This window comes from Musca vetustissima, unplaced genomic scaffold, assembly GCF_032173495.1.
Source record: "Musca vetustissima isolate MV318-11 ecotype Yass unplaced genomic scaffold, APGP_CSIRO_Mvet_v1 utg26262, whole genome shotgun sequence".
Classification (NCBI taxonomy): Eukaryota; Metazoa; Arthropoda; class Insecta; order Diptera; family Muscidae; genus Musca; species Musca vetustissima.
Window position 1 is genome coordinate 12,136 of NW_026878616.1, and position 144,179 is coordinate 156,314.

General features: G+C 36.3%; 6 protein-coding genes across 6 annotated transcripts; 3 read left to right on the forward strand and 3 right to left on the reverse strand.

Moving 5' to 3' along the window:
• Positions 1-11,840: 11,840 nt before the first annotated feature.
• On the reverse strand, positions 11,841-17,015 carry LOC133323406 (augmin complex subunit dgt3). The gene is made up of 7 exons (XM_061532335.1): positions 16,982-17,015; positions 16,583-16,911; positions 16,348-16,525; positions 16,094-16,278; positions 12,418-13,071; positions 12,125-12,302; positions 11,841-11,999 (listed from the first exon to the last, which is right to left on the reverse strand). Exons 1-7 carry the CDS (start codon positions 16,997-16,999, stop codon positions 11,841-11,843), a joined length of 1,701 nt encoding a protein of 566 aa, XP_061388319.1. The 5' UTR covers positions 17,000-17,015.
• Positions 17,016-19,811: 2,796 nt separating this feature from the next.
• On the forward strand, positions 19,812-21,703 carry LOC133323402 (proteasome subunit alpha type-4). Its single transcript, XM_061532330.1, has 2 exons — positions 19,812-19,853; positions 20,917-21,703. The coding sequence occupies exons 1-2, from the start codon at positions 19,812-19,814 to the stop codon at positions 21,697-21,699; spliced, it is 825 nt and encodes a 274-aa protein (XP_061388314.1). The 3' UTR covers positions 21,700-21,703.
• An 8,919-nt stretch (positions 21,704-30,622) lies between these two features.
• On the forward strand, positions 30,623-76,831 carry LOC133323403 (uncharacterized). Its single transcript, XM_061532331.1, has 10 exons — positions 30,623-30,644; positions 31,178-31,266; positions 67,102-68,727; positions 68,947-69,864; positions 69,932-70,064; positions 70,289-70,554; positions 70,626-70,817; positions 73,063-73,162; positions 73,328-74,808; positions 75,679-76,831. The coding sequence occupies exons 1-10, from the start codon at positions 30,623-30,625 to the stop codon at positions 76,579-76,581; spliced, it is 5,730 nt and encodes a 1,909-aa protein (XP_061388315.1). The 3' UTR covers positions 76,582-76,831.
• A 7,738-nt stretch (positions 76,832-84,569) lies between these two features.
• Positions 84,570-86,182, reverse strand: LOC133323405 (CDK5RAP3-like protein). The gene is made up of 2 exons (XM_061532334.1): positions 86,002-86,182; positions 84,570-85,941 (listed from the first exon to the last, which is right to left on the reverse strand). Exons 1-2 carry the CDS (start codon positions 86,180-86,182, stop codon positions 84,575-84,577), a joined length of 1,548 nt encoding a protein of 515 aa, XP_061388318.1. The 3' UTR covers positions 84,570-84,574.
• A 3,391-nt stretch (positions 86,183-89,573) lies between these two features.
• LOC133323404 (putative transmembrane protein 183BP) lies at positions 89,574-94,182 on the forward strand. Its single transcript, XM_061532332.1, has 2 exons — positions 89,574-89,598; positions 93,236-94,182. Exons 1-2 carry the CDS (start codon positions 89,574-89,576, stop codon positions 94,177-94,179), a joined length of 969 nt encoding a protein of 322 aa, XP_061388316.1. The 3' UTR covers positions 94,180-94,182.
• Positions 94,183-97,095: 2,913 nt separating this feature from the next.
• On the reverse strand, positions 97,096-105,609 carry LOC133323400 (protein N-terminal asparagine amidohydrolase). The gene is made up of 6 exons (XM_061532329.1): positions 105,351-105,609; positions 104,851-105,033; positions 101,097-101,305; positions 100,865-101,026; positions 100,672-100,785; positions 97,096-97,137 (listed from the first exon to the last, which is right to left on the reverse strand). The coding sequence occupies exons 1-6, from the start codon at positions 105,601-105,603 to the stop codon at positions 97,126-97,128; spliced, it is 933 nt and encodes a 310-aa protein (XP_061388313.1). The 5' UTR covers positions 105,604-105,609; the 3' UTR covers positions 97,096-97,125.
• Between the last annotated feature and the right edge of the window lie 38,570 nt (positions 105,610-144,179).

Consider the following 144,179-nt stretch of genomic DNA (forward strand, 5'->3'; position numbering starts at 1 on the left):
AGATTCAGACGAAGAAGAAGAAGAAGAATGAAACATTTCCTTTCAATTATAAATTCCAATGTTTGACCATTTCAAACATTTCACCATATTTGATATGGCTTTTATCTTAAGATTCAAATAACTCTGCACGAATGAATAAAATAAAAACGCATTTCGTTACACTTGATAGCCGTTCACTTAATTCTCAAACGAGGTCTCACCAACTCTCTTGCAAGTTGTTTCTTTTTTCTTTATTAATTTTTAAATTTCAACACTTTAACTGTTTAATTTTTCTTTAAATTCACTAATTTTTTATTCTTTAAGTTTCACAATTTCAAATTATTAATCCTTGTCACAATAGTCCTTTAAGTGTTTAACTTTTGAGCGCCTTAATAAGATAATCCTTTTTCTAACAAAATCCCAGAGTATTCCAAAGGAGCCGCGCGTTCCAACCGATTCGAGTGATGATAAACGAATGAAACTGTTGCATATCCTGATGCGGCTTTTATAGCAAAAAATTGTTCAACAGGATCAAAGGAAAGACCATACGTACAACAGCTTCGGCATAAAACGACAGTAAAAGTCGTAAGTGTGTCTAAGGATGTCTTTTGCCCAGAGTGTGTGTGTCTCTGTTGGTGTGTGTGTGTGTGTGTGTGTGTTAGGCAAGCATGTTGTCTTGGCCATAACAGTTATGCAAAATAGCTAAAGAAGTCAACACAACAGAGACAACGTAGCATTTGTTTGCCAAACACACTCTCTCACGGCCAAGCACATGCACACGCATACACACAAACACTCTCTCTCATGCACAACAGCCCGCGTTTACATATGCCAAAACAAACATCAACTTGTTGTTGTCGTCGTCGTCGTCGTCGTTTAACATTAAAGTCATTCGGCATCTTCGGTTTGTTTTGTACACGAACTTTGATACTTTCCCAAGCACAGTAACAGATACGCACACACACACACATACATACCCAAGCATTGTTACACATTCGGATCCATCATTGCTAGATTATAGCGAAGTATTAACGAAGACATCACAGCATACTTACAGTCGGTCGTCTTGGATGATTTACCAGTTGTTGTTTTGTTTACAACTGCTGGCTTGATAGTGTTGTTGTTTTTTTGTTTTCTTTCACAGCCTGTTGCTTAGTTTCGGATATAATTTGAATGTGAGGTGGGAAATTACAGTTTTGGGAAATTAATCAAATAAGGAAATTAGGAGATAGAAAAGGAGACGTCTGTATAAAAAAGGCTTTATGTATATAGATGAGATATTTAATATAGAAGGGATCTTTAATGTATGGAAAAGGTATTCTATGATAGAAGACGTCTTCTGTGTATAGAAGACGTCTTCTGTGTATAGAAGAGGTCTTCCATAAATAGAAGAGGTCTTCTATAAATAGAAGAGATATTCTATGTATAAAAGAGGTCTTCTATGTATAGAAGAGGTCTTCTATAAATAGAAGAGGTCTTCTATAAATAGAAGAGGTATTCTATAAATAGAAGAGGTATTCTATGTATGGCTGATGTCTTCTATGTATAAAAGAGATCTTATATGTATAGAAGAGGTCTTCTATGTATAGAAGAGGTCTTCTATGTATAGAAGAGGTCTTCCATGTATAGAAGATGTCTTCTATGTATAGAAGATGTCTTCTATGTATAGAAGAGGTCTTCTATATATAGCAGAGGTCTTCTATGTCTAGAAGAGGTCTACTATATATAGAAGAGGTCTTCTATATATAGAAGAGGTCTTCTATATATAGAAGAGGTCTTCTATATATAGAAGAGGTCTTCTATATATAGAAGAGGTCTTCTATATATAGAAGAGGTCTTCCATGTATAGAAGAGGTCTTCTATGTATAGAAGAGGTCTTCTATGTATAGAAGAGGTCTTCCATGTATAGAAGAGGTCTTCTGTATATATAGAAGAGGTCTTCTATATATATAGAAGAGGTCTTCTGTATATATAGAAGAGGTCTTCTATATATATAGAAGAGGTCTTCTATATATATAGAAGAGGTCTTCTATATATATAGAAGAGGTCTTCTATATATAGAAGAGGTCTTCTATGTATAAAAGAGGTCCTTTAAGTATAGCAGAGGTCTTCTATGTATAGAAGGGGTCTTCTATTTATAGAAGAGGTCGTCTATGTATAAAAGGAATCTTCTATGTAACTGAGCAATGAAGATGATGAAAATAATAAAAATGAGAGCACAATATATTTGAACGACGAGCTTACTCCACATAATAGACGTCTTCTCTGGATGAGCAAAACTAAAGCCAGAGAATGTGGATGGAAGTATGTGTGGGTCCGTAATGGATGTATCTATGCACGTAGGGTAGAAAATGCACCTTTCCTTTTAATAAATAATTCCGCAGATATTGAATGCATCGCTGCTACTATGTAGATCTTCTAATGAAGTTTGGAAAAATAAAATATATATAAAAAACCATAAAACAAACAATTTTTGCGAAATATTTAAATGTGAACCTAGCCTAAAAGGCAAACAACCAAATCTGAATCTAATTTATAATAAATAATAATAAACTGAAAAATCAATGAAATATAGAATAAAATCCATGTATACTAAAAAATCCATACTTACTTAGCTGGCTTGAGAAAGAAGATGTTTTCCATAAGCCGAGCTTAAAAAAGATTTACAGGCGCGTCGGTCTTGTGCGCAGCTCTTCCAACTTGAAGGACCATGTTTCGAAATGTTGTCTTCCATTTGATCTTTCCATCGAATTCGTGGCCTTCCCGTTTTGCGTGAACCATAACTTGGTAGTCGCGGAGGTCTGACAATGCCAAAGTCCGACAATAGATGGTACATCTCATGGTTAATTCGACGACGATATTCACCATCGACGCAGATCGGTCCATAGATATTTCGTGGAATTTTTCTCTCAAACACTGCAAGAGCTGCCTCAACTGCTGGCGCACCAGTATCAGCGTCTTGTAGAGGGCGAGTTTGGCCTTGTTTTTGCTTAATCAGACCATAGTAGCATATTTTAGCCAACAGATTTCAAAACTGATGTTATTAGTTTTGTTTATGGCGGTACAGAGGTATATAAAGTCATTCACTACCTCGAAGTTGTAGTTCTCAAGTTCCATAGTTGGTCCGTGTCTACTGGTCGTCTTGTGCGTTGATATCAATGGCTTAGTCTTCTCGCCATTTACTGTCTGTTCCACTTTGTCAGACTCGTTCTCAATTTGTTCAAGGGTGGTTGTTACCGCTCGCAATGTTCGACCCATTGTGTCGATGTCGTCGGCGTAGGCGACTACCAGATTGCCATTTCTGTTCACCTTTGCCACTCGTTTGACCTTTTTCCGCAGGATATTAAAAAAGGTTACACGACAAACTGTCTCCTTATCTGAATCCACGTTCGGTATTTAAGTACTCCCAGAGGTCCTTTCGACATTAACTACTGACCTTGTGCCAGTTAAAGTTATCCTGCATAGCCGCAATAATTTTGCAGGAATGCCGAACGCAGACATGGCTTTTAACGCCTCTGAGCAAATTGGGCTGTCGAATGCGGCATTATAGCCGACGAATAGGTGAAATGAGTCGATGTGTTTTTCGTGGGTCTTTTCCAGGAATTAGCGCAGAGTGAAAATCTGGTGGATTTACCAGATCTGAAGCTGCATTAGTATGGTCCAATAATATCATAGAGCATTGACTTCTGTCGTTCACACAGCAGAAGAAGAAAAGCAAAAGAAGACAAATTCCTCTATAGTTTGCACATGTCGTCTTGTCCATTAGACAATCTATTTATTCTTCAATTATTCCCACCCACCCTCGTATCGTTAGTCATTTGCGCGGTCTCATTCATTTATGTTTTCCAAAATTTGTCATAATATATTTACCAGCAGCAACAACAACAATAATAATGTTCATCAATGTCATAGTCTCGTGGCAAAGACATTTTGTTTGTGTAGGTGTGTCACTGTCATTCAGACAATATACAAAAGTGTGTGAATCTATGTGTGAGTGTGTGTGTGTGTGCTGTCACACACATTTGCGTATCCTTTCGATTTTCATGAATGATTTTCATCACTTCATTTGTTTACAAGCGTAACAATTGCTGAAGTGGTGGATGGGGGTGAGATGGGGAGTAATGGGTAAATCTTTGAATACAACAACAACAACAGCACTGTCAGTGTGGTTAGTTGAGCCAGGCATCAGTGTCGAAGTCATAGGTCGAAGATCTTGTATTAATGATGCTGCTGCTGTTGTTGCCGCTTTGATTGTTACTGTTGCTGCATAATTAAAATCTCACTCTCTCTCTCTTGTCCCGGTTTCCTTTTGAGATTTGTTTCCATTGGTGTTTAATGTGTCGCTGTGTGTGCGTGTGTTTGCTATTTTGATTTTTGTTATTTAATGTCCTTTTGTCAGGCATTCCTACTTTTTTTTGTTTAGTGTGATTGTCGTCTGGCTTCTTATTGATATATTTGTGTGTGTGTGTGTGTGTGTGTGTGTCAAAACACATTCTGTTCTTTTTTATGAAAAATTGTATTTTCTTCAATTTCTTTATTGAGGGAATGATGGTAACCGTTACAATTCAATAGAAAACAAATCTCTTCTCCCGAAAAAAGGCCAAAATATTTTTGTTTTCTTATTGGCAAGAAATTACTTTTGTTGATGTAAATGGCAACAAAAGGACTGAGGTTTGAGGATATTTTCATACACCAGGGAATTATTTGGGATTTTTGATGATTACTATTTTTTTTCTTTTTTTGTAATAATAATAAAATTCATCAATCTCTAGATTATTGAGTCAATTCCGATTGATGATATTCAGCAAATATGACAAGTGGCTTAATCGTTACAGTTAATAATTCTTAATTTGTTGATAATTATTTTTTATACCCTAGACAACTATGTTGTCAGGGTATTGTGGCTTTGTGCAGCCCCAAGAGTTTGTAACGCAGCGAAATATTGGTCCTAGCCCCACCATTAAATATGCCGATCGTCTTATCTCGACTAGCTGAGTCGACCTAGACATGTGTGTCCGTCCCACCGTCCGTCCGTCTGTCCATTATAATTTGTAAACACGATACAGACCACAGTTATGGACCAATCTTCACGAAATTTGCATGTGGGAAGGGTTTTGGCCACTGAAGACCCCTATTTAATTTTTAGTCGTATTTTTGGTCGCTCGAGAGGCCGCAAATATAACCCCGAGAGGCCGAAGAGGATTGGGCCAGAGAATATGCATCCTGCTTTGATAATGATCGTTCATTATTTAGCGGGTCAAATGGACCCTGACTATTGTGTGAAAAATAACAAAATGTGTATTCTATGGCGTACATATTTACTCGTGAAGCATATAGACCCGCGAAATTGATAGTGTATCCAAGAGGAATGGTTGACCTTCAAAATGACTCCAATTACACTGTCGTATGTACTATTACACTGTCGTAGTTACACTTAAATATTTACAGGTGCTTACGTATTCAGATATTATTTAGTAACCCATTACCACATTAGAGGGCGGAAATATAGCGCTGATCCCATTAAAATTTTCCAAGAAATTCCAATTATGGCCAAAAACAACGCCTATAATTTTCGATGATGATCAGATTAAAATTTTGGGATAAAGTGGACCGAAAACTTAATTTTTTGTGTGTTTTCTAGTCGAATATAGGCGAACATCACTACACAACCCAGTGTGAAGAGAATCGGAATAAACATCCGAGTTCCGTGGTAGTTGTGTGGGGTATCGCTCACTGGTTTAGACATTTTTATGAGGTCTAGACGATTACTTTATTAAATAAAACTCTAAATTATAGATGACCAGCTTAACATTGTGAGTCACCAAAATTCAATTTGATTCATAATATAATCTCGTGGGCTGTTATCTATATTTCTAGCCTAGTAACAAGCCATAGAGGTTTTAAATTCGAGGCTGTCAACTTTTTAATACACCACTTTTTATTATTAAACCAGTAAGGAACGCAGTAAAGTCGGACGGGGCCGACTATATGATACCCTTCACCACTTTGGGTATATTCAACAGATGAATCATAACAGACGTCGAATTTTTGAAGGACCATTAACATGAAAATGGATCCATAAACATGTCATTCTGTAACCTACACTAAAGTTTTCATTTGGTCAGATATAGGGTTGCTTCTTACAATGGGACAAAATTATATAAAGCAATGTAAAGGAAATGTATTATAGTAACTACAGTTCATTGTACCAATTGTGTGGAAATCAGACAAACTTTGGGTCTTTAGTGCACAATTTACACACACTCGGAAGAAAAAATATATAGGAGCTATATCTAAATCTGAACCGATTTTCACGAAACTTAACACACATAATTCTAGACCTTATTCATTACGCAATACCAAATTTCGTGCAAATCGAAATATATATAGGGACTTTGGTGCAACATTTACATTAAATCGGACAAAATTATATATGGGAGCTATATCTACATCTGGGCCGATTTTCAGTAAACTTAACACACATCATTCTAGACGTAATTCATTACGATATGCCAAATTTCGTGCAAATCGAAGGATATATAGGGACTTTGGCGCACCATTTACATAAAATCGGACGAAACTATATATGGGAGCTATATCTAAATCTGGACCGATTTTCTCAAAACTTGGCAGACATCACTCTAGGCTCAACTCAGTTATGCCGTTATGCCGAATTTCGTGCAAATCGAAATATATATAGGGATTTTGGTGCACCATTTACATGAAATCGGACGAAACTATATATGGGAGCTATATCTAAATCTGGACCGATTTTCTCGAAACTTCGTAGACATCATTCTAGACTCAATTCAGTACGTTATGCCCAATTTCGTGCAAATCGAAAGATATATAGCGAATTTGGTGCACCATTTACATGAAATCGGACGAAACTATATATGGGAGCTATATCTAAATCTGGACCGATTTTCACGAAACTTGGCAGACATCATTCTAGACCTAAATGATTAGGCTGTACCAAATTTCGTGCAAATCGAAAGATATATAGCGACTTTGGTGCACCATTTACATGAAATCGGACGAAACTATATATGGGAGCTATATCTAAATCTGGACCGATATTCTCGAAACTTGGCAGACACCACTCGAGGCTTAATTCAGTACGTCATGCAAAATTTCGTGCAAATCGAAAGATATATAGGGACTTTGGGGCACTATTTACATGAAATCGGACGAAACTATATATGGGAGCTATATCTAAATCTTGACCGATTTTCACGAAACTTGGCAGACATCATTCTAGACCTAATTCATTATGCTGTACCAAATTTCGTGCAAATCGAAAGATATATAGGGACCGTTTACATTAAATCGGTTAAATATATATATGGGAGCTATATCTAAATCTGAACCGATTTTTCCCAATTTCAATAGGGTTCGTCCTTGGGCTAAACAAATGAGCTGTGCCAAATTTCATCCAATTCGGATCATAAATGCGACCTGTACTTTGCTCACAAAAATACATGGACAGACAGACGGACGGACGGACATGCATTAATCGACTTAGAAAGTGATTCTATGCATATTCTCAAAAGGAACCATGTGTCTATCTCGTTTCCTTTTGCCTGTTACAAACATATGTACAAAGACATAATACCCTGTACCACAGTGTGGTGAAGGGTATAAAAAGCAGTTAGGAGAGTTCAAAAGTCGGACGGCGCCGACTATATGATACACTTCACCACTTTGTGCACATATCCTGTTGATAGAAGCCACATAGCATCCTTGGATGACCAAATGTGATCTACATACATAGATATATGAACCAATAAAAAACTATACATATACCACACTGAATTCTATAAAAAAAATTGCATGTCAATCGGGCAGACTTGAATTTTTAGTGTAACATTTGTATGAAATCCGGAAAATTTTATATGGGGGGGATATATGTAAATCTGAACCGATTTCAACAAACCTTCACACACACACACACACATCAAACTGGGCTTAATTCTCTATGTTGTGCAAAATTCTTTCTACCAATATTGGGTGTTTGGTGCACCATTTACATAAAATCGGACGAGACTATATATGGGAGCTATATCTAAATTTGAACCGATTCCAACAAAACTTCACAGAAGTCAAACTGGAGTAAATTTCGTACGCTGTGGAACATGTTGTCCCAATCGGTCAAATATTTTCAGTTTGGTGCACCATTTACCTAAAATCGGACGAAACTATATATGGGGGCTATATCTAAATCTGCACCGATTCAAACAAGACTTCGCATACATCAATCTGGGTATGATTCAGTACTCGGTGCAAAATTTTGTCCAATCGGACCAATATTGGCAGTATGGTGCTCCATTTACGTAAAATCGGACGAAACTATATATGGGGGTTATATCTAAATCTGAATCGATTTCAACAAATCTTGGCATATGTCAATCTAGACCTAATTCAGTACTCAGTGCAAAATTTTGTGCGAATCGGTCTAAATTTGACTCTTTGGTGTTCCATTTAAATAAAATCGGACGAAACTATATATGGGAGATATATCTAAATCTGAACCAATTCAAACAAAACTTCGCATACATGAATCTGGGCATAATTCAGTAATCTGGGCAAATGTTTGTCCAATCGGGCAAATATTTTCAGTTTGGTGCACCATTTACCTAAAATCGGGCACTATATCTATATGGGAGCTATATCTAAATCTTAATCAATCTAGACCTAATTCAGTACTCAGTGCAAAATTTTGTGCGAATCGGCCAAAATTTGACTCTTTGGTGCTACATTTAGATAAAATCGGACGAAACTATATATAGGAGCTATATCTAAATCTGAACCGATTCCAACAAAACATCGTATACATCAATCTGGGTATAATTCAGTACTCTGTGCAAAATTTTGTCTAAATCAAACCAATATTGGCAGTATGGTGCTCCATTTACATAAAATCGGACGAAACTATATATGGCGGCTATATCTAAATCTGAATCGATTCCAACAAAACTTGGCATATATCAATCAAGAATCTGTGCAAAATTTTGTGCGAATCGGCTAAAATTTGACTATTTGGTGATCCATTTGCATAAAATCGGACGAAACTATATATGGGAGCTGTATCTAAATCAGAAGCGATTTCAACAAAACTTCGCATACATCAATCTGGTCTCAAGTCAGTACTCTAAGCAAAATTTTGTCTCAATCGGACCAATATTGACAGTATGGTGTTCCATTTATATACATCAATCTGGACTCAAGTTAGTACTCTGTGCTAAATTTTGTCTCAATCGGACCAATATTGGGAGTTTGGTGCACCATTTAAAACTATATATGGGAGCTATATCAAAATCTGGACCGATTTTCTCCAATTTCAATAGGGTTCGTCCCTGGGCCAATTAAGTGGCATGTGTCAAATTTCATCCAAATGGGATCATAAATGCGACCTGTACTTTGTTCATAAAAATACATGGACGGACGGACGTGCATAAATCGACTTAGAAATTGATTCTATGCATATTCTCAAAAGGAACCATGTGCCCATCTCGTTTCCTTTTGTCTGTTACAAACATATACACAAAGACATAATACCCTGTACCACAGTGTATACCCTTCACCACACTGTGGTACAGGGTATTATGTCTTTGTGTATATGTTTGTAACAGACAAATCGGGTTCTTGATGTGGAAACATTGTAAATTATCTGCTAGTATATTTATATTTTTAAAAATTAAATACTAAATTACAGATACTAAAGTTGGAAGAATATGCTAGGTACTTGTATTTGCAAAAATTGACCTATATCGGGCATTTTCAGGGGCTGGAAAATGAGACTAAAACCCTTGAAGCACCAGAATTTAGAGCGGACCCTTATATGGGGCTATGTTTAAACATGGTCGTATAATAATTAATATACAACATTTGAGCTTTTTGGATTGGAAAATGCGGCTAGCATTTTCCCCCCTTTGCCTGGGGCTATGACAAAACATAGACCTATATTGATCACTTTCTGTACATATGCATGTCAGCATTCAGAAGAATTATCGGGAGAAAAAGGAGAGAGGAGAAACGTATTTTCAGAAAAAACAAGAAAAACGTGAGCGTGAGCAAATCGAGATGTGCAGGGATCAGGATGAAGTCCGACAATTCTACCAACGGGTAAAACACCAAACCGAAGGCTATGGTGCGAAAACATCCTTCTTTAGAAATCAAGATGGAAACCTGGTGACAGATACATACAGCGTGTTGAGGATCTGGAAGGAGCATTTTGCAAAGCTTCTAGTATGTACAAGTAACGATGAAGAAGATACCCAGAACTAATTAGAAATGACGGTATAGAGTATATACCACCTAACCGAAATGAGGTGAGAATATCAATTAGTCGGCTGAAGAATAATAAAGCAGATGGTGCCGATGGGCTATCAGCCGAACTATTCAAACCCTGTGGTAGATGCCGGTCAGGAGCATGCACCAACTCATAAGTACAATTTGGCTAGAAGAATGCATGCCCAATGACTGGAACCTCAGCATCCTGTGTCCCGCGCATAAAAAAGGAGACAAGACGATATGTGCCAACTATAGAGGAATAAGCCTGCTTCCCATCGCATATAATGTGTTATCCAGCGTGCTGTGTGAACGACTGAAGCCAGTGGTCAATGACATTATTGGACCATACCAATGCGGCTTCAAACCTGGCAAATCCACCATTGACCCGATTGGCAAAGACCCACGAAAACACATCGAAACATTCCACCTATTCGTCGACTATAAAGCCGCATTCGACAGCCCTACCCGTTCAGAAGTGTCTGCATTCGGCATTCCTGCAAAATTAATACATATATGCAGGATAACAAATAACTGGCATTAGGTCAGTAGTTAAAGTATGAAAGGACCTATCTGATCCCTTTAATATGAGTATTCAGACAAGATGACAGTTTGTCGTGTGATCTTGCTGGAAAATGTCATACGAGAGGCAAATGTGAACAGAAATGGTACTCTGAATACCAAAGAACACATGTTACTCGCCGACGCCGACGACATCGATATATTGGATCGAACATTGCGAGCGGTTACAGCCACCTTTGAACAAATTGAGAAGGAATCTGCCAAAGAGGGTCTGGTCCCGTTCTGTTATATGAATCTGGAGCATGAATATCTGCTCAAGCAGATGAGGCAACTCTTGGAGTGTTTGAGAGAAAAAATCTCCGACGATCTGCGTTGACGGTGAATATCGCCGTCGAGTGAACCGTGAGTTGTACCATCTATTCTCGGACATCGACATTGTCAGACTTATCGATCTGGATCGACTACGTTGCCTAGGCCATGTTGTGAGAAAGGATGAAGATGCCCCAGCTCAAATGGCATATAAAAGCGAACCAGCTGATGGTTCACGCAAAAGGGAAGGCCACGAATTAGGCCACAACACGCCTGGAAATCTTTTTTAAGCTCTTCTCTTGGAACGAGAGTTCTGTCACAAGACAGCTAAACTTGTAGACGCTTCCGAACGTAGCATTCAGCTATGCTTCCCGCAGGAAAATATAATAATAATAGCACTCCACTGGAAGTTATTCTTATGGAAACCCATTAGGTATTCTTATATTAGAGAATTACAGAAAGTCTTTTTAATGTCTTCTTTTAGAAGACCACAATGCCTTCTTTTATAGAACGAGAGAGTCTTATAGACAACTATATATTTAAACATCCCCTTCTGAAATATTGTCTTTTGATTACTTGCTGAAACAAATTTATTAAATATTCTCAATTTTTTTTAGACTTAAAACAATTAAACACTAGTCTTAACAAATAAATATATAAGGGAAGATTTAAATAATATAATTATCATAAAAAATTAAATAATTTAATGTTAAAATTGCAATTCTTTTCAAAAACTAAACTCATTTACGTTTAATACCACCCAAGGTTTTGATGCCAGTCATTTGGGGAACTTTTGCAGCGGCCTTTTTTGCCTCTTCAATGGCATGTAAGACACGGCGTGGTTCTGTTAAGAACCATATCCACAACAATTGGCTATAACGCCATAATTTGTCCTTTTCCTGAAATTAAAATTGGAAGACAAGATAGATTAGGAGAAATATACCATTGAGGTGGAAATAAGTATGTGGAGATGTTTTGTAGTTATCGTTATTTTTTTTATTATTTAATATTCTCTCCAACTTACCAAACGTTCCGTGACATTCTCATGAAATTCTGTACGCAATTGCCTTAACTGTTTATCAATGCGATACTGTTGAGTTTTAACATTAAAAATTGGTCTTAAATAGTGGACATTTTCAAACATTGGAGCATTGACTGGACTGTCGTAAACGAAAGGACGTAAAATGCTTTCAATGCGATTACTAGAAAAATAAATAAACATGAAATACATTAACATAATTAAATATTGAACACAATAAAAAAAACTAGTTGCTGTTTAAAGAACAACAACAAAAATAACGTCCACATTATACATACATTTCTTTCAATTTTTCTATGGCCGATGAATATGGTTTACGATTTAATAATCCTTGCAGTGAATAGGCCATTAAACGTTTAAATTTTTCATATTCATAGAGGCACGCCTTGACCTCACAGCGTAGCTGCTGTTGTAAATGTTGACCCAACATTTGGGCCAGCTGTTGAATAAATTCTCCTGTTAAACCACGGGATTGTGAATTCTTCATATGCTGAATACGCATAGCACAACGCTGTGCGTCACTGGTTAATTGTTCGGTGTTATCAAAACGATTTCGTTTCTTTTCCATATCCATTTGTATGGTCATCCAAATTAATTCTGCATTTGATAGGGCCTCGGATATAATCTTCCTTAGATTACGATCATTTTCATGCCGTTTATGGGCTCTTTCCAATTTCTGCTTTGTATTTTCGTAGAGTATCAATTCGACTGTTTGTTGGGCCTTCTGCTGTATCTGATGTTGCATATCAACCATCAACGTTTGATGGGCAATTTCTAGACGTGATTTTGCCTGAGCCAACTCGTGAGTTTCCCTTTCCATATCGGTTAGACTGATGACATGAATCTGAGTGAGATTTAAGGCATCAATGGCACATCTGAGAGCATGACTTTTGGCCTTTTCCATAATATAAGCTAGGGTGTATTTTTCAATGCTAGACGAGAGAGATAAATATAAAAGAAAAGATAGGGGATTAATGCAATTTCTTAACAAATATCAGAAAAACTTTTTTTGGTGAAAATAAACTGTGGTGGTCAACACACCTCTACCCATGTTTTCAGATCATTGCCATCATATTATTGACATATTGACACTACAGACTGAGCTTGACACAAAATTTACGACTGGAACAACAATCTCCTCCGATGTCGTATAAGACATTTTCTGACCGACAAGGTTCCAAAACAATGTACAATGTGTTGCATTTCCATTCGAAGCGTTGGGTCTGAACAAAAAGCTAATCGTTAGCCACACACCTTGTTTCTGAAGCGTGTTAATGAAGATCCCAGGTCACCACAAAGTTTTTTGGACATTTGTACTAGAACGGTACGAAAAATACTAATGGTGGTACCATTTATATTTGGTGAACCTGCAGAGCTAGAACTCTTAAATTTTAAATGAGGGTCACTGATGGAGTGTAGAACTATAAGTATCCGAAAAGTACTAATATGTACTAAATTTGGTACAATTTCGTAGCAAGTGAATGAATAGAACTATAAATTTGAAATTTGGAATGTGAATTGAAAAGTTGGTACAATTTTTAATTAAAGGTAAAAATTGAACTGGAATTCTGAAATTTGAAACTGAAATTACCGCCGGAATGTAGGATTGGAATATGTGCGTATTTTTGGAATTTTTTTTTTTTGTTATGTGTCGAAAAGTACTAAATCGTACTATAATTGGAACAATTTGAATAGGGCTGGGATCCTGAAATTTGAAGTAAGGATCATTGTTGGGGTGTAGGATTGGGGTATGTAGGACTTTTTGGAAATTCATACTAATGTGTACTAAATGGTACCAAATTTGGATTTGAGTGAACCGATAGAGCTGAAATCTTGAAATTTGATGTTAGGATGGGTGTATGATTGGGCATTATATAATTTTTTGGAAATTCGTACAAATGTGTACTAAATTTTGTACCATTTAAATTTTGGGTGAAAAAACACAGCTGGAATCCTAAAATTTGGAGTTAGGATCACTGTTGGGATGTTGCATTGGGATATGTAGAATGTTTTTGAAATTTGTACTAATGTGTACCAAGTGGTACCAAATGTGGATTTGGGTGAACCGATACAGCTGGAACACAGAAATTTGGAAATAACGTTACTGTTGGAGTGTAAGATTGGGGTACTAAATTTGTTACAATTTAAATTTTGGGTAAACTGATAGATCTGGTATCCTGAAAATTGACATTCGGATCACTGTTAGGGTATAGGATTGGATTTTGTAGAAAGTTTGGAAAATTCGTATTAATATGTACTAAATGGTACAAAATTTGAATTTAAGTAAAACGATAAAGCTGGAATCCTGACATGTGGCGTTAGGATTACTGTTGGGGTGTTGGATTGGGATATGCAGAACGTTTTGAAAATGTCTAGGAATAAATTTTGAGCAATGGTTAAATCGATCTCGAACACTGAAAAAAAGAGTGACAGAATCTCCATCACGTTTAACGGTGACTTAACCGAAGGGGTGCGCAAGTTAATTTATCGAAATACATTACTAATTCAACTACATGACTCGGTAGCCTAGTAACTGCCACAAGTCTCAATTTGTCATAACATAATAATAGCAATTATAAATCGCCAGTAGAGAAACACTTCACACAGTGGAGTTGGATATAGCTGTCGCTGACACGCTGACAATACCTGACCGAGTTGAATTCGGGTGATCCACATCCTCAACTTTTCTCTACATTTCGTGGAAACCTTGGGGATCTTCGGCTCCTCCGTGGACCAAAATTGATCGGGATAGTGCCCTTAAATTAATAAACTTCGATGGGTAAAAAGAGTGAAAGAAAAAAGTTACGGTGCAGGGAGTTAATAACCCAGTACCGGCTGTACAAGCGATTGTGATCCGGCTGTTCTAGGTGTCTTGGCACATGCAGCTGTATCTGCTACAAGCGCATCAATTTCAAACACGAATAACGTTGACGAACCGGCAATTCAATTGGCTAACGAGCAAGTCAAGACTGATGGACATTAGTCTTTGACTGACAGGACTGTAGTTCTGGGAGGGGACGTCCTACACGGGGTGAGAAGCGAATTTCTTTTCGGAGAGGGAAGTTCACCTCATCAGGGGCAAGATGAGATTCGTAATGAAGTTCGAAAGAATTTATCCGCACACTCTCGATCGTGAGCTCCAGATGGAGAGGATCTGCCTCCCGAATCTAACTACTCGATCAAAAATCTCCAAAGAGACATCTGAATCGAGCCCACTGTCTATGACAAGGGTGCGAAGCCGACTTCTGATCCGAAGCCGAGCTTTAGGACTAACCCGAGTCAAAAGGAAAAGGCTATTCCACACAAACTGTCATCCATAAGGGTGATCAAAGTGTGGAGGGCTCTGTCTCAAAGCCAGTGGTCTACCAATATTTTCAGTAAAGAACTTTCACCAACAGCCAACATTTCACAACAAAAACAGAGTGGGGTTTGTCTTCTTCCTTCCTAGTGTTCCACGTCTTTTAGATGACACGAACCGTTTGATCAAAAATCTCCAAAGAGACATCTGAATTGAGTGAAGTAGTGAAATCGGTGAAGCCCACTGTCTATGACAAGGGTGCGAAGCCGACTTCTGATCCGAAGCCGAGCTTGAGGACTAACCCGAGTCAAAAGGAAAAGGCTATTGAGAACATCCCGACACAAACTGTCATCCATAAGGGCGATCAAAGTGTGGAGGGCTCTGTCTCAAAGCCCACCAGTGGTCTACCAATATTTTCAGTAAAGAACTTTCACCAACAGCCTACATTTCACAACAAAAACAGAGTGGGGTTTGTCTTCTTCCTTCCTAGTGTTCCACGTCTTTTAGATGACACGATTATACTGTTTATTAAATGGACTGTGTATATGAGACTGTATATGGTCTATTCGATCATGTTCACTCCAAAAAATCTGAGGTAACCACCATTAGAAGTATTGGAATATTTCAAGTACTTAATGCATCTCATTTGTACTCACCCCTTCTTCAATTTGCCCAACTTTTCAATGGTTTCTTGGTTTTCAGTCAAACTTGTTTCCAATTCAATAAATTCTTGGATTTTGAAATTCTCCTTGATATACAAGGAAAAATATTGGGTAAATGATTCACATTTCAAGAAATATTGATCCAAAGGTAATTGATGCATGAACAAAGGGGGAGATTGCTAAAAATTGATAAAAAAAAACACTCAAATTAATAAAAAAAAATAATTTTTACAAATGAACCTACTTACCATTTTGGAAAATGTCTTCAGCACTTCTTCACATTTCTTGTGATTTTCCATTTCCATATCCTCCAGTTGCTTCACCTTTGTTTGACACTGTGACAATAATTCCTTTTCTTTATTTTTCAAGACATTATAACGCTCTTCCAGGCGACTAAATTCACAATTCAAATTGTTTTTTGTTTCTCTAAAAAAAATGTCTTCAATAGTATTAATCTATTTGAATTTGTTCAATGCTTCTTACCTCATATCTTCCACCATAACATTGTAGTTATTATATGCCATTTCCATTATATCATATTCCTGTTGTAAATTATCCACTTCATCTTTGGTGTGCGAAAACAATCCCATATATTCCTTTTCCAAATCGTCCAGACGTGGTTTCCTATCTGCCGCACTCAAATATTCATTACGTTTAACATACTCCTCATGATCCAAAATTTCATTTTCCAATAGAATATTTGAATCCGTAATATTGTTGGCAAAGAAATCAAAAAATTTATGGAAGCGTTCATCGTAGAATATCCACTGATTGGAAGAGTCAAAGTCCAGCTTTTTGAAAACTTCCATATTCTATAATGGGGATTAATAACGATTTGTTGGATTATAATACAGAATTATGGTTTCATGTTTGTTCCCTTACATTTATAATATCACCCATTTCGAAAGAAATACAATAATTTATGCTTTAAAATAAATCAACAATTTCTAAAATTGGGAGGTGGCGCGTTGCAAATTTAAAAACAGAACATAAATTGTCAGATGTCATATTTTGTTTACTCTCTTCTTCGTCGCCTGTGTGTTGGGTGTAAATACGCCCTTTTTACATTGTTTATATGTATCAAATATGTTATTGTGTGCAGAAAGATGTATGCTCTGTTCCAGTATTAAAAAAAGTGATAAAAAGTTTTAAATTTTTAAAGAGAAAATTGGAAAACATTTCGATTAATAAACTTTTTAGGTTCTGTAATACAGAGAATAAACAACAACTGACATTTGACAATTTATGCTTTGTTTTCTATAATTTATTTTAAAGCATTAATTGTTTTATTTATTTCGAAGCTGGTATTTCAGAGCTGCCCTTCCTTGTATTATTGTACCATGTTACAGAATATATGTTATCAAAAAATATATCAGTCATAACAAAATGAACAGAGATAAACGCCTATGTTAACCAGTAAAAGTTTTTAAAACACAGCTAAAATTTTGTTGTTCAAATCCGGACCCTTAAAATCTGTTGAACATAACAATATTTTTTAAATAGAATAAAACGGCATATACATTAGAACTTTTTACCGGGTTAACCTACTTTATGAGGATTTATTTGACATATGTGCAAAGGAATTGACAATTGAAACCCACTGGATTAACGAAATCCGGTTAAATGTAAACGTACTATAATACACATTTAATCTATTTTAGCCTCAAAGAAATAAAAAAATTACAGTTTGTCCAACATTCAAGATCTAAAAATTGTACCAAATTTAGTACACATAAGAACAAATTCACAAAACTAGCTACATACCTCAATACTACACTCTAACTACTATTTTTTTATTATTCCAGCTCTAAATTCAAATTGTATAAAATTTAGTACCATATCCATAAGAAAAAATTTCCAAAACTACATCCATACCCCCAATCCTATACTCCAACAATAATCTTATTTCCAAATTTCAGTGTTCCAACTCTATCAGTTCATCTGAATTCAAATTGTACCAAATTAAGTACCATTTAGTACACATTAGTAGAAATTTCTAAAATTTCCTACGTACCCCAATCCTTCACCTCAACAGTGAACTTAACTCCATATTATAGGATTCTAGCTCTATTACTTACTTACTTAACTGGCGTGTTACAGAACGGTTCTTCCATAAGCCAAGCTTAAAAACGATTTCCAAGCGCGTCGGTCTTGTGCGCAAATCCACCAATTTGGAAGACCACTTTCCAAGACGTTGTTTTCTACTTGGTCTTTCCATCCAATTCGTGGCCTTCCCCTTCTACGGCAACCATCAGTAGGTTCGTTTTTATATGCCTTTTGAGCTGGGGCATTCTCATTCATCCGCACAACATGGCCTAGCCACCGTAGTCGCTGCAGCTCAATGCGACTGACAATGTCGATGTCCGCGTATAAATTGTAGAGCTCGTGGTTCATTCGACGCCGATATTCACCGTCGACGCAGATCGACCCGTAGATCTTTCGGAGATTTTTTCTTTCAAACACCCCAAGAGCTGCCTCATCTGCTTGTGCAAGTACCCATGCTTCTGATCCATATAATAGCACGGGTAGTATCAGCGTCTTGTAAAGTGTGAGATTGGTCTGGCGGGAGGTGACCTTGCTTTTGAGTTGTTTGCTCAGACCATAGTAGCATCGGTTAACTACTTTGAAGCTGTAGTTCTCAAATTGCACAGTTGGTCTTCTAGCCGTTTACTGCCAGACCCAGTTTGGCAGACTCCTTTTCAATTAGTTCAAAGGTGGCTGTTACCGCTCACAATGTTCGACCCATTATATCGATGTCATCGGCGTAGGCGAGTAACATGTGTGCCATTTCCTTTTCCAGTAGGATGTTAAAAAGATCACACGACAAACTGTCACCTTGTCTGAATCCTCGTTCGGTATTGGTTCATCCAAAACCAAACGAAAAAAGTTTAATTACACCAAATTTAGTACACATAAGTAACAATTTCTCAAACTACTAACACACCTCAATTGTGCAATGCAGTAGTAATCTTATTTCCAATTTTTTTAGTGTTCTAGTTCTATCGCTTCAACCAAATTCAAATTGTGTCAAATATAGTATCATTTAGTACTTTTCGTGCACATAAGTACAAATGTCCAAAACTATCTACCCAATTCTACACTCCGACAGTAATGTGTATTTGAAAATTCCGGAGTCCAGCTCCATTCGTTCCTCCAAATGCAAATTGTACACAATTTAGTACCGTTTAGTACTTTTTGTTTACATTAGTATACACCTCCGAAAACCAACTCTTTTTATCAACCCTACTTCTCAACCTTGATTCGCATTTCAAATTTTAAGTTTAGCTCTATGTAGCAAATTTAGTACATTTTAGTACTTTTCGGATAGTTATAGTTCTAATTCCTAAAAACCCTTTGGCACATCTATCCTTCACTCCATTAGTGAACCTCATTCCAAAATTTAAAAGTTTTAGCTCTACCGGTTTGCCAAATACAAATGGGACATTATTTAGTTCTTTTTGTGCCGTTCCAAAGGCGCAGTCTTATCTGACACCTTCGGACTAATAGTACTTTTACATTTAACCAGATTTCGTTAACCCTGTGGGTTTAAATTGTCAATTCCTTTGCATATATGTCAAATAAATCCTCATAAAGTAGGTTAACCCGGTAAAACGGCATATACATTAGAACTCCGGTTAAATGTAAACGTACTATTAAAAGTTCTAATGTACATGCCGTTTAAGAGTGACCCTCACCACAAATTTCAAGATTCATGCTTCAGTCGTTTCGTCAGGGCATTGATAAGTCATTAATTGTAGGTGTACATTGTACCGGATTTCGTTAACCCTGTGGATTTAAATTATCAATTCCTTTAAATATATTAGTACGTTTACATTGTGCCGGATTTCGTTAAACCAGTGGGTTTAAATTGTCTATTCCATTGTGTATATTTCAAACAAATCCGCATGAAGTAGGTTAACCCGATAAAAACTTCCAATGTAAATTCCGTTTATGTCAAATAAATAATCAAAAATTTAGTTAATACGGTAAAAAGTTCTAATGTAAATGCCGTTTATGTCAGTCAAATACTTTACTGTTTTTTTTAATATAAGTTTGATAAAAGAATCCACTACCTACAATGTTGCTATTTTGTTATTGACCTCAAGTTGTCCTATCAGAGCCATGTTGGAAAGGCTAGTACACACTATCAGTTTGGAATGACAGCTTTTTTTTATCGATTACTGACTTTCCAACAAATATATTTTCGTTGATGCCTGATGAATAAGAAACATGAGCTGTCATACTATTAAACAAACAAAATTTGGACCAAATTGTCATTCAAAAGTGATAGTGTGTACACCGCTTAAGTACTGAAATAATTTGAAACAAAAACAAAACACACGTACACAAACCTAGAGCTTTTACCACGAGAAACTTTAATCAACCATCAATTTTATCCAGTACAAACGTGCTGTAACATCACAATGCTAGCGAGGCCGATATTACACACAACATATGGTTATCAGAGCTGCTATGAAAAGTAGTGCATCAAGTACCCATTTTTACAACTATGCACAAACAATCCATGCAATGACAAGTAATTTTCTGCAAAGGTCCAAACAGTTTTTGCCGATTTTTCCCAAATAAATTCCAATAATTTATTGAAATAGCCTTTGAAATATATAAATAAATCAATATGGTGAGTATTTAAGCATTACATAGCTTTATTTTCTCTTTATGTATAAATAACATAAATGCTAGGAGACATTTGCAATGTTTTTGTTTCAATTTTTGCAAATCAAGAGGAGTAAATGATGATTTGCTAAAAACAACAATTTAGTTTTTGCATTAATGTTTTTTTTTTCTCTTTAATATAGGCCCGTCGTTATGATTCTCGTACCACAATTTTCTCGCCTGAAGGCCGCCTTTACCAGGTCGAATATGCCATGGAGGCTATTTCACATGCCGGCACCTGTTTGGGTATTTTAGCTGAGGATGGTATTCTTCTGGCTGCCGAATGCCGCAACACCAACAAATTGTTGGACCCTAGCATTTTCGCTGAAAAAATCTATAAGCTGAACGATAACATGGTGTGTTCGGTGGCTGGCATCACATCCGACGCCAATGTGCTGACCAATGAATTGCGTATCATTGCTCAACGTTATCAATTCAGTTATGGTGAATCCATGCCCTGTGAACAGTTGGTATCCTATTTGTGCGACATCAAACAGGCCTACACCCAATACGGTGGCAAACGACCATTCGGTGTTTCCATTCTCTATATGGGCTGGGATAAACATTATGGCTATCAATTGTATCAATCCGATCCCAGTGGTAATTATGGTGGCTGGAAGGCAACCTGCATTGGTAATAATTTCGGTGCAGCCATATCACAGCTGAAACAAGAATTAAGTGAAAATGAAAAAATCACCTTGGAACAGGCAAAAGATTTGGCTGTTAAGGTGTTGAGTAAAACTTTGGATACAACCAAATTGACTTCGGAGAAAATCGAAATGGCCACACTGCAGAGAATCAATGACAAGACAGAAATTAAGATCCTAACCAAACCCGATGTTGAGAAGTTAATTGAAAAATACAATAAAATGGAAGCTGAAGCAGAGGCTGCAAAGAAGGAAAAACAAGCTGCCCAAAAACCTTAAATTGTGGATACATTTTATTAAAGTAAATTATGGTTTTTTTAATGGAAAAATTTTTAATTTTAAGAGATTTTTCTTTGATGGAAATAAAATTTCTGTAAAAAGTTATGAAATGTTGATAAAATAAAATCTTTGTTGATGAGTCGAATGGAGTATTTTAGGCGAAATGAAGAAATTACTTATAGACGGGTTGAAGGTAGTCTTCATAAAGGAGCTGAAATATTTTTTAATCACGAGTTGAGAGATGTCTCTATAAACGAGATGTAGGAACAACTGATAATTATCAGAAAGTAGTACTTATAAAGCACAGTGGCAGAGAGTCTTAGTATGGGCATTTCCGAAAAAAGGAAGAAGTCATTTTATACGAGCTAAGACGCAGATAGTGTTTTGTAGGCAGCTCAAACAGCATGCAGACTTTATGGACGAGCTGAATATAATTGAGTCTATGTCGAGCTGAAATATTTCAACGTTATCCAATTTTTCTATATGTCACGCATTTTCGTCTCCCTTAATTATAAAATGGAATTTAATATGTTTTACATTTTTACGAGGGAATCCGATCTTTCTCAGGGTGAATAAAAACTAGGCCACTCAATTAAATTCTTGTTCACAATGATACCTAGATTACCTTAATCGGTGTTAAAGCCAATAACTGGCTTAAGTCAAGTTTAAGCCCCGGTTTGATATTGTGGGCGTAACAACGGTAAAAAATAAAAACAAATTGTTTTCACAACATAGTAGATTTGTTGGCTAAATATATCCCAGGTCAAACATTATTTATATTTGTCTATATTTGTCTATTGCATTATATTTCAAAAAACTCTAAACTGCGAATAAAAATAACATGGCGGGTAATGTGGACCAGTATGTGTGGGTAATGAGAATCAGTAAGTTAAAGGTAGGTTGTGGATTGGTTGTGATAAATTTCAATTTAATGCACTCTTGGGTAACAATGAATGCAAAAATATATGGGTTCATGTTTTAGAATAGCCCCCATTTAAGGGTAGCGCCCCATTTGCGGTATTTTGAAGGTCCTTGCTTCATTATCCATCCGAAGTACCTGAAATTTCGCATATAGAGTTTTCAGAGGATAGAATATCACCTCGCATATTAAATGCGCCCATGTTTCGAACTCGTCCTCATGTAAAGTTTCCAATTTTTATAGTGGCTTCAAAAATGAATAAAAATTAAACATCACCGATTGTAATTACAGAGTAAACGTATATTTTTGTTAAAGAAAACAAGAAAACCACATAACTTCTTTATATTCGAGAAAAACAAAGTGTTCGACTATTTTGCAAAAACGTTCGAGTATTGTGCTTAAAAATGCTCAAATCACACTTTTACAATCAGAGCTACATTTTTTACTACTAAATTTTCAACATTGCTATTATTTATTAAAAACCAAGTTTGATGATTGTTTTCACTAATTAGGAAAACATTTATCAAGGCGGCATTGACATATTTCAAGCATTTGCTTAGATATGTGGGGTGGTCCACATTAGACGCCTGGTCCACATTACCCGAAGTTACTCTACTGATTTTTTTCTCATGATTTTTTAAATTCACTAAGCAAGTGATTATTTCAAAGTAATTGAATTGCTGATTACAAAAATGTAATCTTCTTATCGAATATGTTCAAGTATATACATCCTCTAGATAAAATTTAGGTATTTTTATGGCCCCAAGTCAATAAATACTTCGAATTCGCCTCCCTGTTAACCTTATGAATAAACCTTGGTTTGAAGAATAAAGAACGTTTTTTGAAAGACATTTTGAATTTTTATCCTGTTATGGTTTGTATCAAAATGTTGACCGCAAGAGAAGACTAAGGCATGAATTCGACTCCCTGTTATCTTTATGAATAAATCTTGGCCCCAATCAGCCCTATTGTGTAAAAGCAATAGGGCTGCTACAACAACAACATGAATTCGACTCCCTGATAACTTTATGAATAAATCTTGGTCCCAATCAAACGATTTTCTACCGGGCCTTATATTTGACTTGTTCCCAAATTATGTTGTGTGATCATCCCTTATATTCTGTGATCATCTATCGGCGTCGTCTATACAAATTGTGAACGCCGTTACACATTTATCAATTAGCCGCTTTATTCTTTCCACAACGAATAGGGATTTATAGTTGATGTTAATAATCGATTTGCTTTCCTTGTCAATTTAAAACGATATCGGCTTTGATCGATAGATAATTCCCAACAAACCAAAACGCTATAAAACAAGTTTGTAACAAACTTACTATCATAATAGTACGTTTACATTTAACCGGATTTCGTTAACCCAGTGGGTTTCAATTGTCAATTCCTTTGAATATGTGTCAAATAAATCCTCATAAAGTAGGTTAACCCGGTAAAAAGTTCTAATGTATATGCCGCTTAAGTCTTAATCTTAGAAAACTGTTATGATTACTCTTGCGAAAGACAATTTAATAATTTTAGAATAAAGAAAATTGAACCCTTGTGATAATATTTCTAGTCGGTAGCCTGAAACAAGCGAGGTCGTGTTCATGTTTCAAATAAACTTATCTTCTAAGATTATTATAAGTTCTTTGTTTTTTTTGTTTACATGTTTATTAATATTTAAGAAAAATATTTTCGCCCTTGGATTGTTATCCTCACACAATCCGATAGAAATTGCAGCATCTATAAAATTAGAAAGTAAGTTAAATAAAAGCTTATTTTTCTATTCACTTAGGATGGGCTAATGAAATGGTTTATTGGGTTGGTCTTAAATTTTAAAATCTTGTATGGGTTCATATCGAACTGCTCCCACACACAAAAAGTGCTAAAATCTTTTGAATTTAGAAAATGGCAAACCTGTTTATGGGAAGTGTTTTAAAATACCTATCAAAGAAGTGGTGCGATTCTGAAATTTTGAATGTTGAAAGAAATTTTAAATAAACACAAACAATTGTTGTGTCTGTTACTTTTATTTCACGGAAGATGCAGCTAAATACAGAGTTGCTTGTTTGTTATGAATCTACAAATTTTTCCAATTTAATAATGGTAACCCTTTTTAATTTGTAACTCATGAAAAATGAAAAATGTAACTCATGAAAATTGCTCTTAAGATTTAACCATGGTTGTTACATATTTTATTTATAAGTTTTAGAGGCAGGGAACTTCAAAATATTTATAAATATAAATTATTTAGCAACTGTTGCCACTGAACACATAATTGAAGGAATATAGTTTCATTTAAATTTTGAAATCTGAATACTGTCAAAGGCAAATTTATGAAAAAATTGAAAACATATGACTGTATGAGAATACCTTGTATAATTATGCCATGAGTATTTTAGTATATTAAGTGGAGTATTATAAGTGGAGAAAACATGTCCATCATATAAACATGCTAGTTAATTTACATGGTATATTGAGCTATTAGAATCATGCATAAATTTAACCAATCACTACAGAAAACTATAGGTTTCACCCGGAACATTGAATATTTTATAACGTTTGGCGTGATATTATGGCAAAAAGTTGGACAATAATTCCCACATCCGAGTCTATATATCAATATTCTTCGTATGAATTTAAATCAATTTAATCAATCACTACTGTTATTTGAATTTTGCCTTGTAAGGACAGTGACATTTTAATTTTTAAGTGATTATTTATACTCTTTTAAGTCGAGCTTAATGATTAATTCAGCTGATCACGGCTAGGGCTCGAGCTTCGGTCCTCGAAGCAACACAAATTTTGCCAGAACACTTAATGTACTGAGCCATTAACACACTTCCAAAACGATTGCGCAAAAACATGGGTATACCATTGAAGCAATTGTAGGTGTGTGGATTAATTATCCATCGCTACAACAAAAATCTGCTTTGAAAAGGACTGTTCCTAGAGTGAAGACAAATGTCGAACTTTGACAAATTTGAATTTAATTCGCATATGCAAGTTTCGCATTAGGGCGGAATACAATACAAGTTATCAACATACGACCTTTTTAAAGCCACATAGCCCGATATGCCTGATGAGCCGCTTAACCAACGGCGAAACGCGTTGCATAATGTTTGGTACTTAGATCATTAAGCTCAACTCGAAAGAGTATAAATAATCACTTTAAAAAATTTAGTCCATTAGACCCACCAAATATTAATTTATATTCAACAGAACATCCATACTTTTTCCTGAGTAGATCCCCTTTCCCGTGTATAAATGTTATATCTAGAGGGACCAGAATAACAAACAAAAATAATGCCATGTTCTGACGAGCACTCGAATAACATTGTTCGCTCTCACAATTACGTTCATACAACACTATTCTTAATTCATGTCATCAGAGCTTATTTTTCCAAACTTTTTATTATACCCTTCACCACACTGTGGTACAGGGTATTATGTCTTTGTGCATATGTTTGTAACAGGCAAAAATAATCGAGATAGACACATGGTTCCTTTTGAGAATATGCATAGAATCACTTTCTAAGTCGATTTATGCATGTCCGTCCGTCCGTCCGTCCGTCTGTCCGTCTGTCTGTCCATGTTAAATTGTAAACAAAGTACAGGCCGCATTTATTATCCGAATTGGATGAAAATTGGCACAGGTCACATATTCGGCCCAAGGACGAACCCTATTGAAATTGGGAAAAATCGGTTCAGATTTAGATATAGCTCCCATATATATATTTAACCGATTTAATGTAAACGGTCCCTATATATCTTTCGATTTGCACGAAATTTGGTACAGCCTAATCATTTAGGTCTAGAATGATGTCTGCCAATTTTCGTGAAAATCGGTTCAGATTTAGATATAGCTCCCATATATAGTTTCCTCCGATTTCATGTAAATGGTGCACCAAAGTCCCTATATATCCTTCGATTTGCAAGAGATTTGGCATAACGTACTGAAATGAGCCTAGAGTGATATCTGCCAAGTTTCGAGAAAATCGGTAGATTTCTATATAGCTCCCATATATAGTTTCGTCCGATTTAATGTAAATGGTGCCCCAAAGTCCCTATATATCTTTCGATTTGCACGAAATTTGGCATAACCTACTGAATTAAGCCTAGAGTGATGTTTGCCAAGTTTCGAGAAAATCGGCCCAGATTTAGATATAGCTCCCATATACAGTTTCGTCCGATTTCATGTAAATGGTGCACCAAAGTCCCTATATATCCTTCGATTTGCAAGAGATTTGGCATAACGTACTGAATTAAGCCTAGAGTGATGTCTGCCAAGTTTCGAGAAAATCGGTCCAGATTTCTATATAGCTCCCATATATAGTTTCCTCCGATTTCATGTAAATGGTGCACCAAAGTCCCTATATATCCTTCGATTTGCAAGAGATTTGGCGTAACGTACTGAAATGAGCCTAGAGTGATGTCTGCCAAGTTTCGAGAAAATCGGTCCAGATTTCTATATAGCTCCCATATATAGTTTTGTCCGATTTCATGTAAATGGTGCTCCAAAGACGCTATATGCCTTTCGATTTGCACGAAATTTGGCATAACGTACTGAATTGAGCCTAAAGTGATGTCTGCTTTTTTCGTGAAAATCGGTCCAGATTTAGATATAGCTCCCTTTTATTATAGATTGATTTTAAGTAATTGACGCACCAAGGAACCAATAGGCTGATAGGAACAAAACTTTCTGAAATTAGAACAACCTAACCTTTGACAAGTTTGTTTCAAATCGCTTAATATTTGGATAGAGCTTCCATATATATTTTCCCCCGGTTTCAAGTAAATTGGGCATCAAACTCCTCATGTTAGTCAGATTGACATCAAATTTTGCACAACTTACAAAATTTAGCATAGAATTACGTAGTTGCGTTTTCTAGAAGTACAGACATAGCCCAACGGATGACCTATGTATATTTGTTTGAAGTCGATTTACATACTTTATGGATATATCTAGGTAGATTCACATTTAAATAAATATCAACTATTTTAGTTCATCCAATTTCATTTTAATGGTCCTGTTGAATACACCCAAAGTGGTGAAGGGTATCATAAAGTCGGCCCCGTCCGACTTTACTACTTTCCTTACTGGTTTTTTGTTGTACACCAATATTTTAACATATTTGCGTGAATCACATATATATTAAAATAGAAAACAAAATTCTCTTTCTCCTGACTATAGTATGAACCCATATTTATTTACTTTTAATTTGTGTTTTACATTTTTTCTGAAAACATTGTTGTTTTTAAAATATTTTTATATTTTTTCAATACAAATGTCACATATAAAAAAAATTGTAGAATTTTTGTTTGGGGTTTCCCACATTTGTTTTTCGTTTTGTACGCTAATTAGAACCAAAAGGAAAGAAATGCATATTGCATTATGTAGATAACAAAATTTACATCCTACTGCATATATAAAAACTAGACATTTTGTTATTTTTCATTCATCATTTTCAATTTTAAGGAAAAAGTTTGAAAATTTTATAAATATTTTCAAGCTGTCAAAAATTATTTATTTTCGATAAATACTCTCAATTTTTAGGGATGGGACAAATTTCTTGGTTATTTAGAGAGTGATTCGATTTGAACAATGTACAATAGTCGTTGTTCGCTCAGAAAATTTTGTATGGGGAAATAAGTAATTACTTCATAATTAAGGGTCGAACAACGAATGAGAGAGCGAACAACGCTCGTCTGTACATGGCATAAATTTGCAGGTCATTTGATCCCACAAATATTTAGTCTGTTCCAGTACTTTTTAATAGTAAATCTAGGAAAAGGGAAACATTTCAAAATTGCTCTCAGAGTACAAAATAATTTGAAAAGTTCGGGAACGCTAATCCTGTAAATATTCCAAAATTTGATGGCAATACTTCAAAATCAACATAACAGCCAATCAGAAGTAGGCATTCCTGTTTACCATTTTTACTCGACCAAATTTCTCGAGTAAAAAGTTTACAAAGAGAACGTCATTTTGTTTTGTGCTCTCTTACATTGGAGTCAACATTTTACCAGTTTTGTGGGTTGAAGAACGGTTTTCGTGTAAAAAGTTGCAAAACATGTAAAATGAGTAGAATCTTTTAGGTTCTGGAACGGAACTATTATTACCCAAATGTTTCCAAATTTTTAATTTGTTATGCCCGGCAACACTGCAGAAGAAGCCACAAACTACATAGTTGATTTTTTGTTATTCAACTCAAGCTGTCTTACCTCGTATTGTATTGTACCATGCTATGGGCTACGTTGAATAATTGTACAATGAGTGTATAAAATTATATTAAATATATTCTAATTTAATTGTTTTAAAGAATTATTCAATCCTATTGGAGAAATAAACAATTGTCACATTATTTCAATTAAAAAGTCTACAAAAAAAAAAAAAAAATAATCGACGCAGTAATACAATTTCGATATTCGTTTCGCTTCTTTGTCCCATCCATGTCGATTAATCGATAAACCGAAAGTCGATCTAGGCATCCCTGCAAAAAGACGAACAACGAAAAAGAATAGTAAAGGAGAATTGAATTCGTGTGTGCAGTCATTAAAAGCGCGTAAATTTCTCGATAAATCATAGTTATTTTAATAAATACAATTCAAATAAATATATTTCAATGAAATATGTAACCGTTACTGTGTAAAACACAACAAATTGCTAGTGTACAGTAAGAAAATCGCCACGAAATAGCCAAATCATTGCTACAACGCGACGGTTCTGCAAAAAACACGAAGAAATCCCCCCAATCGAACGAATGGCGTTTTCGCTCTGGTCTTTTTTTTTCTTCTTTTTTTTAAATAGTGCCACAGCGCACAACGGAGATGCAAGCAAAGGTGGCAAGAAGATTTAAAAAGAAAATCGCGAGCAGAAATTTATATATTTTATGTGAAAAAATAGAATAAAATAGCAACAAAAAGCTCGTCGGGGCCCCCAAAACACAATTTATGCAACTCGAGGCATACATCCAACCGCACATATACAAATCATGTGTGTGGCAGTAGTGCAGCAGCAGTCAGTCAGTAGTGAGTGAGTGTGGTGTGGTGGTAGTATAGATGTTGATGATGATGTAGAAGGAAAAATGTTAATAGTTTGAGAAGCCCCCAGAAATACGAAAAAATAATTCACAAAATACCAAAGAGATAGTCGTGGTAGTAGTAGTGTTGGTGGAAGTGTGGTATATTTGTAACCAAAAAAAAAAAGAATAAAAGAAAAAATAAAACAACAAAAAAGAAACGTGAAAATATAGCTGCTGCTTGTTACTATTGTGTAAATGTGAGATTGTTCTATTCAACTAAAGTGGAAGAAGTACAACAGCAGCAATAAAAAGTGAAAAATTCGTTGCATGTTGCCCAAAAAAAATTGTGTGTACATCTAAAAACGACGACTGGAATTTAATTGGAAATATATATTTTTTTTAATTTAGAAATGTGAAAATTCCGAAAGGAAGCAAGCAAGAGAAGCTACTACTCTAGGAGAGAAGAGGAGAATATTGTGTGCAAAAGGAAATCCAAGATAAAAGTATAAGAAAAACACATAATTCACAAGAAAAGTCAATAATAAGAAAAATAGTATATTGAAACGACGACGACGACGAAGAACTACTAATAAGAGAAAGAAGAAGAAGAAGAGGAGGTATTCACTCATACACACATACGTATATACATATATTCACTTGCACAAAACGTAAAAGAGAAAGAATAGCGCGCAATCGGCGGTTAACGTACCCCATCCGACGACATCACACACACACACGCATAGCACAATACAAAAGAAAAAATAGTTGAAAGCAAGAAAATAAAAAAAAAAAACAAAAAACAAAATAAAAAATATAATAAGAATACAACAAAAAAGTAGCAGAGCGAGCTCCCTCCTCGGTACAATGACGACGTCGACGACTACCACGACAACAATATTGGGATACATTCGTTCAAAACGTTGAAATGAGTATGTGTGAGAGAAAGAGAGAGAGAGTGAGATACAGAGTGATAGAATGCGAAGTGATGGTACGCTATAAACGCGAGTGTGAGTGCATGTGCGCTGGTGTGTGCCCATAGCAAACAACACCAAAAGAAAAATAAGAATAAATAAAAAAACGAAAATGAAAAGATGCAAGTTTATTTGTGTGTTCTGCTCTCCATAAAACGAACAAGTAAAAAAAAGAGAAACGACAAACGAAATGTGTGGTGTTTATTAAAAACCAACAAGAAATAAACATAAAGAATATCACGAGTAACATAAAGAGAGAGAGAGAGAGAGAAATGATAAATTACAATAACTAACAACTAAATGAAAAAATAAAACAAAATATAAAGAAAAGAAAATATAAATATATTCATTGCAACACCAGAAAACCATGCAATAATAGTGCAAACGCCACAACAACAACTAAATATTACAAAAGAATAGAAACAAACAACAAAACAAAAAACAAGAATGTGAGAAATAAAATAAAACAAACGCAAGAAATTCAAATTCATAAAAGAAATCAAACAAATCAACTAAACACAACCAAACACACACACGCAAAATGGATACAACAAATACAACGGCTTCAGCAGCAGCAGCGGTGGTAACGGCAGCGGCGGCGTCTGCTGCCGATGTTGCAGCAACAACAAAAGCAAAACAATTGGATTTTGAAATACTGGTAATTAAAACTTATACGAATGGCATAATGAAATGAAAAAAAAACGAAAAATAACAACAACAGCAACAACAAACAACCAACCATTCATTTTCATTAAGTTTTTTGTTGTTGTATGTTTGTTTTCTGTTTTATCTGTTTTTTACCATCTTCGTTCAAAAACCTTAACACAACAGACAACAAAGTCAAATGGATATTTTTAAGGTCGGCGTCATTAATGATCCGGCTTTTTTTTTGTTCTTTGTGTGACAGTTCTGTCAATGCATGCTGGCTTTTCCATTAGAAAACTTTTATAAGAAAAGAACTGAATGGGAAATGGTTTAAAATATGCGAATATTTTGAAAATATTAACAAAAAAATATAGTAAATTGATATTTTATTAACAGAAATATAGAGAAAAAAGAGAGAGGTAAATGTATATTCCGTTACCGGTATTAAACATTTGTATTGATTTTGTAACTATTTATGGAATCATATGGTCTGTTCCCGAACTGCAAGAATCTACTAATTTTTACTATTTTCTTCGATATCATAATATGTTATCGTAGTAAAAAATGGTACATGCAGGTTCTGGAACAGACCAATTTTGTGTTTTCGGAAACAATTTGATAGCCAAATAATAAAAGTATAAGGTGAAATATTTTTTATGCCCTACACAACAATATTGTTAGGTTATTATAGCTGGTGTGTCCCAAGAGTTTGTAACGCCGCAAAATATTACTCCTAGACTCACCTTTTAGTATGTCGATCTTCAAATATCGACCAACTGAGTCGATCTAGACATCTGTAATGTAGTAGAAACGATCAGATTTTCAATAAAAAAAGTTCCAGAGATAGGAATTTTTACTCTAATTATGGGTATATAATATTAAAATGGTTATGGAATAGAGACAGGAGCTGGTTATCTTAAACCGTTTGGAAGACACAGTCAAAAATTATGGGTATATAACATTAAAATGGTTATGGAATAGAGACAGGAGCTGGTTACCTTAAACCGTTTGGAAGACACAGTCAAAAAACATTTTTTTGACCTTTTTTCCTATAGGTTATACTACACTTTGAGCTTGTTATTTGTAACTGTGTCTCTTTTGGATTATAAGATATACAAATACATGGGATTCGATTAGATTTCAGTAAAATTTGATCGAAAGCCCATGAGTGTCCGTCTGTATATAATTATTTGTAAAATAACCCCACAGTTATGGACCAATCGTCAGGAAATTTGGCCCCCACGGCCAAACCGAACCGACTCCTATTGTTTTTTTTTTTTTTTTGTAATTATGGACTAATATTTAGGGGATCGAATGGACCAAAAATGTTTTTTTTTTTTTTGTTTTTCTGGTCGCTATAGAGCCCAAAATTATGGTCCGAACATCAGGAAAGTTTACACGAAAATGGGGATCTGATCAAATAAGCATAACTTTTTTAATAATAATCGGTCAATATAAAGCGGTTTAAATGGATCCAGACTTTTGTTTGAAAAACGAAAAAATGGCCTTTATTGATGTATGAACTCGGATATGGGAATTATATTTTACAGGAGTCGTATCTATTCTTACATTGTTCAGTAATACCATTATTAAAACCATTATCACACCGAATGGCATCATTTACGCCTTCCTCAATAGATTTTACATGAAGTACCGGTTATGGTCAAAGATGACGTCTATAGTTTTCGATAGAGATCAGATTATATTTAGGTGATGAAATAGACCGATAATTTTTATGTCCGTTTTTCTAACCTCAACAAATCGTATCAATCACATAGAAGGGGACCTTGGCAACGAACAAATAAACTCTTTTGACGATAATCAATCAATATTAGGTTGACCTAGGGAAAAACAAATCCATTATTTTTATATGAACTATAGGTATTTATTTAACATGCTTCGGAATGTCTGATTTTGTTGTATGATATTTGCCACTTTAAAGGTAAGTTCATAATACCCCTCTAATAGAAGTTCTTCTCTCTATTTGCAAAAAACTCTAGTTGTCGATTTTAACAATCCTTCCTGGATACCAATTTTTTGTCATTAAAGAAATTTAGCAATGCAAGAAAAAAATGGTAATCGCTTGGTGTCAAGTCCGGACTGTTTGGCGGATGCATTATAACTTCCCAATCAAGCTCCAGAAGTTTCTGGCGTGTTACTGTAGATGTGTGTGGCGTAGCGTTGCCCAGGTGGAACACGACACCTCTCCTGTTGGCCATTTCTGAGCGTTTCTGAACAATTGTAAATGGTTTAAAAGTGTTTTACGATCGATTTTTAGCTCCTGCGCGATGTTACGATTGCTAACATGTCGAATTCCAGTCCCATACATTTGAAACCATAAAATGGCTAACACTGTTTTTTTTTTTTTTTGAGATACCAAATTTCAATGAAACCGTATGTTTTTGGGAGTAGTATTATATGCCTCTACTCAGAACGGCAAATTATTGTCTCTTTTTTAAGTAAATACAAATACAAAGGTTATTTTCAACAGACCGGTCCAACGTTCAAAATTATCACCCGATAATTTTTCGAATTTCGGATCAAATGCTGAATATTTTTAGAACTTCTGAAAAAGTATCCGAAAATCTTTCTATTTTCTCTGCTTATTTTCGAATGTTCCTTTAGAGTTTTGTCTGAAATTTTGCAGAAAATCGAAAATTCTCATAAAATTTCCCTTTATTTCTCCCGAGTTCTTTTTTACGAATTCGTTTTAGAACTTCTTAAAAAATATCCGAAAATCTTTCCATTTTCTGCCCATTTTCGAATGTTCCTTTAGAGTTTTGTTCGAAATTGTGCAGAAAATCGAAAATTCTCATAAAATGTCCCTTTATTTCTCCCGAAACTCGAATGTTCCTTCCGATTTTTTTGTTTTTTGGGCGACAAAACTTTTCAAATTCATGGGCACCTTCAAACAATTTTGTTCCAATATCAGTACAAATTCGGCATCCGAATCGGAGTATCGTTCCGAGTTCGGAAAAAAATCAAAACAAATTGTTAGCTGGGTAAGCATAGAATTTTACATTGATCAGGAATATAAATATATAGGGTTTCAGAAAATATTTATGGTATTGTAATAGAAGTGGCACCACACTACACAAAGATTCTAGTATATTGTCGGACAATCCGCATCAGAAGTCGTGAAAAATTATTGCAAGTAAATTTTGTCGAAATTGATTTTTAAGACACTCTAAATCCCCATCAAGCAAAACCTTGGCAAGCGTTCTCTCTTTGAGCGTAATTTGTGTGAAAAAGAGCGTAAAAACGAGCCTCTGCCTAGGCGTGATCTAGACAACACAACACATTGTCGTACATCAGAATGTATTGAATACGTTTTTGCTTTAAAATTTTTAACTTTCCAATTTAAATGTTAAATGACGCCAAGAAACACATCTTTTGAGCGAGCGCTGAGCAGCTAGATTTTTTGATCAAATATTACCGATCCTCAAAACTTTTTTTCGGCGAACTCTTCATGCAAATTTTTGATTTCTTTACAAATTATGATGGTCGATTCAGATTGTGGTGGTGGTAAAATCAAGAATTTCTTCAACAAATCCGATCGAGGATATTTGTTTTCTTATGTGTTTGAGATTATAAAATACCGTTTTTGTAATATTATTTTAAGTTGTAAACTTATTTTTCTCTAAAAATAAGAAAAAAAATATAAAAATGTTTTTTTTTTTCATATTTCCCATACTTATCGATTGTTGCAAAATACATCACACATCCCCTAATAACGGCGGCTCAGCATTTAACTCTCTTTGCAACGGCTTTGGGATCATTGCTTCTTCTTCTTTCTCCTGTTTCTTTTATTTTACCGTTGGCTTGTTGTTTTATATAATTGAGTTGTATTTAATTAAACATAATTAAGGAAGTAATCGCTATAATACATTGTAAATTATTCAACATCATGGTATGGTGTGGAATGGTGCGATGATGATGATGGCGATATGTTTGTTTGTCAGTCAGTCAGGCAGTCAGCCATACCCACCAACCCACCGTTTGTATGTTTGTTTATTGGTTTGTCTATCTGACGGCGGCAGCGTTGTGTTGATACCTTAATTCCAATTTTGCTGCTCTTCTTCTTCTTCGCGTTTGCCTCGTTCAGTTGATGGGGGGGTTTTTTGTGAGGCGCGCTCTACTTGCACTGTGTTTTTTTATTTAGTTTGTTTTCTTTTTTCTATTCGTTTTGTGTTTTATTTTTTGTTTTCTTATTGTGTATTGCTATGTGAACGAACAGCAGAGCAGCGTGCTGTTTGTGTGTGTGTATGATGTGTAAGTGAGTGTGTGCATGTGAATGTGTGTTTTATTCGAACAGCGTGTATGGGAGTGAGTGTGTGTGTGTGTGTGCGTTGTGTGGAAAGAGGAGGAGTACAGTTAAGATAAATGTTGTTGAAAGAATAAAAAAAGCAGACAAAAACAACAAGAACAAAAGACGAAACAACAAATCTTAATTAAATGGATCGCATTCGTTCCTTCACCCGCCCGACCGCCAGCAGCCAGTACCTCCGTCGCCGTTGTTTTTTTAATTTCTTTTTTCTGTTGTTGTTGTTTACAACGACGTTTATCTAATTTACTCTTTATTTTACGATAGCTGGTATTTGGGACATCGTCGTTTAGAACCAGTATTTTTTTTATTATTCGTTGCGTTTTTTTCTTCTTCTTCTGTTTTGTATTGGATATGGACGGCGGATGGTTGCTTGGATGAATATGAGAAAATACTAGTTTTTATTTTATATTGTTGTTGTTTATGTTGTATAAAGAAAATATTGGTGTATTGTTGTTGTTGATTTTCTTGTTTATTAATGTGTTATATGGCCATGACAAAAACAAAAAAAATGTAAACAAATAAAACTATGACATTTTATTAAATGTTTTATGTATGCATTTTAGCAAATAAACCTGGTTTAGAAACAAAAATATGTTTTTTTTTTTTTTGTTGAGGTGGGAATATTTTACACCTCCAAATATTCACCTGAGACCCCATAAATTGTAGCGTAAGTGCACCAATAGTCGGCACTTTAAGGATTTTCACAATTTAAGCGTTTCGTCTCCCCGAGAACTTTTTTTCACTATATTGTATTTAGGTCCATATGTTTCCAAATTTTGTTTACTCCCCGATGCAATGAAAGTTTTTTAATTAATTTTTTATTAAAGTAGATTAAATTGATAATTAGGTAAAATAGTGCCTTTGTGCCAATAGTCGGTACTATTTTCCAATTGTCGGCATATCATGGTCCAATAGTCGGCATGTCGTAATGTAGTTAAAAATTTGAAACAACTCTAGGTTAGTAAAACAATCAGACTTTTCTGAATTTTTTTTCCAGTGGTAGGTATTTTTACAGTAATTATGGGGATATCTTTTTTCTTGGGGGACGTACCCGGTTATTTGACCCGGAAGTTCGGGTACGGGTACCCGGTTATATCCGGTTCTACGGATCCGGTTAATATAAAATGGGTATCATTTTTAATGTTATAAAAATACCTTTCCATTGAGTGGGGTTTATCTCAAACTATTTTGGAGATATAGTAAAAAAAACTGTTTTCGTCCCCGATTTTTTTGAAAAACTCCCTAAAAGTCGAACTTGGGTCCATTATAGTCCCTCTCCATCCCAGACTCAAATGATAGACCACGATTTGCCCTTTCTACATGACAGAATCTCCTTTTAAATAACATGGTGTTTTTTGGGTGACCGGACTTCGGCCGGGTATTTAAGACTTTTTCCTATGGACAGATACCAACACCGGCTACGCGACAGAAATTCCTTCAAAATAGAATATTTTTTGTATAGCCGGCCTTCGGATGGGGATTTAAGACTTTCTCCTATGGACAGATGCCAACACCGGCTACGCGACAGAAACTCCTTTTAAATAGAATATTTTTTTGTATAGCCGGCCTTCGGCCGGGGATTTAGGACTTTCTCCTATGGATACCAACACCGGCTACGCGACAAAATCTCTTGTTAAATAGAATATCTTTTTAGGGTGACAGGCCTTCGGCCGGGCATTTAACACGTTACCCATGGACAGTAGCCAACACCGGCTCCGCGACAGAAACTCTTTCTAAATAGAAATTTTTTTTTGTATAGCCGGCCTTCGGCCGGGAATTTAAGACTTTCTCCTATGGACATATACCAACACCAGCTACGCGACAGAATCTCTTGTTAAATAGAATGTCCTTTTATGGTAAAATACAATACATATTTAGGGTAAAAATACATACCTCTGGAAAAATTTCAGAAAAATCTAATCGTTTTTACTAAACTAGAGTTAAGTCAAAAATATTATTAATTTAATTAATTTTTCTGCTATTTGCATTCATACACTATTATTATCGGCCGTTTCCATCAGTGTTGTATTAAAAACGTTATATAAAATAATTTTATTTATTATAATATAACAATTGTAATATATGGTGCAACCTGTTATCCAATTCTCGGCATTTCTAAATTACGCATTTCAGAGGTTAAAAGAATTTAAGATTAAAACCATGTCTTCTATTATGGAAAATCACTTTAAACAGATTTTTTTATAAATTAATCTGAAATTTTGAGCAAAATGGTCCCATATGCCGACTACAGGATAACCTCAAAAATTGTTGTTCCTAAGGTCGACATGCCCACTAATTTTTTCGTTAAATAACATAAATTATCGCCAATGTTGAAACCCCTTATTGACAACATGCAAAATTTTGGCTGAATATATGTACTTAGCTCGATGAAATTTTACATGGAGATAGCTTTTATATTTGGTTATAGAATTTTTTAGTTATTTGAAGTTATATACAACAGATGCCGAATATTGGTACATGCCGGAATTAGGTGCGTTTACCCTACATTGCTACAACTCCTAGGATGTTTGCTGGGATATATCGACCCATTTTTAGGGCAACCTCCAAATAAAGTTATAACCATTAGGTTAGGGATGTACGGTTGTTAATTACAACCATTCACTCAGAGACATTTGTGATCATCCTTGATACCTGAAAAGAAAAGAGAAAATAATGAAATGGAAGAGAGAGAGAAAGAGAGTTAGAGTGGATCTGATTGGGGTCTATTTTGGAGAAGAAAGCTAGATTATCAATTTCATATCTTTCAAGGTAGATATATATACAAGGTAGCCGCATCGGCGAATTTCTACAACAAACATAGGTTGTTGTATTTTGATATGTCAAAAATGTTTTGCCAAAACAAACAGTTTGACAAGATTTTTTTACACAAATTCTTGTAGAAAATGTTAAGAAAGGTATTGCCAAAAAAGCTCTTCGAAATTCGGAGATTTTCATTTATAATTTTGATTTTTAATTTTTTGGTTCAATGTTACAACAACATTTTTGACATTTATTTGCACCAACAGCTGGACCGATGCGGCTACCTTATTAAACATGCCTTGATATCTTTCTGCCATTCAGCGATAGAACTCTACAGAGAGAGAGAGAGAGAGAGAGACTGACTTGTTATATTCCCCACAATGATTATAATCTCTCTATTATTATGTGACAACAGCGTATAAGTTTTTCGGCGAGAGAATTCAGGCCAGATAGCTTTCGATATTCTGCAAACCATCTGTTGCCGACTACCTCGCCGTATATCAAACGGAAACTGCCAATGAAATATTGGTGGTTGCACCGATCTCTCAATCGGAAGTTTGGACGACTGTGAACCCCCTTGAGCAAGCTCGTCGGCTATCTCATTCTATGTTCTATGTTGCTATGCCTAGCAGAGCAGTCTTGCAAATCAATAACTGCTTTTGAGTTTATAGTGCACGACTTTTAAGCCTTGAGAGCCGCCTGACTATCGACATATATAGTCAGCGGTAACGTACTATCGGCAGTAAGTGTTTTGACTATCACGGCGCTTTCGTGTTTGCTAGGATTTCTGCTTCAAAAACGCTACAAAAATTGTTAAATTTACATGAGTTGTATATTTATAAATTCCTTACAGTAAACGCCTGCCTACACCAGTGCCTTCCTCCCTACTCTATGACAGACCTGGCATAGGTAAGGAGCCACTAGTGTAGGATTCCCTACTATGAATCTACTCTGATATCGTTTCTCGGAGACTCAGAGCACATTTAGCAGCCTGGAATTTAATTAGAGTTACCAGTGCCTGGAGATTCAAGATCACATTCAAGGCTGCCTGTGTGGTGTGCTTCTTAGCGCTCCGGTAGTCGGGGTCGAATCCGATCGCTGTACTGAGTTCATTTTAGTCAGCAGTATATTTTTGTTGACCCCCTGCCACCATACAAGGCATTCATATGTCAGAATGGGAATAGCTCTTGCAGGAGTCGAGTGCTATTAGTCCTTTCTAAGCGCCTTCCTCAACATTCCTATTCCACGTTAATTTGTGCTCAAGGATTGTACCAAGGTATTTTGCCTTTTCCGAAAAGGATAAGTTCACTCCACCCAAAGATGGCAAGCGGAAATTTGAAATCTTACTTTTCCTAGTGAAGAGCACCAATTCTGTATAAGTAGTGTTTACACTAAGACCCTTGGTGCGTTTCCAGTTGGTTGAAAGGTGGTCATCCATAATATCTAAAATGGTCGTTAGAAATTTCCCACCGACTAGCAAATTATACCCATTAATCCGTATTTTGAATCTTTTGTACATGTTTTCCAAAAAAAAAAATTGATTTTAATTTAATATTAATTATTAAACTATACCTTTATTAGTACCCAAAATTCTTTGGGCAAAGTTTTAAAGAACCCTGGTCTACGATCTGAATGTTCTCTAAATATGAATTTGGGAAGAATATTTTTTAAGGCCGCAATGTTTTCCAGGTGTGGATATTTATACCCTCAGTCTTATGGCTAATGAGGGTATTTATATACACTTTGATTTGGCAAAAATGTGACTTATCAAAATATTGGCTTAGACGCCATGTTTCTTTGGACCAAATCCGTTTCAGACAATTTGGAGTCGATTTACAAATGTCCGTCGGTCTTTTTGGCCGGCTGGAGCGCACGATAACCTTCGAAGGGAGCAACCGATTTTATCCAAACTTTGCACATCGTAACATTTCTTCCTAACTTAGTTCAAGTTCGTAGATAGAGAATATCGGTTCGCTTCTTTTGGTACCTCTCCCACAAAATGGCAAAAATTACAGATTTAATCACCATTAAACTGGTAGTTAAAACAAAAGCAACAGAAATAGAAAAAGCAGTGGGCGGAGCAGTATAGTCGGGCGGGGCCGACCATACGAAACCCTACACAACTAACACGGAACTCAAATTTTCTGCGGATGTTTATTCCGAGCCTGGGCGATATTTCGTGATATTTCCACCCTCTTGCCCGATTAGAGATAAACAGCACCTCTTCCTCACACTGACATATTTTCCGAATATTACGAGTATTCAGTACAGCTATTGTCCAGATTCCCTTCACCGTGGGTTATGTTGTGATGTTCGGATTTCATTTGTGGTTTATAGATCGACTCGAAAAAAACACAAAAAATTAAGTTTTCGGTCCACTTCATTCCAAAATTATAATCTGATCAACACCGAAAATTATAGGCGTTGTCCTTGACCATAACTGGAACCTCATGGAACATTTCAAAGCGATCAGCGCTATAGTTCCCTCTCTAGAGTGATAATGGGTAACTAAATAATATACGAATACGGATATACCTGTAAATATTTAGGTGTAACTCCCACATCCGAGCACATACAACAATATAATTGGTCTTAATATAAAAGTCAACCACTCCTCTTGGATATAATATCAACTTCTCGGGTATATGTCCTTCAGTGGTAAATATACATGCTGTAGAATACAAATTTTGTAATTTTTCACACAAAAGTCAGGGTCCATTTGACCCGCTAAATACTGGCCCGATCCTCTTCTCCATGCAAAATTTCACTATGTTCGGGCCATTATTGCGACCTCTGGAGCGACCAGAAAAACCGACAAAAATTTAGTATTTGGTCCATTTCATACCCTAAATATTAACCGATAGGGGCCTTCATTGGCCAGAACCCATCCTACATGCAAAATTTCGTGAAGATTGGTCTGTATCGTGTTTACAAATTATAATGGACAGACGGACGGACACACATGTCTAGATCGACTCAGATAGTCGAGATATGACGATAGGTATACATAAAGGTGGGTCTACGACCAATATTTCGCGGCGTTACAAACTTTTGGGGCTGCACAAAGCTGTCAACATAGTTGTGTAGGGTATAATGAATAAATTGCCTGTAACTTTTTTTGTAAATAAAGTTATAGTGAATTTTTCTTTTTCCCGAAATAAATCGGCGTTTTAATTATTTCTTAAAAAAAAAACCAAAAATATATCTACGAAATTTTTGTTTGGTCGAAACTAAATCAAGTTTTTGATTTTTTCTTATAAATAGGTACATTTTGCAAGCAATCGACATCATAATCATTATTTTTATTTACGGCAGCACATGTACTTGGATATACTATTCCTTGCATCCTGAACCTGTGGGAAGAGGCTACATCTATTCTGTTTGTTTGTGAAACTCTTTTAATTTGGCCATACTCCAACGATTTTTCTATAGGATAAAGATCTGATGATTGTGTTGGCCATTATAAAACCCTGATTTTTTGACTCCCGCAACCAATCGTTGATATGTTTTGGTGTATGTTTGGAGGATATTGCCAAGCTGAAACACCCAAACAGCAAAGGGGGGAACCATTAAGTTTTCCAACACATTTGTACACATATGTCGAACTCCATAAAAAGAAACTCTCCTCCATTTTTTTTCATGTCTGAGTTTTTAATATTTAACTTCAATTCCACCGAGAGCATAATATTTCTCCACTGACCCGGATTTATTTTTTTTTAGACTGAATAAAGTACCCAATTTAAAACTAAAAAAAAAACCCAGACCAATCTTCACGAAATTTTGCATGTAGGACCGGTTCTGGCCAATGAAGACCCCTATTGTTCTTGGTAAAGATCGATTAATATTTAGGGGATGAAATGGACCAAATACTTAATTTTTGTCTGTTTTTCTGGTCGCTCCACAGGCCGTAATTATGGCCCAAACATCGCAAATTTTTACATGGAGAAGGGGATCGGGTCAAAGAATAAACATGCCTGTTTTGATAAAGATCGGTCAATATGTAGCGGGTCAAATAGACTCTGCCTTTTGTGTGAAAAATGACAAAATTTGAATTCTATAGCGAGAAGAAGTTGATAGCATATCCAAGAGGAGTCGATGGCCAAGAGGAGTCGATGGCCTTTAAATACCAATTATATTGCCGTATGTACTCGGATGTGGGAGTTACACGTAAATATTTACAGGTGCGCTTACGTATTCATATATTATTTAGTGACCCATTACCACATTAGAGGGCGAAAATATAGCGCGGATCGCTTTGAAATTTTCTATGAGGATCCAGGTATGGCCAAGGACAACGCCTATAATTTTCTGTGATGATCTGATAATAATATTGGGATGAAGTGGACCGAAAACTTATTTTTTGTGTTTTTTCGAGTCGATCTATAGGCCACAACTGAAAGCCTAACATTACAGCACAACCCACGGTGAAGGAAATCTGGACAAGTAATTAGAAGGGCTGCACTAAATATTAGTAATAATATTATTTGTTGACCTCTAGTCGGTCAAGAGGATGCAAATATCGCGAAGTATTGCCCAAGCTCAGAATGTAGTACCACAGAAAGTTAGATTTTCGTGAGAGTTGTGTAGGGTATCATATGGTCGGCCACGTCCGACTATACTGCTCCGCTCACTGGTTTAAAACAGAATTTATGATCCATTCACTATAGCAACGTTCTACTGTAATACGAAAATAATAATAATACAAGGAGTAGAGAACTAAAATTACAAAAGACAACGTTAACACGACAAAGGAATATAAAACAAAAAAAAAAAAAACCCAACAACAACAAACACATGAAAATTACATAAAAAAGCAACAATTTTGTGATAATGGGGAAGGAAATTATGGTGGTGAGTTTGGGGGGCTACCAAAGACCGTTTGTTTGTTGGGCTAGCAACAACAAACTTCGGCGAAATTGAATGTCGTACCGACTAATTTTTAACTGTCTTTTGCCGGCAAGCATGTTTGCCAGACTAACTGACAACTATTCATATCCGACACAACTAATGGGACGAGGAGGTTCGTCCTATCCAACAACAGCATGACTCTATGTCTGGTTATTAGAATTTTGTTGCTCTGTTTTCTTTTTTTTCAATTTTGAAAATGAAAAATAGCAAAAAAAGAGTCATCAGAGTTGGGAGTTGCGAAGTGATAACCCAGCAAACAATTATCACAACAATCAAATGAAATTTACAAAACATTTTTTTTTTTTTTGGGGATAGACAACAACAACGAGTTGAGAATGTTTGGGGAGAAATTGTTTTGCTTTGCAAAAACAAAAAAAAAAAAAAAACAAAAAAACGATATCTACTATGCAAAATTGAATGAGAAAGAAAGGAAGTGAGGACGAGGGAGGAGGGCCTAAAACAAACCGTGGCAGTGTTGTTGTTATTGTAGTATAGTCACCAGCCATTTATAACGGAAGTAAAGTAACGGCTATGTGTTGTGTGTGCGTTCGTTTTTGTATTTGGCTGTGCCAAAGCACTGAATGATACACCAGTGTTCGCAAAAAAACGGTACACTATCGTAGTGTACCGTACCAGGAACACAAACACTAAAAAAATTTTAGCGTTAGTGTTCCGGTACACAAACATTAAAAAATATTTTAGTGTTACTGTTCCGGAGCACAACGAAATTCGTAGTGTACCGCTGTCGGAGCACTAAAAATCGTAGTGTACCGCGGTCGGAGCACTAAAAATCGTAGTGTACCGCGGTCGGAACACTAAAAAATCGTAGTGTACCGCGGTCGGAACACTAAAAAATTGTAGCGTACCGCGGTCGGAACACTAAAAATCGTAGTGTTCCATTTGGCGGAACACTAAAAATCGTAGTGATTCACTTGGCGGAACACTTAAAATTATAGTGTTCCATTTGTCGGAAAACAAAATGATGTATTTATCTTTTATTTTTGTATGAATAAAATTTATATTTTTATTGCTTTTCAATATATTTAATAAATACAATATCTTTTTATATTTGTATTTGTTTATATTTTATTAAAAAATAGTAATATTATATTAACATCAACAGTTTAACGTAATAAATATTTTGTAACTAAAAAGGGCGTCTAGTGACGGCCAACTCATAACTGAAAATTCCATTGAATTGCATTTTGGGTTATAATCGATTGCGCTGATCGGAAATATGAAATTCGGTTTTTATATGGTACCTGTATGTGGTCTTGTAATATTTATCCCAAAATCATAAAACTACTTTTTTCATATCCGCGTAACTTGTACACTTCTTTTCATGAATAAGCAGGTAATAATTATGTTGATTGTGTGCCAATCACCAAATTTTGAATATTTTTGCTAAAATTTCCTAAAAGTATGAATCATAGATGCAGGTATAATTTTTTTAAGAAAAAATTTTCATACTAACATTTTACAAGGAGATCTTCTAATTTTATGCGAAAAATCGCGTTCGTTCTGTAAATTAATGAAAATTTTATCCAAAGCTGTATAATTTTGTCACAAAAACTGGCCAAAATACCTACATTTTGTAATTGCAAATAAAGTTATATTCATTTTTATTTTTTTTTATTTTATCTCATTTTACCTCAAAAAAACAAAACTGACGTTTATGGTACACTACAGTACAGTTCAAGTAAGTGGAACGCTACGATTTGTATTGTTCCGACCAGTGGAACGCTACGATTTTTAGTGTTCCGAACAGTGGAACACTAACATTTTTAGTGTTCCGACCAGTGGTACACTAAAAATTTTAGTGTTCCGACCAGTGGAACACAACGATTTTTAATGTACCGCAGTCGGTACACTACGATTTTTTAGTGTACCACTGCCGGTACACTACGATTTTTAGTGTACCGCTGTCGGTACACTACAATTTTTTAGTGTACCGCAGTTGGTACGCTAAGATTTTCGTTGTGCTCCGGAACAGTAACGCTAAAAATATTTTTAGTGTTTGTGTACCGGTACAGTACATTATTTTAGTGTACCTATCCACCTTGGTACGGTACAGAACACTATGGAACGGTACCATAATGTTTATTTTCGAACGCTGAAATACACACAACATAGGCAACATAGCTATGTTGTAAATATGTATATAATACACATGGTATGGGTGTATGTAACTTGTACTAGGAAGGTTGTGTTAAGCCCCCCCTTAACACACCAGCGCGAACGTGTTGAGGAGAATAAGGCAGGTTGCCGGGTGGGGTAAACAACGAAAAAAACCCCCCCAACAACAACAAATACAAATGCGAGCACACAAAACATAGAAAAATTGGATTTTAAAAGGCTTTAATTTTGAGTCAAGCAAAAGCTCTATATATAAATTTCTATAAAAAAGAAAACAAGCCAGGCAAATAGAAAAAAATCATATTAAAAAATACAAACACACACACACTACCAACGCCCAACCACCACCCCCATCCAACAAAGAAGGAAGTTAATTTATATTGAAAAGGGAAGTTGTTGGTCTAAATCTCTTTTTAAAGCTTTAAAGAAATTGTGTGTGTGTGTGTTTTCTTTTTTTTGTATTATATCATTGAGTATATTTGGGTATTTATATTTTTAAAAAGATTATTTCCAAATAAATATATTTTTTTAATTCAGTATCAATATAATTAAAATATTTCCACAAATATTTTAGAGGAAGTATTAAGGACGGAGAAACATAATTCTATAATTAGTATCCAAAGTTGCTAAATTAAAAAAAAAATGGTAAGGAAAGTACCCTTCACCACTTTGGGTATATTCAACAGATGTTTCCTAAAAGACTTCGCATTTTGTCAGTGAATTCTAACATTTCCACAAAACTAGATACACCTTAGGCTACATTAACTTCAGTACACGGTGCTAAAATAGTGTGCCAATCGGACATATTTTGGGCCTTCAGAGCACCGTTTACTTATACCCAGATCATTTCATTTCGGAAATTTTGAAAAAAATAATTTTTAATTTTTTCAAGAAGTTATCATCGAATGCCACTGTGCAAAATCTGGGAGGGATAGGTCCATATGGAAGGTGCCATTGGAAAGCCCACGAAGAGTACTTTAAGAAAAAATTATAACCAGATAATTTAATTTCGGAAATTTTGAAAAAAAATTTAATTTTTTTCAAGAAGTTATCATCAAAATTTCCGAAATGAAATGATCTTCGTGGGCTTTCCAATGGTACCTTTCATATGGACCTATCCCTCCCAGATTTTGCACAGTGGAATTCGATGATAACTTCTTGAAAAAAATAAAAATTATTTTTTTTTCAAAATTTTCGAAATGAAATGATCTGGGTATATTTTAATGTACTCTTCGTAGGCTTTCCAATGGTAACTTCCATATGGACCTATCCCTCCCAGATTTTGCATGATAGGATTCATAAAATAAATTTACTAAATTTCATTGATATAATTAGTTTTTAACTTCACATTATTGTGTTATACTGATCAATATAACTGTTATACTGATCAATATAACTGTTATACAGCATGGTGGTGCATAATTCAGCTTGTTCAAATCGTTTTTATTTTCACGTCCATTAAAATCGGACGAAACTCTATTGGAGCCTATATCTGAATCAGAATCGATGAATGTGAAGCTTTCCATAATGTAGGTTATACTAGATTAGGTTAGGGATGTACGGTTGTTAGTAGCAACCGTTCACTCGGAGACAATTGCCCATTGTGATCAACCTTGATACCTGAAAAGAAGAGAGAATGGAAGAGAGGGAGAAATAGTTGTAGAGCCGTGAAAATGGTTTTTTTTATTTTTTGACAAAGCCTAGGATCTGATTGGGATCTATTTTGGAGAAGGAAGCTAGATTATCAATTTCATATCTTTCAAATTGTTTGTGTCTTCTGCCACTCAGCGATAGAAATCTACAGAGAATATGTTCAATTGTTTCTAGCTCCTCTTCGTCCTCATATAGACGACAGTAATCCTCTCCGTTGGAGTCCCATTTCGATCCGAGAAATCTAATCCTGCAGTGACCTGTTATGATCCCCAAAATGATTTTGATCTCTCTCTCTCTTATGATGTGACAAAAGCGAAGAAATTCTTTGGCAAGAGAATTCAGGCCAGATAGCTTTTGAGATTCTGCAAACCCAGGTTCTCTCGACTCTCTGCTGCCGATTACCTCACCGTAGATCTCTCAATCGAAAGATAGTCGTCCAATCTTTCGAACCCCCTCGAGCAAGCTCGTCGGCTATCTTGTTCCCTTCTATGATGCTATGTCCTGGAACCCAACGTAAATTAACTATTCATCGTATATCATGCAGAGCAGACTTGCAATCAAGATCTGCTTTTGAGTTTATAGTGCTCGACTTTAAAGCCTTGAGGGCGACCTGACTATAGACATATGTAGTCGGACTATCTCGGCCGCGTTCGTTAAGCTATAAGTTTATATGAGTTGTAGATTTCTAATTCCCTACAGTAAACCAATCTTTCTCCATCTTTGACCTTTGTCTGTGAAAAATGGCAGACCTGGCAGAGGTAAGGAGCCACTAGACCAGGATTCCCTACTAGAAAACTACTTTGATGACATTAAAGTCTCTATGAGAGGCAACATAGTCACTAATGTGAGTATTTCTCCTCAAGAAATCACAATCTGGCGTTAAGTTGAGGATACTAGCGTGACTATAGTTCAGCGATTTCCAGGCTTCCGTTTCTCGGAGTCTCAGGGCACATCTGGCCGCCTGGAATTTAATCACAATGTCCAGTGGTTGGACATTGTGGTGCACTTCTTAGCGTTCCGGCAGTCAGGATCGAAGCTGATTGCTGTACTGAATTTATTTTTGTCAGCAGTATCTCTTTGTTGGCCCTCTGCCACCATACAAGGCAGCCATATGTAAGAATGGGGAGAATTACCGTCACATACAGCCAGTGTATGATTTCTGGTCTTAGTCCCCAGCTCTCCATAGGAAAGAGACTAAGACCAGAGATCATACACTATATTTTAATCTGAACCAATTTCTACAAAACTTTCACACAGTAGCTTATACTAACTTTAGTACGTTGTGCGAAATTGTGTGTCAATCGGTCATATCTTGGGGCCTTGATGCATCATATTTTGAAAATCGGACTAAACTATATACAGGAGCTCTATCTAAATGTGAATCGATTTTACCCAATTTCAATAGGGTTCGTCCTTGGGCCAAATAAATGGGCTGTGACAAATTGCATCCCATTCGGATCTCGTTTCCTTTTGACTGTTACAAACATATGCACAAAGACATAATGTCCTGTACAACCACACTGTTGTACAGGATATAATTATACAATCGAGTACGCATATACTTACTTTACTTAGCTGGCTTGTGATAGAACTTTCGTTCCATAAGCCGAGCTTAGAAAAGATTTCCAGGCGCGTCGGTCTTTTGCGCAGTTTTTCCAATTTGAAAGACAATTTTTCCATCGTATTCGTGGCCTTCCCCTTCTGCGTGAACCATCAGCTGGTTCGCTATTATATGCCTTCTGGGCTGGGGCATTATCATCCATTCTCACAACATGACCTAGCCAACGTAGTCGCTGCAGCTCAATACGTCTAACAATATCGATGTCCGAGAATAGCTGGTACAACTCATGGTTGGTTCATTCGACGGCGATATTCACCGTCAACGCAGATCGGCCCATAGATCTTTCGGAGAATTTTTCTATCAAACACTCCAAGAGCTGCCTCATCTGCTTGCGTAAATACCCATGCTTCATGTCCATATAACAGCACGGGTAGTATCAGCGTCTAGTAGAGTGTGAGATTGGTCTGGCGGGAGGTGACCTTGCTTTTGAGTTGTTTGCTCAGACCGTAGTAGAATCGGTTGGCCATCTCTATCCTTTTCCGAATTTCAAAACTGATATCATTCGTTTTATTTATGGCAGTTCCAAGGTATATAAAATCTTTCACTACCTCGAAGCTGTAGTTTTCAAGTTCCACAGTTGGTCGGAGTCTACTAGACGTCTTGCGCGTTGATATCAGCTTGGTCTTCTCGCCGTTTACTGCCAGACCCACTTTGGCAGACTCCTTCTCTATTGGTTCAAAGGTGGCTGTTACCGCTCTCAATGTTCGACCCATTATGTCGATGTCATCGGCGTAGGCGAGTAACATGTGTTGTTTTACGTGTACAGAGTACCATTTCTGTTCACTTTTGCCTTTCGTATGACCTTTTCCAGCAGAATGTTAAAAAGGTCACACGACAAACTGTCACCTTGTCTGAATCCTCGTTCGGTATTAAAGGGCTCCGAGAGTTCCTTTCCGACTTTAACTGCTGATCTTGTGCCAGTTAAAGTTATCCTGCATAGCCTAATTAATTTTGCAGTAATGCCAAACGCAGACATGACTTTATTCACCTCTGAACGGATAGGTCTGTCGAATGCAACTTTATAGTCGACGAATAGGTAGAATGTGTCGATGTCTTTTTCGTGTGTTTTTTTTTTGCAGTATTAAGCGCAGAGTAAAAATCTGGTCAATGGTGGATTTGCCAAGTCTGAAGCCACATTGGTATGGTCCAATAATGTCATTGACCATTGTTCACACAGTACGCTGGATAACACTTTATATGCAATGGGAAGGAGACTTATTCCTCTATAGTTGGCACATATCTTATCTTGTCTCCTTTTTTGTGCACGAGACGCAGGATGCTGAGGTTCCAATCATTGGGCATGCATTCTTCTAGCCAATTTGTTCTAATCTGCTGTTGCATGCTCCTTACCAGCATCTGACCACCAGTCTTGAATAGTTGGGCTTCTAACCCATCGGCACCTGTTGCTTTATTATTCTTCAGCCAATTGATTGCTATTCTGACTTCATCTTGGCTAGGTGGTATACACTTTATACCGTCATCTATTATTGGTTTTGGGGTATCCACTTCACTGCTAATATTTGATACTAGACGTTTATCAAAATGCACCTTCCAGATTCTCAGCACGCTGCCTGTATCTCTCATGGCCAGGGCAACGGTCATATTCTGTTTCTAGGCGCTCGTAAAATATGTCTTTGGTCTGTTCATCTTTACCTTCGGTCGGAGCATGGGCGCAAATAAGACTGATGTAGAACTTCGCTTTTATAGGGCGTAATCATCCAATTTACTTTCTATCGCATTTCCTGTAAGGCAATAATATCGGCTTTGTGCTTATTGAGTACATCCGCCAAAGCGAACACTGCGCCACTTCTGTACAACGTGCGCACATTCCAAGTGCACATTCGCAGTCCTTTATAGGTTTGCGGGGGTCGTCAATATTAGGGGGTTTAGTTTTCTTTTTCGTTGCCTTTTCATAGTAGGTGAGTGTGGGTAACTAAAATCCGACGCTTCTACCCATTTTTTATAGTTCTTATGGGCGAACTCGCGGCACATATAAGTTCACTATGAAAATAGCCAACCCAGGTGACACCACGGGGAGGTCAGAGTCCACAATTCAGATGAAAGAGGGACTATGATAAGCCTGGGTTTTGCCATGTTAAAGTCAATCAGAGCCGTTGCTTGGTATCTATCACCCATCCCCTACGTCACCCATGAAATATATCAGTTTGATTTTTTTTCAGGCAAAAAGAAAGCGTAATATGATGTATACTCTTGTCGGCATCAAATCGAGAAGTAATTCTATTTTATTTTATGGCAAAGTGATTGTTTAAAATGACTATAAACAACACAACACATGGTCGTACACCAAGCCGTAGTCTTCCATAGGTATTCTTTTTGTTCCTGTTGGTCTTCTTGAAGATCGTTGCTCTTCTATTAGAATACTTTTGGTCTTCTATATGAAGACATTTGAGTTTTCTACTTTTCTTTCTTCTATGAGAAGACCTGTTGAAGATTTATAAGAATAATATCCAATTATAATAATTAACCTCACTGCAGCAAATGTAGGGTATAGAGGTATTAACAATTACCTTCTATATGATTTATGATGATTCACTAGAATGGAGGAGGAGGTGGACATTTCCCAAGTAAAATAAACAAATAATATAATAATTCAACACATTTTAAGATTTTATGATCGATGTATATTACACACACCCACCCCACACTCTCACCCACATATATAACGCGATTCTGCATGCATGTGTGATGTTGTGCAAAGAATGCTGCTGCTAGCGATATTATTGTCAAACGACATTGCACAGCTGGGATGAATTTCCCTTTTTTCCCATAAAAAAACACCTTTATTCCCTTCGCCTCCTCCCTTTCCTAACCTAACCGACCAATTCTCCTACATCACTGCCAAAAGCTGTTGTAAATATTTTGAGAAAGGAGGGAGCTCTCGCTCTCTATTTTATCACAACAGAGTGCTGCTCGCGGATGAGTGTACCTCCGTCTGTGTGTGTGTGTGTTTTATATTGTATATATCATAGTTTTGTTTTACCTTCCATTTTTTTATTGCCTCAATATAAAACAATAAAAATACAATAACAGCAACAATAACAACAACAACAGCACTAACTAAATCTAACTAAAACAATATAAACCAATTCTCTGTATGCATTTTATTTCTTCTCGTCGTACACACGTTCTCTTTTTTTCTCGCACTCTCTCTCGCTCACTCACTCGCCAACGAGCTATTTTATATTTTTGTTGTTGTTTTGTTTTTCTTTTTTTTCAAAACTCAATTAAAAGTGATAAAAAATGGAAAACTTAAATTGCCGAACATTAAAAAAAAACAACAAACTTCAGGGGAATTAATTAAGATGAAATAACAATAAAAAAATAGCAAGAACTACAACAACAGCAACAACAACAAAGAAAATAATAATAATAAAACCGGTGTTTCAAAAGAGTACAGGGCAGGCACACATACACACATACTTTTGAAAAGCAGTGCAGTTATCATCTGCCTTGTTGTAAAACATTTTAACTTCCACGAAAGGGAAAGTCGGAACTTCTTTTGAGGATGGCTTTTACGAAGGGCCTGTTCTCTATGAGACAGGACAATTTTAGATTTTTTTTTTTTTTTTTGATGGGAAGACTTTTGAAAATGTGAATTTTATGATTTGGATCCGACACTTTATTGGTTTTCTATAGAAAGAAGGGCTTTTAGAAGTTTTGGTAGCATTAAGGTCTTCCTGTAGAAGGCTTATGGCCTAGATCTTCTGTAAGATGACATTTTTATACCCTACACTACTATGTTGTCAGGGTATTATAGCTTTGTGCAGCCCCAAGAGTTAATGCCGCTAAATATTGGTCCTAGACCCACCTTTATGTATACCGATCGTCATGTCTAGACTACTGAATCGATCTAGACATGTGTGTCCGTCTATCCATTATAAATTGCAAACACGATACAGGCCACAGTTATGAACCAATCTTCACGAAATTTTGCATGTAGAATGGGTTCTAGCCAATGAAGACCCCTATTATTTTGGTAAAGATCGTTTAATATTTAGGGGATGAAATGGACCAAATATTTAATTTTTGTCTGATTTTCTGGTCGTCCCAGAGGCCGCAATTATGACCCAAACATGGGGAAGGGGATCGGGCCAAAGAATAAACATGCCTGTTTTGATAAAGATCGGTCAATATTTAGCGGGTCAAATAGACCCTGCCTTTTGTGTGAAAAATGACAAAAATTGTATTCTATGGCGAATATATTTTCTCCTGAAGGACATAGTCCCGAGAAGTTGATAGTATATCCAAGAGGAGTGGTGAACCTTTAAATTGATACCAATAATATTGTCGTATATTCTCGGATATGGGAGTTTTTTCGCCACAATTGAAAGCCGAACATCATAACACAATCCACGGTGAAGGAAATCTGGACAAGTAACTAGAAGGGCTGTACTGAATGTTCGGTTTTGATCTAGGTTTGGTAAAGATAATAATTTGTGCAAAGTTTGGTTCAAATCGGATTGTCATTTCGCCTAATATCGAATTTATTAATATTGAAAATTTTGCTCTTTTTCGGGGGAGGTACCAGAAGGAGCGGACAAGTGGTTTCCATCTTTTGACCTAGTCTAGGCTGGGTAAAGATAATAGGTTGTGGAAAGTTTTATTTAAATCTGACATTCTGCCCATGGCTCCCATCTTCGGACCTTATCTAGGCTTGTTAAAGATAATAGGTTGTGGAAAGTTTTATTCAAATCGGACATTCCATTTGTCTGATATTGTATAAATAAATGCTGAAATATTTTGACCCTTTGTGGGAGAGGTACCACAAGCAGTAGACCAATGGACCCATCTTCGGATCTAGTCTAGGCTTGGTAATGATAATAGGTTGTGGAAATTTCGATTCAAATCCGACACTCCATTGGCCTGATATTGAATTTAAAAATATTAAAAATTCTGACACTTTGTGGGGAGGTACCAGAAGGAATGGGCGAATGGGATCATGGGTCCAAGGTAATGATAATAGGTTTTGGAAAGTTTTATTCAAATCCGACAATATTTATAAATTCAATATTTGGCCAATTATTGAATTTATAAATATTGGAAAATTTCAATATTTGTGGGGCAGGTATTAGAAGGAATGCACGAATGAGTCCCATCTTCAGACCTGATCTAGACTTAGTAAAGATAATAGGTTGTACAAAGTTTGGTTCAAATTGGATAGCCTTTTCGCGTAATATTGAAAATGTTGCCCTTTTTTGTGGGAGACACAGAAGGAGCGGACCATCTCTTTGGAAAAGATCTAGATTTTACAAAGTTTGGTTCCAAATGGACACTTCATTCGTCTGATATTGACTTTATAAATATTGTAAATAGAACCATACAGCGTTCATCATTCTGCACGGAATCTCATTCACGACCACCCTACTATTCACGGTTACAGCCTATAGCTTACAACCCTCCTGAAGGGGTTCAAGAGCATTACCTTGAAAAGGTAGTCAGCAGACTCCATATTTCCATTAAGGTCCCTGACCACTTTATGCATTTAGTATGCCATCAAGTTACAGACGTTCATGATCAACCATGTGTCTTCAGATGACGGTCGAGGAGCAACCGATGACTCACAATTACAGACGTCGCAGCTTGACTTTCGTCTTTTCGTGGTAGCCTTTCCAACTGTCCTTCTTCTTGATCACTACAGAACAGTCTCCTATAAGGTCTAAAGTCCTCCTTATTTTATTGAACTGCAAAAGCTTAAACATTTTGAGAATAGCTATAGTCCTGCAGTTCTTCTTGCATAACCAAAATTATTTTAGAAAATCCAAAGTTTCCCTTAAGAAAGTCCCCAAGGAAAGAATCTCATTTATAAAAATCCAAACTTCTTAAGTTTTGACTATAGAATGCCCCAATTATTTCCTTAAAAAGACCATCATGTCTTATATAGAAGAGCAAAATGTCTCCTTACGGAAGACGCAAAGCTTTTGTTACAAAATACCCAAAATACTTCTTAAAGAAGACACCCAAATTTACTTATTGAATATCTAACGGTATTCTATGTAAGACTTATATTTTTTTCTTGTAGATGCCACAATGGGTCATCTTTTCAGAGCAAATGTCTTCAAATAGGAGACTAATTGAAATTTCTACCCATTTTTCCTTTAATAATTACAATATAAAACGTCCTCTAAGAGCTCCCCACTCTTCTTCTATTATCAAAATTTGTCTCCATTCTGATTACATTCGGCACACAAAAAAAGAGAGAGTTGCATTATTTTCTTTTCTTTTTTTATAGATAATTATTATTTGGTAATTTGTTATTTCTAATTTATGGGCATTTGGTTTTTTTTTCTTTTCAAGTTATTCATTAATGTTTTTGTGTTAACATGTCAGTAGTAAATTCATTTCATTTCATCTCAACTGTAGAAAAGAGAGAACATAAAAAAACACACACGAATAAACATGAATTTATTTCAACTTAATTGTTAAATTATGTATTTGCACTAGTTTTTTGTTTTGTTATTTATGGCAATTTGTGAATGTGTGAGAGAATTAGTTTTTTTTCAAACACTATTTTTCTTGTTCTTAATATTCCTCCACCCCATCCTCATGTACCTCTTCCTTTTTGGTCGTCTTTATTTTGTGTGTGTGTGTGCATTTTTATTTTTGTTACTCTGGTTGTGTTGTCTTGTGGCAGCAGCCGCAGCACTAGCTTTTTACCAAATAGTCGTATGACAGCTTCTAAAAATGCATTTGTCCCACTTCCCACTCAGAGTCATTACAATAATAACAAACAACAACAATATCGAGAAGAATTGCAATAACAACAACATCAACCTCAACCGAAGACACAACCATACATCACTAAAAAAAATACCCCCCAACATATTCTAATACATACCACAAACCCACATGCACACACACACCCAGAGATATACTTGTCGTCGTCGTCGTTTCTCGTAAAGACAATACTAATAATAATAGTGACAGTAGCAGCAACAACAATAACCAACAAAATAATAAGGAAAAAATAATAATAAATAACAAGAAATAATACATTTTCTATTTGAGTGCTTTCTCTTCTTGATAAGCAAGTTTTCTTCTTCCTATCCTCCTAGTTTTTTTTTTTTAATTTTCTTTGCAGCTGCCACCAATTGGCATTACACTGCTGCAGCGCTGTTGTTGATTATGTTACTCTGCTTTGGTGTCTGTCAACGCCGTTAGTCAGTCAGCCAGTTGACTCTGTTAGATTACTCTCTATATCTCTCCTGTGTGTGTTATTTACTCTCTGTTGTCGCCGCTCAACACACAACACATCTCGTATATTTACTTTTTTGTTGTTTTCTCGTTGTTTCTTCTTACAAAGCTGGTCTGCTGATGTTGGGGGGACGACGACAACGAAATTCCCCCTCTTTCCCCAACAATAGCAACCAAACCAGCCAGCCATCCAACCAACCATCCATTCAATTCATACCCATCCATTGTATACAAACCAAAACATGCATACACTCACACACCTACCCATCCACATACATAAATATCCTCCACTCTTAGGCATACTCTAACCAAATCGTACAGCTGCTGAATTTCGTTGTTATTTTTTGCTTTTTTATTCTTAAGCTTCTTTTATCTTTTGCCCCACTAGTTTCCCGCACAACACCGATTACTTGTGCTGGCTGTTTGGCCGGTATGCCATCTCTCACCTCCTCCCTCCCCCTCTCAGACAAGCAATATTTTTACATAGTATTCTCATATATACAAGAGCATTATCGTTGTCGTCGTTGTAGTTCTTCTTCTTCCTCGCTTGCTCTCCTACTTCCTTTGCCTCCCCCACACCCCATCCATTTTAACATTACAACTCTGAACATATATATTCACAAGCACAAACACACACACTCCTCACATAGCACAACATAGCCCGCAGCAATAAATTTAATTTGCTTTAATATAAATATATGTATATGTATATACATTAAAAAAAAGAAATATCTAAAAAAAGTGGAAATAAAATATTATCATCGTATTTTTAGCATGCTTTATGGCAATAAACAACGACTGTTGTTTACGCTACTTGAATGCATCTCCCCCCACTGTATATTGCATATCATATGAGTGCCGTGTGTGTGTGTGGGAGAGCGAGAGAATGTGTGTTCTCTGTCAGCTGTTTTGAATGATAACTATCATTTGTAATTAGTGCAACGTGTAACGTACGTATCGTAAGGTATAATACCATTGTTTACAATAATTAGATTAGATATTATTTAATTGTGAAATTCAAATGCAAATAATACAGTTCTAAATTATTTAATTTAAAAACGAAAATGGAAGATGAGGGTGCTTTTTGATGAGTGGAAAAATTAGATGGCCTTTTGTACACGAAATACATTTAATGTAGTAATTATTCTGAAAATATTTTTGAATAAAATAATAAAATAAAAAAAAAAAATGAAACATGAAATATGGTAAAAATGAAATTAGTTTTTAATCGACAAATTGCAGTTAAATACAATGATAGCTAACATTGTATTTAACTACATATTTTTATAAATTTCACTATTATGTCTTTTTCATAAAATTCACAATTTTTTGGAACCAACGTTTTTTTTTTTTTTTTAATTTACGATTAGTGGACAAGTTACATACTTTAATGGTCCAATATGTATTTGTTTTATAATATCAACGTTGTCACGACATTTTGTATTAAATTTTTGCAGGAAAAGAAGGAAACAGAATATTCCCAATCCGGTAGAAACAGGAAAATTCTTCTTAAAGAATTCACTCCAGGAAAACATTCTCGCAAAAATTGAATTGATTTGATAGACACGATCCCGTAAAAATATTAACAAAAAAACCGATCGTCATATCTCGACTAGCTGAGTCGATCTAGACATGTGTGTCCGTCCGTATGTCCATTATATTTTGTAAACACGATACAGGCCACAGTTATGGACCAATCTTCACGAAATTTTGCATGTATGATGGGTTCTGGCCAATGAAGACCCCTATTGTTTTTGGTAAACATCGGATAATATTTAGGGGATGAAATGGACCAAATACTTAATTTTTATCGGGTTTTCTGGTCGCTATAGAGGCCGCAATCATGACCCAAACATCGCGAATTTTTACATAGAGAAGGGCATCGGGCCAAAGAATAAGCATGCCTGTTTTGATAAGGATCGGTCAATATTTAGCGGGTCAAATGGAACGTTAATTTTTGTGTGAAAATTTGCAAAATTTGTATTCTATGGCGTATAGATTTACCCCTGAAGAGCATATACCCGAAAAGTTGTTGGTATATCCAAGGGCAGTGGTTGACCTTTAAATTGATACCAATTATATGGTCGTATGTACTCAGATGTGGGAGTTACACTTAAATATTTACAGGTGCTTATGTATTCAAATATTATTTAGTAACACTTTACCACACTACAGGGCGGAATTATAGCGCTGATCGCATTAAAATGTTGCATGAAGTTCCAGTTATGGTCAAGGATAACGCCTACAATTTTCGGTGACGATCAGATAATTATATTGTGATGAGATGGACCGAAAACTTAAATTTTTGTGTTTTTCGAGTCGATCTATAGGCCACAATTATAAGCCGAACATAACAACACAACTCAGCGTGAAGGGAAGAAGATCACGACACAAGGGAAAGGAATCTGGACAAGTAATTAGAAGGGCTGTACTGAACATTAGTTATTATTGTCGGCCTCTTGTTGGCCCACATGGCTCAAATATCGCGAAATATTGCCCAAGCTCAGAACATAGATCCACAGAAAGTTAGATTTTCGTGGAAGTTGTGTAGGGTATCATATGGTCGGCCCCGTCTTCGCTCATTAGGTTTAGTTATATCCGCGTTTAAAGTGACGAGGAAATTATTTAAAAGTCAATCGTTGAACAATATCGAAAAAATCGTTGAACAATATCGATCTCTTGAAATCACGATACAAACGCAATAAACCTTTGGAATAGCATAACTACTCCTAGGATATTTAATATTAAAAATGGAATATATTAATATCCTTTTTGGGATAGCTCCATATATTTCCAGGATTTTAAAGATTTAGGCCGCTTTTTCAAATCGAAGTGGCTGTAAATTGTTATTCCGGGATCTAGAAGGGGAAATTGTTATTCCGGGATCTAGAAGGGGATATAGAAGGGGAAAGGTCGGAAATGGTACATATAATTTAAATTTAAACTTAAAATTTATTAAGTTCGTATTTTTAATAAATATTTTTTATTAACACATAAATCTATTCAAAATTTCGATAAAACTAATAAAAATTTATGCCAATTTTATAAACTTGATAATCCGTAAAATTTAGGTCTGCTTTATTAATTTTCTCACAGAATATTTGTCTATATTACCCCGCCAAACCTAACGACGTTTTTCTTTTTTACACATTATTCTTGATAATTTATCTGTTTTCATCAACAATTAAAAAAATAGCAATTTTTACTCATTATCTCTCTTTAAAACAGCCTCTTTTGTTTTTTTTTTCGAGAGAAAAATCAACTTTTCTCTCTCAAATGAAGTCACTGATTTTCATGTATTTTCTATGATAAAAGCAGTTTCACTAACTGTGTTTCACTGTATTATTTATTTTCCATTACAAAAAGGCCATAATCATCATCAACAAAACCTCAATAAATATTAAATGCAAACATTAAAATAACAACAACATAAATTGAATTTATATATTTATATATTTTTATTATTAGAGTATTTCTATAATAAATTATATAGTATGTGAAATTACATCTTAATGATGAATGAAAAACCACAACAGCAACAACTAACCAACCAACAACACGCACGCACAGCCAAACAAACACAGGCATGCATGCAATCAATAAATAAATAAACAAATTAAAACCGGCAGCCTGAGGCGGCGCGTTCGTTGGCTCCTACTACATGTGGTTGTCAGTTTGTTTTATGTTTTGTTTTGTTGTTGTCGTTTTATGAATCAATAATAACAATATTCTTCTCATTAAATGAGTTTCTTTTTTTCGAATGGAATATCCCACAATACCCCAGTAACAATAATAACAGTAACTCCTCAATATTGGTCTCTATTCTCTTTATATTGGGGCTCTTTTTCAATCACTCACTTCTCACTTACTCCACTTATTGAAAAAAATAAACAAAATTGTGTTGCTTCTTCTTCGTCGTCTTCATTCTCTGATGACACCCAACGACAAACAACTATGCGTGCGTATTATATGTTTGTTTGTGTGTATTTTAATAGAAAGTACAATAAAGAGCTTACAAGTTGTAATAAAAATAGATCAAAACATTGCATTCAATTAAATTAAATTTGAAAGAATAAAAAACTATAAGAACAACAAAATGAACGAACAAAAAAAAGTAGAATTACAAATTTCTGGCTACAATGTTAGTTTGTGTGTATGAGTGTTGTAGCGGTGCAACACACCAACAGTGAGTGCAAGTGTCTCTTTATGAGAGAGGGAGGTAATGATTTTTTGTTTGTTTTGTAAATACAACATTATATACATATATAACACAACATCAGACAAACCGCCGCACGCCTGCTCTCCATGAGATTCAGTTGTGTGTAAAATGGCACTACAGAGCGGTTCTCTGTTCGAGCCTGATATATAGCAAGCAGTAAATGATGACGGTGACGATGATGATGATATTTAAATTAAACACACACTCTCTCTTTTCTATATTTTTCAGTTGCAAATCAATTGCTCTCTCTCCCATCTAGGCAAATTATTTTATTAGGCAGAGAGAGAGAGAGAGAACTGTGTATTTTTATTTACATTTAGCGGGTTTTGGTTTTATGCAATGTGTTGGACGATTTTTGTGTCCACTGTCCATTTGTCGGTATGTGTGCCCACTGTGTGTTTTTTGATACTTATCTCCCTCCGTGCAATGTGCTATGCCGTTGTGCTGCTACGTATGTCGGCGTCAACTGCAGCATCTGCATGTTCATATTCTTGTGTTTTTATTTCTCTGTTGTATGTTTTTTAGAGAGTGTGTGTGTTTATGTAGGTCTATAATTTTACAATAAGCCAGATACACAGGCAAGAATGAAGAACAACTGTAGAAAGCAACAACAACAAAAAAGAACGATACACGACGACAATGATGATGATGACGTTAATGTGTGTAGTAACAAAGCAAATGAAGAGAGGAAGGTAGACAACAGACGTAAGAAAGAAAACAACACAGAAAAAAAACGAAAACAAGTACAACAACTTGCTATAATAATATAAAAAACAAGTACATACACACAATTTTCTGTTTTTACATGTGCACTTGTATGTGTATTTATTCTCATAGTAAAAACAACAACAACGTCACATCGGCAATGCCAACAGAAACAACCCATGCACTGAGAGAGAGAGAGAGAGATGTATGGTCATGATGTAGTTTGTTCAACGAAAGGTGTTGTTTTGTTTTGGGGGGTCGGTTGGTTGGTCATAACGACGTTGCACAGAACTAGATGTGTAAAGGTATGTGTGTGTACATTGCAAGTACATACTACAACAATATGTATGTAATAACTACATATGTATATATATATATATATTATTTACTATATTGTTCTTTATGTCTCGACCAGACCAATTGTGTAGAGGAGAAGAGATTAGAGCACAACGAAGTGAAGTGAGAAAATTTACAAGAAACTACAAATAATTTCAATGTTATTCTTTACACTGAGAGAAAATGGCATGGAATAGAAGGTGGAAACAAATGCAATTGGAGATTTTCCCATTTCGTGAAAAACTGATAGGGAATTTATCCATAGATACCGTCATGTAGAGCGCGTTAACCAAAGAAGTCCCATATTAAGGTCTCATGGAAAATCGATATGAGGTCCTCTATCTACGGAACCACATCGTCTATCTATAGAAGTCCCGAATGACGTCTCCTATCCATACAAGTTTATTATGTGATATTTCAGGGAAGCCTTTTATCGGTTAGATGCATCTCTTTAGGTCACTTTTTGAAGTCTTCTAGGTGAAGACGAGACCCGACCCTCATTAAGATGTATTCTTTCTATAGAAGACTTCTTTACAAGGTATTTTATCTATAGGAGACCTCGTTGTGAGGACGCCTTCCATCCATAAAATACCAATATCAAATTATCTTTTCATAGAATTCCAATATGAGGCCTATTATCCAGTCCAAGACCTTCGTAGGAGGAATTTTATTTATTGGAGATCTCTAGAGAAGATAACTTTAGGAAGTCTTCTGTCTGTAGAATACTTCGTTAAGAAGTCTTCTACCTATAGAAACCTCATTGGAAGGTCGATTTCGTTAAGAAGTCCTCTATCTATAGAAGATCTCATTACGAGGTCTGTAAGGTATTCTATTTGAAGGAGACCTCATTAGGAGGTATTTTTAACTATAGTAGTAGACCCTCAGGAGGCAATCCGTCTAAAAAAGATCCTTAGCGGAAACCTTGTCTATAGAAGATCCATGCAATCTATAGGATTTGAAATTTTCTGTCCCCATTTTAGTATTGTACAGCTCCATAATAGGTATATTCATGATCCTTGGTGCATTTTCCAACTAAAATGAATGTAAATCAATATTCCGGACTCTCGATATGAAAAACAATTCTCCGCAGCATGATCACTGGTGCCCTTGTTTACATTTATCAATTTGCTCGTTCTCTACGTTCTCTTTTAGTATGTCATTTCATATGACGGTTTCTCATTTACTCTCCGCCCATTTTCTCTCGGCACACCTCTGGTTTGGACATAGGGTCCATAGATTTTTCAATATTTTGATGGTCTTTGACCCATTTTCTAACAGAAGTTGGGGGATGAAATTTGTTACTCCTTGGTCTTGGGGGTTAAAAGCAATTCACAAAAATTTCTCAATAAGATTCTAGGTATGTTATATCTACCCTGTGAAGAAAGATCTTCAAACTATAATACCTTATATTTTATTCACGTTTTTATATTTATTCCCAAATTGAACCGAACTTATTACACCATCCGCCGCCGACTAACACAAGTTTACTGATGCATGCATTGCCTGCCTGGAGCTGCTGCTGCATGCAAATATATACTGGGTGGGTGGTGTTTACGGTTGAATTGAAATATTTTTTGAGCAACATAACCAACATTTTTACACTGTTTTGTGAGAGAGAAGAGCAGAAGTGTGAGAAAGAGTGAACCACCACATATCTATAGTTAATAACACAATGAATAATGGCAATAATATTAAAACGACAAAAAAAAATAATTTATTACTTAGTGTTAGTGATTGTGGCAAGCGGAACTAGATAAAGCCCAGCTGCTGTATTGTGTTGTTCACTCGTCTTCTCTCCTGTATTAAAAAAAACGAACGAATGACAAACACACAAGTAATAGCAACAGTACCATGTACTATGTGTAGTACAAAAACAACAAACACTGCTGCTGCTGAAACATCTGTGTGTGTTTATGTCTGTATGCATGCATTCTTCTTCTTCTTTTCCAACCAACAAACCTAAACAGAACTACAAAACAACGGCGTCAATACAATGACAGCGGCAGCAGCATTCGTAGTAAGAACAACACGATCACACACATACGACGCGCCAACTACAAAACAACGAACTACAGTTTCGGCTAACAGCGCAGTTGATAATTCGCAGCCGACGTCGTTGTCCGCCGTCGTCACCATTTCATTTCCATTGGTATTGGTTGGGTTGTTGCGCGTTCGCTCTTCTAAGCTTGACTTTAACAACAGCAGCAGCAACAACAACAAGAAAATTGTTTTAATAGATTGATATATGGGGGAAAAGTGGCACACATTAAATTTTAGTTTTACTTCGTCGTGTTGTTGCTTGCTTGCTATAGCTAGCTGTGTTTATTCTGTGTTCTCTTCAGTTGTTGTTTTTGTGTTTTGCGTTTTTGTTGTTGTTTCGTTCATTTTTTGTATTTGAAAATAGTTTTTAAATCTGCGGCGCGCTTGATTATTTTTTTGTCGTTTCTTCTTTTGTTATTTTACGAAAATAGTAAACTACATTTCTGACGTACCACGTTCGGTTCGCTCGTTCGTTCATAGCAGAAAATAAAATAATATCAATTTCGTCGGTGCCTGGCTGATATTTTGTTTCGTTTCTTTTATTTTTTAAATTTGGAAGTTTTCATTGCCGCCGTTATCATTGAGTGATTACTTACATCCGTATTTGGTCGGTGGTTGTTTGTTTAACAAAACGACAAAAAAAACTGTGGATATAATAAAGTGAGTGAGTGTGTGTGTGAACTGAGGGTAGGGTATTTTGTGCGCGCATTTTTTTTCGAAACGAAACCTTAATGATCGGCCATCTTATTGGAAATTAAAAAATTGTTTAAAATTGTTTTAAATTAAATAGAAATTTCTAAAATATAAAATATTTTATTTTTAAGCAACTAACTGTTTTACTTGACATGAAAACTCACGCTCTCTCTCTGCTTCCTTCTCTCCCCTCCGAATTTTTCCATTGAGAGTTTATCTTTTTTCTTTCTTGATGAAGAGTAAGCATCATTATTTAGTTTGTAACTAATTATTAATGGTGTGGTGTTGTTGTTGTTAACATACATATATTATCATGATCATTATTGTGTTTGTGTTATTCATATTGTTGTTGTTGGTATTTATATTTGTGTCATTGGGAGTAATTAAAAGAAAAAGAAGAAACAAAACTTCGCATTGGTATTTGCTTGCTTGCGCTCTTCTTCTTTAAGTAGGGCTCTGAGATAATTAAAACTGACGTGTTGTGTTTAAGTGTTGTCAATGTTGGTGTTTATGGAAAAACGTTAATAAATGATGTTTGTTTCTAAATGCAACTATATATGGAATGCAACTCTAAAAAAATTGAATGAATGATAATAAAAATAAAATAAATAATAATAAAAATAAAATAAATAATAATAAAAATAAAATAAATAATAATAAAAATAAAATAAATAATAATAAAAATAAAATAAATTATAATAAAAAAAAAATAATAATAATAATAAAAAAATAATAATAAATAATAATAAAAATAAAAAAAGAAATAATAAAAATAAATGATAATAAAAAATATGTTAATAAAAAATATTTAAAATTAAATAGCATAAATAAATAATACAAATTGAAGCAAAATGAATTATTAAACTAAAAAAATATAAAAGATATATAAAAAATATAAAAAATAAATAATCGTAAAAAATAATAGCAATACAAAATTAGAAAAATAAACTCTATAAAATTAAATAAATAATAAAATATTAAAAAATAAATACTAATATAAATATAAATGAAATTGCTAGTTGTGCTAATTTCAATTGAAGCAAAATGTAATACCAAATTAAATACACGTAGTATTGTATTTACGTGTATTTATTTTCCGGTCGAGGAATATGAAAATATCCGCCACTAAGTCAACGGCCACACTGTTTACCACATGGACAGCGGAGATGAGGTTATCTTTGAATGTGCACGTCGAGGGGTCCACAATTCCGACCACTAATTACCCCAAGGTTCTAGGGGTCACATTCGATAGCCTATATGCATGCCACAGCTATTTGCGATAAAGTCAGGAGCAGAAACAAGGTTCTCAAGTCGCTAGCCGGCAGCACTTGGGGAGCTGACAAGGAAACCTTGTTAACGACTTATAAAGCAATAGGCCGGTCTGTGGTAAACTATGCGGCGCCAGTGTGGTCCGCTAACGTCAGTGCAACGCAGTGGAAAAATCTTCAATCCTGCCAAAATGCCGCCCTGAGGACTGCAACAGGGTGTCTCCTCATGACCCCAATAGACCACTTGCATGAGGAGACGAAGATCCTTCCTGTGCGTCAACACAACAACCTAATGGATAGGCACCCACCACCCAGGCATGTCAGGAAGGATCTCCATGATCTGGAGAGAGAGGTCCAGAGGTACAAAAGGGAGCCTCTAAATCATCAGGCCTATCAAGCAGGATTGAACAGTATTCACACGGACGCAGTTAAGGAAGCAGTTCAAGAATATCGTGTAAATACCCTCCTCGGAGACCATCCGCCTGTGATAGCCGCAGAAGAGCAGCAGCTACCTCGACAAACTAGAGTGGTCTTGGCACAACTGAGATCTGGATGGTGTAGCCGCCTCAATTCGTATTGGGCACGGATTGATGGAGAGGTCGACAATGTCTGCCCGGCATGTGGTAATGGACCACATGACACGCTACACCTGTTCAACTGCCCAGCCAAGCCCACTCTCCTAACCCCATCTTCTCTATGGACTCAACCTGTACAGGTCGCAGCCTTTCTGAATTTGGAGTTAGAGGCAGAACCAGATTAAGAAAATTGGAAATACACAGCAGTATTAGCTGCTACAACAACAACTAAATTAAATAAATATTAAAAATAAATAATAATAATTATAATATACATAATAATAAAATATTAAAAAATAGTAAATAATAATAGCAATATAAAATTAATAAAATAAACTCTAAAAAAATAATATGTTTAAAAATAAAATATTTAAAAAATAAAATATAAATAGTACGTTTACATTGTATGAGATTTCGTTTACCCGGTGGGTTTCAATTGTCAAATTCATTGTATATCTGTCAAATAAATCCGCATAGAGGTTAACCCGGTAAAAAGTTCTAATGTAAATGCCGTTATAGGTTCGAAAACTAGGTTATAAACTTGATCATACCGAAAATATAACGAAAGCGAACATTTTCTTATAAGAAGTAAAATTTTTCACCATAAATCTGGAAAGCAAAATTACATGAATTTTTCTGAATAAATATTTGTCCCGACCAAGAACTTAGGTTGGTCTAAAACCATGAATATGCGTGTCTAGTCAAAACTTTAACCTACATTGGAAATGTTCTGCATAGAGGTTTTTCAACCTCCAAGAACCCAATATGTTAAATTACAGTATCTTTGGTTGGAGAATGCGCGTCTGCGTTCAAAATTCTAACGAACGGATGGGCTGACACACGGACATGTCTAAATCTGCTTAGAATTTTATACCCCGTTCAACAAAATGGGGTCAGCATTTTCACTTTTACAATAATAAAACTAGTGAAACTGAAAACATTTAACAGATGCTATTTTTAAACCATTTTCCTGAATTAATTCAGATCTTTCATAAATATCTTTTTTTAATATATTCTCATAATTATGGCATTAATTAGTTTTTGTACATACATATATCGTCAATAAAAGTTAAAATTGATCATTTCAAATTTATGCCACTCTTAAAATTAAAATACAATACTTAAACAAGATCAATTTAGCAAGTATAAACCTAACATAAAGATCTCTAGCATTTTGACGTTTTTCCTGTCATCATTTCTCAATAAATCGCGTTTTTCTTTCTATTCATATACATTGGCAACACTGCTACTGTGTGTGTTGTTTTTTCTATTACAACTTTCTCTATTTACTTGTTTGTTTGTTGTTGAATATTTAACTATGGAAAAAAATATTTCCTTATCTTACTCTCTTTCCCTCTTCTAATTATTCTTCTTCTTCTTGATCTCTTTTTTTAGGTGGATAAAACACTTAATTCATTAAATGGTTTCGATCCTGTATCCCGCTGTGATGCTCTACACTATCTGCTGCAAAATCTAAAATTTAAATATTCCGAAACCTGTGAAAAAGTTGTGCCCAGCGTGTTTGCCTATCTATTGGATCGGGATTACGCCAGCACCACAAAAGGAGTGTCCAAAAAACAATTACAATTGCTGCTAGCCACCAAAAAGGAGGATATCAAAAATGAAGACGAAAATGCTTCATCGACAGATTTAAATCAGAATTTCGAAAAGATCCTATGTAAGGAGGAATTTATGTGCCTGGATGAAGACGATGGTGATTATGCCGATGATGCGGATAATGAAAATTCAAATTTCCACAATAAAAGAATACGACGTTATCCAGCAACAGCAGTAGCAGCAGCAGGCTTGGGTTCTTCATCGACGGGCGGCCTAGTTAACTCAAAAGCAAATAGCCGGGATCCATTGGATTTAATACCCTCATCCGTAATACACGCCCGACGTCTTGGCCGTATAGCCGCCACCAACACAACAACTGCGGATGGTGATGAAAGCAATAGTTTAGATGCCCTTGCCACCACAGATAGCCTAAAGAGAGCTCGACGACGTGCAGGATTTGCCTATGGTAAAAATAATTTGGGCAAACTCAGTCACCAGTCACGTTTGCTGTTCGAAAAGGTACACCAACGCGTTTCGCATTTGGGCGAAGGTTATGTCTTCCATCCGGATAATGAGTTTACAATTCATTTCCACTGGAAATCCGAGGAATTGAGTATACGTGTGTTCCAAGAACAGTTTCGTGTACATCTAAAGATCGCCTTGAAAGAACGTAACAAAGAATTCCTGCGAAAATTTCAACAAGAGTTTGTATTTACGGGCCGCTTACTGGGTACTACACCACCAAAACATGTACTCGAGTCGTTGCGTCTAGAGCACGAGGAAGAGTGGCGTCAACAGAAAATACGAAAACAGCAACAACAACAACAGCAGCAGCTGCTGCAGCAGCAACAACAACAGCAACAAATGTTGCTTATGCAACAGAGGAGACGTGTTCTAGCGGCGGCGTCCAGCAGTGCCGGTAACGCTTACGATTCCGAAATGGATTTCGAGCTAGAATCTGAATCTCAATTGTCATCAGCATCGCAGGAGATTATGAAATTTGAAGAGATCATTGATGAGGGCATGGGCCCTGGCCGATTAATAGATGGTCTGGTCATGGAACCGGAAATTGAGGATGTCATTGAACGTAGTGGCAGTGGAGCAAGTGTCAGTGTAAGTGGTGGTAGTAGCAACAGTGGTAATGGCATGGATACCTTGCCGAATGATATGGTAACAACGGACAGTGCTTCCACCTTAACTTCACCGTTTATAGGTGGTGGTGGAGGAGGGGGAGTTGGTAGTGGCGGTGGTATGGGCATGGGTGGTGTTGTCAATGATATTGGTGCAACAAATTTCAAAAATCATTTATCACAGCAGCAGCAGCAAAACAACTCCAACAATAGTAATCTTATTATGAATGGCCTCACAACCCCATCGCCGAGTTCGGGTCACCCTAATAACCTTATGCCCAATAATTTAAATCAACAACAGCAGCAGCAACAGACACCACATGGTGGTGGAATGGTCATGGGACCAGGCAATCATAATATGATGCCTAAGGATCAACAACAGCAGCAGCAACAACAACAGATGTATCATCAACAACAACAATCGCAACAGCACATGATGCATAATCAACAAATGTCGGAAGATGGCATGAAAGTGGGTGCTCCAAATATGGCACAAATGCCTGGGGGAAAAGCACAACAACAACAACAACAGCCGCCACATCAACAACAACAGCAGCAGCAACAACACAATATTGCCAATCTTATGAATAATACTTTGGGTCAACAACAACAACAGCCACATTTCCAAGGAGGCCATCCACAACAAACGCCACAACAGCGTTATCTCATGCAGCAGCAGCAACAACAACAAATGCAGCAGCAACAGGGTGGTGTCGGCGGTCCACCTTATAATTCCCAGCATATGCCACCCCAAAATCATCCATTGGCCATGATGGGTGGTATGATGGAATCGGCCAATCAACAGCATCAACAAATGCAACAACAGCGGATGCAAATCAATGCAACCAATAATGCCATCAATAGCATTGACAATATATTGGGTGTAGGTGGTGGTGGTGGGGGACAAGGAGCTGGTGTTTCCAAGCCACCCACAACACCAGACAATTTGCAATACATGCAGCAGCAGCAACCACAACAGATGCCACCTCACATGCAAAATATGCCACCACATATGATGATGCAACAGCAGCAACAACAAGATCACACCTCCTTTTTGTCGGGTTCCGGTGCCGGTGGCTCTATGGCATCCAACAATTCACAAAGTAGTGGTGGTGGCCTACTACAAAATCCCCACACACCCACGGGCAATAATTCATCGGCCAACGCCTCCTTTGATCATGATGATCCCGATATGTCACACGACGAAGATGATGAGGATCATGAAAACGATACCAATGATGGTATGGAACCAAAACAACAGCTAATTGATGGTGGCAGCAGTAGTAGTACCTCATTGCAGGCACCGCCCGGTGGGGCAAATGCTTCCGGTGGCTCAAAGAAAGAGAAACCCATATACAATTGTTTACTGTGTCCCAAGTCATATCGTAAACGTAAATCCCTATTGGATCACTATAAAATACATCCAGGATATTGTCATGATTGTGGCAAGGCCAATGGTACATCGTTGGAGGTAAGAGAAGATATTCAGACATTCTGATAACATTCAAATTTTAATATTTCTATCGATCTCTTTACAGGAAATCATACATCACAATCGCACGGTACATGCCAAGGACTTCCCATTTGTCTGTGAGACTTGTGGCGAATCTTATTCAAGGCGTCAACAATTCCATGCCCATGTTGAATCTCACAATAAGAAGGAATTCAAAAGTGAGTTTGTGTCAAGAATCATAACAATCGATGACTAACATAGTATTGAGAGTAAATTTCATTGCATTTAACTAAAAAAGCTTGCTTGTTGTTGTTGTCTGTCTCCTTTTTTAGTTTTGTCCATAAAACAATCAATGCCTAAGTAGCAAAATTATTTTTAAAACCAATTTCAAAGTATATCCCTAAGTTATTGTTATTTAATTTAATCATTAATTTCTATTTAGCTTACTCATGTATTGAATGCGGTCAAAAGTTCTCTCACAAAAAACTACATCAACAACATTTAGATGATACCGGCCACAAGGCTGACGGTGCTATATGCGAGGTATGCGGCGATGAATTCCCCTCAAAGAATGCTTTGTATCAACATATCGTTAGAGTACATAAAAAGGATAATTTATTCGAGTGTCACATATGTCAGAATCGTTTTACGCTAAAAGCCAATTTAGAACGTCATGTCCAGTTACATACGGAGATTAAAAGGACATATGTAAGTACAATTGGGAAAGATGTGTGTTTTGTTTTTATTATATATTTAATGTTGTTTTTTCTCTCTTCTAGGTCTGTGATATTTGCAACTCTTCATATTTTACATATCCAGCTTTAAAAGATCATTACAGCAATGCCCATACCGATTCCTCCGAATGCAAATGTCCATTGTGTGGCAAACGTTTTGGTTCAGTTAAATCATTACAACGTCATTTACCATCACATTCGGAAGAGAGGCCACACAGTTGCTGTTATTGTGAACAGGTATGTATTACAAAGTAGCAAATCGTTCAAATATGAGCTCTAGTGCAAAAGAATGTTTGTAGATCAATGTATTGTTGTAATTGAAAGGAGAATATGTTTAGAAATTAAGCTATCGGTACTAACCCTAAATTTCTGATGTAGTTCGAAAGATTAGTTAGTTATAAGGGCACTGCTGAAACCCTAACTTATTAGATAGATAAAACGATAAACGACAGAATTGTAAATTTAAATGTGGGGGATACAAAAATCAGGTAACTAGAGGCACCTCTCAGGGGTGCTCTCAACGTTGCTATGGCAATTGGTAATTAGCAACCGACTGATGGAACTGGACGGAAAAGGTATCAAAGTCGTAGCTTATGCGGACAACGTGGTGATGTTGAATTACGGAAAATTTCCCTCAACAATCTCGGTGCTTATTTAAAGAGCCTTACTGATGCCGACACGCTGGGCCAAGGCGAACGGCGTTGGTGTAAACCCAACAAAGACGGAACTGGTAATGTTCACTAAGAAGCGTAAGCTCGGCGATTTTGCTCCACCAATCCTTGACTGTCAATTACGATGGAACAAAAACGCTGAGGAACGGGCGAAGAGAGGGCTGATTGCACTCTATGCATGCAAGAATTCCATTGGGAAAAGTTGGGGGCTGAAACCATCGACTATACACTAGTTCTATTGTTTGGTGGAACTGCCTGAGCCACAAATCGATATCCAGCAAACTAGATAAGGTACAAAGAGTCGCCTCGATTGTAATAATAGGAGCCGCGAGGAGCACCCATGGTTGTACCTTGAACGCTCTAGATATGACATTGGACCAACGCGTAAAACTAAGCGACTGTATATCACCAGTCCTGAGATTTGGTGATGTAAATGTCGTTATTCCTAGTACAGATGACTGGAATCGGAGTAACCCTCCTCTGGACGGACTGGCTTTCAGGGGCTGGTGTCTGCTGTAAAAGGCTAGGTCTTGATCTTACTTACAAGCTGGATAGCAACTGTAGTGTTTTGATAAAAATTCTGTATGCAGAGACCGTAGACCCGGTGGCTATCTTTATGGATAGTCAAGCGGCTCTTAAAGCCATCAAATCCTGTTACATCAAATCTGAGGCAGTCCTCAAGTGTAGAACAACTTTGGAAGAACTTACTTACAGCTATCGGCTGTGTTGGGTACCAGGACACCGTGACATCATGGGTAATGAAAGAGCAGACGAAATAGCAAGACGAAGATCTCAATCTACAGATCTAGCAATCTAGATGGCTCAATCTTTATCGGAACTGAACTTTGGCACAACCTGAACCTAGGTACAATGTGTCAAGATCTATTTGGCCGACTCTATCTACCAAAAGGACATACTCAGTGTTGAAGCTGAAATAAGAGTAATGACAGGAATCATTACTGGTCATTGCAGTATCAGGGCCTTTACCCGTAAATAGGACTATGATGCTACTGATTACTGTAGACTCTGCGTTGTGTCGCTGTCCGGTCTTGGCCTACAGACGGCACAGACTAGTGGGTGCTCACTTTCCATCGAGTCTTAGTTTCTTTTCAACAACGGAACATACCTTCTCTCACTTGCTTGTAAGCTTCTCATCTCTTTCTATGCCCCCTTCTTTTTTTCCTCTCATAGATCTCTCCTTACATCTTTTCTTTTCGTGGATGATCACAATGGACCTGACGGTTCAGGTCAGAGTGCTGCAGCCACATTAGTGACTGCTCATCCTTGTATCTAACCTAACCTAGTTATAAGGGTATTTGTATTTCTATCTCAAGGGTTAGAACCTATTCATCAGGGATTTGAATCTATGCCCCAGTACAGCGGGGAAATACGTCCTAAATTAACTATGCAGTCCTCGAACATGTCTGTGAAAGTACTGAGACTTTTAGTTCCAATATGTCATATCAATCTTCTATCAGTCACCTTGACAGCTATATTATTTCCCAGATCGCCGTCATTTCCTGAATTCCAACATTGATTAACAGATACGCTTTTGAATTCACCTGCTTCCTGGTTCCATTTGGCATATACATCTAAATGGCATTTGAGAATAATATTTGATTGAATGAATTAATGATCGAAAACGGGGTCTAGGGATTGGTCAGGTGTTATAACGATTTTACTAATAATTAAGAAAAATTCTCTTCGCATTTTACCATTTATTTTATAAAAAGTAGTAAATGGGGGTCCATTGACCATTGTTTTATTTCTCTTGTCATAAATATGTTTATGTTTCTTTCTTCTTCTTCTAGACATTTAAATGGAAAACGCATCTTGTACGCCACAAACAAACCGTACATGGAAACCAGCCGTCCCCCAAGAAGGTTAAACGGTTCGCAAAGGAAGGTGATGGTAAGTAGGATTTTGTTTAATAGATTAGTTTATTTAGTAGTACAAATATATAAAATAAAAATGTACAATTAAGCTCCAAACAGCTTGTTCTCAATCTAACCTCAAATAAATTATCATAAATAGCTTCAATTCTCTTCTAACATTTTTCTTATTATCATCCTTTAGAATTAGTTCCAATGTCTGATGTTCCCGGTCCGCCACCGGCTAAAGTTGCCAAGAAATCGAATGCTAGTAAACCAAAACAACAGCAGCAACAACAACAAACGGTTCAACAGCAGCAGCAACAACAACAGAAAATGGGTGCTGTTGCAACACCACCACCACTATCAACCACACCCGGTACATCATCGTCCTCACAACAAGATCCCTTCAATGCTGCCATTATAAGTAACAATAGTTCACAATCGTCAACTGCATCGACATCACAGCATTCATTGCAGTCTAGCGAATCTCAACCGAATTCCATGTACAGTCAAAACTTTAGTGCTGAAAAATTGCTGGGCCACCAGCAGCAGCAGCAACCCCATCCAACATCACAGGGACCACAAACGGCACTAGCGCCACAACAGCCCATGTTAACACCACACAGTCAGCAGCATCCACATCCGCAACAACAACAAAGACCAACACCACCTCCGCATCAACAGCAACAGCAGCAACACCATCGTCACACACCCAATAATAGTCACACGCCGGACAATAACTTGCCCCGTATAAATAGTTTCGGTGGCGGTGGGCCAACACAACCGGAGACACAATTTCATTTCGATCAAAGTGCCGCTGGCGGCCCAACATCAACCATTACCACAAATCCAGGTGCTTATCCCCAACATCAAATCATTAATCAATACCAGCAGCAACATCACCAACAACAACAAATGCAAACAACTCAACAGCCCCCAACGCCACAGCAACAGCAGCAGCAAGCGCATATGCGCAGTCATACGCCACAGAGTCCTCATCCACATAGTCATGTACCACAACAACATCCGCACTTTTCGTCGCCACATCAGCAACATTTGCAGAGTGCTGCCCAGCAGCAGCACCAACAACAAATGCATCACCATCAACACATGATGCAACAACAATTGCAGCAACAGCATCAACAAGCCACCGCTCACCAGCAGAGACACAATCAACAAAGATCACCTCACCCCCACCAGACACCGACACAACAGCTGCAGCAACAACATCAACAACCAATGCATTCGCCACAACATGCACGACTGCAATCACCTCAGGCACATACGCCACAACCACAAGCCACACCACAGCAGCAGCCAGGTGTAGCTGTCAATCATCAACAGCAGCAGCAGCAGTACACCACAGATGCCTGGGGTAATATTAATTTTGTGGCACATGGAGCAGGTGCGGCCAACACTCATCCTCAACAACAGCAGCAGCAACAAAATAATGCTAGCAATTTATCGGCATCCGATAAAGATAATCCTAATAAATACTATATCGTTGATTCTTCCGAATTCATGGGTCTTCCAATTAACGTTTCTGGCAGCAGTACACCGGGTACAGAAACAAATCAATTAAGCAGTACTCAACAGCAGCAGCAACAACAGCCACAATCACCAATGGTGGCCAATAAAACGCCTCAACAGCAGCAACAGGAACAGGATTTGATGAGTTTTCAGGTAAGTTTCTATTAGGATTTGATTTAATGGAACTCTAGGAATTTGTAGATAACCCTGCCAGAAAAAAATATATATACAGAGAACTCTCGATAGTGTGATCATCCAATACAGTGAACTCTCGATAATGTGAACTGATTAATGTCGGGGTAGTTAAAATTTATTCATATTTATATTTACCGCTAATTCCCTGATTATAGCCTTCACCACACTGCGGTACAGGGTATTATGTCTTTGTGAATATGTTTGTGACAGGCAAAAGGAAACGAGATGGACACATGATTCCTTTTGATAATATGCATAGAATCACTTTCTTAGTCGATTTATGCATGTCCGTCAGTCCGTCCGTGTGTAGATGTTAAATTGTAAACAAAGTACAGGTCGCATTTATGATCCGATTTGGATGAAATTTGGCACAAGTCACTTATTTGGCCCAAGGGCGAACCCTATTGAAATTCAAGAAAATCGGTTCAGGTTAAGATATCGCTCCCATATATATTTTCGTCCGATTTGCACGAATTTTGGCATAGGGTACAGAATTAGGTCCAGAATGATGTTTGCAAAGTTTCATGAAAATCGGTTCAGATCGGTTCGAACACTCAAGAGGTCAGAGAAATATAACAAATGTGTTTCAAGGGACCTGGAAATAAATATCAAATATTCTGGGCTTACACATGCAACTTTTTTAAAGCAACAATGCTGCTGCTCTCTTCGATTCTCTTTTGAATTTCTTCCCCCTTATCTCTTTTTTTGGATGTGTAAACCTCGAGTAATTGAGTTTATTTTTATTATCCAGAGTTGACTCTAAATTTTAATAATAATTTTCTTTGTATTCGTATTGATTTCATTTCAATTGTTTTTTTTTTTTTCTAGAATATGTGGCCCCAGGCTAATCAAACACCCAATCAAATGGCCTACAGTGCCAATGGTGGTGGCCAACAACAGCAAACAACCGCCCAGCAACAGCAAGTTCAACAGCAACAAACCCAGCCTCAGGTCCAACAGGCACAACAGCAAAGTGCCACTAATCAACAAGCTGGCGCAGCCGGTGGTGTTGCCAATGTTGGGGGTGGTGCCGGGGCAACCGATCCCCATAGCTACAATAATATTGGCAGTATTTTAACGAATCTCATTGACAACAATCCCAATCCCATGGAATATAATTTCGAACTGATGCAGCAAGGATCGGTGCCAGTTGCAGGCAGTGGTGCAACAGCAACATCGGCAGCAGCGGCGGCCGCTGCCCAAAGTCAACAACAGCAACAGAGTGCTTTAGCTGTACACCATCAACAACAACAGCAGCAGCAACATCAAACGGCCAGTGCTGCATCGACCTACGGCCTGCAACCTACCGCCGGTGCCAGTGGCTTGATACGTCATGCTGGTGTATATGGAGCGCCCGGCTCACTGTATGATCCCCATCATCATGCGGCGGCTGCCCATCACGCCTCCAGTTTAGCGGAAATGGGCGAACAGCAAAAGAATAGCTTTCAACCATATCATCCGCATGCGTTGCAAACGCACGCCCATGCCTTGGGTGGCCATCCATTGGCACCGACCGCCCATCATCCTCTAGCTGCGGCATCTCACCTGTTGCCACCACCACCGCCACATGCCGGTCATCCTCATGTCTATGATCGTGGTGGCTATTCAATGTTGGGCGGTGGTGATGATGGCAAGGCAGTGTTGCCACCCATTAGCGATTACATGCACCACATGCAGCAGCAACATGTACAGCAGCCCGATTTATTGTACTATTCAGTGAAAAATGACTGACATTTAAAATAGGTCATGCCTAGCGGTGGGGCTGGCGGCGGCGGATGCGTCAATACAAACAGTACTAGCAGTAGTAGTAACACGAGCACGTCAAGAACAGCAGCTCAAGTCTATCACCAGGGACTTGCAGCGGCAGCAGCAGCACACCACCACCACCACCATCATTATCAGCATGCACAAACACCGCCCCAGTATCCATATCACCACCATCCACATCACCATCACATGCAGCAACAGTACCATCAACATCATCAGCGTGCGGCTAAAACGGCAGTAGCAGCAACACATCATCATCCCGGTCATGCAGCAGCTGCTGCGGCACATTCACAAAGTGATTTGCTGCATTGGTGGCCGCCACCTCCACCCGCAATGACAACATCACAGCCATCCGCCACGTCATCTGTAACAAGCGCGAATTCATCAAATACAGGAGCAGCATCTGCAGCAGCATCATCATCAAATCCCAGCAAATACAAAAACTAAGAGAGGCGATGTTTAACATTTAATTTGTAAGTTAATTCTATTTCTAAGTTGTTTTGTTTATATTTTTATGATTATTATTTAACAAAAGAAAATTAGGTTAGTATTAACAACACAACAAACATTAATCTCAAACCAAGAAGAGAAACCATATTTGATTGTTTTTCTTCTATGCTTGTTTAGAACCAAAAGAAACGGAAGCTTTAAATGGAAGTTACCATTTTTAGTTTTTTTTTTATTCAACCCAAAACGACTGCATCTTGCCTTATTGAAAAAAGGTTTTTTGAAGCCAAGGCCCCCGCCGCCGCCCCCAAGGAAAAAGCTTCCGTATTTTTTTACATTTTGTTTGGTTGTTGTTATATATAAAATTGGTGAATAAGGTTTGCAATCTTTAGGTGTAGATATTCCAAGGAATACAACAAGTTTAGATATAAAGAAAAAAACTAAAAAACATAACTGAAAAAAATACAATTCAAAATAAAATACATTTTGTATGTAGTAAAAAAATCATGTGAAAGGAAAAACAAATGAAACAATAAGAAACAGAGAACCGAAAAAAAAAAACAATTCGCTATAAATTACATTTCTGCTAACTATAGATTTCTAAATAAAAAGAAAAAAAACAAACACTATGGTGGCCACTATTTAAAGTGAAATGTCTCTTTAATAGAGAATTCAATACTCTTCTTGTTTTCAATGTGGAGAAGAAGGGGACTATAATAAATACATGCAACATTGCATATGTTCGTTCTATTAAAGACATATTTCTAATTATCGTAATCTGCTCATAGTGTACCAAATAAGGTTTTAGATATCTAAGAAAAAAAAAAAAAACAAAACAGTTTTAGAAATTAAGACAGGTTTTTTTACGTTGTGCTACCTACTACTACACACAAACAGCAGCAAGTGGTAATACTTTCAAAGTGATCCGGTCGAAAATATAGCTCCACAGTATTGAATACATTTCAAAATGCAGTTTTCAAATGTTTAAAAATATAAATTTGTCATAAAGTAAGGTTATTGGTAAAATTATAAAAATAAAATTATCCAATTGAAATAATGTTGAATGAAATCGTGGTAAGTAGGTTGCTACTATTTTTACCCTTCACGAGATAGAACCATGGTTCCTTTTAAGAATATAGAATCACTTTCTGAGTCGATGTATGTGTGTCCCTCCGTATGTTGATGTTAAATTGTAAGAAAGTACACGTCCTATTTATGATCCGATTTGGATGAAATTTGGTAAAAGTCACTTATTTGGCCCAAGTATGAAGCCTATTGAAATTGGAGAAAATCGGTTCAGATTTACATATAGTTTCGCCCGATCTTATTTAAATGGTGCACCAAAGACTCAAGATTCTCCCGATTGATACAAAATTTTGTACAGCGTCCTGAATGAAGTTTAGTTGAAATCGGTTCAGATTTACAATAGCTCCCATATACATTTTCGTCCGATTTTAGGTAAATGATACACCAAACTCTCAATATTTGTCCGATTGAGACAAAATTTGCAAAGCATACTGAATTAAGTCCAGTTTGATTAAATCGTTTTAGATTTACGTGTAGCTCCCATATACATTTTAGTCCGATAGTTAACCAAACGCTCACGGTTTGCTTCGATTGGACAAAATTTTGCACAGCGTACTGAATTAACAAAAAACAAAAAGGTCTACAGTTTGCAAAAATGTCGAGAAGTTTTAATTGTGAAATAACTAAATTTGTTAAAAAAATTATAGTCTATTATTCGTCATATGCAATATATCATACTTTTTTCATTTCACATGACATGTTTATAGTTTTATCAAAACAGTTTTTTGCTTCTCTACACCATATATAATATTGTTTATTTTTAGATTTTAGGTGAATAGTGTACTAAAGAACCCCCACGGCTTGCCCGATTGAGACAAAATTTTGCACAGCATACTGAATTAAGACCAGTTTTCTCCCATACATATATTTCTGGATTTCATACAAATCTATTAAAAATTTGAAGAAATATCACAGTTATTCGACTCGAATATATATTCTATTTTCGCTTCAATTCTATAAAAATTTGTTGCAGGATGAATATGAGACCTTTTTTGTACACAGAATTTCGTTAACTGCGAATCACCCCGAAAAACCTCCTATTCGACTACGAGCTTGGTCGAGGTGACTCACATTTCCCTTATACTTCATACTGTTATTGAATAGAAGACCCTTTAAATATCTTTGATAGAACGAAGACCTTTAAATAGTCTTCTATTGAAAATCTGTCACAGGATATATATATATATATACATATATACAAAACGTTCTCCATTATGGATCAAATATTTTTATCTTCATGGAGAATATTTTGATATATCTAAAAATGCCAAATGGTACTCATTTTAATTGTTTTTTAATAGAAAAACAACCTTTCAGAAAACATCAAATTTTACCCTAACCTCACTTTATAATGGGTATTTATTAAACTTTGTACAAATTGCACATTGACTTAAAATTCAATAAAACCCATAAGCGGCTAGATCACATTAAAAGTATAAATATATATTTTAAAATGTTTGTAACACATTTTGTTTTAATTTTTTTTTAATTTGTTAAATGATTTATATTTAACTGTGTAGTATACAAAACATAATGCAAATAATTATTATCATCATGACTCGATCACAAGAATTTATGTTTAATTTATTTTATATTGTTTTCATTTTATAACTATCTCAAGAAAAAAGAAAACGTTTATATAAAAAAAAACAACAAACAAAATGAACAAATTTTTTTACTAGAATTTTTCGAAGGCTTTATTATTTTTTCATAAAAATGGGAGAAAAAAACAATAATCTAAACCTATTATATATAAAATTAATCATTATTGAAAGAAGCCAGTTAGTTTTGTTTTAATATATTTATATAAATATTTTATTATTATTTTTAAATACACAGTGTAAACCATATACTTCAAGTAAAACAAAACATATATATATATATATATATAACATAATTTTATATTATAAAAAATATACATAAAAACAAACATAATAATAAGCAATAATTATTAGTTATTAGATATTGTTGTAATATAATATACAAAAGAATAAAACAAAATAAACAAAAAAATATTGTATATTTATATATTTAGATTATTGATTTGAATTGAAATTTTTCATTTCTTTCAAAAATAAAAAATCTCCTTATTTGTAATGCGACTCCTAAACAATCTACCTTTGAAAATCTAACAATTGCTATACTCTATTTTATTTTTTCTAACATACTCTTCCCCACTTTTTTCTCCTCTCTCTTTTAAAAAGAACAATTATTTTTTCTTTAAATTAAATAAAATTAATAATTATAATAACATTTAAATATAAGCAGAGTAATTTGAAACTCAAACATATTTTTTTTTTAATTAGTACAAGTCTTTATTATTTTTATATAAAAGAATATATATCTAATTTGTCTAAAATAGAAAATAAATAAATAGACAACTAAACAGTAAATCTCCCAAATAAATAAAAAAATAAAAACCCACCCACCTCTTCCATATTGCATGCGCATTATTAAATAATTTTCCCTCTCTCACTTTCTAACTCTCTCTGTCTCATATACCAATACTAATGTATACTCGTAAATCAGTACCAATTAAATTAATTAATTACACATTTTTTTTATAATTAGAAATTTTGTTTTATTTTTACAACAAATATTTTGTTTACATATTTTTTTGTGTATTTTATATATATATAACTATATATATTTTTTTGCTATAGATTGTTTTTATTGTTTAAGCATTTTTTTTTATTTATAATAAAAAACAAAAGTGAAAGTTTTACATATTAAAACAAAGTTATAAATATATCAAATAACAATAATAATATTAAACTAAAAAATAAAACAAAAAAATTTAGCATTAAAAAATTCAACAAACAAAACAAAAAAATACATCTTAAAAAGTATGCTAGAATTATAAAAAACAAATACACCATACAACCAGATTTTAATAAATAATTTAATAATAATATTACCTAAAAACGGAAAAAATATACCTAAAAATTGTAATTAAAGAAAACAACAAAAAAAAGAACGTTTGTATATTAAATAAAAAAGAAAAATAATTAAAAAACTCGGCATTTTTATTTATACTATATATATTTAGCTGCTTCATAAACCACAAAATTTAGGGTGATTCGTCATTTATAATTTGAAAAAAATTCCTTAATCATAAAGACAATTGAGTTGAAAAAATTGCGACAGTGGTAAATGGTAGTCTTGGATATGCTTTAGCATGCCAATTTAAGGCTTTAATGAAGCGGTAAATTTCGAGGTTAGGTTAAACGACGTTGTGCTCATCATGAGTACTTGAAAAGAAGAAGAGAGGAAATGGAAATGTTTGATGTTTTAGCTTAACCAATCCAGATATATGGCAAAGCTACGTATTTTTGTTGGTTATATTCCGTAGAAGAAGGTTATAGTACCAATCTCATATCTACCAAACATTCAATGTCTTTTGCGATGCCTAGCGCTGGACATTTCCTCCTCGTCCTCACATAAATTGCAATAATCCACGAAATTGCTGTCCCATTTGGTGTAAGTGATCTAATCAAGATTTTCATAAATAGAAATTAAAAAATGATCCAATATCCCTAACCATTATATTATTTAGTTCAGTTCAGAGGACCAAAACTGCAATTGATACATATATGCTCCCGGAAGATAACCTGAATGCTAAAGGGTGCGTGCAAGGGTTGCGGGTTGTGGAAACTCCAATAGAATTCATTTGGTAGCTGAGATTTAAATAAGCAGTCGCAGTTTTTCATACTTAGAAAAAAATATTTAATATTTAAACTATATAGCAATACAAATGTGAAATATCAAGAATCCGCTGTATAAATGCTTTGTAATTAAAAGAAAATAAATTAAAGTTTGAAAATATGGCAACCTACAATATGGCATGTCAAACAGCTGTTCATTGTTTTGATGCAATTTGGTGCAACAACTACAATAGATTACAAATAAAAGACCATTTTTTATGATGGCAAAAACAACGATTTAATTAATTAATTCACAGTTTATTATTTCACTACATAATTGTGTGCCTTTTTATTTAATTCCGATATTTTATCTCCCCAAATTCTTAAAGTGGTCTGTTATGTTATGATTTGTTTTTGAAAATTTTTTTTGTTCTTTCATAATTTTTATTTAAGTTTTTCACTGTTAAGCGGCTCATCAGGCAAATTTGGGTTTTCCATAATTTTTAAAATTTTTTTCTTGAGAGACAGATCCTCACCCAAAATGTCTGTATTTCGCCTCCAAAAATCAAACTCTAAATATTCCTTATTACCTTCATACATTTCTTGGCAATTCTTGGTTCAGCATGCATCGTTATCAATAGGATTTCCTCCAATGGCATTTTATTGGTTGTTTTCCAGTTAAAAATTTGCTTACTATCATTTATAATATTCTAAATCGTCATAGAATAAGTATTGTGTAAATATTTTTCATAAAAATAGTTATTACTTATGTTTTTGTAGTCAACTCCCTTTAAATTTATTAGCGAAAAATTTCGCACAAAATTTCCTACTCCCTGTAATTCAGAATACCTAATTTTTCCCCAAAGCGGATTTTTTCGCTTTCGAACTTCATTCAGAATAAGGCGAAAGCGAGAATGCGAAAAAAATCACAGGAAAATGTTGTTCAGAATAAGGCGAAGGGAAAGAGCGAGTAAATTCACATGGAATTGACATCCAGAATAAGGCTGAATATCTGGGTTCCTTATCGAAGTCCATATTTCCTAATATGAGGGCCTTCATTATCATTTTAAAAGTTAACCACATTGATTAGAGACTAAATATATTGGGACACAATGCGTATACCGAGGAGATTCTGCTACGTAGCCGGACTTGACATCCATAGGAGGAGGTCCTAAAAGCCCGACCAAAGGCCTACCACCCTTTGTAATTCTGTCGCGTTTCAAAGATCTTTAGATTCTACTTTCTGGGACCATAACTCACCTCAAATATGTCACATTAAAGAGTTGGACGAATTTCATAAAAGTACAGAATTTTCAAAATCTACATGTATGCTACTTCGTATGCAGAAGGGAATACATAACAAATAATATTTTATATGGAAATCGTGAATAATGTATAATATAATGATGTACTATAATTCCGATATTCACCCCCTATATCGAACATAGATTTCGGAAATCTTTTAAACTCCAACAGTCATTTTAATTCCCAATTTCAAGATTCCAGCTCTATCTGTTCACCTGGAACCTAAATTGTACCTAATTTAGTACTTTTCGTACCCATAAGTACAAATTAACAAAACTTCCTAAATCCTACGCTTTAACAGTAATTTTTATTCCAAAATTCAGGAGTCCAGCTCTATCCGTTCACACATAATCAAGTTGTACCACATATCACCATTTCCGTTCACTCAAATTCAAATTGCACCAAATTTAGTACCGTATAGTACAATTCGTACACATATATAAATATCAAAGCTGTATTTTCACAGTAATTTTAATTCATATTTCACCCGTTCAAAATGTACTAAATTTTCCATACTACCATAAGTACGAATTTTCCATACTACCTCAATCCTACACTCCAACAGTCATTTTAATTCTCAATTTCAAGATTCCAGCTTTATATGTTCACCTATATTCAATTTTGTACCATTTAGAACTTTTCGTACACATAAGTACGAATTTTTAAAGCTTCATCAATCCTGTACTCCAATAGTTATCCTAACTTTTATTTTAAGGAATCCATCTCTAAATCAGCTCAGTTAAATGGAAACAGCACCAAATTTAGTACTTTTCATACACACAAGTACGAATTTAAAAAAACCATCTCCATACATCAACACTACATCCCAACATGTATTTCATATAAAATTTCAAGATTCTAGCTATACATGTTCAATGTATTTACAATTAGAACAAAATTTAGTAAATTTTAGTACTTTTCGTAAACTTATTGGACGAGTTTCCAAAAATCCTTTTGTACATCTTTCTAACATTCCATCAGTGACCCACATTCTAAATTTCAGAATTCTAGCTCATTCCGTTTGCCTAATACAAATGGTAACACATTTAGTACATTCCAAAAACCGAGCCTTATCTCTTCTAGCTTCAGCTATTTCGTCTGCGCGATGATTTGTCAGGCACAAACTAACTACCTTATCAATAAGCTCTTTTATATATTAAGAAGTTGTATGTTTCCATACTTCTCTTAAGGAGCGATTGGATTCGTGGCGATTACATAGCCCCATATTACAATCTTACCTAAACGAAAACAGGTCCTATAGAAAGTGTTCTATTATAGAATAAATTTTATTTATTTTATTGTTCTTAACAAAAATATTTATTATTTAAAAATCAAATCTAAATGCATACAATACATTTCACTTCCAGCCAATTGAATTTACCATAACAAAAAGAAAACCATGCGATATACCTATATTGCAAATGATATACATTACAAATGTAACAATAAAATACACATTATTTGCTTTAATTTTTCTAAACACCACCCAGCAAATTAACAATACGATTCTTATAACGTTTCGATATATCCTGTTCGATTTTGCCTTGTAGATCTTTCGTTTGATCGATCAATTTTTCCAGCACCGGTGTCAACGACACGCGTTGTTCTTTAAGTTCAACCGAACGATCTTTCAACACCTGTTTGGTTGTACGTATTTTCTCAACAGCTTTAAGCATTTGTTTCAATTTTGATGCTAAGAGATCGGCATATTTGGGTGAATGTTTCAATTGGAAAAGATGACGAGTTTGTTCACTACTCATCTCGTTGAGTAAAACATCAAGATTGGCTAACATTTTGCGTAACGATTCTTCATCATGAGTAGAAATTGATTCCATGAGAGAAAACATAATATTACTGCTTGCATTAACTTGACGCAATTCATAGCAACGCATACGCAGGAATGCTTCAAGTTCGTATAACTCATCAATGAAACGTTCACGGTATGAGGGAGAGTCGAGCAGTGTATAGGCTTGATCACCTTTGGCCACACCACCATCCATGCCAGCTCCTTCTACAACAATGCCATACTCCTCGATGGGTATATCGAAATTGATTTCTACATTTTCGGTGGGTGCACTTTCAATGCCCCAATCAATGTCACCAGTTTCTCCGGCATCACCAAAATCGATGCCACCATCACCGCCACTTTCTAAATTCAATTCACCAAAATCAATCATTTCGCCAGAAATCGTGGACGAAGCACCACCATTGTCATCACCAAAATCGATTTCATTGTCATTGTTTTTCATTTCATTCTCTTCGCTCAAATTCAGCTTAATTGGTGGTTCTTCAACCGACAGCGGAGCCTCCTTGTGAATATATTGGTAGACTGTTGTATTACCGAAATCAATTAAATGTCGGGTTATGGGTAAACATTGTTGTTTGGTTTGGCCCGTTGTCGTGGCATACAAATTCAATGCCTCATCCAAAGTGCCGATTTTGGCAATACTTTTGGCATACATTTCAGGCAAACCCGACAGCACCTGGGTGAATTCTTCACGTAGATTATCCCCCTTTACACCAATTTGTTGCAACAAAGCAGCATGTTCGGCCAACAGCTGTGCTTCTGGTTTATTCAAATCATTGCTACGTTTCAAACATTCGTCGCTTTGTTGTTCCAATTTGGTCATTTGCTTTTTCACATTGGGTATTTCATAATTGATATTACGCACATAGAGCTGGGCACTTTCGGCCAAGTAAACATTGTCCTTTTCATATAGTCGTACAATTTCCTGCCAATCCTTCATACGCTGACTGCCATAGCTGCCAAAGAGACCCTTGGTGTCTTTTTCGGTTTGCTTTAAAATCTCAATGATTTCTTTGCAATGGAAGTAGTTGATATCTGAAAAGGAGGATATGACATGATTTTATCGAGCTCACAACATCCCAACTGATTACTTACTTGTACCCTTCAGCAGCTCGATAAGCTTTTCGTGGGATGGCATATCTTGTAGGGCAGCAGTTATCTTGGAGCGAATATCTTTCAAGCTGGCCTGTATGTTTTTGGGCACAATACGCCGACTTACAAGCCAATCTTGTAACTTGAGCGTATGAATATCAATGGGAATATCAGCTTCCTGCATGATGGTGGTATGAAATGGTGAATTATTTAAAATTTATAGGAATTTTTCCAAAAATACTTACATTCATTTTTTCCAGGTGTCGATGTCCACGCAAACAAAAATATTGTAGGTCTTCTTCTTACTAACATGTAGTGTATGTACAAATGAATGATAACACGAAGGTTAAATATGCATTAAGGAATGATAACAGTAAATACAGTGGGTTAATATTAAATATCTGATTTTAATAAGAATTGAAAAATATTTAAATAAATTGATATATATTTAAAATTGCTTGGGTGCACCGGGGTGCACTAGTTTAAGGCATTGTCGTAGATCGTTTTGAAATTGTTACCATATGCAGTCTTTTTCTTGCGGAAATCCGTATTTTCGGAGATATGGTCCTCCAAAGATCCACTCGGGCCGTTTCTCGTGGTTCTTTGAAATTCACAGAATCAATATGGGTGTAACTCTCCTCTGAATGGTCTGGCTTTCTATACAGACGGATCATTCTAGTGTGAAAGGGTAGGCCTTGCGTTAACCTACAAGCTGGATATCAAGTGTATTGTTTTCCAAGCTGAAATCTTCGCGATTTGGAAGGCAGCGGAATAGATAAAAAGATTGGATGCATAGATCGTTGTACCCGCTCTTAAAGCCATAAAATCCTGTTACATCAAATGTGAGGCCATCCTCAAGTGTAGAACAGCTTTGGAAGAACTTACATACAGCTATCGGCTGTGTTGGGTACCAGGACACCGTGACATCATGGGTAATGAAAGAGCAGACGAATTAGCTAGACGAGGATCTCAACCTACAGATCTAGCAATTGATGGCTCAATCAAGCCAACCATATGTCACTTTATCGGAACTTTGAGACGTTCGTTCGACGAAAGAACCTATGAACTGTGGCACAAAGAACCTAGGTGCAATGTGTCGAGATCTATTTGGCCGATTCTGTTTACCAAAAGGACACACTCACTTTTGAACCTGAGCAAAGCTGAAATAAGCGTATTGACAGGAATCATTACTGGCCTTTACCAGTAAATAGGCCTTTACCAGTAAATGGGAGTTCCTTTGCATATATGTCAAATAAATCCTCATAAAGTAGGTTAACCCGGTGAAAAAGTTCTAGTGTACATGCCGTTTTACCAGTAAATGGGACCATGATGCTACTTATTACTGTATACTCTGCGTTGAAGAGGAGGAGACGGAGACAATTGAGTATCTCCTGTGTCGCTGCCCAGGCCTGGCTTACAGACGACACAGACTAGTGGTTCAACAACGGAACCTGTTCTAATCTACAGCAAAATTAGAAACCTAAAATGGTTGGGAATGTGCAACCTTGGCACGTAATATATCTTCTGTCCGATCTCTATAGCCATCGATACTATCTCATACTTACCTTCTCACAATTCCTTGTAAGCTTCTTATATATATCTCTCTCTACCCCCTTCTCTCCCATAGATTTCTCCATTTCTTTTTCTTTTTGTGGATGATCACAATGGACCTGACGGTCTCAGAGTGCTGCAGCCACATAAGTGACTGCACATCCCCAAAACTAACCTAATCAGAAATTCAAAAGTATTAATATGATACCCATATTTCTGTAGTGAATTTTAAAATCCCAAAAAATGATTTATATCGTTGTAATCATGTCCCAATCTGTCAATTTTTTGTTTACGTTTTCAAACGATTAAGTCAAATTCGAAAGCATTTTGACAGCTCGAGCGAAATCATATGGCCTTATCGGACGACCTTTTTACTGAGCCATGTTCGTTGTCTGGAAATAGCTATCAGCTCTCAGTGTTTGCCAAATTTAAGTCAAAATATTTTGGCTATTTTGTTTTGATTCCCAACTTTTATCCTTCTTATTGTCTTCACTTGAAAAAGGCGGCAACTCTGAAACTGGTTAGACGTATATTTCTGAGAAGCAAAGAATTTTTTAAAAAAACAAATCCTTATTTTTTGGAAATTAAACTTTTTCAGGCGTCATATTTGCATTTGTGTGCATAATGATGCCTGATAACTTACCGGACATGGATTTTGATGTGGCATCAACTTCCAATAGTCAACCACTTGTTGCTTCAATATCAAAAGCAACAGAAAAAAACGAATGAACGTAAAAGAATGCGAATTGAGAAATCAAATTCATCCCTGAACATTGATATATCAGAGCTTCGAGAAAAGCTGGTGAATCATGATCCAAATGATCAAAACAAATTTGGAATACTAAGTGTATTGTCAGATGTTGATATTCAATGTTCTCCAATGATGAAAGAAACTGAAGGTGCTAACAATAAAAACAAGAATACCACATCGAACAATAAAACAAAATGGTGTCCACCCATTTTTGTTTTTAATGTAAACATCAAAGCCCTAGTAGAATCTTTGAGAACCACTATCAAGGATTCAGAGTTCAAAATCAAAAATATAAATAAAAATAAGAGCAAAATTTAAAAATGATGGCGATCTTGAGAGCTAAGGAGATCCACTCTTACTCTTTCACTCCAAAGGAAATGAAGCAAGTCGGTTTAGTCTTAAGAGGACTTTATTCATATAACGATCCCAAGGAGGTCAAGGCCGAATTAGACATTGTGGTTCCCAATATAGTGGCTTCGGTAACCAAATTTTCAACGCCTAAGTCAATTAAAATGGCATAGACACAGGCTTATTTTTAGTGTCATTAATGCCAGGCAAAAATATTGGTGATATCGCACATGTAAAATCATTGTTTCTCCAGGATATCTACTGGGAAAAACCAAAGAATAAATCAGGTGATATCCACTGTCATAGATGTCAGAGGTGTGGTCACGTTGCACGCAATTGTAATGCAAAATATAATTGTATGAAGTGTGATAAAGTTCACGGGCCAGGAGAGTGTCAAAGATCGCGCACGGATACTTCATAGCCATATTGTGTAAACTGCAAAGCATTTGGTCATCCAGCAAACTGGAAAGGATGTCCTTCATTTAAAAAATATCATGCAGGTAAACAAAAAAACATAGAAATAAATCGTGAGGATAAAAATATTGCCATGAAAAACGTTAGCAACGCCATTAACTATCCTACCGTAACCCCAACCAAATTATTTTCCAGCTTTTTTAAGAAAAACACTCAACAAAAGCCATCCATTGTTGATGACTTTCTAAAACTTGCAAATTATTTTTTGGAACCAGAAGAAATGTCACTTGAAGAAGAAATCTCTATGTTTCTAAATAACTTTAAAGACATGGAAAAACCTAAAGCCAAAGCAGAATTCCTAAGAATTCTGAATAAAGTACGTCAACAATATGGTCCATAGAGTTATAAACTTATTAACATTCAATGTCAGATCACTTAACGATAAAAGCAGGCAAGTTGATCTACAAAGAACACTGGCTTATAATAACATTGATGTTGGTTTCATCCAAGAATGTCACCTGAGGAGAAACAGAAGGGTAAGAATAGACGGGTACAATGCTATTCATGATCAATCATCTATTGGAGTTGCTATATTCATAAAAAAGAATATTCATTACACCAGAATCCAGGTTGATGTGGATATTAATACATGCCTGATCACTTTAGACGCAACACATAACGGAACGCAGAAAAAGTATGTACTGGGTTCTGAATACATCCCATGTAATTATCCACCATTACAATTGGAGTCAGATCTGGAAAAAATTTTGCAACTTTGCTCTAGCTTCAATGGCTTTATCCTTGGTGGAGATCTAAATTCAAGGAGTCCTTCCTGGGGAGATCCTGTGGAGAATACAAATGGAAAAGCTTTAAAGGCTTGGCTGCAATCGAATGTATTAGATGTTAAACGCATTTGTGATACATCTCCATCTTACCCAAATGGTCCATCATACTTAGATCATTTCCTAATCAGTACAGGCTTAGTTGACAGTAATTCCACAAACTTCAGCATTTCATCATTGCCAACATTTTCGGATCATTTTCCTCTGAAGTTAAACCTGAAACTAGACTGTTTGGAAATTATATTAAATACACCGAAAACGTTCATTACATATAAAAATACAAACTGGGATCATTTTCGGTCAGATTTGGAAGCTGCGTTACTGGATTGTATGCCCCCAACAGATAAAAATTTGGAAAATCATGAAATTGATACTTCGATTCAGGATTTTAACCGATGTTATAATGCCGTTCATGAAGCTCACTCACAGAGGATAGCGGTCAGTGATGGAAAGTTTCCTCTTTCTGAAAGATCAAACTTAACTTAAAAAAATCTTTCATCGAACTGGAAATCAAAACAAATAAGTCTTTTAAAGATTATTATAAAAGAGTCTATACAAATCGAGCAAGCAAAACTGTTCAACTCCCGCCTGCAAAACATCAAACCTGGTCCGTCCGCTTTTAAGGAAATTCGTCGTTTCAGCGGCAGTAAAAAATCTCCATTCTGCCAACATATTGTCGTTAATGATAACAGTGTAACTAATCCGTCAGAGATAGCCAACCACTTTCACCAGTATTATTCGTCCGTTTTTCAAGAATCTGTTCCCAATTTTCCAGTTGATGATATTCATACACGAATTGCGTCATTTTCCTTATCAATACCTTCACACATTTACTCTTTTAACAATCAACACAATTCTACTATCAATCCTGATGACTATCATTTCACTACGTCACAAAACATCAAATCTATTATTTTGAAAATAAACGCCAAAAAATCTTGCGGCATCGATGGGATCTCAAATTTCATATTACGCAGGTTTCCAGATGCAGCCTTAAACTTTTTAAGCAACCTCTTTAATAACTCCATCAACAACGGTTATTTTCCTCAGGCATGGAAAGTAGCAAAAATAATTCCAATTAAGAAGAAATTGAATAGTGACGCAGTCACCGATTTTCGTCCAATCTGTCATATGTGTGCAAAATTTTCGAGCATATTATAAAAGAGAAAATAGAAAACGAATTTATTATCAACCCTATATCGGATTTTCAATTTGGATTTCAAAAGCAACATTCAACACAACATGCGCTTCTCAAGTTTCATAGTGACATCACGGCAAACTTGAGAAATCAATTTTGTACAGTAGCCATATCATTAGATATTGAGAAGGCGTTTGATTCTGTCTGGCACAAAGGAATTATTTATAAGCTGATTGATTTGGGTATTGTCCCATTCCTGGTCAGGATTATAGATAATTACCTTACTGAGCGGAAATTTTTTGTCCAAATCTACGATGAAAAGTCAAGGTACGGATTGATTAACAGTGGTGTTCCACAAGGAAGCGTATTGGCACCATTCCTGTTCAACATTTTTCTCAACGATTTCCCCCATTTAAGAAATCAGTCAAAAGCTATCCTCTATGCCGATGATTGTTTAATTTATGCACATGATGTCTCTCCAGAACAAGCTCTAAAATATGCGTTTGATCATTTAAATCATATAAACCAATATTACTCAAAATGGGGAATAAAGATTAATGCTGCCAAATCTGAAGCCATTTGCATAAGAAACGCATCAGGGAAATGTCCAAGAATGGTGGTACCACAGAGTAAAAACCTTCGAATTATGTTGGGCGGAATTGAAATCCCTTTCAAAACCAGCATAAAATACCTTGGGATCACCTTTGACAAGCTTCACAAATTCAATTTGCACGGGCGAAATACATTGCGGAAGGCAAAACAGTATGCTGGTTTATTCTCATACTTGTTCAACAGCAAATATTTGGCACAAAAAACCAAACTCCTTCTCTACAAAGTGGCAATTGGATCTGTCCTCGTATACGGGTTCCCAATATGGTTTTCCATTTCTCCAACGATTTTGAAAGAAATAGAAATCTTTGAGAGGACAATATTGAGGAGGTGTGTTGGTAAAAAGTACGAGAACCCAACAAAAATGCACCCTAACAACTACATCTACGACTTATCCGAAGTGCAACCGTTCGGCCTTTATGCACTTGAGCTTCAAAGACATTTTGTTGACAAACTTCCCACGCATGTAAATGGCTTAATGCAAGATATTCATGAATCAGAAAAACATTTCTCATGGAATAATACGTCTTACCTCTCGCCTATTGATATCCTCAACGAACGTCTTGACACTGACCCTGATAGATTGTCACATCAGTTTTACATAAAATCAACTCCTGGAACACATCGGGGTTGAGCAATTAATTGACTTGTATTTTCCTGCAAATAATACTTCGACTTTAATTTTAATAAGTGATACATAATTCCAATGAACTTACCTGTGATATTTACTATTAGCTTAATATAAGCATTCGATTAATTTGTGTAATTCTTACTGTGATATTTATATATTTAATTTATTTTTAATAATTCTTTAACTTTATTTTAAAGTATTCTTTTGTTTACATTTGTAAGCGCTCTGTTTGTCATTGCCTAAACAGACATCTATTTTGTTTTTGTTATTTTGTTTTTAAGTCTGTTTATATTTGGCAGACGTCAATTGCGCTGTCCGCTAATGTATAGGCCGGGAGCAAGCCTTTTCTCTTTCTTACAGCATGTTTTCACACTTATCATACGTAATTATCGTTTGCAATGTTGCATATCTCCTTCAATGGGTTAGAATAAGACGTATATAGTTCTAACTAGTCTAATCCAAGGTATATTTAATAAGGTAGCCGCATCGGCCCAGCTGTTGGACAAATAAATGTCAAAAATGTTGTTGTAATGTTGAACCAAAAACTTAAAAAAACTCCGAATTTCGAAGAGCTTGTATGGCAATACTTTTATTAACATTTTCTACAAGAATTTGTGTAAAAAATCTTGTCAATCTGTTTGTTTTGGCAAAATATTTTTGACATATCAAAATACAACAACCGATGTTTGTTGTTGCGGCTACCTTGTATATCTACCTTGGTCTAATCATTATCTGTACATGAAACTATGTTATCGAAAAGAAGAAGAGTCTCAATAAATTTACTTACTTACTTGTCTTCACTTCCTTGACATGGATTCAGATGAGGAGCAACTTCAACATTATTTAAGGACCAACAAAGGCAAATGTCGTAAGTGTTCTAATCATCATAGTTTCTGGAAGGTGTAATTATCTTATTTGCGTCATATATCCTTCATTACTATATTGCCTTTCAGAAACCATATTACGATCCGATTTCTTGGAACTCAAGCCGAAGAAAAGGCGAGGCAAATGTTTAGGAGCAGCTGAAGAAGTTTTGACTGAGATGATGAATGACACCGTGATAACAACACCAACATACTCCTATATCAGTAATGATATATGGTTTCATCTGGCCAATCATATTCCACCGGAAGATGTACAAAGATTCGCACTGATTTGCAAACCGAGTGCCGATTGCCTGAAAACTCGAAACTTTTGGATGCAGTTGTATCAGAAATATTGTCAAAAATCCAAAGATAAAAGTAAATGGATATTAGACTTACCATCCGATTTGCAAATGCATCAGCTGGCTGAATGTGACACTGAAATATTAAGGCAACAAGTTATTAAAGCACTCTTCTACTGCCATCAACCATTTGTTGATCGCCTCAAAGAGAATTATAAATTAGACTCATTGGTGGGTAAAATCTATCAATCTTCGTGGCATCTTACGGTACAATGTGTCTGGATCATGGTGTATAAGTTTTGTGATAATAACACCATACAAAAGAATTCAAAACATTTCAAAGAAGAATCGACCAACAATGATCGACAAAATGTTCATGAAATTGTCAATGATTGGGAATCATTGGCCGATGATGAAAGCAATAATAATAATACTACAACTAGTCACTCTCCTGCAGCTAGTTGTAATGGTTTAAGTCTCTTGATTATATGCTGTAATCATTATGTACCCTTCCCCTCCGATTTCCTTTGTACAAATTCTTCATCCACAATCCGTCTACAGAATACAAGAGAATTTTTATCGACCGACATGAGATCAACAAATTTAGAATTGGAGTTTGTCTCGTTGACAAAAGATCAAAAACTTAGCTGGAAATATCCGCAAATACAAAAGTATAAAGTACTGCCATGGTGGCATCCAGATTTTAATCGTTTTAATAAATGTGAATTATAGCTGGAGGCTATTAATTAGTTATATTCTTTGTAAAGGATATTTTTGTTTAACAATTATTATTAGAAAATTAAAAAATATTATGTTTAGAAATTTAAAAAATATGTGTATGTAAAATCTAATGCTCATATACCGTGTGTCAAGAGGTACGATCTTTAAGGCTGTCAGCAACTCAGAGGAATTTAAAACCTATAAAAGTAGCCCACACAACACAGGAAATATGCGATACCAATTACAATCCCATTACCAAAACCAGAAAAATCAACTAGCCGAGGAGAGGTTCTTAGAACCAATGTCAAACTGGACTGAATTTAGTTCGCTATGCAAAATTTTCGGACAAATATTGCGAGTTTGGTGAACCATTTACCTAAAATCGGACGAAACTATATATGGAGCTATATGTAAATCTGAACCGATTTCAACAAAACTTCACAGACGTCAAACTGGACTGTATTTAGTTCGCTTTGCGAAATTTTGTCTCAATCGAGAAAGCCTTGGGAGATTTGTGCACCATTTACATAAAATCGGACGAAACTGCATATGGGAGCTATATCTAAATCTGAACCGATTTCAACAAAACATCGCAGAAATCTCACTGGACTTACGAACGAAACTGCATATGGGAGCAGTAACCGATTTTCTCCAATTTCAATACGGTTCGTACTTGGGCAAAATAATTGAGTTGTGCCAAATTTCATAATACTCTGTACCACAGTGTTGTGAATGGTATAAAAAAATCAGTGAGCGAAGCAGTATCGTCGTACGGGGTACCCTACACACGACCCTATGATACCCTACACAACTACCACGGAACTTTCTGCGGATTTTTATTTTTAGTCTGGGCCATATTTCGTGATAGTTGCACCCTCTTGCCCGATTAGAGGTTCTTACACTGACATATTTTCCGAATATTACTAATATTCTGTATAGTCCTTCTAATTAATTACTTATTCATATTCCCTTCACCTTGAATTGTGTTGTGATGTTCGGCTTATAATTGTGGCCTATAGACCGACTCGAAAAAAAAACACAACAAATTAAGTTTTCGATTCATTTCATCCCAAAATTATTGTCTGATCATGACCGAAAATTATAGACGTTGTCCTTGACAATAACTGAAACTTTAGGGACAATTTCAAAGCGATCAGCGCTATATTTCCGCCCTCCAGTGTGGTAATCGGTTACCAAATAATATCTGAATATTATATATATTATAATTGGTATCAATTTAAAGGTCAACCACTACCCTTGGATATACTATCAAGTTCTCGGGTTTGTGTCCTTCAGGACACAAAAGTCAGGGTCCATTTGACCCGCTAATTATTGACCGATCTTTATCAAAATATGCATGCCGATCCCCTTCTCCATGTAAAAATTCGCGATGTTTGGGACATAATTGCGGCCTCTGGAGTGGCCAGAAAAACCGATAAAAATTAAGTATTTGATCCATTTCGCCCCCTAAATATTAACCGATATTTACCAAACCAAAAGGGGTCTTCATTGGCCAGAACCCGTTCTACATACAAAATTTCGTGAAGATTGGTCAATAACTGTGGCCTGTATCGTGTTTACAAATTATAATGGACACGTCATATATATAACACACACGTCTAGATTGACTCAGCTAGTCGAGATATGACGATCGTTATACCTAAAGGTGGGTCTAGGACCAATATTTCGCCGCATTACAAACTTTTGGGGCTGCACAAAGCTATAATACCCTGACAACATAGTTGTGTAGGGTGTAAACATACATTTTCGAACCTTTTTTTGTGGGGCTAGAACTTGGTTTCAATACGACCAACAATGTATAACAGGAAGATAGTCAAAGGAAAAACAATCAACACTTCTTAAACCCCGATTTGGATTGGATGACTTTTTCACATGGTTATAGTCTCACAAAATCAAAGAACATCCTTTAACCGAAACTAACCCATCAAAATGTTTTTTTTAGATATAATATCCACTCCATGTTTTCTATAAATTTTTGGGTACAATCAGAACACCCTCAGAAAGTCTTCTAAAAAATAAATGATCGGTAAATTTAATACCTTTGTGGGAGAGCTCAATGATCCAAAACCGAGAATTTTCTATTTATAGAAGACCTCTTGATAGTATTGAATCTATAGAAGACCTTTTGTTTATAAAAGATCGATCGAAGCACATCGAGAGATATTTTACAAACTGAAGAATTGTAGTTATTGAATACATATGTTCCCAATGCAAGCAGGGTCCATATTATACTGTTCATATACTTGCTTGTCCAGCTCAATCTACATCCATAATCATCCAACCGATATTCAACATCATTGGAGTACTTACGAAACTGGCAAACTGTTCCAACATGTCAGCACCAAAAAATCATTCAGCAAAATGTTGGATCTAAACAAATCGTGGATTTATTTAAAATTATCTTTTTTCAATTCTAGAAAATTAACACAACGTGGTTTTTAATAAAAATTCTGTTTTAGAATCCAAACAAAGCTAGTATTTATTAAAATTAACTTTTTGTATCCTAAAAGTTTGGAAGAACGCGTATTATTAATATTAATTATTTTAATTGATTACTACAACACTTTGAATGCAACAAGGATTGTTTGTTGAGAGAAAATCTCACAAGAAAATAAAACACCAAATTAAATTTTCGTTATTGTTTTGATATTTTTATTTAATAGTAAATCATTTTTATTGTGGTATATAAATGTTTTGCCATCATTTGTTTTTTTTTAATTTATATTTAGAGTACAATGTTATTAAATTCTTATACATTTTACTAAATAATTTCAATTAAATTAAACAATTGTAATAATAAAGAGAGTTTGTGTGTGTTTTTTTTTTTCACTTAAATCCATTTTTAGTTTTACTTTCTTTTTTATAAGGCGCATACCAAAAAAACATAGAGTTTTTATATTCTAAAAAACATTTTATAAATTTCTTTATAAGAAATTTTCAATCTAAAATCTTAAAATAGACAAAGAAAAAAGAAGAAGAAGAATAAAATATATATGTTATTCCGATTTCTTTTTATTTTAATATAATAATATAAAGAGAGAGGGACTACATTTCAAAACCAAAATAATATTTTATTTACAAATTAAAGGGGAGTAAAAGCAAAAGTATTTACGAGATTACAAGACAACATTAACATTGAATATTAATTTTAAATAGAAAATTGTATGGAACAGAAAATAAAACAATAAAAACAACACATAAAATAACATTTAAGAAACAAAGTGGTTATGAAGATAGTATTCAAAATTCTGTTTAACGATAACATAGCCAAACATCAACTGATATTGTGACCGTGCTACATTTGTATTTAAAATTTAACTAGTTATATAATGTAAATGATTAACATCAATATTAGGCTTGAAAAAACAAATTAATATTACGGTGTAACAGCATAAGAATATGGACTGGGAATTCCAAATGCAGACAACTAGTAGGTTAGGAACTGCTATAGAACGTGGTGTGTAAATGATGTCATTGCGATTTTTATTTTGCGACTATAAGATTGACAATTTTTCAAGAATTGATGACAGGCCTTGGTGGATCATACTCTAATTATTATGGTTTTTCAAAAGTCTTATCAACGGCGAATAATGTATGAATTTGAATACAATATGCCAAAGCATTTTTTATAGAAAACCAAATGTTTTTTTTTATAGGAGTCACAAAGGGTTTTCTTATAGAACACCAAAAGACCGTTTCAATGAATATCAAACAGTGGAGAAAACTTGCAGAAGACCAGATTATTTTCATATAGAAGGCTTAATGGCCTGCTTATAGGCCTTTAAATTTTCTTTTGCGTCGGATCACATCTCTATCATTGCCACAGTGGAGAAAATGGATTGAGCCTGGCGACGATCAGATACGATCAGAAAAGGTGTACATTCCCTCCAAGAAAATACCAAATTGCTAAATTGCCCGGCTAACAAATACCTGCAGACCGTCTAATGCTCATATACCGGATGCCAAGAGGTGCGCTCTTTAAGGCTGTCGGCAACTCAGGGGAATTAAAAACCTATAAAAGTAGCCCACATAATACAGGACATAAGCGATACCAATAATAATACCCTTGCCGAAACTAGAAAAGTGAACTAGCCGAGTAGAGGTTACTTAAAACCAATTTCACAATAGTTTGCTGCACCAATTAAATAAAATCGGACGGTGAATAATGTGTGAATTTGAATGAAATATGAAAAGGATTTTTTTTTGGAAAACCAAATGTATTTTTTTATAGCAATCACAAAGGGTTTTCTTATAGATCACCAAAAGATCTTTTCAAAGAATATCAAATGGTTTCCTCATAGTAGATCAAATAGTCTTCTCATAGCAGACCAAATTGTCCTCCTATGGAAGACCAAATGATCTACTTATAGAACATCTACGTTTGTAGAAGACCAAATTATTTTCATATAGGCTAAATGGCCTAATACAGAAATTAAAATTTTCTTACAAAAAATCAAAACGCCTTCTCATAGAAGACATAACGGTGCTCTAAAAAAACCCGAACGGTTATTATATAAAATGCTAAATGGTCTGCTTTCAGAAGACCTAAAGACCTTTCATAGATGACCGAATGATCCGCTCGTAGAAGCCAAATGGTCTAGAAGACCAACATTTTACATATAATTAAGAGAAAGGTCTCAGAAAAGAGCATCAAAGTCATCTTGTAGATCAGATAGACGGGTCTGGCCGATGCTTTCTAAAAGTCGAGGGTCGCTCAAAAACACAGCCACTGTGGCGAACGCTAATGACGTGCTTCAACTGTTACTGTCGTTCTGTGACATACCGTCAGGTAAAGGCGTACGTGGTCAACGATTTTCGTCGCCAGAAAATTCTGTTTTGTTTTGAAGCTGTCTCTTTCGAAGGGGACAATTGATTTGAACGAAGGAAAACGAAACGAACAATGAAACCACATTTGATAATAAATATTGTCTAGGCCGATCTTTATATACCATCCACTTATAGGTGTATCCTCAAATTATGGTTTATGTGAAAACATGGACCTAAATTGACAATTTTTGGCAGGAGGTAGGAAAAACCGGCAAGGACATTCGAAATACTTTAAATGGGATCTATGTCAAATTCTAGTCGGTATTGTTATAAAAACTTTCAATACCAAACACCCTATCTTAAATATTGTGATTTCAACAGACAGATTCACAAATTTAAATTTAAAATTTTACCAAGAATATTTTTTACAGAGTTTTGGATAAATATTTTGAGGTTTTACAAACGAAAAGACAAATTTAATATATACTCCCTCTTATATGGATGTTGTAGTCCTAACCGTTTCCTACAGTGGGTCCTAACCTATTTTCCCTTAATATGAAATTAAAGTCAGGCCACTGCGATAATTAGAAATAGGTTACAGTTTCTCGAAAATTTTGGTTTAGTTGCATTTTCAATATATTTTCTGAAAATGCATACTAAAGAGTTGTAGTCCTCGCCGTTGTCCTACAGTGTGGTCTTAGCAATTTTTCCAGCAGAACGTTTTTTATTATTTAACTCTTCCTCCAACTAGTTTACTTTCTATTTAAAATATAAGGTATAGGACCATGCACCCGTATGTAGACACTGTCTTAAAATATATGTAAATCCTTTTTTTTGGCTGGCTGACGAAATTTTCTTAAAAACAATTTTCGCTCAAATATGTATTCGGTGGTAAACTATAATTTCGCCCAGTTCGGTAGATAAAGCAGGTGGCATGTTAAGTGAAAACTTAACACAGGGACATTTTATAGTTTTTTTTTTAACCCGTATGTAGACACTGTCTTAAAATATATGTAAATCCTTTTTTTGGCTGGCTGACGAAATTTTCTTAAAAACAATTTTCGCTCAAATATGTATTCGGTGGTAAACTATAATTTCGCCCAGTTCGGTAGATAAAGCAGGTGGCATGTTAAGCGAAAACTTAACACAGGGACATTTTATAGTTTTTTAAGCCCGTAGGCGTATTAACTCCTTAAAATACGTTCATATTGCGAGCCGTCCGAAGGCGAATTGCCAAAAATACAGTTTTGGAAAACTTAAAAAATAAATTTAAATTTATTTTCACAGACATTACCGGTTAAAGTTTTCATTACCAAGTTGTAGAACATATGGGGTTTCTCAATGACAGATGGTATGATTGGGTCATTCCGTCATTTAAAATTAATAGATAAGTTACATGTTTTGAATTAGTCCATTCTATGAGATTCCAAATTTCCTCTGTAACACCGTGCATTTTGTTAATAAAAATATGAATTCTCTTTTAATTACTTCTCTCTACTTAATAAAAATAAAATAAAACACAAAATTCTTTGTAAAAAACACAATTGATAAGCAGATAATATAGGACGACTATGTATACATACAAAACATACATACATATATATTTGTTTTTAGGAAAAAAACTATATAATTCAAGTAATAAAAGGAAAGCACATCAACGAAAAAGTAGAAAACATGTAATAGATAAAAAAGGAAACATTTTTATTAATATCTAACCAGTGTCCAGCAACCCGTGGTCTCATCGCGTCTATAATAGCGAGGTCGATTGTCTCGGAAAACAGTGATAGCAGGAAATTGATTTTCTTGTATGAATTTTATGGTGGCCCTCATCTGAAATACGAAACAAAAAAAAAATATTAATAACAAAATTAGAAATCTGTAAAAACAAATAAATTATAATCCAACTTACATGATGTGTAAAATGTGGTGGCTCCACATCGGGACTTGTGGATAAATGTTGTAAAAGAAATTCATCAGTTTGTGCCAGCCACAAATCGGCACCCCTTAAGGGATCATAATTGAAGGGGCCAATACGCAATAGACCCAATGAGGCATCGTATATATCAAGAACCTGCGAGCAGAAAATAAAAACTCATTTCAAAACTTAAGGGGTAAAAATGGAAAAACTGTCATTCGCATACCGTTTGTGCTCCCATAAAATTACGAGCATCACGCAACTCCCTATCTGGTCCCCGTTCAGGAAATGTGGCTGGGAATATTTCACCAGTTTTGATGTTAACGCCAACACCATAAATAATCGGACAATTGATATCGCCACGCAAAATTGTATTCAATTCACCAACGCAGGCTTGTGTTAAATCGATTTCTAGATGATGTTTGTGGAATGATTCTGGAATAGGAAAACAAAAACAAATATTAAGAAAAGGTTATTATTGAGATCAAATGATTATTTCCGCATAGTATATCAAATGGTCCTCCCATAGAAGACCAAATTGTCTTTCCATAGAAGACCCAATGATCCTCTTACAAGGGCAGTTCGGAAAGTTCTAGCCTAGCACAAAATGCGCGGTATAAGCAGAAAATAGTTAACTATTTTGGAAACTTCCATATCTGTTTTGAACACATCTTAAATTTTGTTTCGATCGGGCAACTCCTTCATATAGAAACAGATGTTCAAAAATTTAACATGTGTTTAAAGCAGAAAACACTTAACTTTTTTCTGTTTATACGGCGCTTTTTGTGCTAGGCTAAGAACTTTCCGAACTGCCCTCGTATAGAACATCAAATGGTTTTCATATAGAAGGATAATAGAATGCCTTAAAATTTAGTTACAGATAATTAAAAGACCTTCTCATAGAAGACCGAATGGTCCTCTCATAGAAACCTGAATGGTCAACTATAAAATGCTAAATGATATCCTTACAGGAGACCAAAAGATCCTCTCATAGAAAATGGTCTAGAATACCAAAATTGTACTTATAGTTGATAGAAAGGTCCATTAAAGGGCACCGATAGATGAGATAGAAGTTGTGGTCGATGCCCTCTAAAAGTCGAGGGTCGCTCAAGAACGGCCACGCTGATGACGTGCGTGAGCTGTTAATGTCGTCCTGTGACATAAAATATATAAGTTATTTATGTTTCATGAAAGTTACTGAGAATTGATTTGGATTAGGTCGATGTAGATGTTTCAAACAATATTCTTTAGAAACCAATTCCTGTGAGGCAGCCGATGTTTCAGAAAAAATTCCATGAATGTTGATTTCGGAAAATGTGTTTAAATGGTTTCAATTTGTTGTTTTCGGAAAATGTGTTTAAATGGTTTCAATAAAATCCCCGCATGCCAGGCTGTTGGAGATTTAAAAAAACATTCTTTAAATAGGAACTGAATGCGCAGACGACATAAATAAGCTGTCGAACGATATACCCAAACTGTTTAGTTTGTTTGTGGTCGGAATTTGCGCAACAACGACCGGGGTGTTTAACGGGATCTTTGTTTCCGCTGTCCATGTGGAGATGATATGTGGCGGATATTCTCATATTCCTCAGGTTGAAGAACTGTACAAAATCAGCTATATAATGGGTTCCGACACCGTGATGGTACAGTCATCACCATACATTTCGATCTCTAAGATGGAGGAGCAGCCTGTGCTACAGGTGTGAGAAGTGATATCGGCAGAGAAACAACCGGGGTTAAATTCTCTCATTCAGTTGCATTAATTGCGATTCTTTGCAGGTTGGACGTCTGCTCGGCTCGGATGGCCCTTCTCGCTCTTGAGCCTTCATGTGTTGCATGACGAAGCTCATGATGTCCATTCGCTAGTATCCATGTTGGATAGTTTCGTCTTACTTCGGATACAAAGAGGCGAGTCAATTCTAATAACAATTCTAATAGGAGCCACGATTAGCATCTCACGCAATGCTGAACTTAAGTGCCCTAAGGCTGCATGAACAAAATCTTTCGCGGAGTTGTATCTTTGGGCTTGGTTGTATCTTGAACGAATCAGGTATGACATTGGACCAAAGCGTAAAACTATGCGACTGTATATAACCAGTCCTGAGATTTGACGATGTAGATGTCGTTATTCCTAGTAGCGACGACTGGAACCGGAGTAACCCTCCTCTGGACGGTCTGGCTTTCTATACAGACGGATTCAAGAAGGCCTTGAGCTTACCTACAAGCTGGATAGCAACTGTAGTGTTTTCCAAGCTGAAATCTTCGCGATTTGGAAGGCAGCGGAATTGAAAAAGTCTGGATGCATAAAAAGTTCGTGGATGATCACTATGGACCTGACGGTCTCAGAGAGCTGCAGCCACATTTCTGACTGCACATCCCCAAGCCTAACCTAACCTACTTCGGACATATTTATGTATAAATTTTGAAAATTTCTCACATCTACCCGAGGATATGAAGGATAAGGCAGTACATTATTCAGTGGTTATGAAATCAGGTGGTCTATTAACGGGTACGATTATGGAGGAAAATGACTGGTTGCAGTATTACGTTATTTATCAGTCCAGGTGCCACGATGGTGACATGCTCATTCACCGTGGAGCTATCAATTTCCTCGGCCAGTGAAGTACCCTTCAGGTTATTATCTAATACTCCAAAGCTTATTGTGGACATAAGCTCGCCCTATACATTCCATCTATGGCAGAATGAGGCAATTAGAACGCAAGTCCCACACCACCACTTCCAGTGCGATTCTTCCGTAACGCGTTGTATCCATCGTAACGGTGTAATCTATAAATGCCAATCAGTTTCATCTCTTGGATGGCGGTGACCATAATATTTCTTCGAGTCATAAAGTTTAAAATTCTATTGCTGTTGTAGCAGTTCTACTGATTTTCATAATGGCGAGGTATGGGTCGTGTTGGATCGTAGACCACACTGTCCTGGAAATGTATCATGCTGCTTGTACTGCTGTGTATTTCCTCTCCAATCTGGTTCTCGTTCCAGGTTCATAAAGGCTGCGACCTGTACATTACCACATGCCTGGCAGATATTGTCCATCGTGCTATCAATTGGTGTCCAATATGAATTTGTGTTAGCAGATTTTCTCCAGTGCAGTACAGTAGCGTATGTTCTCCGATGATCTAGAGGCTCTCATTTGTACTTCTACACCTCTCTCTCCAGATCCTTTAAGATCCTTCCTGACATGCCTAGGTGGTGGGTGCCTATACATAAGGTGATATTTTGGATGGCTACTTCTGTAACCCTCAATCAGATATTGCATAGACAAAATCTTATTGAGTTGAAGCACAAGAAGGATCTTCGTCTCCTCATTTTTTTGCAATAACGTTGGCGGACCGCATCTCCGCTGTTCATGTGATAAACAGTGTGATCGTTGATTTAGGGGTGGGTATCCAATATATTTTGTCCAGAAAAATGTTGCATATTTGCTGTAGAAGAGACTGCTGAGGTGTCTCATATTTCGCAGTGGTCCTGTATTCGGCTGTGTCCTTAACAGCAACGGAACTGCAACAATATATACATCCATTGCATCCCACCGAAGTTAATTTGTGGGGTTGTGAAAAACGGCAGAGAAGCATTCTATATAGCCGCGGACGAGGGTTCTGGACAGACACACCGGGGTATTAAATGTAATATTTGAGATGGTGTAGTATTTGTCGGAACCGGTCGTCGTGTGACGTACCCACGCCGTTTTCATATTTCAAAAAAATAAATTTTTTTAAATGAATGAATGTAAGGCCGTTTTGGTGTTTAAAAAATATTTACATAAAAATTCATGACTGTTTAACATAACTTTATTTAAAAATCCACACCTGTGTGTGGTCATTGGTGTTTCAAAAAATTGACTTTAAAAATCATTACATACTTTTAGGCATCTCTTATAGTTAAGCTTCACCCACAATTTTGCTTAACTTCATTACTAAAGAAATAGTCTCCCTTTTTCGACTGAAACTTAAACTTACGCATTATATTGTAGAAAACCTCTTCCCCGTAACTCTGTGGATCACGATAGCCACCAATTAATTGCAATTCAATGCGACCCTCTGGATAACCTAAGGCTAGCTCTTGGACACGAGCTACCATAGTGCAGACAGCTTCATCGACACCGGTGCCATCAAAGTGGGCCAATGCTACAGCACCTGAACCTAAAAGAGAAATAAACAGAAAACGGCATGTAAAATAACAGTAATTATGATATCAAATGTAACAACCACTAACCACACACACACATTGAAGTAGAATTTCTTAAAAAATTCAATTAAAACAAGGATATTTTTAGCCTTTCTCAAAGGTACGGATCCTTTTCATAGTATTATTATCAACAACATAAACAAAGTAAAATGAAGCCAATTTAGGACATAAAAAGAAAAACTGGATTGGAAATAATAGAAAGTTTCCTTAAGAAACTGTAATCCTTGTGCTTTATTGAGTGTGCCTGTGCGTGTATATGTGTTCAACTCACCTGAATGCCTTACCACCACAATAATACAGGTGGTAGCATCATCTGTACCAATTATATTGATATTTTTATCATGCGGTGCAGCAGCAGCCATTTCACGTTGACCTACGTACAGCAGACCCACTGGACCAACCGACTTTGTTGGTATCGATAACAATTGCTGTGCATAATCTCTATAGACTGGATGTTGCATAAATAGACTGGTTGTGTCCATCGGACAATCGTCCTGCAGCACACCGTTCAATACCAAAACCATTTTGTTAACCAAAGACGATGACGACAACGATGCCAAAAGGATAATGTCTTGTTGGTATTTTGTTCTTGCTGCTGCTCTTGTTGTTGTAGTTGTTTTTGTTTGTTATGTTATAAAGCAAGGCGATAATGTTGTAAGTTTATCTGCAAGAAGAATAAAATAAAAAATTTCTTTAATAATTTCTTTAAATAAAATTATAAAAGATCTGCTTAAAAATTGTAGTGAGAAAAAAATTTGTAGCAACGCCCAGTTCGGCTTACATTAAATTTGAAAAAAAAAATAGAAAGCAATCCTGAGGGTTGATACAAAAATCGTAAAAACTCGAGAGCTGTACACTCGAATGCTTACTTAATGATTTTATCTGAATAGGTCATGTATTAAAAATATCAAAGATATAGACCAAATTACTTTAAAACAAGTAAAAACGTCGGACCGAACTTTTCATAATTTTATTATGAAGTTGGCTTTCAAAATACCTAAAATCGGTCTGCACCTTTATATGGAAGCTATATTAAAATGTAGACCTACATTGTAAATTCGGCTATGATCTTCAACATATATGAGAGCCCTTTAGATATATGAGGGCCACGCTAAAATATTATGATTTGTATCTTCTAAAACCCAAAAATGCCTAAATAAAATACTTGAAATTGGTCGGGACCCTTTTGTAGGCCCCATTTCAAACATGGATCTACATATTGACATCCCTGCCACGAAATAAAAATTTACAGGCACTTTGCTGGAAAATTCATAGAACACTTTCATACCGAAAATGAGACAGGACCCTTGATTTTCTGCTAAGAAATTAGTTATCCCAGTAATGGGTGTAAAAAATTAGGCTAGAACAATTAAAAAAGTAATGTGGGATGGTATCTTTATATGGGGAAATGTTAAAAAAGGGAATAATAAGAATATATAGGGTGCCAAAACAGGTTTGTACGGCAGATGACCCATTAATTGAACGATTTTACCGGTCTAACAGGTGCTGGTTTGGGGAAAGGTATAAGACGAATTTTGGTGTACCACTCAGAATTGGTACGTTGCTCAAGCGGAACTGAAGCCTCATTTTTTCGAAGACCCAACCGGATAATTACTGTTTTCTTTCGTGCTCATAGGCGTAGTTGCAGTATTGGTAACCTGTGACGGATAATTATTGTTTTCCTTCGTGCGCATAGGCGTAGATGCAGTATTGGTAACCTGTGACTACTTCATAAACGTCATACGAAGCCTTTTCAGTGATTTTAAATTATGTGCGATTTAAAGAAAGCAAGCAGCTCCACCATAAATTTTTATTTCCAAAAATAAATTCGGTCAGGTCGAAATTTTTATATCCTCCACCAAGTGGTGAACATTCAAAGTACGTAAAATCGATCGACATACTCATATCGGGACTAAGTTAATGTGTTTTTTAAATGCTCAATTACAGTCACTTCGTTTGAAAATTTCTAATACGAAAAAACATGTTTATATCTTCTATAATCAGGTGGAGTGTATATTTATACCCTTCATTAAACTTGTAATTACGTTTGGAACACCTCGAAGTATTCCTCCTACTGAATACTACATAAATTATATATACTCTTGATCGGAATAAAATTCTATGTCGATTTATGCATGTCCGTCTGTTGAAATCACGATAGGCTCGCAATATTTATGATAGAAAATTTTCACATACAGCATGTCAAGAATAAGTTTACACATTGATTAAATCATTTTTTTTTTTTAATTTTTTAGTAAAAGTAAACATAAATGTTTCTTTATATTTTTGATTTTTTTTTTATAATTGTATACTATTGAATTTGAGTTTTAAATCATGAAAAATATAACAACAACAAAAACCAGTGAGCGGAGCAGTATAGTCGGACGGGGCCGATACCCTACACAACAACCATATTCTGAACTTGGGTAATATTTTGCGATATTTGAACTCCCTTTACTGATCAGAGGTCAAAAGCCTCTCTACGTCATAATTTCCGAAAATGTACACAAAAAAGTTTCAAGACCGTCATACGAATTGATTGGGCAGGGCATTCGCCATAGAAAATTTTTGATGTTCGGCTAATAATTGTGGCGCCTAAAGCGAATAGAAATTCTACCAAAAATATAGCTTTGGTCCATTTCATCCCCAAAATATTAACCGACCATTACCAAAAATAGTGTGGCCAGAACCCGTCCTACATGCAACATTTCATGAAGATTGGTCCATAAATGTTGCCTGTATCGACTCAGCTAGACGAGATTTCGCGGAGTAACAAACGTTTGGGGCAACATAAAGCTATAATACCCTTACAATATAGTTGTGCAGGGTATTAATATTCAATTTTAAAATTGTCAATTAACCCTTTTCACATGATGTAAATGTTAATTTTATAGCATTTTAATATTTTTAATATTTTGTATGGCCGCCCTTGGCATCTACCACACTTTAAGTATACCGATCGTCATATCTCGACTAGGTGAGTTGATCTAGACATGTGTGTCCGTCCGTCCATTATAATTTGTAAACACGATACAGGCCACAGTTATGGACCAATCTTCACGAATTTTTGCATGTAGGATGGGTTCTGGCCAATGAAGACCCCTATTGTTGTTGGGAAAGATCGGTTAATATTTAGGGGATGAAATGGACCAAATACTAAATTTTTGTCGGTTTTTCTGGTCGCTCCAGATGCCGCAATAATGGCCCGAACATCGTGAAATTTTGCATGCAGAAGGGGATCGGCCCAAAGATAAAGATCGGTCAATATTTAGCTGGTCAAATAGACCCTGGCTTTTGTGTGAAAAATTACAAAATGTGTATTCTATAGCGTATATATTTACCCCTGAAGGACATAGACCCGAGAAGTTGATATTATATCCAAGAGGAGTGGTTGACCTTTAAACTAATACCAATTATATTGTTGTATGTGTTCGGATGTGGGAGCTACACCTAAATATTTAAAGTTATCTCCGTATTCGTATATTATTTAGTAACCCATTATCACTCTAGAGAGCGGAACTATAGCGCTGATCACTTTGAAATGTTCCATGAGGTTCCAGTTATGGTCAAGGACAACGCCTATAATTTTCAGTGATGATCAGATAATAATTTTGGAATGAAGTGGACCGAAAACTTAATTTTTTGTGTTATTTTCGAGTCGATCTATAGACCACAAATGAAAGCCGAACATCACAACACAACCCACGGTGAAAGGATTCTGGACAATAGCTGTACTGAATACTCGTAATATTCGGAAAATATGTCAGTGTAAGGAAGAGGTGCTGTTTACCTCTAATCGGGCAAGAGGGTGCAAAGATCACGAAATATTGCCCAGGCTTGGAATAAACATCCGCAGAAAGTTCGATTTCCGTGGTAGTTGTGTAGGGTATCGTATGGTCGGCCCCGTCCGACTATACTGCTCCGCTCACTGGTTCTTTTTTACGTTTAGCCATTTTTTTAAAAAAATAGAAAATAGAAATGTTCTTTAGTTCGGGACTTTGGGCTGACATGTTTGCCACAGTTATAAAGAAGCCACATTCGCACTATATATGATTTAAGCTTGGGATCATTATGACCCTGATAAAATGTGGCTGATTGTCCCTGATGAACCCAATTTTCATAGCATTGGTTAACAAATCTGTGTTTAATGTCTAAATATTATTGTACGTTCATCGTTGTATCTATAATAGGGATAGGTAAATCGATTTTTTATTGAAAAGTCTAAAAGCCGAAGTCGACTTTTGATCTTTGAGGAAATTGCAAAGTCGACTTTTGATTTTCTTCATAAATATTAGCACAAAATCTGACAAATTACACCTTTCAGAACTTTATATTATCTGTTGACAAAAATGCATATAAAAACTCATATTTGTAGTCGATTTTGCATTAGTCGCTAATAGTCGAAAAATCGATTTTGAACAAGTTTGACAAAATCGAAAGATCGAAAAGTTGACTTTTTACACAAAGGCAAAATCTAAGAGTTGATTTTGGCGTTCGTATCCCTTTTCTATAAAAGATAACTCTTCCACGCCATAGCTAGATACGCACCCCCAAATTTTTATTGTCATTTTTCGCTCAGTACGCTTATTAATTTTGGGCTTCGGACCACCTCTTCGCTGTAACTCCAATCTTTCCTCGTTTTCTGCTCGATTGTAAATTTAATAATTATCTATGTGTAAACTCATTCTTGACATACTGTATATCTTTCGTATTTTTACAAATAATACAGCATTCCACCCTAATATTATTTTAAATAAATATTTTATGCATGTTTTTGTTGTTGATGTTGTAGGTGTTCGTGTATTGTAAAGCAATAAAAAACATTAAATGACAAATTTTTAATATGAAGACATTACAAATTTACGATGTGGCCAATAAGCAGAATATAAGCAGGATCATCGTTGTCGTCGTATGTACGTACCACCAACGCCACCATGTATGGCTATATGACCATGAAAGGATACACGGGACATGTGTACGTACATATCTCATCTAGAAGCATACAAAACACATACAACATACAATCATTTGCCATCACGTGCATATGCTTATGGGATCCACCACTGCAGTGTCCATTGGAAAACGAACATACAATGCAGAAGAGTTTGTCTTTGTTCTCATTGTGTGATACGCTGCGTTGGAGGACACCAAATAAAAATTGAATCAGGCAATTTGGCTGGATGCATGGCAGTGGATGGTTGAATGAAGGCCACCTTTAAGTAATTCCCATCATTCGTAGCAACAAAAGTTATGACATTGGGGGAGTGGGTGCTGAGGTACGCAGATCCGGCAACACAACAATATGGTGCTGCTGATGGTGGTGGGAGCGTTTCTTCTCTCAACTAACGACGACAGATCTGACCACCAGACCATACCAGCAAGCCATTCAGCCAGCCAACGAACCAACCAACCAACAACCATCCAACCAAATTTATGGTACAACAATCAAATGTCGTTGCAAAAATGATTATCAAACATTTAAATCTATATGTGATTTGTTGTTGTCGTAGTTGTTGTTGTTGCTGTTGGTGTTTTTGGTATACGACGAACAACTTTTAATAAATTTATATTCAATTTTAGTGTTGTAGCTTAACGTTTGTTTTGAACATCAGAAGGAAGAAAAGAAAAAACTCAACAAAATATAAACACCCTTCAAACTCCCCTCCCATAAGTTCCCGATGATGATGTGGCTGGCGTTAACGGCTAAGCCCAAGCCAAAAAAAAAAAAAAAAAAAAAAAAATGCGAAAAGACCCACAACAAAACTGGGTAATAAGTTAGAAAGCCTGACCACAGTTACTGTCATTGTTGTTGTTGTTCTGATTTTATAATAAACTGAATTTACTTGTGGTCCACACATCGACACACATACACACACACACAAACCCATGCTGTGTCTGTGGTGTTTTCGGTAAAAGTGATTAAGATAAAGATTTAAACTACTTTATAACACCAACCAATTTTTGCTCCGCAGAACTTCATAATTGAATGGGTTGTTGGACAAATTGTTTTTATTGTTGCTGATGTTTATCAGAAATTATGAAGATAACAATAATTTTGTTATTGTAGTAAAAGAACATGGTCGGAGGTACTAACATTTAAAAAACAATAATGAAAATTTCTGATTACCAGTCGAAATTTTTCTTACTTAGGTTTCTAGTTAAAGGGAATGAACTTATTGACGAGATGGTCCACTGTCGACTGATGTATCATTTGACGAGCTTGTGTTAAACCAAAGATGGAAACTAGATCTCCTCACTAGCAGCAGTTCAATGCAGGATTAAATCTCTTATTTCCAAACGATATTTTATGTTAGTTTCTTCCATGGGACGACTTTATACAAAATTAAAAAAAAAAAAAAATCTTAAAATTATTTAAAAACCATTTTTTAATTTTACTGTGCGACGAGATTTTTGGGAGTGGAAAATTCCTATTGGGGAAAAAGACCTTGGTGAGTACATGAATATCGCAGAAGGATAATTTCGCATTGATCAAAGTTCGGAGATCATTTTTTTTGCTATTATACTCGAATGAGAAATTTCTTCGTAGAACATTTCGTTCTTTTAACTCGATCCAATTATCACAAGATGCGATTTTTCATTCATGCAATATTCTACAAAAATGTTGCTCATAAGATTATAGGTGGGGTAATTATTCTTTATTATGTAGAACTGTCTGAATCGTCCGAATTATTTTCGAAAACCACATATAGTTGTGGCAAATACGTAAAAATAAATAAATAATAATAAACCAGTGAGTGGAGCTGTATAGTCGGACGGGGCCGATCATGTGATACCCTACACAACTTCCACTTTCTGTGGTTCTATATTCTGAGCATGGAAATATTTAGCTATTTTTGCACTATATTGACCGACTAGAGGTCAACAAATATTAGTAATATTCCGTACAGCCCTTCTAATTACTTGTCCAGATTAAATTCACCGTGGGTTGTGGTGTGATGTTCGGCTTTCAATTGTGGCCTATAGATCGACTCGAAAAAACACAAAAATACGTTTTCGGTCCACTTCATCCCAAAATTTTTATCTGATCATCACCGAAAATTATAGGCGTTGTCTTTGACCATAACTGGAACCTCATGAAACATTTAATAGCGATCAGCGTTATATATCGGCCCTCTAGTCTCTTAATGGTTTATAAAATAATATGTGAATGCGTAAGCACCTGTAAATATTTACGTGTAACTCCCACATGCGAGTACATACGACAATGTAATTGGTATCAATTTAAAGGTCAACCACTCCTCATGGATATACTATCAACTTCTTGGGTTTATATTCTTCAGGGGTAAACAAATACGCTATCGAATACAAATTTTGTAATTTTTCACACAAAAGTCAGGGTCCATTTCGTGAAGATTAATCCATAACTGTGGTCTGTATCGTGTTTACAAATTATAATAGACGGACGGACGGACACACACACATGGGATCGACTCAGCTAGTCGAGATATGACGATCGGTATACTTAAAGGTGGGTCTAGGAACAATATTTCGATGCGTTACAAACTCTTGCATGATATCCTGACAACAAAGTTGTGTAGGGTATAATAAATAAATAAAAATTTCGAGGAAAAACATTTCTATGGCTTCCATCTTTGGATTCGATCTAGGCCAGGTAAAAAATTACGATGTGCATAGTTTGCATGAAATTTGGATATTTCGTTCGTTTCATATATTTACAAAGTTTCAAAATGTTGACCCTTTTGACTAGAAGTAGTGGACCGATACCGATAAGTCCCATCAATATAATATACATGCATGATTAAAATATTAAGTTGTGCAAAGTTTGGTTTGAATCGAATGATCTGTTCGCATGATATTAATTAAAATGTATTTTCAGTAAGAATTTTACCATTTTGTGGGGGAGGTACCAGAAGGTGTGGTCTAATATTTTCTCCATCTTCAAAGAATATTCCCCGTTTGGAAGAAATATTACAATGAAATCGGTTCGAATTGAAGCCTACCTCGAAGCAGAATTTTTGGAGAATGTGTTCGTGGAAAGTTGGCCGAAGATCCAATTTTTTTCGAAAAATTGTGTTCAGCGACGAAGCTCATTTTTGACTCAACAGGTACGTACATAAGCAGAATTGTCGATTTTGGGGTGGATATCAGATAAAAGCATTGCAAAAGCTACCAATGTCACAATTTGGTGCTTTGCTGGTAGTATCATTGGATCGCATTTCTTCAATGATGATGGTCTAGATCCTGGGATTTAACGCTTTTAACATGATTTACCATAACACCGCATTGAAATACGACATTTATTTGTGAGATATCGGCTGAAATGTTGGAATGAGTGTGCCAAAATTGGTCAATCATACTATCGATTCATAAGTCATCACCAGGAGGGGATGTACCACAGGCCACCAAGGAGGTTGTTGATCATCGGCCGCCTTGAAATCTCTATAAAGCTGTAACCTTTATAAGGCCCTAAGACCTAAGTCTTTACATCCGTATTGTATACATCCGTATTGTATGTGGATACATTTTCACAAATTTGTCATTAATTACTGTTTTCTACCAAAAAATGTTTTAATTTTTCGAACTGTGGCTGTTCAGATTTAAATATACCTCCCATATATATATTTTCGTCCGATTTTATGTAGATGGTTCGATTGAGACGAAATTTTGCATTAAGTATTTAGTTTACTTTAGTGCTTAGTAATATGGGGCACCAAACTCCGGAGGTTTGTCCTAGACGAAATTTTGCATGTCGTATTAAATAGAGCCTAGAATAAGGTGTTTGAAGTTTTGTAGAAATCTGTTCAGGTTAAGATATAGCTTCCATATATATTTTCATGCGATTTTATGTAAATGATACACCAAACGCCCATGTTTTGTCTGATTGAGATGGAATTTTGCATGACTTTTAAAAGTGAGTTAGGTTTTGTTTATATCCTTTCGGATACGCCTTTCGATGTCCCTTGTGCGAAATCTAAAAACGACACACCAATATGGAACCAGGCATTTTGAGCCCACTAGGTGTACTTTCCGAAAATGCATATTTCATAAAAATTAATTATGGACATTTTTTAAAATCAGATTTTTTAAAATAAATAATACAGCCAAAAGACGGTTTTGAATAGCTCTTGGAATGACCTTTCCTGGAATAACACTAATCCGGATTTTAAAGTCAAATAAATTCAAAAAATCCGCTTATAAGAATACGTAATGAGTTGTGAAAGTCGTGAAATAACTCCGATTAGTGAGGTCCGGATTGTCGAGATTTTATTGTATCTGAATGTTTTTATTCCGAATACAGTCCGATTTCTTCCTAATTCCGACTGATTTCTCGCAGAAAATCTTTATTCGCTTGGAAACTTTAAAATTTTTCCCGATTTCTGTGAGCACGTCCATACAACTTTTGTACCGATACCGAGCGGCCGACCATATAATACCCTACACAACTTCCACGAAAATTTAACTTTGTGTTATTTGCACCTTTTTTAAACCCGATATTACTAATATTCAGTAGACGAGGGCTGTACTTGTCCAGATTATGTTATGATTTTGGGCTTTCAATTGTGGCCTATAGATCGCCTAAAAAAGAAAAATAAATAAATAAGTAACACAAAATGTTAAGTTTTCGGTCCACTTCATCCCAAAATTATTATCTGATCATCACCGAAAATTATAGGCGTTGTCCTTGACCATAACTGGAATCTCATGGAAATTTTCAAAGCTATATTTCCGCCCTCTAGTATGGTTTTGGGTTACAAAATAATGTCTGAATACGTAAGCAGCTGTAAATATTTACGTGTTACTCCCACATCTGAGTACATAAAACCATATAATTGGTATCAATTTAAAGGTCAACCACTCATCTTGAACATACTATCAACTTTTTGGGTCTAGGTCCGTCAGGGGCAAATATATATGCCATAGAATACAAATGTTGTTATTTTTCACACAAAAGTCAGGGTCCATTTGACCAGCTAAATATTGACCGATCTTTATCAAAACAGGCATGCTTATTCTTTGGCCCGATCAACTTCTCCATGCAAAAATTCGCTTTGTTTGGGCCATAATTGCGGCCTCTGGAGCGACCAGAAAATCACACAAAAATAAAGTTTTTGGTCCATTTCATCCCCTAAATATTAACCGATCTTTCCCAAAAACAATAGGTGTCTTCATTGGCCACAACCCATTCTACATGCAAAATTTCGTGAAGATTGGTCCATAACTGTGGCCTGTATCGTGTTTACAAATTATAATGGACAGACGGACGGACGGACACACATGTCTAGATGACTCAGCTAGTCGAGATATGACGATCGGTATACTTAAAGGTGGGTCTAGGACCAATATTTCGCGGCGTTACAAACCTTTGGGGCTGCACAAAGCTATAATACCCTGACAACATAGTTGTGTAGAGTATAAATACTTCGACTACGTACGTTCATAGTGGAGCGTGTACAAAGTTCTCCACTGCAGAACTTCAAGATTTTTATACTTATTTTAAAAATGTTGTAAATATTTTATATTATTGAATTATTACATGCAGATTTTGTATTTGATTTTTTTTTATTTATTATCTTACTACTATTATTTTGAAATAAATACATTTTATTTTTTTCTTCAAAACAATCCTTTCCTTCACTTGTTGCATTTTTGTCGTAAATAAAATTCACCGTGTTTTGAAACATTTTCATTTTGTTTTCATCAATCTTGCAATGATTACAACGACAACGCAAAGGGGTCGGTGCGGTGCGACGTCCATGCAAATGGTGACAATAACACGACACGACATACCGTGTGATTAATGTCTTTCTATAGCGATGTTTTGTATAACACAACCTATCGGAACGATAAGTAAGCAATCCTATACCTGCACGGTGTACACATACTATAAGTGGACCATAAGTGGACAGAGTGAGAGAGAGCCAGCCAGTCAAGGATATGATCTCATAAATATTGCCAAGCATTGTCATTATTAATAGAAATTATGCACAATATCTGACATAAATGGTCAATAAAAGTGTCGACCATAAATAATTTCCTTTATCCTCCAATGCTGGCAATGCTGCTTTGTTTCTGTTGTCGTTTATGTTGTTTTCCAAGATAGTTTTGCGTGTCGCTCAAATACCAGCAAATAACATGTGGTTGGTTGGTTGGCTGCAGCACCACCATCATTATTATCATCGGTATTATTACAGATACCTCAGGAAGGCATGTAATCTCATATCATGACCAATGATGTATGGCATATCTGATGCTGATATCCATTGATGATGATGATGGTGGTGGCGGAGGTGATCTTGCAGTGCCCAGCCAACCATCACCACCATACAATAAAGATATTAAATATTTGGAAATGAAAAACCAGCAACAACAACAACATTTTCCAAACCTCTAAGAATCTAATCAAAAACCCATTTTTGTTTTGGCTACGAAGTCTATTCAAGGGGAAATTATGGCTTTTCTCAAGTTGAAAATTGCCTTATTCAGGTGGAGGTTGTTGTTATTGTTGTTGCCCATTATCGTTGGGGGCTTTCTTTTACTTGGCCATGGTGTAAATTACATCAAGTCAAACGTCCGCCAGCTGTAACACCTCCTACTTCAGTACGCGCGTTTGGCTATTTACCTTTTCATTTTGGGGAGAGGGAGGGGAAGGACTGATGGCTTTGTAATGTTCGGATCTATTGTTCGCCGTGGCTTGCAGCAGCCCACAGATCAAGCAATAGGAAATGATCTGATGTGTAAAACAACATCAACCTGAGGCTCAACTTGAGTAGTACTCTCGTCATTTGTCAAATGCCATTGGCAATCAATCATAATGTTGATGGTGTTGTTGTTGTTGTGGCAGTTGTTGTTCTTACAACAATCACAAACAACTCCTTTCAAGACACTCATCAGCCAACATCACCAACGAACATCATCAGCTACCATTCTTGTCATGGCAATTGTTTGGTTGTTTTTCTTTCATCCACAAGAAGTTAACACAAAGGAACAAATGATCTCTGGAGATTGTTGTTGTTGCTATTGTTGGTTTTGTTTGTTGTTTATCTATTGTGGCTAGCTAGAAAATTAAGTGGTATTCTGTAGGAGCAACATGTTGTTACCACAATGTTCATTACATTTGTTTTTGTTGTTGTGGATTCAATAGCCAATAGACACAGCTATTAGCCTTAAAACTTCTGGAAGTATTTACCACATTCCGAATAGTTTGTTAGTTAAGTATTTTTTTCGGGTGTAATAGGAGAAAATATTCTATTTAAAAATCCCCAATGGACTTCAAGGAGTCTGAAGCTCACAGAGTTTTTATAGGAGAGCTGAAGCCCGTGGAGTCTTTATGGAGGAGCTGAGGCGGCATGGAGGCTTTATGCGTGTCTTGGCGCTCAAGGAGTGGTTATAGGCGTGCTGAAACACCGAAAGTCTTTATAGACTAGCTGAAGACCAGGAAGTGTTTATAGACGAGCTGAAGCGAGCATTTATAAACGAGCTGTATCTCAGGTGAATTTTACAGACGATTTTGAGCTCAGGAATTTTTTATAAACGGGATGAAGTTCAGGTACAGACGAACTGAAGGCGGCTGAAGCGAGAGGTAACCCTTATATACGAGCTTAAGGGTCAGAGAGTCATTACATGAGACCTGAAGGAAGATGACGTGGAAGGGAGACCTTCTTTCAATGATTACAACGACAACGCAAAGAGTCGGTGCGATGCGGGTTCCATACAAATGGTGACAATAACACTACAGGACATACCGTGTGATTAATGTCTTTGTAAATGAGCTGAATCTCAGGAATTTTTTATAGACGATCTAGAACTCAGGAATTCTTTATAGACGGGATAAAATTCCGGTGGTCTTTATAGACGAGCTGAATTGACTTGGAGTTTTTATAGACGAGCTGATGTTCTGAACCTTTTAAACGAGTTATTTTAAGGTACAGATAGCCCTTATAGAATACGCGGCAGGGAGATTTTATATACGAGCTGAAGCCGCAGGGTGTGCTTATATACAAGCTGAAGGGTCATGAATCCTTTATAGAGATCTGAAACCGCAGAATGTCTTTATAGATGGGCTGAGTTTAGGTGGAGTCTGTACAGATGAGCTGAAGGCGGCTTAAGTCCTTATTAAAGAGCTGAAGCAAGATGGAGTCTTTATAGACGAGCTCAATCGAAAGGGATACTTTAAGGACGAGCTGAAGCTACAGGGGGACATCATTGATTATTAGAATTGACATGGAGTCTTCATAGACGAGTCTTAGGCGGCTGAATCTGCAATAAGCGCTTATTTACGAAAAGAAGGGCTGAAGCGGCAGATACCCCTCTTACACGAGCTCATGTTTAGGGAGTCTTTATTGACGATCCGAACGGACATGGATCCCTTATAGAGAGCTGAAGCTGCGGTAACTCTTTATAAATGAGCTGAAGAGGGTCTTTATAAATGATTGGATTTGACATTGATTCATTGAGTTGGCGGCATGTTGACTTTATGGGTGTCTTGTCCTCAAGGAGTGCATAGACGCGTTCCGAAGCTCAGAAAGTCTTTATGGACTAGCTGCAGATCGGGAAGTGAAGACGTGCTGAAGGCTGCCTTTATAAACGAGCTGAATCTCAAGTGATTTTTACAGACGATCTTGAACTCAGGAATTCTTTATAGACGGGATGTTGTTCAGGTGGTCTATATAAACGAGCTGAATTGGTATGGGTTCTTTATAGCTGAAGTTCAGGGGGTCTTTACAGATGAGGTGAAGACGGCCTTATATACACGGTTAAAAGTCAGGGTGTCTTTACAGGAGAGCTTAAGGAACAAAACGCGACAGGGAGACCTTCTTGCAATGATTACAACGACAACGCAAAGGATCGGTGCGATGCGGCTTCCATGCAAATGGTGACAATAACACTACAGGATATACCGTGTAAATGAGCTGAATCTCAGGAATTTTTTATAGACGATCTAGAACTCAGGAATTCTTTATAGACGGGATAAAATTCCGGTGGTCTTTATAGACGAGCTGAATTGGCTTGGAGTTTTTATAGACGAGCTGATGTTCTGAACCTTTTAAACGAGTTATGTTAAGGTACAGATAGCCCTTATAGAATACGCGGCAGGGAGATTTTATATACGAGCTGAAGCCGCAGGGTGTGCTTAAGCTGAAGGGTCATGAATCCTTTATAGAGATCTGAAACCGCAGAATGTCTTTATAGATGGGCTGAGTTTAGGTGGAGTCTGTACAGATGAGCTGAAGCAAGATGGAGTCTTTATAGACGAGCTCAATCGAAAGGGATACTTTAAGGACGAGCTGAAGCTACAGGGGGACATCATTGATTATTAGAATTGACATGGAGTCTTCATAGACGAGTCTAAGGCGGCTGAATCTGCAATAAGCGCTTATTTATGAACAAAAGGGACACGGAGTCTTTATAGACGAGCTGAAGGGAGCTGAAGCGGCAGATACCCCTCTTACACGACTTCATGTTTAGGGAGTCTTTATTGACGATCCGAACTGACATGGATCCCTTATAGAGAGCTGATGCTGCGGTAACTCTTTATATATGAGCTGAAGAGGGTCTTTATAGGCGAGGTAAACCGTCAGGGAGTCTTTATAGATATTTGGATTTGACATTGATTCTGAAGGGGGCTAATGCTATAATAAAGGAATTTTTACGATGAGAATGAGCGCGGAGTCTTTGTAGACGAGATGAAGGGAGCTGAAGCGGCAGAGACCCTCTTATACTAGCTCAAGTTTAGCGAGTTTTTATTGACGACCTCATGAACATGAATCTTTTATAGAGATCTGAGTCAGCAGTGGGTCTTTATATATGAGCTGAAGGGCGTCTTTATATAGTAGCTGAAGCGTCAGGGGGACTTTATAGATGATTTGAATTGACATGGAGTCTTTATAGATGAGCTAAAGGCGGCTGGAGCTGCAATGAAAGATTATATATGAGCTGAACGGGCACTGAGACTTTATCGACGAACTGCAGCGGCAGAGACACCTGAAGGGACAACCTGAAGGGTTAGGGATCCTTTATAGAGATCTAAAACAGCCGGGTGTCTTTATAGACGAGCTGAGAGGGATTCACCGAATTGAAGGCCAGGGAGATTTTTTTTTTAAATTGTAAATGTTGTTCTGCACCCCACTAATGTGATGCTATGACTGTGGGAAGCATAGATGAAAGCAAGTCAGGTTGCGGATAGTCGGAAGCCCAATATATATATATATATATATATTGGATATCTGTGGATGAAAAAAAAGTTTCGGAAAAGACAAATGTAAGAGGAGAACCTCAATGGAAATCACCGAGTGCCAATGATCCTTGGACCGATAAGGCGTAAACTATTGGCATCTCGAAATTAATCAGTAATCATGGGTACCTAAGCAGTCTCAAACCCTGAAGTATGACTCCCAAGACGCTGGCGTCCTCGTGCCACCAGAATATTTTTCTTTTTTTCAGAAAATTTTAATTTTTTATTCCAAATCCGTTCCGATTTCTGTCAGAAAATTCTACTTTTTTCCGATTTTCCCTAGAATTTTCTTCCGAATTCCAACAGACGTTCCTCAGAAAATCTACATTTCCCTCAGAATCTCCCAATATTTTTTTTGAATTCGGTTGGAAATTCTAGTATATTTTTCCAATTTCGGTTACCACGTCCATATAACTTCTGTACCAAAATCGGAACGAATTCGGCAACTTGGGCAGAGATTCGGAGACAATTAGGATAGAGATTAGCTGGGAATTCTTTGTCATAGAAAGGAGGTTATGTCATAGTCGAATGCAAAAACTTTAAAACAAAAAATTCTTCGACTGGTTTAGATGTGGTTGCCTTGGTACGCTCATACACAGGATATGACCTTTTAGTCAGCAGAGGCTGTAGCTTCCGCCTTAGCCAGGAAAGGATTCCAGTTAACGTATGGGACGATATTCCAATAACGGACGAGGAATATGACGTTGAAACTATGGTCTCACCAAGTCTTACTCTCTAGTCAGCAGACGCCGTCAAGATGTCGTTCTTTCTTATGTGGAACCTGCATTACCAGGGTTTTCAGGAGTCATGAATTGATTATCTAAATAAATTGTTAAACACTGACTCCCAAAAGTGTTAAGTCCAAAAAGACACTGATCATATCGGTGGGCAATATGTCTACCAACAAAATGAGGAAAAAACTTTAGTTTGTGAGGAAGTGTAACGTGACTATCCTCAAAAGCCACTAGGCAACTTCTAATCGAAAGAACTCCTACATCGTGTGCGGTGGTCAAGGCCTCTAACAATGTGGTGACTAAGGGTACCCACTGCAAACTACTTAAACACACAGAAACCACAGCGATTTCAGTGTGAGCTGTTCCAACGAAAGTCAACCTTTCCTCAAAGCCTTTGGCAATGAAGATGATGAGGTCGGCAGAGGGATTTGGGACAAGGAAACTTAAGGTATAAAACTAATATTTAAGTTGTTGTAGCATTCCTATAAATTTTAAATACTGGACTGAGGTCACAGACGTTGGCCGAGTAAAAATCGAGTCGGTTCGCGTCGTAGACCCCTCCATCGTAGAAACGACCAATATTTCAGTGATGCATCTTGTTGTCTTAGTAAACTAACCATAAAAATCCACAATTATGGCTCTTTTCCATTTCAAAAAAAAAAAATATTTAAAAATATGCCTAGTTATGTCACCTAGAAAAATATATTCGAAAACTTCTCAGACCATTTAAAATCCACATTTTCTCTACTTCCGATGATTGAGTTCCTTGAATTTTTCTAATTACACACAGATCTGAATCCTAACCCCCTTTAGGCGAGAAATCAAACATCTCCATTGGACGGTCATCCGTTGACAAAGTTGTTAACTACACTTCGTTGTATTTCGGACATGAATCGAACATAGAAAACCATGTCATTAAATGTCAAATTACCATGTTGACACATGTATAACTAACTGTCATCCAAGTGGTCAAACAGCAGGAGGAGGAGACTAGCTGAATGGCGGGCTGGCTCGCTGGCAGGCAAACATGTTGTCAATTAATTTAAATGTATGTACGAGCGTATGTTTGTGTGTTTTATCAACAGTTATGGTCGCCTAGCCAGGCCAGTCGTCTACCGAACCTGGTGATTTTTGAATTATTTCATCATAAACAGGAATGCCTTCTTTCGAATTGGAATAATGATTAAAGGAGGTTGATTGTTGGTTTTTTCAGCCTAACCAGTTGTGAGCAATTTTTTCGTTGCTGTTGTTGTTGTTGTTGGCATGCATTTTAAGATTTTTTTCTTTATATTTTTCTTAAATAAAATATCAATTTCTTGAATCTGCAAACGTTATTTCCACTGCTTAACTTTCGTTACTATCAATTAATCATTGTCATGAACAGAGTAACCCCCTCCTTGTGGCCAAAAAACGAAAAAAAAGAAAAAACTCGGCCACCAGAACAACAAGACTATTAAAATATCTTAGCCTAGACTGCACATCGGCATGGCAATCGTTCGTTCATTTCTGATCATCTGAATGGGGATCGGTGGTGTTTTTTTATTTTTCTGTTTTCTGTTTATTTCGGCATTTTTATGCGGTGCACGATGAAGCTGCTGATGATGATGATGATGGCGGCATGCCACGTACATACAATTCCTCATAAAACATCAGCATTAGTAACTTGGTGTGTTGTTGTTGTACGACTAGCTAGTTAGCTGCTGGCCAGCATAGAAAATATATTTACAATCATACTTAGATTTTAGATTTAGAATTTTCTCCTTGCCTCCCTTTCAGTACTCTACCACCATCACCACCTTAGCCATCATCAACTCATATCAAATGTATTGAATCTTTGAATTGCAGTTTTTTTTTGGTTGTTGGTGGGGGAGATTTTTTCGCGATCATTGAAGCTTTGCCTTTATTGATTTTCGGTTGCTAGTTTTGTGGCAAATAAAATGCACGATTTACTATAAAAATAGTACCTACCAAATTTATTCCAAAGCCATACCAAAAAACAACAAACGCGACAGACGAACGGTCGTCTGCATGAATGTATGTCGCGCAATGGAACCAAAAAAGCAAAAAAATGATCAAGGAGTAAAACACATCACACAATCACAATTAGGCAACAGGGGTGTGGAAACTAGGGGATATGGGTCAGAACATGGAAACTCCAGAAGTCTTCATATACAAGCTGAAGTACAAAGAGAATTTTTAGAGGGGATGGGAAGGACACGGGGTGTTTTCATAGGTGAAATGTAGCTCAAGGGAATCTATATAGGTGAGCTGTAGTTCTGGGAGTCTACATTGGCGAGCTGAAGCTCAGGGAGTCTTTATTTGTGAGATGTAGCTCAGGCCTTCTTTATAGGAGAGCTGAAGCTCAATGAGTCTTTATAAGCGAGCTGAAGCTTAGGTAGTCTTTATGGCGACTTGAAGCTCAGGAAGTCCTAATAGGTGAGTTGAAGCTTAATGAGTCTTTATAAGTGAGCTGAAACTAAGTGAGTCTTTATAGGCAACATGAAGCTCAGGGAGTGTTTATAGACCAGCTGGAGCTCAGGGAGTCTTTATAGTTGAGCTGAAGCTCAGGGATTCTTTATAGACGAGCTGAAGCTCAGGGATTCTTGATAGACGAGCTCAAGCTCAGGGAGTGTTTATAGACGAGTTGAAGCTCAGGGATTCTTGATAGACGAGCTCAAGCTCAGGGAGTCTCTATAGACGAGCTGAAGCTAAGGGAATCTCTATAGATGAGCTGAAGCTGAGGGAGTTTCTATAGACGAGCTGAAGCTCAGGGAGTCTCTATGGATGAGCTGAAGCTCAGGGAATCTCTATAGATGAGCTGAAGCTGAGGGAGTTTCTATAGACGAGCTGAAGCTCAGGGAATCTCTATCGACGAGCTGAAGCTTTGGGAGTCTTTATAGACGTGTTGAAGCTCAGGGAGTCTTTATAGGCAACCTGAAGCCCAGCAAGTCCTAATAGGCAAGCTGAAACTCAGGGAGTCTTTATAGGCGATCTGAAGCTCAAGAAGTCTTTATAGGCGAGCTGAAGCTCGGGGAGTCTTTATAGACGAGCTCACCTCAGGGAGCTTTTATGGACGAGCTGAAGTTTGGGGAGTCTTTATAGGCGAGCTGAAGTTCGGGGAGTCTTTATATGCGAGCTGAAGCTTTGGGTGTCTTCATAGGCGAGCTGAAGCTAAGGCAGTCTTTATAGAATCTTAGGGAATCTGTATAGATGAAGTTAAGCTCAGGGAATCTCTTTAGACGAGCTGAAGCTCAGGGAATCTCTATAGACGAACTGAAGCTCAGGTAATCTCTATAAACGAGCTAACGTTCAGGGAGTATTTTTGGGGGAGCTCAGGAAGTCTTTATAGACGATTGCTAGCTATGGGCTAGCGGAGGTCAGGAAATCTTTATAGAAGATCTTTAGTCGGGCCCCTAACAAGTTCGGACGCCTGCGTAGTAATTACAAAAAAATTGTGGGTATCCGATGAAAGATTTGTAACAATTGGCCACCTACGCTACTGCTACCGCATACTAGATAAAAATCCGTAAAAAATGTAATTTATTTACTGCATCTACTGTTAGTTGTTGCAATGCGGTGGCGTTCTCTGCTCAGCTAGTATCGATATTTTGTTTGTTTTTTTTTTGCTGTATAGTTTACCTAGTAGGTATTGGGGGACGATTGTCTGTCTGTTTGGTTTTTTTTTTGTCGTCTTTATATCGTTAACTGTCATCATTTTCAAATTATTTCTCGTCGAATATCTAATCGAGATTCATGCATGATCCCTTGCTAAATTGCTGCTGCTGCACATCCATGATTTTAGATGTTATTGTTGTTGCTGTTTTTTGTTAGTATAGTTTGGATCGTATGATAGTCCCAGCAGCTAGCTAGCAAGCAGTTTTGGGTTTTTTGTTTGGTAAAACAAAGAGAAGCATGATTTCTATTTTTTCTATTTCTGTAGAATATTTGTTGTTGTTGTTGGTTGGTGAAATTGTTGTTGTTAAACAATTGATATGACTTTATGATTTTTTTCTTCTAGTTAAGGATAATTTCTATTCGATCTGCTCGAGAGCAAGAAGTTATGGGTTAATACGTGTGCCAAACCAACCAAACGAAGACATTGTTCGCTGGCACATCCATTCATGCATGAAATATTTATTTCGAGTCATATTCAATGTCCTCCATGGCCATTAACAATTCAACAACATAATAAACTAGATTGGATTGTTAAATGCAATCTGGAGTTGGTTTGGATTGTTTTTTGTTGATCGATTTTAATAGCTATATTGCCACCTACCTTGTTGAGGGTGATCGGCGAAGGGTGGTTGTCTGAAAACAATGGAGAAAATATATACATAGATTAATTTCATATTTAAATGCTTAAGATGAGGGCAATTGAGAAATATTCAAAGATTAGTTTGAGTTGATATCGGGATGGACAAATGGAATGTGGCCCTCTAATGGCAAAAAAAAAATCCAGGTCTAATGGTCTACCGTCTCCCACATGAGGCTCTAGGCATGGAATATGTTTAGAATTTAATGTCCACAGCATATCGACAAATAATACCCTCAAGTAAAAACACTGAAATTTCTAATTTTCCTCCCTGAAGATTCTACACATCGAAATTTCTTCTCATCTTATTAGCCATTCCTCACACAATTGCATTTTTCTAAAATGTTTTTTTTTTACCATCTCGTTCTCTTATTAAATTAACATCAATGACTTCGATCCTGTCACCAATTAAATTAATTAACTCATTTTTTATTTTATAGATCTCTTGTTTCTGGTGAATTGTTGTAAATTAACGATGACACTACGACTGATTGTGCGATCAGTCTGTTTGTCTTTCGGCCTGTGTGTCGGAACACATTTCTTATTGGAAACTAAGCACACATATCTAATACGAATACGTATGAATGAATGAATTGTTGCATCCTCAGCAAAATACACATCACATCTATAACTGTTCACTTTAATTGGTTGGGATCAAACCCCACAAGTCAATGAGAAAATATGGTCACCCGGTTTTTATTGTTGACTCACTTGATATTTAATTTAATAAAAATATCATTTCAACAATTGACCAAATGACCATCAGATATGGCATAGATTTTGTGAATGTGAATGAATTTTTAGAGATGTACTGAAGAGGCAGATGAGATGAAGAGAACCTTCAGCTGAAAAGAGTCTCTATAGACGAGCTGAAGGGAGTCGACTGTAGACGAGCTGATAAGTCTTTACAAAGAAGCTAAAAGATTTAGTCTTTATAGAATGCTGAAGAGCTCCTTTGGAGACGATCTGAAGGAGTCGTTATAAACGGGGAGAAAGGAGTCTCTAGGGACTTATTATAGGGAGATTTTATATCTGAATTTCAGGGAATCATTGCATAATCAACTGGACGAACTTAAGGACTTAATCTTTATATGCGAGCTGAAAGAGATTTGTAGAGACTTTCGCAAGGGCAACTTTATACAATAGCGAAGGCTAAGAGAGGTTTATAGATATTCTGAAGCTCAGGGTAGGGAACATCGTATAGACCAGTTGAAGGGAGTTTTTACAGATGCGTTGTATGGACCCTTTATAGATGAGCTTTGTGGAGGTTTTATAGACAAGCTGACGATCAGAGAACAGAACTAATTTCAGGAAGAGGAAGGGATTTTTAAAGACGAGCTGGAGCAGAATAGAGACTTTATCGACGAGCTGAAACAGCATAGAAGAGCTCAAGCAGGGAGTCGTTATAGATAAGCTGAAGCGACAATGGGTCTCTAAAGACGAACTGATGGAGCTGGAAATCAATGTAGAAGCATTGAGAGGACATGAAGTTTTTATACACAATAGATTAGCAATTTAGAGCCATTATAGACAACCTGAATAACAGATAACTGAATTATTTCAGGAAGCGGAAGGCAGTTCTTAGGACGAGCTGAAGCGAAATAGAGACTCGATTGACGAGCTGAAGCAACATTGAGGAGCTCAAGCAAAGAATCGTTATAGACGAGCTAAAGGAACAATGAGTCTCTATAGACGAAACGATGGAGCTGGGAATCTGGGCAAGAATTTTTGTAGACAGGATGAAGTAGGAAATCTTTATATGGGTAGATAGGCTACATAGGTTAGCTAAATGGAGTCTATGTAGACAGCTGATGATCAAATAGTCTTTAGAGGCAAGTTTTAAGACCTGGCGTCGTTATAGGGAAACTTTATATACGAGAAGAAGGAAGTAATATTTATTGACGAGCTGAAGCCAGTCTTCTTTATAGATGATCTGAAATATGGTGTCTTTATACCAGTGTTGAACACCGCTATCGTATCGAGCAGAACTCTTTATACTTTTAACAATAAGGTGGACATTCAAAACACATAAAATCGGCGAGGTCTTTTATTTGGGGACTCCAAGAACCCGAAGTGGTAAATTAAAGACACTTCGGTTGGAAAATGATCCTAGGGCTATAAAACAACCTAAAACGGAGGCGGTGTCTTTATGTGAAGGTAATGTCAATACATGAACCTATATTGAAAATTTCTGTAAAAACGTTTTCACCCTCCAAAAACTTGGAACCTTCAAAACGTAATCTCATACTGAAAATTTCCAAAGAAAGTGATTTTACTCTGGAAAATACCTCTAAAAACTTCAAAATTCCGAAAATGGTACGTAACCTTTCTATAGGGATGTTTCAAAACAGGACACGAAAATTTAAAAAGAACGCAAATATGATTTACAGCTTCCTAAGAATCCGGAATGCAAAATAGCATAGTTTTTAAAAATACGTCAAAAGCTTTAAAAAAGTCGAAAATTGAGTGGCTACGTTATATGGGGGACATAGTTCCTCCTTGTCATGGAGGAGCTAGTTGGCTCGATACAGCACATTTTCTCCATAAGCCTAAATATAAAACGGTTTACATTCGCATCGATCTCGTGCGCAGTTTTTCCAGTTTTAAAGATCGTGTGCCGATATATTCTTGACTTGAATTATCAGTTTTTATATGCCTTTTGAGCTGGGACATCCTTTTTTATTTGCAGAACATTGGCTAGTTAGTACAGTCGTTGTAGATCGGTACGACTCGAAGGATACGATACAACTTCGAAGGTTCATTACGCGCCGATATTCACCGCCGACGCGGATCGGCCAATAGATGTGTCTGAGAAATTTTCCCTTAAACCCTTTAAGAGCTGTCTTACCTGCAGAAGCATTCCAGTAGCACCACTACTATCCTTCCACCCATCACATATTATCCTTCTCAGAATCTTAAAACTCATTTAAGGCGGCACCGAGGTAGATGAATTATCTGACTACCTCAATGATGTAGTTTTATGTTTCACACTTGGTTCGGGTCTACTCGACGTCTTTCGCTTTTATACCATCGGTTTATTTACTGCAGTTATCTTGTCTGAATGCTCGTTCGATACGGAAGGTCTACACGATGAATCTGCTTGAGCGAATGGAGATGTGTATAAATCATACCGAAGAATACATTGCGGAAGAAAATAATAACACAATTTTTGATGATAAATATACGTAGTAATGAATATAGTAGCCCTCGTATTCCATTTCATCTCTATAAAAACTCTTCCCTCTGATGATATTACAATTTAATGTGCCATTGTTATTATCGTTCAATTAATTTTCAAATACTTTAATTCCTGCTGTTCTTTTCATTATCGACAGCCGTGGCAGCAGCAACAACAACTTCATCAGCAGACATCATTCATTCTACAACCAATCAATGGAGCCATTAAGATATTCACTCGACAACATCATCAAAATATTTTTCTTCGGATTTCTTTGAGCCAAGACACATTCGTGCCAAGAATGACAGGTATTGTTAGGAAGAGAACAACTCTAGCTATTCATTACCTGATTTCTATTGAAAATTACTGTCTAAAGAAGCTTACAAAAAAAAAAAAAAAACGAAATAAATTTTTACCCAAGAAGTTGTTTCTGCTTCTTCTCCTTATTGGGATTACTAGCATTATTTTTTATCGAGAAGTAATGGAAGACGAGGAAGAATAAAATGTTCTGGCAAGTGATCTCCTGCATGTCAAATGCAGGCTATTATTATTGTTGATCATCATTAATCATTTATTTACAATAAAAGAAGGAGAGTGTGAGGGGAAAAATTAAACAATTACAATAATTTCAACACATTATAAGTCAATTTTGTGATGATTATTATTGAATGAAGAAAATATCAGATTCTTATTATGATCGAGATTTCATTAAATGAAAAAAGTTTTTTTTTTGACATTAAAGTATATAAAACTTCAAATGTCATTGCTGCAGATTAATTTTTAGTTATTTTTGACAAGGCTTTGCCTTCAATTCCAGCTCTTAGTGAATTCTCCACGGCTCCAATACTATCTACCTCTCAAATTCTCCGTTTTTTTTGCTCGCTTCGAATACCCTAAAGGGAGATTTTGTTATCCTGATTGCATAACACTATCACGTTTTGTCTAATGAATGAAGATCAATTTTTATGGCAACAAAAAAAAACATGGACTTGTCTTTGATGATGATGACAACAACAACAGCTGCAAAGACGACAACAAACATGGAACAAAAATAGTTACCTTCTGTTGCAATTAAAGTTTAACCAAGGTTTGGTTTTATGACAACTGTTCAGTGTAATGGGTTATGAGATTGGGGATATACAACACATGTAAGTAATTCCCGTGAAAAAACTTTCTGATGGGACGAAAAGTGCTGGTTCACAGAATTATTAAACAAGGTGCACAAGACTTAAGCCGAAAGTACATGGCAGCCAGTTGGATCGACTAGCTGAGTCGATCTACACATGTGTGTCCATCCGTCCGTCTGTCCAGTAATATTTGTAAAAACGATACAGACCACAGTTATGGACCAATATTCACGAAATTTTGCATGTAGGATGGGTTCTGGCCAATGAAGACCCCTATTGTTTTTGGAAAAGATCGGTTAATATTTACTAAATACTAAATTTTTGCCCGTTTTTCTGGTCGCTCCAAAGGCCGCAATTATGGCCCAAACACTGCGAATTTTTGCATGATAAAGATCGGTCAATATTTAGCGGGTCAAATGGACCCTGACTTTTGTGTGAAAAATTACAAAATTTGTATCCTATAGCATTTAGATTTACCCCTGAAGGACATAGACCCAAGAAGTTGATAGTATATCCAAGAGAATATACTATCAACTTCTTGATACCAATTATATGGTCTTATGTACTCGGATGTGGGAGTTACACGTAAATATTTTCAGGAGCTTACGTATTCATATATTATATAGTAGCATATTGCCACAATAGAGGGGGGAATATAGCGCTCATTGCTTTGACATTTTCCTTGAGGATCCAGGTATGGTCAAGGACAACACCTATAATTTCTATGATGATCAGATTAAAATTTTGGGATGAAGTGGACCCAAAACTAATTTTTTTGTATTTTTTTCGAGTCGATCTATAGGCTACAAAACCGAAAATCACAACACACGGTGAAGTGAATCTGGACAAGTAATTATAAGGGCTGTACAGAATATTGGGATATTCGGAAAATATGTCAATGTCAGGAAGAGGTGCTGTTGATATCTAATCAAGCTCAGAATGTGGTACCACAAAAAGATAGATGTTCATGGAAGTTGTGTAGGGTATCATATGGTCGACCCGGTTCGACTATACTGCTCCGTTCACTGGTTGGAACTAGAAGGGTACGAAAAGTACTAAGATTTATTAAAAATGGAAGAGCTTGTATTCTGAAATTTGGAACGTGGGTCATTGATGGAAAGTTTGAAAAAAGTACAAAAGAGGTTTTGGAAATTCGACCTATAAGTGTACTAAATTTAGTTCTAATTTTATAAATATTGAACCTATATAGATAGTATCTTGAAATTGTATATGGAATCAAGGTTGGGAAGTGGTATTGATGTTTGGAAATGGTTTTAGAAATTCATATGAAATGTACTAAATGGTACTAAATTTGGTAATATTTGTATTTTCTATGAAAAGTTATAAATGGTACTAAATTTGGTACTATTTGCATTTTGTTGGGCGTATAGAGATGGAATCCTTAAAATAGGAATTAGGATTACTATTGAAATACACGATTGAAGTAGGTAGATTTACAAATCGTACATATGTGTGCGAAAAGTACTAAATGGTACTAAATTTGCTATAAAATGGCTTAAGGTGAACATATCGAGCCATATTCGCCAAAAAAACGTAACCCTCAAATTGGAAATTTTACAGGAGAAGGGTTTTTTAATAAATTCAGATTTAAGGTAGATTTGAGGTACTTTAAGAAATTCTTACTTATGAGTACGAAAGGTATTAAATTTAGTACAATTTGGATTTTGGATGAACGAATTGATGAATTAAGATTATGGTAGGGACAGCTTAGGAAATTCGTATTTATGTGTACGACTAAACGGCACTAGATTTGGTACAACTTGCATTTGGTTTAACGGAGAGAGCTGGAAACCTAAAATTTGGAATAATGGTTGCCGTGCCGGAGTGTAGAATTGTACTAAATGTTACTATAAAATTACTGTAGGACTCACGTAGTTTAGGAAATTCGACTTATGGGAACAAATAGTACTAAATGGTACCAAATGTTTCAGAATTCGTTTTTGTATGAATGGATCGAGAAGGAATCCTGAAATTTGGAATTATAATTACTGCTGGAGAGTAGGATTGATTCGTAACTTTGGGCGCGAAAAGTTCTAAATGACACAATTTCCATTTGTGAGTACGAATACGGCTGGCATTTTGAAATTCTGAATTAAAATTTAATTGAATTGAAAATTCGTAATTATGTGTACAAAATGTAGTACCATAATTTGGTTTAATTTAGATTTGAGAGAACGGATAGATACGGAAAACTTATAGGTTAGGTTAGGTTGAAAAGAGGGGTGGATGATACCACCACATGACCAACATGAGAAGGACATACACTTAAGCCATATGAGGCGTGTTGTGCGCTATAGATGTGCGGAGAATGTACAAATCAAGAATTAGTAAAAGTGTATTTTATAAAGAAAAACATTTGGGTTTGATTCCCTATGAATCTAGGAATTCCGTGTTTTTTTGCGAACTCCTTCAGTCTTTCCATTCACACCACCTCAGATCACTTAGTCCGTGAAGAGTGTCATTTTCCAAGAATTGTCTCCGAAGGCATGTAAATGCTGGGCAATGGCATAGGAAGTGTTCCAGCGTTTCACTGTCTTCTCCACACGTTCTGCACTCGTTACTTCCTTCGCATCCAATCTTAAGTAGATGTGCCTTCATGCCGAGGCGTCCCGTCAGAACACCCGTCAGTCGGCTTATTTCTTTTTTGTTTAGCGTTAGGATTTGCTTAGTTTTGTCTTCACTTGTGTCGCCCCATAAGATTTTGGTGATTTTTCAAAATATCCCAAAGGCTTTTGTGGGCCTGCAATTGCCAATTGACTTCCAATAGTTTTTTTTTCTTCCTCGCGATAAGGGATATACCAAATTACAGACATTTAGGATGGCAAATTGGCTAGTTGATTTGCATGATCTCGTTACAATGTAAAGAGACTGAGATATAATATTTACAGGTCCTTTTGTGAGGAAAATATAATGGTATTTATATATTCCAGTAAGATTGGAAGGTGGTCTTTATAGCTTGCTTGAGTGTTTACAGATGAACCGAAGCTGGGGTTCTATATAAAAGAGATAAAGCCATGGTTCCGTCTAGATGAGGAGAAGCAATATAGAGTCTCTACTGATGAGCAGAAGATAATCTTTACAGATATAGCTAAGGCGCAGGGGCACTTTATAGTACGCTCAAGGGTATGGAGTCTCTATAATACATTCAAAGAAGATCTGACGGGATATTGCAAGTTTGATGTGAAGAAATGCTAAATTACAGCTTATTTGGTTAGATAATGCACCACAGACCCTCAAAAGACCTAAAAGGCTGGGCCTTTATATGGGGGCTATGTCAAAGCACGAACCTATATTAACAACATTTAGCAAAGATGTTTTTCACCCTGCAATAATCCGAAATGCCTTCAATTGACAGAATAAGGCTAAAGCATTCAACTACCTAAAATGGCGCAGTACCCTTATTTGAGGAATATATAAAAACGTAGACAAAGAGGGTATAAAAGTACCAGAGTGGAGGGTATTTCAGTATTTTGAAATTGGGAAGTAGCGGACAGTCAACGGGCCTAAAATAAGGGTTTCGGAGAAAATGACTAAGTTCTAAATTAACTTTTGAACTGGCGAGACGAACTTTTGGCGCCCTTACATTAACCAAGCATCATGAGTTCCCAGACTCGTACCCTAAAGTATGATTCACTAATGCTGGGGTGTTTGGCGACCCCGCACCTATCAGTGAATGCAGTTTGCAGTCAGAATATCCACTACAATAGAAAAGGGAATACTTGACACCAGGGCGCCATGAAAAGTATTAGGTTTAGTTAACATGTCCTATGCCGTAATCGACCTGAATTCATCCATTCCACCAAAACATACGGCTTCTGAAACGTGTAAAACAAACCCTTCAACGGATGGTGTCCATCATCTATGACACCCATAGGTTTCCAACATTACAAGTATTAAAAACGATTAAGTCGGAGTTGAACTCGAAATGACATAAACCACAGAGTAATATCTGGGAGTATCATTGAGAATTCTAGCCGAAATATGTGACGATATTCCAATGACGAACGAGGGAAGAATGCTGACGTTACCGTCATCAGTTCCTTAATCTGTAGTCACCAGAGGTTGTCGATGTTGAGGTTGTCGTTGTTGTGATGTTGGCTCTTCTAAGGTAGAATCTGCTAGTTGTGCGTAGGAAACATCCGTTCGATTCTACCTCGCGTAGATTCCTAGTGAATTATTGTTTGATGAAAATTATATACTCCGAAATGTGTGCATCCTTATAAAAAGGGCTAACCACCACTGAAAATTTATAGAATTTCTTCTCTTGCAAACTCTTGCAATAGTTGTTCATAGTCTGAAGTACGGTTTTTTTATTTTCAGCACCCATTGAATAACCCTTTACAAAGGGACCCTATAAACAAACCTAACCTAAGTAAAGGTACAAAACTAATAAAAATAAAAATGTTGTGTGTGTTTACGTGTTTTTTGTTCTACAATTTGTTGTCGTTGTTTTGAAATTGTTTTCTGACGTTGTACAAATATTGGCGACAACAAACCGTTTAATTGTTCCTTGTTGTAGTTGTTCGTTTTTTTTTCCAACAAGCTACAATGTTTCAATGTGACACAAAAAGTCACGAGACTTTGTGCAAGCTCAGTAAACACAGCACTTCCATTTGTCGCTTTTTTGGTTGAAGATTTCCTAGTCTCTTTGAGGGAGGGGGAAGAAGGCTAGCTGGAACATTCAATGCGCAGCCGTATAATCACAATCTGTGAGCAATGAAATTAGTGGTGGATACTGAAGGAAATTATGGTGGCATTTACACAAAGGAGTTAATGACTAAAATATGCTCTGCTGTATTTCTTTTTTGTAGATAAGTTAATATCGATTGTTGTGATAATTCCAGATAAAACATGAATTTCATGAATTTTATCGTCGGCATATTTTTCTCTGTGGATAGAATGTGAAGAAGATAGTTTGGTGTTCTTAGAATGGAAGCGAAAATGTGAAAGGGGTAGAAAAAAGAATGAGAAATTATTAAAAAAAAAGTGGAAAGATAGACTATACTTTGGGTATATGGAGCTGTAAGACCCATCACATTTACATTATATTATTTTAAGCTAAACGGAATCCTTATGGAGGAGTTGAAGAAAGTAAGGCTACTTTTCAGACAAGCTGCAGGGAGTCCTTATAAGCGAACTGAAGCTCTGGAATTCTTTACAGAATTGGAGCTGAGGAAGTGTTTATAAACGATCTGAAGCTTAGGTAGTCTGTATAGACGATCTGAATATGGGTGAATTTTTATAGGCAAGGTGATGCTCACAAATTATTTATAGACGAGTTCAATCTCAAGAAGTCTTTATAGGCGATCTGTATATATAGATGATCTGAACTGAAGGGAGTCCTCATAGACGAACTGAAGGGAGTCTTCATAGACGAACTGGAGGGAGTCTTCATAGACGAACTGGAGGGAGTCTTCCTAGACAAGCTGAAGGGAGTCTTCATAGGCGAGCTGAAGGGAGTCTTCATATAGACGAGCTGAAGGGAGTCTTCATATAGACGAGCTGAAGGGAGTCTTTATATAGACGAGCTGAAGGGAGTCTTTATATAGACGAGCTGAAGGGAGTCTTTATATAGACGAGCTGAAGAGAGTCTTTATATAGACGAGCTGAAGGGAGTCTTTTTATAGACGAGCTGAAGGGAGTCTTTTTATAGACGAGCTGGAGGGAGTCTTTATATAGACGAGCTGAAGGGTGTCTTTATATAGACGAGCTGAACGGAGTCTTTGTATAGACGAGCTGACGGGAGTCTTTATATAGACGAGCTGACGGGAGTCTTTATATAGACGAGCTGAAGGGAGTCTTTATATAGACGAGCTGAAGGGAGTCTTTATATAGACGAGCGGAAGGGAGTCTTCATAGACGAGCTGAAGGGAGTCTTCATAGACGAGCTGAAGGGAGTCTTCATAGACGAGCTGAAGGGAGTCTTCATAGACGAGCTGAAGGGAGTCTTTACAGACGAGCTGAAGGGAGTCTTTCATAGACGAGCTGAAGGGAGTCTTTCATAGACGAGCTGAAGGGAGTCTTCATAGACGAGCTGAAGGGAGTCTTTAGAGACGGGAGTCTTTATAGACGAGCTGAAGGGAGTCTTTATAGACGAGCTGAAGGGAGTCTTTATAGACGAGCTGAAGGGAGTCTTTATAGACGAGCTGAAGGGAGTCTTTATAGACGAGCTGAAGGGAGTCTTCATAGACGAGCTGAAGGGAGTCTTCATAGACGAGCTGAAGGGAGTATTTATAGAAGAGCTGAAGGGAGTTTTTATAGAAGAGCTGAAGGGGGTTTTTATAGACGAGCTGAAGGGAGTCTTTATAGACGAGCTGAAGGGAGGGAGTCTTTATAGACGAGCTGAAGGGAGGGAGTCTTTATAGACGAGCTGAAGGGAGGGAGTCTTTATAGACGAGCTGAAGGGAGGGAGTCTTTATAGACGTGTCTTTATAGACGAGTCTTTATAGACGAGCGGAAGGGAGTCTTTATAGACGAGCTGAGGGGAGTCTTTATAGACGAGCTGAGGGGAGTCTTTATAGACGAGCTGAAGGGAGTCTTTATAGACGAGCTGAAGGGAGTCTTTATAGACGAGCTGAAGGGAGTCTTTATAGACGAGCTGAAGGGAGTCTTTCATAGACGAGCTGAAGGGAGTCTTCATAGACGAGCTGAAGGGAGTCTTCATAGACGAGCTGAAGGGAGTCTTCATAGACGAGCTGAAGGGAGTCTTCATAGACGACCTGAAGGGAGTTTTCATAGACGAGCTGAAGAGAATTTTCATTGACGAGTTGAAGGGAGTTTTTGTCGACGAGTTCAAGGGAGTCTTTATAGACGAGCTAAAGGGAGTCTTTATAGACGAGCTGAAGGGAGTTTTTATAGACGAGCTAAAGGGAGTTTTTATAGACGAGCTAAAGGGAGTCTTTATAGATGAACTAAAGGGAGTTTTTATAGACGAGCTAAAGACAATTTCTCATAAATAAAGACAAAAATATTTAAAATTCCATTGCGGAACAAATGCCGGCAGTGAATAATTCTAATATATGCAGACATTTAAAAGTCAAGTATTTTTTTTTTATATTTTTTTTTAAGTTCATCCAACAACATACAACAAAAGGCAATTCCTCCCCCTTATTTGAGGGAAGACGACATAGCAAAAATATATTCTTTAGAAATTTATGACATAGAAATGGCAGAGAAGAAAGGCAACAAATAATTCAATACAGTTTCAAAGTTCCGGAAACACCTATTTGTTAAGGCAGTTTGTTGCTTTCTTTCAATGCAATTACCTTTGGCACCTCTATGAGATGCTGCTATTGTCTCCTCCATAGAGGACGGACAAACTATAAGTTTGTTTTTTTTAGTTTAGAAAAGCTGTGAACGATCGAATATGCCTGATTCTGCTCATTGTAAAACAGTTTTCAAATTGTTGTTGTGTGTGTGTGCTTTTTTTGCTATTGTTAAAATTGTACTTCTTTTGTAATTCTACGCTGATTCAATCAATACTGGCTGAACTGCCGGCGATCCAATCTGATGCTAGCTGAAATAGATGTGTGTGCGAACAAATCGTCAAAACACGCAAAACATATGTTGGCGGCATCGAACAACGAGTCACATGTGGCGGCGTAGAGGCAATGCTTTTAAAGACCAATAACAATGCTATTGCAGATAAGGCCACTCCCCACATAAATTGATCGGCATAAAAGTGTTAAAATACATGCACAACCAAACCGGAAAAAAGCACAATCCTAGAGGGAAAATAAAGGTTAGACAAATATGAACAGACACATGCGCAATGTTTTTCTATAGAAAACAAACTGTAGAGATAGACTTATATAGAAAACATTTGAGCATTTGTCTCGAAGAGTTTTTTCTAAATAAGCCTTTGAGTTTAAAGTTTTTGTTATAGAAAAAAATTCGCAGAGCCACAAGGGCTCAATGTTTTTATATAGAAAAAAATTCGCAGAGCCACAAGGGTTCAATGTTTTTCTATAGAAAAAAAATTCGCAGAGCCAAAGACTAAATGCTTTTTTCATAGAAAAAAATTCGAAGAGCCACAGGCTCAAAGTTTTTCTGCAGAAAAAATTCGCAGAGCCACAGGCTCAATGTTTTTCTATAGAAAAAAATTCGCAGAGCCACAGGCTCAATGTTTTTCTATAGAAAAAAATTCGCAGAGCCACAGGCTCAATGTTTTTCTATAGAAAAAAAAATTCGCAGAGCCACAGGCTCAATGTTTTTCTATAGAAAAAAATTCGCAGAGCCACAGGCTCAATGTTTTTCTATAGAAAAATTCGCAGAGCCACAGGCTCAATGTTTTTCTATAGAAAAAAATTCGCAGAGCCACAGGCTCAATGTTTTTCTATAGAAAAAAATTCGCAGAGCCACAGGCTCAATGTTTTTCTATAGAAAAAAATTCGCAGAGCCACAGGCTCAATGTTTTTCTATAGAAAAAAATTCGCAGAGCCACAGGCTCAATGTTTTTCTATAGAAAAAAATTCGCAGAGCCACAGGCTCAATGTTTTTCTATAGAAAAAAATTCGCAGAGCCACAGGCTCAATGTTTTTCTATAGAAAAAAATTCGCAGAGCCACAGGCTCAATGTTTTTCTATAGAAAAAAATTCGCAGAGCCACAGGCTCAATGTTTTTCTATAGAAAAAAATTCGCAGAGCCACAGGCTCAATGTTTTTCTATAGAAAAAAAAATCACAGATCCTCAGGCTCAATGTTTTTCTATAGAAAAAAATTCGCAGAGCCACAGGCTCAATGTTTTTCTATAGAAAAAAATTCGCAGAGCCACAGGCTCAATGTTTTTCTATAGAAAAAAATTCGCAGAGCCACAGGCTCAATGTTTTTCTATAGAAAAAAATTCGCAGAGCCACAGGCTCAATGTTTTTCTATAGAAAAAAATTCGCAGAGCCACAGGCTCAATGTTTTTCTATAGAAAAAAATTCGCAGAGCCACAGGCTCAATGTTTTTCTATAGAAAAAATTCGCAGAGCCACAGGCTCAATGTTTTTCTATAGAAAAAAATTCGCAGAGCCACAGGCTCAATGTTTTCCTATAGAAAAAAATTCGCAGAGCCAAAGGCTCAATGTTTTTCTATAGAAAAAAATTCGCAGAGCCACAGGCTCAATGTTTTTCTATAGAAAAAAATTCGCAGAGCCACAGGCTCAATGTTTTTCTATAGAAAAAAAATCGTCGAGCCCCCAAATTCGCAGAGCCACAGGCTCAATGTTTTTCGATAAAAAAATCGCAGAGCCACAGGCTCAATGTTTTGATATAGAAAAAAAAATTGCAGAGTCAATGTTTTCCATAGAAAAAATCGAGCCACAGGCTTAATGTTTATACCCTTCACCACACTGTGGTACAGGGTATTATGTCTTTGTGCATATGTTTGTAACAGGCAAAAGGAAACGAGATAGACACATGGTTCCTTTTGAGAATGTGCATAGAATCACTTTCTGAGTCGATTTATGCATGTCCGTCCGTCCGTCCGTCTGTCCGTCTGTCCATGTTAAATTGTAAACAAAGTACAGGTCGCATTTATGATCCGAATTGGATGAAATTTGGCATAGGTCACTTATTCGGCCCAAGGACGAACCCTATTGAAATTGGGAAAAATCGGTTCAGATTTAGATATAGCTCCCATATATATATTTAACCGATTTAATGTAAACGGTCCCTATATATCTTTCGATTTGCACGAAATTTGGTACAGCCTAATCATTTAGGTCTAGAATGATGTCTGCCAAGTTTCGTGAAAATCGGTCCAGATTTAGATATAGCTCCCATATATAGTTTCGTCCGATTTCATGTAAATGGTGCCCCAAAGTCCCTATATATCTTTTGATTTGCACGAAACTTGGTATAACGTGCTGAATTAAGCCTTGAGTGATGTATGCCAAGTTTGGAGAAAATCGGTCCAGATTTAGATATAGCTCCCATATATAGTTTCGTCCGATTTCATGTAAATGGTGCCCCAAAGTCCCTATATATCTTTCGATTTGCACGAAATTTGGTACAGCCTAATCATTTAGGTCTAGAATGATGTCTGCCAAGTTTCGTGAAAATCGGTCCAGATTTAGATATAGCTCCCATATATAGTTTCGTCCGATTTCATGTAAATAGTGCCCAAAGTCCCTATATATCTTCTGATTTGCACGAAATTTGGCATAACGTACTGAATTAAGCCTAGAGGGATGTCTGCCAAGTTTGGAGAAAATCGGTCCAGATTTAGATATAGCTCCCATATATAGTTTCGTCCGATTTGATGTAAATGGTCCACCAAAGTCGCTAAATATCTTCCGATTTGCACGAATTTTGGCATAACGTACTGAATTGAGTCTAGAATGATGTCTGCCAAGTTTCGTGAAAATAGGTCCTGATTTAGATATAGCTCCCATATATAGTTTCGTCCGATTTCATGTAAATGGTGCACCAAAGTCCCTATATATCCTTCGATTTGCACGAAATTTGGCATAACGTACTTAATTGAGTTTCGTCCGATTTGATGTAAATGGTCCACCAAAGTCGCTAAATATCTTCCGATTTGCACGAATTTTGGCATAACGTACTGAATTGAGTCTAGAATGATGTCTGCCAAGTTTCGTGAAAATAGGTCCTGATTTAGATATAGCTCCCATATATAGTTTCGTCCGATTTCATGTAAATGGTGCACCAAAGTCCCTATATATCCTTCGATTTGCACGAAATTTGGCATAACGTACTTAATTGAGCCTAGAATGATGTCTGCCAAGTTTCGTGAAAATCGGTCCAGATTTAGATATAGCTCCCTTTTATTATAGATTGATTTTAAGTAATTGACGTACTAAGGAACCAATTGGAATAAAAGTTGTATAAAGTTGTATAACCTAACCTGTGACAAGTTTGTTTGAAATCGCTCAATATTTGGATAGAGCTTCCATATATATTTTCGCCCGATTTCTAGTAAATTGGGCATCAAACTCCTCATGTTAGTCAGATTGACATCAAATTTTGCACAACTTAAAAAATTGAGCATAGAATTACGTAGTTGCGTTTTCTAGAAGTGCAGACATAGCCCAACGGATGACCTATTTATATTTGTTTGAAGTCGATTGACATACTTTATGGATAGATCTAGGTAGATTCACATTTAGATAAATATCACATTTTTTTCATCCAATTTTATGTTATAGTCCTGCTTAATATACCCATAGTGGTGAAGGGTATCATATAGTCGGCCCCGTCCGACTTTACTACTTTCCTTACTGGTTTTCTATTAAACTATAATCTGAATCAACAGACCCATTTCTCTATAGAAAAAGTGTACCGGTTAAAATATTTAAATAAATTCTAGAAATATAAGTCACCACCTGCTTACAATTCGTACAAAGGTTTTTTTTTTGTGAAAAGTTATTTTAATGGTCATTATTTAGATTGAAATTTCGTTGAATTTAGAAATAAAGAAGAAGAAAAAACCAACGTCAGATTATCTATCATTCATGGTGGTGGTAGGAGAAGACTCGTCACCGTCACCACCACCATCATCATCATTCTGGCCCGTTTACAATGCCGTCTTTACAATGAGTTACATCAATTATATTCATTTTATTGTAATTTACAACGCCTACCACCTTTCAACACTACGCGATTATTTTGAGCTTTCCTGCAGATAGCCTTTGCAAACATTTCAACATAAAAGCATGAACGAAGGAGGAAAAAAGAACGACGTCTGAAACTGATCTGTGAAACTGGCGTATAAAGAAAATCAAGGCGAACATTTTCCGAAAATCCCAGACTGATTTTCCAATTGTGAGTGTGTGTGTTTTTTTAGAAAATTCCGCTGAAAATCGAAGTTTGGAGAAAATAAAAAAAAAAAACACAAAACAAAACGTAGGAAATAGGTTCGCAAGAAATACCGCTGCTTGCAACAGTCAAATAGACACTTCATCGCAACGATCAATCTTTTACTACAGTGTTGCAATGTGGCTAGGTTACCTAAACCGAACCAAGAGAAGAAAAATGGCCAAATAATAGGAAAACCGAAAAAAAAAACAAAAACTTTAAAATGGGTAGGAGTTGTAAATTTTGGGAGAATTATTTATAGGAAACAAGTCGTAGAGACTCATAGAGCCCGAAAATTCACACTTTTTCTATAGAAACAATTTGTAGAGCAGCATGGGGCTCATTATTTTCCTATAGGAAAAATTGTGGAGCCACAGATTCAATGTTTTTCTATAAAAAAAATTAGCAGAGCCACAGGTTCAATGTTTTTCTATAGAAAAAAAATCCGCAGAGGGGCTCAATGTTTTTCTTTAGAAAAAAAATTCGTCGAGCCCCAGGGGCCCATTGTTTTTCTATAGAAAAAAATTCGTAGAGCCCCAGGGGCTCAATGTTTTTCTATAGAAAAAAATTCGTCGAGCCCCAGGGGCTCAATGTTTTTCTATAGAAAAAAAAATCGTCGAGCCTCAAGGGGTTAATGTTTTTCTATAGAAAAAAATCGTGGAGATTCCGGCTCAATGTTTTTCTATAGAAAAGAATTCGCTGAGCCACAGGCTCAATGTTTTTCTATAGAAAAAAAAAATCGTAGAGACCCTGGGGCTCAATGTTTTTCTATAGAAAAAAATCGTAGAGACCCTGGCTCTATTTTTTTCTATAGAAAAAAATTCGTAGAGACCCTGGCTCTATTTTTTATAAAAAAAAACAAAGAAACTCTGGCTCAATTTTTGATATAAAAAAATCGTAAAGCTAAAGGCTCTATCTTGGAGACCCCGGCTCTATTTTTTCCATAAAAGAATTATAGAAAACGACTCCCTTTGTTTCTATAGAAAAAATTTTGTAGAGACCACACCTGTATTAAAAAAATCTCAAACTCCGGCTCTATTTTTTTCTATAAAAACGGAGAGGCTCCGGCTCTATTTTTTTTATAGAAAAAAATCGTAAGGACTACGACTCTTAATTTTTTTCTATAGAAAAAAATTCATCGATCCCCAGGCTCAATTTTTCTATAGAAAAAAAATCGTCGTGCCCAAGGCTCATTTTTTTCTATTGAAAAAAAGTCGTCGTGGCCCAGGCTAATTTTTTTCTTTATAGAAAAAAATCGTATATTTTTGTTTATATAAAAAAATTCGCACAGCCACTGGCTCAATGTTTTTTCTATATTTTCTTTTCTATAGAAAAAAAATCGTCTAGCCCCATCCTCAATGTTTTCTATAGAAAAAGTTTCTTCGAGCCCCATGCTCAACGCTATTCTATAGAAAAAAATCGTGGAGACACTGGCTCAACCTTTTTTTTATACAAAAGAAATAGTGGAGCCACTGGCTCAACGTTTTTCTATAGAAAAACATTCGTGGAGCTATAAAAAAATGGTAGAGACCCTTGTCTATTATTTTCTATAGAAAAAAATCATAGAGATCCCGTCTGTATTTTTTCTATATGAAAAAATCGTAGAGATAGAAACTCTGGCGCAATTTTTGCTATAGAAAAAAATCTTAGAGCCAAAGCTTTTATTTTTCAATATTTTTAAAATTTGAGAAACCGGCCCATCCGGTTATATTTAAAAAAATCGTAAACTCCTGCTCTATTTATTTCCTAAAAAAATCGAAGATATCCGGCTCTATTTTTTCTATAAAAAAGTCATTGAAATCCGGGCTCTAATTTTTCTATAGAGAAAAAATCTTGGAAACATCGGCTTTATATTTTCTCTAGAAAAATCATGGATACCCAGGCTCAATGTTTTTCTATAGAAAAAATTCGAAGAGACTTAGATTCTATTTTTCCATAGAAAAGAATATCGTAGAACCTCAACATTTTAAACCAACCCCCGAATTAAGCAAATGATACTCTTAGCCTTTAAGCCGAATCGGAAGTTTTTTTGGTCTTCAATTTTTTTTTCGGCTTAAAAAATAAATCCCCCAAAACAATTGTAAGCTTTAAGACTGCACACACATATCTGGCTGGAATTGTTGCATTGTGGACGTTGTCGTCATCGTCTAAGACTTGGTCTTCGTCATCCTGCTAGCCGTTCAAAGCCATGCCGTTAAACTTGATCGCACACTAGAGATAGAGGCGTGCCTCTTGGCTAAAGCTTTGTACGTGTTGGTATTATGTCCAATAAAATACAGCAACAACAATAACAACAACGACAACAAACAGCAAAATGTTGCGATACGCCGCCGCCACCACCGCCACAACAATAATAATTGCAATAGCTTAAGATGGGCTTTCTCCATAAGCCACATTGGATATCCTAGTAGTAGACCTAAAGAGAGGCCACATTCAATTGGTTTGATTTCGTTAGGAAAGAAGAAGAAGAAAAAACGGTTTCAACTATTCGTAATAGACCACAACAACAACAAAAATCGAAGAGACTTTGCTACGCCATGAACTAAATCAAAAAAAAAAAAAAAAAAATAAAAAATAACGAAGAAACCCCTAAAACATCGAAGAGCGATTTTCAATTGAAGTCGGATTTGGGTTCAACCTCCCTTCATTGGAACAGAAATATTCCCTCTCGTTTTGCCATTTGGTTATACCCCTCTCTTTTTTAGTACAGGCGT

Coding starts and splice junctions, on each gene's coding strand:
- LOC133323406 (XM_061532335.1), bottom strand. Junction 16,526..16,582: donor GTTATGGTGGAAGATATGAG/GTAAGAAGCATT, acceptor CATTTTTTTTAG/AGAAACAAAAAACAATTTGA. Junction 13,072..16,093: donor TTGGGCAAATTGAAGAAGGG/GTGAGTACAAAT, acceptor TCTCTCGTCTAG/CATTGAAAAATACACCCTAG.
- LOC133323402 (XM_061532330.1), top strand. CDS start 19,812: ATGCTTCAGTCGTTTCGTCAGGGCATTGATAAGTCATTAATT. Junction 19,854..20,916: donor GCATTGATAAGTCATTAATT/GTAGGTGTACAT, acceptor TCTTTAATATAG/GCCCGTCGTTATGATTCTCG.
- LOC133323403 (XM_061532331.1), top strand. CDS start 30,623: ATGGTACGCTATAAACGCGAGT. Junction 68,728..68,946: donor CACCACATGGTGGTGGAATG/GTCATGGGACCA, acceptor CAACAACAACAG/CAGCAGCAACAACACAATAT. Junction 73,163..73,327: donor GTTCGCAAAGGAAGGTGATG/GTAAGTAGGATT, acceptor ATCATCCTTTAG/AATTAGTTCCAATGTCTGAT.
- LOC133323405 (XM_061532334.1), bottom strand. CDS start 86,182: ATGCAGGAAGCTGATATTCCCATTGATATTCATACGCTCAAGTTACAA. Junction 85,942..86,001: donor CGAGCTGCTGAAGGGTACAA/GTAAGTAATCAG, acceptor CCTCCTTTTCAG/ATATCAACTACTTCCATTGC.
- LOC133323404 (XM_061532332.1), top strand. CDS start 89,574: ATGTCACCTGAGGAGAAACAGAAGG. Junction 89,599..93,235: donor ACCTGAGGAGAAACAGAAGG/GTAAGAATAGAC, acceptor ATTGCCTTTCAG/AAACCATATTACGATCCGAT.
- LOC133323400 (XM_061532329.1), bottom strand. CDS start 105,603: ATGGTTTTGGTATTGAACGGTGTGCTGCAGGACGATTGTCCGATGGAC. Junction 101,306..104,850: donor GGTTTTCTACAATATAATGC/GTAAGTTTAAGT, acceptor TTCCTATTCCAG/AATCATTCCACAAACATCAT. Junction 100,786..100,864: donor CACCACATTTTACACATCAT/GTAAGTTGGATT, acceptor TTCGTATTTCAG/ATGAGGGCCACCATAAAATT.